The 144179-nt window shown below is 37.5% G+C and overlaps 8 protein-coding genes and 1 long non-coding RNA gene across 11 annotated transcripts; 2 read left to right on the top strand and 7 right to left on the bottom strand.

Annotated features, from left to right (window-relative positions):
• Positions 1-27260: 27260 nt before the first annotated feature.
• Positions 27261-29368, bottom strand: LOC143537880 (uncharacterized). 2 transcript variants are annotated; one of them, XR_013136157.1, is made up of 3 exons: positions 29054-29361; positions 28340-28858; positions 27261-27382 (listed from the first exon to the last, which is right to left on the bottom strand). It is a non-coding gene; the product is annotated as an uncharacterized LOC143537880 (long non-coding RNA). The 2 variants fall into 2 exon arrangements; XR_013136156.1 differs by having other exon boundaries at positions 28340-29368.
• Positions 29369-34395: 5027 nt separating this feature from the next.
• On the bottom strand, positions 34396-40658 carry LOC143537914 (phosphatidylinositol 4-phosphate 5-kinase 8-like). Its single transcript, XM_077031578.1, has 9 exons — positions 40255-40658; positions 37374-38447; positions 37123-37290; positions 36810-36975; positions 36595-36705; positions 36325-36512; positions 36081-36232; positions 35846-36011; positions 34396-34946 (listed from the first exon to the last, which is right to left on the bottom strand). Exons 2-9 carry the CDS (start codon positions 38444-38446, stop codon positions 34667-34669), a joined length of 2304 nt encoding a protein of 767 aa, XP_076887693.1. The 5' UTR covers position 38447; positions 40255-40658; the 3' UTR covers positions 34396-34666.
• Positions 40659-48466: 7808 nt separating this feature from the next.
• On the bottom strand, positions 48467-51574 carry LOC143537913 (RNA demethylase ALKBH9B-like). Its single transcript, XM_077031577.1, has 6 exons — positions 51376-51574; positions 50003-50479; positions 49729-49814; positions 49327-49637; positions 49155-49226; positions 48467-49062 (listed from the first exon to the last, which is right to left on the bottom strand). Exons 1-6 carry the CDS (start codon positions 51533-51535, stop codon positions 48777-48779), a joined length of 1392 nt encoding a protein of 463 aa, XP_076887692.1. The 5' UTR covers positions 51536-51574; the 3' UTR covers positions 48467-48776.
• Positions 51575-53789: 2215 nt separating this feature from the next.
• LOC143537912 (pentatricopeptide repeat-containing protein At1g10910, chloroplastic-like) lies at positions 53790-57497 on the top strand. Its single transcript, XM_077031575.1, has 10 exons — positions 53790-54154; positions 54279-54363; positions 54501-54764; positions 55330-55632; positions 55715-55819; positions 55906-56005; positions 56102-56421; positions 56496-56672; positions 56761-56889; positions 56978-57497. The coding sequence occupies exons 1-10, from the start codon at positions 53910-53912 to the stop codon at positions 57206-57208; spliced, it is 1959 nt and encodes a 652-aa protein (XP_076887690.1). The 5' UTR covers positions 53790-53909; the 3' UTR covers positions 57209-57497.
• A 3835-nt stretch (positions 57498-61332) lies between these two features.
• On the top strand, positions 61333-62474 carry LOC143537879 (putative 3-hydroxyisobutyrate dehydrogenase-like 2, mitochondrial). Its single transcript, XM_077031548.1, has one exon. The coding sequence runs from the start codon at positions 61405-61407 to the stop codon at positions 62329-62331; it is 927 nt and encodes a 308-aa protein (XP_076887663.1). The 5' UTR covers positions 61333-61404; the 3' UTR covers positions 62332-62474.
• Positions 62475-63457: 983 nt separating this feature from the next.
• Positions 63458-70303, bottom strand: LOC143537932 (G-type lectin S-receptor-like serine/threonine-protein kinase At4g03230). The gene is made up of 8 exons (XM_077031598.1): positions 70102-70303; positions 65770-66697; positions 65078-65193; positions 64784-64986; positions 64502-64712; positions 64160-64397; positions 63906-64050; positions 63458-63819 (listed from the first exon to the last, which is right to left on the bottom strand). The coding sequence occupies exons 1-8, from the start codon at positions 70301-70303 to the stop codon at positions 63508-63510; spliced, it is 2355 nt and encodes a 784-aa protein (XP_076887713.1). The 3' UTR covers positions 63458-63507.
• Positions 70304-72056: 1753 nt separating this feature from the next.
• On the bottom strand, positions 72057-95266 carry LOC143537931 (G-type lectin S-receptor-like serine/threonine-protein kinase At4g03230). The gene is made up of 12 exons (XM_077031596.1): positions 94681-95266; positions 94378-94550; positions 91976-92213; positions 80045-80129; positions 79797-79965; positions 74003-74938; positions 73560-73718; positions 73258-73460; positions 72968-73178; positions 72660-72897; positions 72415-72562; positions 72057-72335 (listed from the first exon to the last, which is right to left on the bottom strand). Exons 1-12 carry the CDS (start codon positions 94830-94832, stop codon positions 72057-72059), a joined length of 2991 nt encoding a protein of 996 aa, XP_076887711.1. The 5' UTR covers positions 94833-95266.
• Positions 95267-95287: 21 nt separating this feature from the next.
• Positions 95288-129319, bottom strand: LOC143537930 (G-type lectin S-receptor-like serine/threonine-protein kinase At4g03230). Its single transcript, XM_077031595.1, has 3 exons — positions 129118-129319; positions 95743-96197; positions 95288-95473 (listed from the first exon to the last, which is right to left on the bottom strand). Exons 1-3 carry the CDS (start codon positions 129317-129319, stop codon positions 95288-95290), a joined length of 843 nt encoding a protein of 280 aa, XP_076887710.1.
• Positions 129320-130619: 1300 nt separating this feature from the next.
• Positions 130620-135253, bottom strand: LOC143537911 (uncharacterized). Of its 2 annotated transcripts, XM_077031573.1 has the most exons (12): positions 134890-135253; positions 133645-133970; positions 133517-133561; positions 133356-133433; positions 133140-133242; positions 132313-132401; positions 132074-132185; positions 131943-131996; positions 131812-131860; positions 131500-131600; positions 131265-131383; positions 130620-131131 (listed from the first exon to the last, which is right to left on the bottom strand). In XM_077031573.1, exons 1-12 carry the CDS (start codon positions 135226-135228, stop codon positions 130783-130785), a joined length of 1764 nt encoding a protein of 587 aa, XP_076887688.1. In that variant the 5' UTR covers positions 135229-135253; the 3' UTR covers positions 130620-130782. The 2 variants fall into 2 exon arrangements, with proteins under 2 accessions (XP_076887688.1, XP_076887689.1); XM_077031574.1 differs by lacking the exon at positions 133517-133561.
• Between the last annotated feature and the right edge of the window lie 8926 nt (positions 135254-144179).

Below are 144179 nucleotides of genomic sequence, written 5' to 3'. Positions count from 1 at the left end.
TACATTGTATAGGAGCGACCGAGCGGATGTTTAAATAGTATGAAGATAATGGATATATAATAGATAAATATGAAAATGAATCCGGTGTTTGTGTAACTTCAATTAAATAAATAAAATAACATATGATAATAATTAATAATTTATATAAAAATTAAGAAATAAAACCAACTATTTTTGTAAATATTTTTTTTTCAGATTACCTATCTTGATATAATTTTTTTTTCACCAACTCTCTTTTGGAAGAAAAAAGAATGGCATTGTCTCTTAACTTTTATTTAGTTTGTGAATAAGTATGACATATGTCTTTTTAATTATCATGTAGTATGTTAGTACTACATGATAAAAACTCTCTTTTATAGAAGGTTTTTGAGATAAAAACTTTTAAATAAATAATATAAAAAGCGTCTTATAATTTATCTTGTATTAATTTTTAAAGGACATTAAAATAAATAAATAAATAAATAAAAGTAATATTAAAGAATAACAAACCATGCGAAGCATTTACTATTAAAATAAACAGACTTTTATGTTAAAAAGTTGAGTTAAAATACAAGGCAAACAAAAATTTGCTACTTCTGAGATCGTTAACACTCAAACATGTTAATTTTAACAAATAACATAGACTATTCTTGTAATTAACTCTTTCCTTTGCGTTGGTCAGTTAGAATTATAATATGAAATATAAAGAATTAAATGTTGACTTGGTAGTCAAATAAAAGACGTGATGCTTTGACCCTCAAGAAGTTGGCTTAGTGGTAAGAGGTTTGTTATTTCTTAGTGGAGACACATGTTCGATTCTTACTTGAGCTAATTCGAAGAATATCTGGGTGAAGGAACGAATAAAAGCTTTAATCCCGAGTTCGAACCCGACTGGGGGCGAGAATTTACAGATTTCATCCGGTTCCGCGCATCAGGGGGATACGGTCTCACAGGTCGAGGAGTCAATCTTAAACATAGCCTCGAAAGAGTAGATTTACACGTGAGATTCTTTGTCATTCAAAAAAAAATTGAAAGAACCTGATAGAAATTGTTCAAATAAACTAACTTTTTTTTTTCGAGCGACAAATAAACTTACTAACTAAATACGTTGATTATATCAAAAGCACCGCATATTCTAATTCTTGTACAAGGCCATGTTAAGTATTTGATAAGCAAGATTTAGAAATTTCAAGTCCAAACTGTAAAAAAAATTAAGTTTGTGTATAAAAATTGATTAACTTGCCGAATCTTAGGACGGAAATGACATAAATAAGATTATTGTTATGTGAAAAGAAAATATAAAAAAGTGCCCCTAGTTAAGACTTCGATTTAGGACCATAAATAGGTTGTGCCGCTAACAAATAGTGGATTAAAATGTTGATTTAGGACCAGGAAACCATTTTGAGATAACTACTTTTAATTGCATTTTACTTTTAACTCAAAGACAAAAACATTATATACACTGGTGGATGCCGCTCTCGGTCTAATCACCCCATTATGTCTGAAATTTTATTAACACTTTTTATATACATATAATATTTTTAAAAAATGTGTTTTTTAAATATTGAAACTCAATTATCGGTTTGAGTTAAAAGTAACATCGGTTTGAGTTTATGGATTATGATGAGAAGACAGTGAAGGGTGTAGTTTGAACATTCCATAAATAGTTAAGTTACATGTGAAAATTGAAAAACATCATTAACTGAGTTTCTGAAATTACATCTGACCCCCTGAGAATGAAAGGTGAACATACAACAAGCAAAAGAAACTGTAAATCAGAAAATAGAAAAAGATGTTGCTTCAATCACCTCAAATAAAAATAACTGAAAGAGACAATTTAGTTTCCAATAATCCAGATTTTCACCTAATCATTGAAATATATTTGATTATTTAATAATTTATTATTAAAAATAGTTACATAAAATATTTTAATCGTTAATAATTTTTCATATTTGGAATTCATTTTTTATTTTTTTTTGTTAAATATTTATAATACATATATAACTATTTATAGTTTTGCAACTATAGTTTTATATTAGATTTTATTAATCTCACATTTTTAAGGTGGGTTAATAGTAATTCTACCTCAAAAAACGGTTTCATAATATTTGTTTTTATTGAATCATATTAAAAAAAAAAGAAGGATCCTCTTGTTGATTATACTTTATCTGCCTTCATGGCACAAAGGAACATATTGGAGGATCCTCTTCACTATAATTAACCAGAATTATGTGGCTATGCTTCACGAGAACATTCCCTCATGTCGAAGAGTTTGCACTCGGGGGTGCCTTACTCTGGTCTCCAACTCAATCCTAGTAAAAATGAATGTTAGACATTGCGACTCAATTTCCTTTGTTGTTGATGTTGTATTCGTTTGTGAGTGGTCCTCGACTGACTAAAAAAACTTCTCAAGATTTCGCAGCTGCTTCTTTATTGCATCTAGCTTAAAGGTAAACTATTTTAAATTTTGTTTGTTTGGGATTGGTATTGATCGAATCGACTAGTTAAGCCGATTTTACGAAAGCCCTTTGTTGCCAACCCTGAATTCATGTATCTTGAGCCATCCATTGTAGCAATCATGAACGTTTGGTTTGATTTTATTTTTGTGATTTAACTTGTTGGAGCTACTGCTTCTTTTTGTCTATAGCTTCTATACTAGAATTCGATGATTACAAAATCCCGCATGTCGCTATAAAAATTACCTTTACTAAACTATAACTACTTAAAAATGTGTAATAATATAATTAGATTTCAGATTATACTATTTCTGTTATTGAAGAAACACTAAGTGACCCCGGCGGATTATGGATAATCTTAGGGTTAAGTAGATGTTTCTCACGAGGGTTAGGTCCTGCAAAGATGGTTATTCTTCTGATGACCTGCAAAACAGACACCGTGAGCTCGTCACTGAGAAGGGGGGGTTCCTCCTTGTGACCACCCTCCGGCGTGAGAATCAGACTAGATTGCTCTGAATATAAGTGTATATTGAGAGAAATAGCTAGGGAAGATAAGATAATATCAGATGATATCTCCTCCTACCGTTCCAAGGTGTTGGAGTATTTATAGCCGAAGGTAGGTTTCCAAGCAGGTACAGCCAGCTGTATAATATTCCTTTTCCACCAACTGTGGGCTACGTACGTGCCATGCTGGTGGTTGGTGGGTAGGCAGCGGCTGATAGTGACATGGCCGGCTGTGTACTATTCATTTTCCACCAACTACAGGCTATGTACGTGCCACGATGAGGGTTGGTGGGTAGGCAGCGGCTGATAGTGACATTTTGTACTGGAGCATGCTCCTCCTCGTACTTTTGTCGGTGAGCTGTCACCCTGTGATTGGTTCATGGGCTGCTTTGGTCAGATCTTGTCTATTTTGTCCATACCTTGGCAGGTATAGTACAAAAGATCTTCCAGAAGCATACGGACTGGCTCTTTTGGGCGGGAATATTCCCGCCTTGCTCATTCCTTCTTCAGGTGACATTGCTGAAGTATTAAGAGTTAGTGCCTTATGCGTGTAGCTTTACTGTTAGTGCGGGTAGCCTTCCTTCTCAGCTTGTACCCATAGCTGCGGGAACAGGCAGGGTACTGTACCAAGGGAGGCTTTCCTGCGAGAACAGCTGGCTTACTGCGTGTAAGGTCTTCATCTCTCTGAGCATGGTGGGTCTTGCGGAACCAGTTGGTCTTTGCGCAGACGTACCCCATTAAGGTGTGTCTTGCGGGTCCAACTGGGCTTTGTGGGGACCTACCTCTTCAGTTATTATAAAATTATAAGAGAAAACTGAGGTTTCATTCTTATAATTTGATCAAATCTACGGTTTTAGTCCAATAATTTCAAATTTGTGATTTTCGTCCAATAGTTTGGTTTTTACTTGAAATTAAACCTGAACCGACTAACACCATTAACAAGGTTAGTTGAGTCATGTTTAATTCCAAGTGAAAACAACTATTAGACGAAATCACAAATTTGAAATTATTAAACTAATATTTTGCCAAACCACAAGGACGAAAACCATAGTTCTCTTAATTTAAATTCTTAAGAGCATTCTCAGCCCATTCCCTATATTTGTGTGAGAATGTTTTGTAAATTATATGGTATGGTTATGAGTGGTTGTGAGTAGAGGAGAGAGAAAATGTTATATGGGAAAGTTAAATTTGGGGTTTCACTGTTCATACCGTATAAGATTTTAATATTTTTTAAAAGTGGTTGTGAGTGAAAGAGAGAGAAAAGATAATGATAAAGGTATAAAAATTAATATTTAATTAAACAGGAGAGAGAAAATACAGAAATTTTTAGTGTAATATTATGATATATATAGATATATGGTAGGGAATGGGCTGTGAATGCTCTAACAATGAGTATAAACTCACATTAATACGGTACATGTACCTTATCCTCTAAAATAACTTATTTTAAATGGTTGCCTCAGTTAAAATTAATACTCCGTAATAATTAATGTTAAAAATGTAATAAAATAAAATAAAACTTGGTAGTTTTGGACATAGTGATCAGTTATGTTAAACCACCAATTCCGCCTTGAAGTTTCAAACAAGCTAGTTCTCAACGTTCCCGCTATGCGGAGGTGTTATTTCCCTTTTCGCAAGCACGGCCCATAAGATCCTTCTTGGCTTCAATTCCCTGCAAGTGCTAAGTATGTGAAGGGTTTCGCCTTGACACTGTACCCGCACTTGTCTTATGGTTTTTTACTTCCCAATGTAAGGGGGTATATTCCCTCTTATTTTTGAATCTTTTTGAAATTCGAAGAGTTGGTGAAAGGATAAGAACAGTCCAAACTGTTGAAGGGACGTTAGCGTCTTCCGACGGTTTCTTCTGACAGTTTCAGGACATGCAGGAAGTTATGGCGACGTGACATTATATGGTCATTCCAGACGCTTTTTCGGGCGCGTGGGCGTGAATTTTACGGCACGCGTCCTGTCGACAGCTGTTGCCAGCTTGCTTTCCACGTGTCATCTTCTCATTGCTCCTGCGCTTTCCTCTCTCCGCATTAAATTCATCGCATTCATTGCGATGAGTATATAAAGGGAGGAGGGGATGCATCTCAACTCACACTTTCACTTCATTCTTCTTCTAAGCGATTTCCGGCGAATACTCTAACCTTTGTCGAGCATTCTCCTGAAATCGTTTCTTTCCATCCCCAACATGTCTTCCCTTCACGATCCAGAAGTCACCGCCGAAGAGTCCGACGTGTATATCGAGAACCCAAAGTCCACTTCTGACAAGGACGATAAGAGTACTGCTGACGAGTGCCAGTGTGCTCTTTCCGTCGACCTTTATCAGTACATCGTTAAGAAGTTCATGCTCGAGCCTTTCGAGCATGAGTTTCCTGAGCCTCACCAGACGGTGTACGATGCCCCCAAGGCCAAGATAGGGGTGTATGCTGCATTCTTCATCTATGGGAATCTCAGGTTCCCATTGACGAAGTTTGTGTACCGTGTTTTGGAGAAACACGGTGTACACTTGACGGAGGTACACCCAATGGCGATCGCCAAGATCCGCCATTTTGAATGGGTGTGCCTCATTCTGGGTGCGGAGCCCCGCGTCGACCGCCTGATGACCTTCTACTCTTGGAGGTGCATCCAAGGCTGGTACACCTTGGTCACTCGGATCAAGGGTTTGAAGATCTGTGCTACCGAGCGCAGTCTTCGGTCTTGGAAGCGGGAGTTCTTCTATATCGCTGCCCGTGTCGTCCCTATTGCGATGACATTCAAGAACGGGAGAGCACTCCCCAACCTTCACGCCTCCAACTACCAGGAGGCGGAATGGTTTACCAAGATCTCCCGGATCCAGACTCCGGTTTACCGATTTGCGGAGTTTGGGATGGTGATGCTCGGTATGAGCCGGGTGTGGAAAGGTGCTGGGGCAGAGGCGCCACAGATTCCCATCGTCCTCGAATACGGTTTGAACTATATCCCTTACGGTATGCTTCATATTATTTGCTAATTTAGGGTTTTTGTTCTAACAATTTCTTTCTTTTTATTTTCAGAGGGAAACAACTTGCAGTCGCTTCTGCAACCGCGTGAGAGCGGTGGTCCCGCTCGGCTGGGTACTCGTGCTCTTGATGAGAACGAGTTGCCCATCCTGGAGCAAACGGCGGATCGGTTTGTGGAGGTCTACCCGCCGGGCCACGAGATTCTGAGCGCCACGCGGCCAGGTAAGGGATTCTTTAACCCTCGCCCTCTCAATGCTCAAACCTCTGCTGGAATTCCTCTAATTTTGTCATCTTCTGATGAGGAATCCGCAGATGGTCCTTTCTTCGCGAGTAAGAAGAAGGCTGCTGGCGGGAAGGGCAATGCGAAGGTTGCCTCCAATGCCGATCAGGGGAACCGGTCTAACTCGGAGAACGAAAGCGAGGAGGCGGCGAGGAACCCTGGTGATGGTGAGACCACTGTTCCGGAGGTTGAGACAGCTGTCACCTCCAAGCAGCCCAGTACGACGACGGTGACCGGCATGAAGAGGCCGGCTCCATCGGGTTCGTCACCGCCTGTCCGAACCTTCAAGCTCAAGAAAACTCGTAAGTATAAATTTCATTTACTTTACCTGCATATCTTTCCGCCATTATATTTAAATATCTTGTCTTCATGCAGGCGTGGATGCAACTGCATTCCAGAGTGGAGCGGGAAGGAGCAGCTTTGGACCCATGACGATAGGTTTGGTCAACCTACCCGAGGCGATGACCCAAGCGGCTACGCCTGTTTGCAGTATTGGTTCAGTTGCTCATCCCGTTGAGGCAACTGTTCCAACTGTAACATCATCCCCGCCGGCTGTCAGTGCCATCTTCACGGAATCCTTCACTGAGCCGGCGGTGGTTTTTCCTGCGGGTTCTTCCGCAGTGACGGCCACGGTTGTGAGTTCACCTCCAGTGAGTTCACCTCCGTTGGTTTCTACCGCGGCGGCCTCCACCATGCCTCCTCCGGCGCCGGCGACTACGGTCGGTCCTTCAGGTATGTTCAGGGTTGGGGCTTCTAGCCAATCTTTGCCTCCTTCCCGTCTCCTTGACCTTTTGGATGGATATCCCTTAGTTTTCAGGTGATGGGTTTGGTGGCTACCGGCCTGTTGTCGACCCTACAGGTGCGTGGGGTTATCTTGGCCTTATATCCCTTTTATCATTTTTTTAACTGTTTTTTGTTTTATTGCAGTTTGTGATTCCAACGAGATGTACGCTCCTCGGTGGAGTATCCGCCGAGGAACGACCCTCCGGACTGCTGCGAATTGTGTCGAGTGGGCACGCCACGCCGCCCCAAGTGTTGCGCTGGGGGAAGCCATGTCTAGCTACCAGGAGGGTAGGCTGACGAATGAGCTTCGGATTCTCCTTGCCCGGATGCAGCCGCGCGTCGAGTTGCTTTGTCGTGAAAACGACAAGTTAAAGACGGCGCGTAGCCTGGAAGTGGCTCAGGCGCGGGCTATCCGGGAGGAGAATAAGAGGCTTGCCGCCATTGCTGCGGAAAAGGAGAAGGCCTTCAAGGCCCTCGAGGTTGAAGTTCAGGCCCGGCTCGAGGCCCGTTCCAAGGCTACCCAAGCTGTTAACGAACAGCTTCGGTTGGCTAAGGAAACTGCACGGAACGCAACTGAGAGGGCCACCAAGGCTGAAGCTGTTGCTGAGCCTCTACGCACTGAAGTTGAAGAACTTAAAGCCAAATTAGAGAAGCTCCAGCAGGCTCATGATTCCTTGGCCATGGAAGACGCCAAGAAGCTCCAAGAGATCTTGGACCAGAGGGGCATGCTTGACCACACTGAGCGTAAGCTGAAGGGCGTTGAAGAGGCTGCAGCTAAAGATGTGTTGCTTGCCAACCTTACTAAAAACGAAGCCGAACGCGCCCGTGATGAAGCTCAAGCTGCCTCCAGGAGGCTCTGGTCACCAAGGAATGGCTTCTTCGAGAAGCGTTGTCGCAGGTATGCGCAGCTTCATAATTTCTTTACGCTTTTCCTTACACTTAGAAGAGTTTTTGATATATTTCTGTTTTGTAGGTTGTGCATCGGGTTCTCACGAACACATCTTATAACGATGCCATGAGCGCAGCCCTCAATGCTTTTCATGAGGATGGGGAAAAGGCTGACTTCCTGCTTGGTCTAGGGTTTGTTGAGATGGGCATCCCGCCTTCCAACTTCCCTCTATATGACGTGGATACTGAAGCTGCTTATGACCAAGCAGTGAACCAGTATGCTGCATTCCCGCATCCGGTGGTGGAGAAGGTGAACGAGATTGCTGCTGCTGATGATGGGCTAGCTATTCTCAAGGCTTTCCTTGAACCGCCACACTCAACTAATGGTGCGGGTTCAAGTGGGAGTGGTCCTGAAGCTTGATCCTTTAGATCCCTTTCCACCGTTGGAATAGATTTTTATTTTTGTATAGATTTATATTCTTGTATGCGGGTATGTGCCCAGCCATTTTTGTAATACTTGAATTTTTATGAAATATAAATCTTTTGTTAATGCCTTGCCTTGTAAACCTTATATGTTTTGCTCATGCATATTCTAGTTTAACTTAGCAATTTCCTAAGTACTTTGGATGGGTTAACCTTTCAACGTGGTAGATAATTAGTTAAAGTTTTGCTTCCTCTATCATGATTGTGCGGGTAAAACCGTCACTTTCACTTAGGATGGCCAAACTTTACCTATATCTGACCTGCGTGAAGGTTTTTCTCATCTTTTCCTTAGAAATTTTTGCCGTTTTTATGTTTATGCGGGTTTTGCCTCCTTCCACACGCAACGACTTACTTCTTTGCACACTTATTTATGCGGTGAATACCGGCATATCAGTGTGAAAAGTTCATAAGTATAAAGGTAAGGCTATCAACACAATGTGATAAGGGAGAATCATTTCCATTAGAAGTGGCTCTAGGCCTTTTCTTTACAAGTTTGGAATTGATCGACATGTAACATTTGCGTAATTGAGCTCCATTCCATGTTCTTGGGATGGGGGTGCCATCGAGCCTTTCGAGCCGGTATGCGCCCTTTCCCAAAACTTCTTTGATAATGTATGGTCCTTCCCAGACCGGGGCCAGCTTTCCTAGGCGCTCTTGGTGTGAAATCTGCCCAAATCCGACCCGACCCAGGTACCCGTTTTCGGATCCGATTTTAATATTTAAAATTTGATTATAATCTTTATAAATTTATCAAAAATATTTATATATATATTACTAATAATAATAATTCCTTTCCGCCGTCCCGCCCCCTTTTTCTCTCTTGTCGCTGTCCCGCCCCTCTGCTTAACCCTTAAGCCTTGAACCCCTTTTTCTCTTAAACTCTTTGCTTGTCCTTTGGTTCTTCCCGCCTAAGGATGTCTGCGCAGCTCCACACGCCAGACTCCTTACAAGGAAGCCTGCGTGAAGACCAGCTGTTCCTGCGATACGCGAGGCGATCTGTTCCCGCGGCGCGCAAAGGATTGTAGTTCTTCCCGCGGCGCGCTAAGGATTGTAGTTCTTCCCGCGGCGCGCAAAGGATTGTAATTCTTCCCGCGGCGCGCTAAGGATTGTTCTGTCTGCCTTCGCCCTCGTGCACTCAGCCTTCTCGCGCTAGGCACTTAAGTCTTTTCTCCAGTTTATGCCAGCCTGTATGCTTTTGAAATATCTTATCTTCTGTGCTATACCTGCCAAGGTATGGGCACAGTAGGCCAGATCTGACATCTGTCCGAAAAGTCACTTTCGGCGCAGCTTGCTTACCAACCCTCTTGGTTGTTAGAAAAAGTAACTGGCATAATCTTTTAAAATCTTCTTTTCCATGTCTTGAACAGTACTTTGACTGACCCCTCCCATGCTATGAACAGTAACCTGTCAGCCTTCCCCATCCCCTGCAGCTGCCACCATATCTCTTGCTTTTGATATCTTTTGCTTTGATTTGATAAGATCTTTTTCCTCAATTCAAGGGATGTGTTCCCTAGGGTTTTCCTATAAATAAGACAAATTTCTTGAATAATTAAACACTACACTCAACACTTAAACACTCCCCAAAAATCTTTCTCCCTTACTCTCTGCCGAAGATCCTCAGCAACGCCTCCAACTCCCCTCTTTGCAATCCGTCTTCTCTTCTTTTCTGCCCAGAAATCTCGGTAAATAAATAATATATAATTAAGTAATTTGTTTAAGTGACTTACATATATTCAAGACATAAAAACCAATCGTTAAACCAATAACCTCTTATTTATAGGTTAACTTTCGCTTGTTTAAAAGTTGGTTCTTGCATTATCTTTCAACGCACCTTTTACAAGTGAGTAATCTCGTACCTAATCCCCTTTTATTTTTAACGTTTTGGGATGTTCATGTGTTCGTACAACTTGAGTCTTAAACTTGTTTATGAAATTATGTGCGCAAAACCCATGTGTTATGGACGTTTACTAGTGTTGTATATTTGTATGTGTTGATCATTAACCGCTTTGATCGGCCTATTCCGAAGTTTTCATGGATCCATTAGATGAACACGGGAGACCTATTGTTACGATTTTCTTGGTTTGTTTGCACATACACGAATGATTATTTGTTTTTGCTCGATTTGGAGCACGCTATGAACTATGAGCTATGATCTATTTAGGCTTGATCACAATCTGTTTACACACTATGTTCAACACCAGTTATACACATGTTTCGCGCAGTGCTTTGTTATTATCTATTTATATCTATTAAACTTGATTTCTCACCGACACGCAAGTGTTGACGTTTTATTTTAACACATGTTCAGGTTTGCTGTAGCTGCTTTTGGAAACTCGAGGACACGTAGGATGTTTTCTTTTGCTTTGGACCTAGTTTAAAATATAACAAGACAAATTTATGTATTTGAATATTATGAGTTATGATATGTGATTTATGTTACTTTATGGTGTGTTATGCGCATGCGCAATGAAATGTATTTATTAAATATTGACACCCAAATAGTGTCACGAGTAATGAAACAATTCGTAGCGCCCCGATGTATAATCCGCCATCGGTCGGGGTGTTACAGATTGGTATCAGAGCTCCGTGACTTTAGGATTAGGTGGTTAGACGTAACGACCTAGAATACCTAAGAGTCCCTTCTCGCGCATGAGAAAATCTCATGATTGCGCGCTAATTGTTAATTACTCGATATTTATAAATTATGCTTGCGCATACGCAGCACATGATTTCATGTTTTATCCGCGATCTTTCGATTTTTATTGTTAAATTTCAATTCGTTTCTTTACTTACATATTCGTTTGTTGTTGGGACTTAACATTGAAAATCCGAAAAGTCATGGTGATACATGAATAGTTGATTTTCAATCCCCATTAACTTTATGTTCTAAAATTGGAGATTTGAAAAGTCATGGTGATACATGAATTGTCAACCTCCAATATTCATTTACTCGTATATTTTAAATTGAAGATTTGAAAAGTCATGGTGATGCATGAATTGTCGATTTTCAATTCGAATTCATTACCTGTATTAAGTTTGCATTTAAATTCATATTTTACTTCAAAATTTGATAGCATTTAACTCTACGAAACAAGCTCTACAATGATATACTTTGCGCTAAAACGATTTCCCATACCAAGATATTAACAAAAACTAAAACTTTTATAGAATGCCTCCGCTATCAGCCCGCCGTCATCAGAGGAGAGAAGCCTCGCGCAGACGTATGCAGCGTCGTTCCCAGGAAATGGCCGCCGCAATAGCCCAAGCCTTAAATCAAAATAATACCAACCCCTCCGGATACAATATTAAGTCCTTTAATGCGGGTAACCCTCCGAAATTCACAGGGCTCGAAGGAGCCACCGTAATGCTCCAATGGCTCGAGAAAATTAAGAACACCTTCCTCCATACCCATTGCCCTCCAGACCGACGAACCTTATACGCCTCAAGTGTCCTGGAATCAAGGGCGCTTACATGGTGGAACGGAGTAGCTCACGCGCGTGGCGCAGAGGCTGCTTCTAGCATGCTCTGGGAGGAATTCAAGGATCTTTTGACTCGAGAATTCTGCCATCCCAACGAAGTAAAGCGCCTTGAGGAGGAATTTTGGAACTTGAAACAGTACAGTGGCGAAGCGCGCGAGTACGCTACGCGCTTTCACGAACTAAGTTTGCTTGTCCCGCACCTAGTTACCCCTTCCCGCCGCGCCATCGAAAAGTTTCTTGGGGGTCTCCCCATGGAAATTCAAGATTCTGTATGGGCCAGGAACCCAGTAACCCTTTCTGACGCCATCGAGTTGGCCGCTGTGCTCAGCGACAACCATGTCAGGGCAGGAACCCTGTTCCTGCGGGGAGCCGAGAAGACCAAACTCACCAAGACTGTCCCAGAACCAACAGAAACCAAGCCAGAACCCTCAAACCGTAACAACCTCTAACGCAGGCACAAACCCAATCATCAAGCCTACGCGCTTACCAACCCGCTCATTGTCCAGCAACCCGCCTACCAACCTCCAGTACACGCTCCTAACCCACTGTCAACCTACCCAACACCCCCTGTAGTCCATAACTATGCCTTAACCAATTCCGCGCTCCCTGCCCCGTCAACTAAGAAACCTTACACAGGAAACCAACCCTTTTGCCCAACCTGTAAACTTCATCACCCAACTCAAGCCCCGTGTCGACAATGCAACCGATGTGGCCGTATTGGTCACACTGCTGAGTACTGTAGAGTCCTTCCCGCCAACCCAATCGCGCAAACACTACCAACCTACCCGCAAAACCCACAATCAACATACCATAATCCACGACCCAGGTCGTGCTATAACTGCGGTGACCCCAGTCATTTCCGGAACGCGTGCCCGAGACTGCAAGTACAAATTACCCAAGCTAATCCGGTTAACCAAATTTCAAACCAAGTGGCGCGCGGACGAGCTTTTAATATAATCGCGCACCAAGCGCAAGCGAATAATGACGTGGTTAATGGTACATTTTTACTTAACGGGCAATATGCATCTATAATTTTTGATACTGGCGCCGATAGGAGTTTTATTTCTCGCGCATTTGAACAAAAACTTGCGCGACCGCGAATAAACTTAAACGGAAACTTTACAGTTGAAATGGCTAACGGTGAAACAATTATAATAAACTCCGTGATTAAAGATTGCACGCTTAACCTTAATGAACACGATTTTCTAATCGACCTCATTCCCATGCCTCTTGGAAGTTTTGATGTTATTATCGGTATGGACTGGCTCTCGCAAAATCGCGCCGAAGTAATCTGCGCCAAGAAATTGATTCGCATTCCTCGGGAAAATGGTCAAGATCTTCATATCTACGGCGAGAAACCATCTAACGGTCTTAAACTTATGTCATGCACTGAAGCCCGAAGACTTTTACGAAAGAAATGTGTCGCGTTCTTAGCTCATGTGGTCAAACCCAATGAAGGAAAGAAGAAACTTCATGAAATCCCCATCGTACGTGACTTTCCTGAAGTCTTTCCCGAAGATCTTTCTGGTTTACCTCCCGCTCGGGAAGTCGAGTTTCGTGTTGATCTTGTTCCTGGTGCATCCCCCGTAGCCAAATCTCCTTATCGACTTGCACCCGCTGAAATGCAAGAATTAGCAAGTCAACTTCAAGAATTGACCGATAAAGGATTCATTCGCCCTAGCTCTTCGCCGTGGGGTGCTCCGGTTTTGTTCGTTAAAAAGAAAGACGGTTCGTTTCGCATGTGTATCGATTACCGCGAGCTGAACAAGCTCACCATTAAGAACCGGTACCCCTTACCGCGTATTGACGACCTCTTTGACCAACTCCAAGGTGCCTCTTGTTTCTCCAAAATCGATCTCCGTTCTGGCTATCACCAGTTGCGTATCCGCGAAGAAGATATTCCCAAAACTGCCTTTCGAACCCGCTACGGTCATTTTGAATTCTTGGTCATGCTCTTCGGTTTAACCAACGCACCCGCTGTCTTCATGGATCTAATGAACCGGGTATGTAGGCCTTTCTTGGACCAATTCGTGATCGTGTTTATCGATGACGTTCTGGTATATTCCAAAACCAAGGCCGAGCATGAACAACATCTTCTGTTGGTGTTGCAAAAGCTTCGAACCGAACAACTCCATGCCAAACTCTCCAAGTGTGAGTTTTGGTCTGACGAAGTACAGTTTCTTGGTCATGTTGTAAACAAGATGGGTATTCATGTCGACCCATCCAAAATTGAAGCAATCAAGAACTGGATTACACCGACCACTCCTACCGAAATCCGTTCCTTTTTGGGCTTAGCTGGTTACTACCGGCGATTCATTTCGAACTTCTCAAAAATCGCCTTGCCTTTAACAGCATTAACGCACAAAGGCAAACCGTATATTTGGGGCTCGAAGCAAGAAGAAGCCTTTCAAACGCTCAAGCGAAAGTTGTGCGAAGCTCCTGTTCTAACGTTACCAGAGGGTACTGACGACCTTGTCGTTTATTGTGATGCCTCCAACCAAGGTCTCGGTTGTGTACTTATGCAACGAGGCAAGGTTATCTTTTACGCGTCAAGGCAACTCAAAATTCATGAAAAGAATTATACGACTCACGACCTCGAACTTGGTGCAGTTGTATTTGCCTTAAAAATCTGGAGACACTACCTCTATGGTACTAAGTGCATCATTTACACCGACCATAAAAGCCTTCAGCACATTTTTGATCAAAAGGAACTTAACATGAGACAACGCCGATGGAACGAACTCATCAGCGATTACGATTGTGAGATCCGATATCACCCTGGAAAGGCTAATGTGGTAGCCGATGCGCTCAGCCGCAAACCCAGTCAACTCAACTGTATTTTGCCGCGCACGCAGCTTCACTTCGCGCCGATCCAAAGCAATCTTGAATCGCGCATTCGCGACGCGCAGCGCGCATCGATCAACAAAGGCAACCTATGCGCCGAATTAGCGTGTGGTGCAGAAGCGCATCTAGTCCCTAACCTGCATGGAACTCTCTTTTATCTCAATCGCATCTGGATTCCCAATGATGAGATTCTTCGCACTGACATACTGAGTGAAGCGCACAAAACTCGATATTCCATTCATCCTGGCGCTGACAAAATGTACAAAGATTTGCGCCTTACTTATTGGTGGCCCGGTATGAAAAAGGATATTGCTGTGTTCGTAGCTAAATGCCTAACTTGTCCTAAGGTAAAAGCTGAACATCAACGCCCATCTGGTTTGCTCGAACAACCAGAAATTCCTACGTGGAAATGGGAAAGTATAGCAATGGACTTTATCACCAAGTTACCCTCGACCGCAAGCAAACATGATAGCATTTGGGTAATAGTGGATCGATTGACCAAGTCTGCCCACTTTCTGCCCATTCGTGAAACCTACCGTGTTGAACAACTTGCGCATCTATATGTCAAAGAAATTGTCTGCCGTCATGGTACTCCCTTGAGCATCATATCCGATCGCGATGGCCGTTTTATATCTCACTTTTGGAAATCTCTCCAATCTGCGTTAGGAACTCGTTTGGACATGAGTACTGCATATCATCCTCAGACTAACGGACAGTCTGAGCGAACCATCCAAACCCTTGAGGATATGCTTCGATCTTGTGTTCTTGATTTTGGAGGTAATTGGGATTCACACCTACCTCTGATCGAGTTCTCTTATAATAACAGCTATCATTCCAGCATCGGTATGGCCCCATTTGAAGCACTTTACGGTCGAAAGTGCCGCTCACCGATTTGTTGGAACGAAGTGGGTGAAGTTCAAATCACAGGACCCGAACTAGTTCAAGAGACAACCGATAAAATCGCCAAGATCCGTGATCATCTGCTGACTGCCAGAAGCCGACAGAAGAGTTACGCAGATCGCAGGCGGAAGCCTCTCGAATTTCTAGTTGGCGATCTTGTTCTCCTCAAAGTGTCGCCCTGGAAGGGTGTTGTCCGCTTTGGGAAGAAAGGTAAGCTTGCACCTCGTTATGTTGGTCCGTTCAAGATTCTTGCGAGAGTGGGAAAGGTTGCCTACAAACTAGACCTGCCGCCCGCGCTCAGCAATGTGCATCCAACGTTCCATGTATCCAATCTCAAGAAATGTCTTGCTGACGAGAACCTCCACATACCTCTTGATGAAGTTCAAGTTGATGAGTCTATGCATTTCGTTGAGAAGCCTGTTGAGATTATGGATCGCGAGGTAAAGCAAACCAAGCGCAGTCGCATCCCTATTGTCAAGGTTCGCTGGGAGTCCAAGCGCGGAGCCGAGTTCACTTGGGAAAGGGAAGATCAAATGAAGATCAAATACCCGCACCTTTTCTCTGCGCATCCTACTTCGAGATAAATTTCGGGACGAAATTTCTTAAAGTAGGGGAGACTGTGACATCTGCCCAAATCCGACCCGACCCAGGTACCCATTTTCGGATCCGATTTTAAGATTTAAAATTTGATTATAATCTTTATAAATTTATCAAAAATATTTATATATATATTACTAATAATAATAATTCCTTTCCGCCGTCCCGCCCCCTTTTTCTCTCTTGTCGCCGTCCCGCCCCTCTGCTTAACCCTTAAGCCTTGAACCCCTTTTTCTCTTAAACTCTTTGCTTGTCCTTTGGTTCTTCCCGCCTAAGGATGTCTGCGCAGCTCCACGCGCCAGACTCCTTACAAGGAAGCCTGCGTGAAGACAAGCTGTTCCTGCGATACGCGAGGCGATCTGTTCCCGCGGCGCGCAAAGGATTGTAGTTCTTCCCGCGGCGCGCTAAGGATTGTAGTTCTTCCCGCGGCGCGCAAAGGATTGTAATTCTTCCCGCGGCGCGCTAAGGATTGTTCTGTCTGCCTTCGCCCTCGTGCACTCAGCCTTCTCGCGCTAGGCACTTAAGTCTTTTCTCCAGTTTATGCCAGCCTGTATGCTTTTGAAATATCTTATCTTCTGTGCTATACCTGCCAAAGTATGGGCACAGTAGGCCAGATCTGACATCTGTCCGAAAAGTCACTTTCGGCGCAGCTTGCTTACCAACCCTCTTGGTTGTTAGAAAAAGTAACTGGCATAATCTTTTAAAATCTTCTTTTCCATGTCTTGAACAGTACAGTAACCTGTCAGCCTTCCCCATCCCCTGCAGCTGCCACCATATCTCTTGCTTTTGATATCTTTTGCTTTGATTTGATAAGATCTTTTTCCCCAATTCAAGGGATGTGTTCCCTAGGGTTTTCCTATAAATAAGACAAATTTCTTGAATAATTAAACACTACACTCAACACTTAAACACTCCCCAAAAATCTTTCTCCCTTACTCTCTGCCGAAGATCCTCAGCAACGCCTCCAACTCCCCTCTTTGCAATCCGTCTTCTCTTCTTTTCTGCCCAGAAATCTCGGTAAATAAATAATATATAATTAAGTAATTTGTTTAAGTGACTTACATATATTCAAGACATAAAAACCAATCGTTAAACCAATAACCTCTTATTTATAGGTTAACTTTCGCTTGTTTAAAAGTTGGTTCTTGCATTATCTTTCAACGCACCTTTTACAAGTGAGTAATCTCGTACCTAATCCCCTTTTATTTTTAACGTTTTGGGATGTTCATGTGTTCGTACAACTTGAGTCTTAAACTTGTTTATGAAATTATGTGCGCAAAACCCATGTGTTATGGACGTTTACTAGTGTTGTATATTTGTATGTGTTGATCATTAACCGCTTTGATCGGCCTATTCTGAAGTTTTCATGGATCCATTAGATGAACACGGGAGACCTATTGTTACGATTTTCTTGGTTTGTTTGCACATACACGAATGATTATTTGTTTTTGCTCGATTTGGAGCACGCTATGAACTATGAGCTATGATCTATTTAGGCTTGATCACAATCTGTTTACAAACTATGTTGAACACTAGTTATACACATGTTGCGCGCAGTGCTTTGTTATTATCTATTTATATCTATTAAACTTGATTTCTCACCGACACGCAAGTGTTGACGTTTTATTTTAACACATGTTCAGGTTTGCTGTAGCTGCTTTTGGAAACTCGAGGACACGTAGGATGTTTTCTTTTGCTTTGGACCTAGTTTAAAATATAACAAGACAAATTTATGTATTTGAATATTATGAGTTATGATATGTGATTTATGTTACTTTATGGTGTGTTATGCGCATGCGCAATGAAATGTATTTATTAAATATTGACACCCAAATAGTGTCACGAGTAATGAAACAATTCGTAGCGCCCCGATGTATAATCCGCCATCGGTCGGGGTGTTACACTTGGTTCGAAGCCTCGTTGTTACGCAATATGTAGTCTCCTACATTGAAGTTGCAGAGTTTTACCCGCGTGTTGTAGTATTTTTGCATTTGTCGCTTGTAATTCTCTTCACGCGTTGCGGCTAAGTCTCTGCGTTCTTCGGTTAGCATAAGGTCTAACCGTCTTTCTGCATCATTGTCTTCTGGCTGAGTCAAGACCATTGGTGAGGGTAGACCAATTTCGACCGGGACCATGGCTTCAGTGCCATAAGTGAGGCTGAACGGGGTTTCTCCCGTACTTTCAGCCAATTTTGTAGCTTCTTGTCAGCAAAGTTGGTGCCGTTATCGCTCACCAAATTCTGTGGAAGTCCAAAATGACAAATAATAAATTCCCAAATAAATTTTTTGATATGTTTTGCGGTTGTTTGGGCTAAGGGTTTTGCTTCTATCCACTTGGTGAAATAGTCGATGGCTACCACTAGAAACTGAACGTTCCCTGCTGCTGTGGGAAATGGGCCTGTCACATCGATGGCCCACTTCTGAAATGGCCATGAAGAGGTGACTGGAACAAGTTCATTCTTCGGGCGATGCGTGTTGAGTGCGTAGAGTTGGCAAGACCTACACTTTCTGATGTATGCCAGCGCATCCGTATGCATCCCCGGCCAAAAGTATCCCGCGTTGTTTAGCTTAGCTGCAACAGCGCGTGGACCTGCGTGTACTCCACAGATGCCCTCGTGCACTTCCCTTAGGAGGTAGCCAGCATCTTGGTTGTCCACGCATCTTAGGAGTGGGCCAAGAAAATTACGTCTGTAAAGGATGTCATCGATGAGTTGATAGTTCAGTGCTTTATAGCGTATTTTTCTTGCCTGTTTTTTTGACTCTGGTAGTATACCCGCCGCAAGGTAATTTATTATTGGTGTCATCCACATTTCTGTGCCGGTTTGGATGACACCGATTTCCTTGTTCGGGACTGATGGTGCTCCAAGGAGTTCAATGCGGATGTCCTTTCCCAAGTGGGTGAAGGCAAATGATGCAAGCTTGCTTAACGCATCCGCAGATTTGTTTTCGCTACGCTTGACGTGTATGACTTTACAATCGTTAAAATCGCGCATAAGGGTTTTTGCTTGTGCGAGGTACAGGGCCATTGTGTCGTTCACGGCCGTGTACGTCCCGTTTATTTGGTTGGCTACTAACATGGAATCCACGTGGGCTTCCAAGTTTTTCACTCCTATCTTACGCGCAATTCTCAGCCCGGCCAAGAATGCTTCATACTCCGCTTCGTTATTCGTACTTGGAAAATCCAGTCGAATAGCGTAAGTGTATTCTTGGCCTGCTGGGTTGGTTAGTTTCAACCCTGCGCCTGAACCCTCGTTGTTGGCTGCTCCATCAGTGTAGAGTCGCCAGACATCATCGATGTCCTGTGCTGGAGAGGGTTGAGCCTCCTCCTGGCACTCTTTCTCCGCGAAGCGGGGACTTCTGCAATAAAGTCGACCAAGACCTGGCCTTTTATGGCTGGTCTTGGCTTGTACTTTATCGCGTATTCTCCCAATTCTATTGCCCATTTGGCTAGGCGTCCTGACAATTCGGGTTTGCCTAGAACGTTTGCAAGTTTGAAGTTGGTGAGAATGGTGATTGGGTGACCTTGGAAATATCGTCTTAGCCTGCGTGAAGCATGTACAAGTGCTAAGACTAATTTTTCCAGGGTAGAGTACCGGGTTTCTACGTCTGTTAGGACACGGCTAACATAGTAGATTGGCATCTGGATGCCTTTTCGCTCTACTAGCAGGACTGCCCCGGTTGCTCTATCTGTGGCGGAAAGGTATAGGATTAATTCCTCCCCCGCTTCTGGTGCTGTGAGCGTTGGGAGTTCGATCAAGCGTGACCGAATTTCCTGAAAAGCTGCTTCCGCTTCTGGTGTCCAGCGGAAGTGCGTTTTCTTTAAACAGTTTCTCAATGTTGACACGAATGGGAACGACCTATCCGCATGGTTTGCTAAAAAGCGGTTAAGTGCGACTAGTCGTCCATTCAGTGTCTGAGCTTGCTTGATGGTAGTAGGTGATTCCATTTTGATAATGGCTTCGACCTTTTCAGGGTTCGCTCTGAAGCCATCTTTAGTAACAATGACTCCTAAGAACTTCCCTTCTTCCATCCCAAAGGAACACTTGCTCGGATTGAGCTTCATGTTTATCTTTCTGAGCGGGTTGAAAGTTTCTTCGATGTCTTTCAACATCGCTTATGGTTCAGGGCTTTTGATGACCAAGTCATCCATGTAGACTTCCAAGTTCCTCCCAATTTGGGTATGAAACTCTTTGTCCATCAGGCGTTGGTATGTGGACCCGGCATTCATAAGTCCGAATGGCATCATTTGATAACAAAATGTGCCATCGGGCGTCCGAAATGCGGTTTTGTCCTGATCGTCAACGGCCATGTGGATTTGATGGTACCCCATATACGCATCAAAGAAGCATTTAAGGCGAAACGGTGCTAACGAATCTACCTTAAGGTCAATTTCGGGTAACGGGTAACAATCTTTGGGGCATGCTTTGTTTAAGTCTTTGAAATCTATGCACATGCGCCATTGTTTGTTAGATTTTGGTACCATGACGGGATTTACAACCCATGTTTGATATCTGCTAACGCGTACGATGCCCGCGTCAAGGAGTTCCTTAACTTGGGTTCTACACGCGTTAGCTTGTTCCGCCCCCATTACTCTGCGCTTTTGTATAACTGGCGTAAAAGCCGGGTCACACTTGAGCTTATGCTCTGCTTTACTTCGAGGTACACCAGTCATGTCAGCTGGTGTCCACGCGAAGATGTCAGCGTTTCTCTGTAGTAAGCGTTTGAGTAAGGTGCGCGTAGGATCAGTGATTGTTGGGCCGATGGTAACAGCCTGGTCAGGGTATTTGCCATTGAGGGCCCACTTTTCTGGTTCGGTGATGGTTGGTTTAGCCATCTTTGGTTTGGGTTTAGATGAGACAGATGCGATGCATACCTGGGGGATACCGGTGATCATCGCTACACCCTCAGCTGTTGGCCATCCCATCATGCCGTGGACTGAAGATACCACGGCATTGAATCTTGCCATCCCGTCTCTCCCGAAGAGAATGTCGTATGTGTGGTGTGGCTTCCTCATTACGACAAAGTCCACGTCTTCTGTGCGGGAGTGTTTCCCGTCCGTGAGAGTGACGGGGAAAGATAGGATACCCAGGGGGGTGTTTGTGCTGCCATCGAACCCTTCCATCGAGGCGTAGACCGTTTCCAGGCGTTCCTTGTCTTCGTCGTCTAGCTTGTCGAAGAACTGCCTGTACATAACCGTTGACGAGGTGCCGTTGTCAGCAAGAGTGCGGGAAGTGATGTAGTGCCCTAGCTGGCTTTTGATGTCGATAGGGCCTTCTTTGCGGGGTCCTCCTGGCACTTGCGGGAAGCGTACCTCAGCTTCCTTCCACGCGCATGGTTCTGTCGTTCGTCTTTTTCTTCCTCTGACGTTACTATGAACCATGTGGATGCTGATGTCAACGGACTTTCGTCCGTTGCCTTTGTATCGGTTATCATTCCTCCCTCCATTCTTGATTGATGCCACAATGTGTGTAAGTTTTCCATCCTTGACGAATGTTTCAACAATATCCTTCAAGGATGTACACTCCTCAGTGGTGTGACCCTTTGTCCCGTGGAAGTCACAGGATTTGCTCTGATCCGCGTTATGTCGCTGCAGGATCATCGGAGCTTTTGGCCTTGGGAGTTTCTCGGTGGCAAATATCTCCGTGACGCTTTTGGTGAGTGGCGTCCACTGGGGGTTTCGGCTTGATGGGTGCGTGTTTTCCCTTCCGCCTACTAGAGGGCGAGAGCTTGATGAGGTGTCAAAGTTTACCCTTGACTGCCAAATACCTAGCTTCCTCTTTTTGTTTTGCCGGGCGGTCCGGGCGTTGTTTTTTCTAGTCCTCTGCGTGTAGAGGTTTGTACTCTGGGGAAGATTCCTACCCAGTTGCTTCTCCGTTTCGGCAAAGCGCTTGGCCGCCGTCATGATTGCATCCCATGTGGATGGCATGCCGTCTTTACCCGTCAATGTGCGGATAAGCTCTGGGTATTCGGCGCCCTGGATGAAAGCGACGCGAACAAGATCTTCGCTTATGGTGCCCAGACTCAGCTTCTTCGAGTTGAAGCGAGTGATGAAGTCTAGTAAAGATTCATCCTCCTCTCTAATGCAGTTGAGGATCGTCCACTGCTCTTCAGTATATTTCCTCTGTTGACTGAAGTGCTGGCTGAACTTGTGCTGGAAGTCCGCCCAATCATAGATGTGGTGGACCGGTAAACGATCAAACCACGCCCTGGCCGCTCCAACCAGCGTCATCTGGAACATATAACACCACGTGGGTTCCGTCCAGTTGCTGACGGTTGCCCCCGCTATGAATCTGTTCAAGTGATCGTCTGGGTCGGATATACCATCATAAGTGCCGATGTTGGACATCTGTTTGGCACCCTTTGGGGCAATTGCTTCCGCAATGTCCCTTGCAAACTTACGTTCCCGCATTTGCAACTGTTGGTCTAAAGGTTTTGGAGAAGTCACGTGGGTTTCCCCCCGCGTTCCTTGGTTTGAAGGTTTCTCCAAAATTCCTTCTCGGTTGGAAGTCCGTTTCCTTGCGCTTCCCTTTCGCCCTATGACGAGGGTTTGTGTCACTGTCGGACTCCTCCCAATCATCGTCCAAGTACTCGCACTCATTGCTCATGTTGAGCTGTTGTCGAGTGCTTCCGAATTCGTCAGCCTGTTGGAGTGAACGTAAGCGTTCATCCAACTCAGCTTGGAATTCCTTCTGACGTGCTTCCGCCCACGCTTTAACTTGATCAAGTGTTTGGCGGGGGAGCCTCGTCTGTTGTCTCTCCAACTGGGTATCGGTGAACCCAGTGAAGGATTGTTTACTGCACTTGCCCCGGCTTGGGTAACCGGGGTAGTGTTCGTAAAAATTGTGTACTCGCCGGTGTTCCCCCCAGTAGCTGCGGTTGTGGTTACCGGAGTTTCTTGGTCACTCGTTGGCCTTGGCATCGGAGTAACCTTAACCATCTTTCCAGAGATTTTGAAAAAACTGAAAAAGAATTAGTTCTAGCTTTTATGCACGGATGGCGCCAATGAAGAAACACTAAGTGACCCCGGCGGATTATGGATAATCTTAGGGTTAAGTAGATGTTTCCCACGAATGTTAGGTCCTGCAAAGATGGTTATTCTTCTGATGACCTGCAAAACAGACACCGTGAGCTCGTCACTGAGAAGGGGGGTTTCCTCCTTGTGACCACCCTCCGGCGTGAGAATCAGACTAGATTGCTCTGAATATAAGTGTATATTGAGAGAAATAGCTAGGGAAGATAAGATAATATCAGATGATATCTCCTCCTACCGTTCCAAGGTGTTGGAGTATTTATAGCCGAAGGTAGGTTTCCAAGCAGGTACAGCCAGCTGTATAATATTCCTTTTCCACCAACTGTGGGCTACGTACGTGCCATGCTGGTGGTTGGTGGGTAGGCAGCGGCTGATAGTGACATGGCCGGCTGTGTACTATTCCTTTTCCACCAACTACAGGCTATGTACGTGCCACGATGAGGGTTGGTGGGTAGGCAGCGGCTGATAGTGACATTTTGTACTGGAGCATGCTCCTCCTCGTACTTTTTTCGGTGAGCTGTCACCCTGTGATTGGTTCATGGGCTGCTTTGGTCAGATCTTGTCTATTTTGTCCATACCTTGGCAGGTATAGTACAAAAGATCTTCCAGAAGCATACGGACTGGCTCTTTTGGGCGGGAATATTCCCGCCTTGCTCATTCCTTCTTCAGGTGACATTGCTGAAGTATTAAAAGTTAGTGCCTTATGCGTGTAGCTTTACTGTTAGTGCGGGTAGCCTTCCTTCTCAGCTTGTACCCATAGCTGCGGGAACAGGCAGGGTACTGTACCAAGGGAGGCTTTCCTGCGGGAACAGCTGGCTTACTGCGTGTAAGGTCTTCATCTCTCTGAGCATGGTGGGTCTTGCGGAACCAGTTGGTCTTTGCGCAGATGTACCCCATCAAGGTGTGTCTTGCGGGTCCAACTGGGCTTTGCGGGGACCTACCTCTTCAGTTATTATAAAATTATAAGAGAAAACTGAGGTTTTCATTCTTATAATTTGATCAAATCTACGGTTTTAGTCCAATAATTTCAAATTTGTGATTTTCGTCCAATAGTTTGGTTTTTACTTGAAATTAAACCTGAACCGACTAACACCATTAACAAGGTTAGTTGAGTCATGTTTAATTCCAAGTGAAAACCACTATTAGACGAAATCACAAATTTGAAATTATTAAACTAATATTTTGCCAAACCACAAGGACGAAAACCATAGTTCTCTTAATTTAAATTCTTAAGAGCATTCTCAGCCCATTCCCTATATTTGTGTGAGAATGTTTTGTAAATTATATGGTATGGTTATGAGTGGTTGTGAGTAGAGGAGAGAGAAAATGTTATATGGGAAAGTTAAATTTGGGGTTTCACTGTTCATACCGTATAAGATTTTAATATTTTTTAAAAGTGGTTGTGAGTGAAAGAGAGAGAAAAGATAATGATAAAGGTATAAAAATTAATATTTAATTAAACAGGAGAGAGAAAATACAGAAATTTTTAGTGTAATATTATGATATATATAGATATATGGTAGGGAATGGGCTGTGAATGCTCTAACAATGAGTATAAACTCACATTAATACGGTACATGTACCTAAAATAACTTATTTTAAATGGTTGCCTCAGTTAAAATTAATACTCCGTAATAATTAATGTTAAAAATGTAATAAAATAAAATAAAACTTAATCATCATACATAAGTTAGTTATTCTCGTTCATTCACATAATCTTTTACGTATTTCACCAAATATCATTCTTTTATTAGTGAATATACAACAATAACTAAAAAGTCTAAAAGGTTCTTTATGTTGAATAAAGAAGTTCAAAGGAGAGATGGTATTTCGTACGAGCCTTGAGGATGTAGGTTGGAGAAAACTGTCAAAAAATTGATTTACAAGTCAAAGAATCTCCACACCTAATAGCCCCCCCCCCCCCCCCCTACCCCCAATCCACCCCTAACCCAACCCTTCTATATATACTTATGTAAGGCCTTAGGGTTTTCATATACTTTCCTCACTCCTCTCTCTCTCTCTCTATATATATATATACACACACACACACAACATGTTCATGAGAAGAAGATAGGCAGCGGTTTGTGGAGAATGGTGGCTGGCTCGATGTATTCATCTTCTCAAACATGTTCTTGGTGTAAGATGACAACATCGGACCAGGCTTCATTCCTCTCAAACCTCTCCTTTCATATATATGACCTTTAACTTACTTATTTTGTTCTTAATCCATCAATCTTTCATATGATAGCATCAATCTCTGTATGATATGTTTTTTTAGGGTTTTTACAGAAAGAGAGATATATATAGAGAGAGAGGTTGTTTAACAATATTTTTGACTTTTGATGATTAGTTGGGATCCAAGAATCAAGATTACAGATTTCTTGATTTGGACAGGCTTTAGTTCCAAAAATGGTCATTTTCTAATAATCAAATTTAATTCCATTTTAGGGATTTCAAGTTTTGTTTAACATCAAGATGTAAACCTTGAAGATGATATTTGGATAATCTGAACAAGAATGCACACAGCTTTCATAACTGTCACATGGAGACAGAATCACCCTCAGTCAAACCACCTTTTTGGTGTCTTGTCTAAAACTTTGTAAAGATTTTGACTTTGTAAATGCATTAAAGATTTTTATTGACTTTTTCTCTCTTAAAGTGTGAAACTTTTATGAAAAACGGGAGTATATTAAACATATATAATAAATACAGCTTGATCAACAAAAACCAGCACTATAAAAAAATAAACAGGACAAACAAAAAAATCAACACCAAAACAGAAAAAAGTGATCAAAAAACAAAAACAGCCAGCAAACCTAAAAGGTTGTCTTTTATATATATATATACATACTAGTTTTTGGCCCGCGTATCACGCGGGTTACTTTAGACTTTTTTAAATAATAGATTTATATGAATATATAAATTCACTGTTTTCTTCTAAAATTTGAACACACTCAACTTTAGTTTTTCATCTTTTTATCTCCTGTTCATATATTAATCTGCTTAAATCTTGACACCTCTAACAAACAATCATAATCCAGAAATTCATATTCATACAATAAAATATACACTCTATAATAATCATTTTCTTCTTCGTTTGTCAAATGTGACAATCATTATGTATAGTAATTCAACCCAACAAAATCCATTGAATTTCATGTTTGTTGTTTTCATTGTTGTATTTCATTTTCATTTTGTTGAGAATTTTAAATTTTTTTAGTTCTATTAAGTTTAGTGAGTTTTTAATACGTTTGTATGGCCTTGTGGCGTACTTGTTTTCTCCTTAATTTATAGTTGGGTTGAAATCTAAGTATAGTTTTTAGGTTTATTTATATTAATGAGTTATATATTAATCTGCCATGTAATAAATTAATTGACAAAAGATCCATCTCTCTGAATGAATATATCTACTGAATATGCTAAGTCCTCAACTGATCTATAAAAAAACTACACGTCCTAACTTTGTTAACTAAAATCATTCACTTATTTTTACATAAATCGACCAAATAAATATTATCATTATGTCAGCATCACCACAAGTGTCGTAAGTCATTCAGTTGGGTTATCAACTGAAATATGTTATAACCCGTTTCATGAAAACAGGGCCTAACCTATGTGAGACCTGCGGAAATTAATACTTAAACGGGTCAAGAAGCTAAAAATCAACCTGTTCAATTACTCAATATTTCTTGGTAAAGATGTTACCTTTACTTGTAATATATCAACACTTGAGCATGGTCTGTATTCGCTTCTGTATACACATCATCTAAATCAAACAAAAAAAGTCATTTGAAACTCATGAAGCTTTTTAAATATTGGGTTCAAGTCATAAGTCATAAGTTCTTTGTGAATATTATACAAAACCATAAAGGATTAACCAATCAAAGTGGGTTCAAATACAACATTAGTATCAACATACATAAAATTTAGATAATATATCTGAAATATGTGAACCTAATTCAAATGAACATGTTATCCTTGCATGCAAATAATCTTACTCGAAACTCTTCTTCTGGTGCCTAAAATCCAGATCCGACACTGCCTTCTAGTGGTGCGATACATGGTTTAACATATTATAAAAAGTTGTAAGTTTCAAAATTTTGGAGTTTTCTATGTTGCGCTGCGTGCCGCCAAATTAAGTTCCATTGTTTCTATTGTCGTTGTTCCGCCTTCAACCTAATTTGCAACATGAATTAGTGAATTTTCACTTTATACATGCATATGCATTATGTATGTGCATACAAAAGAATAAGAACATCTAAATGAGAAATTACATCTAATATGTATAAACCTTCTATACAAAATATAGTAATATATATAATATTTAGAATTCAAATAAACAAACATAAATGAATATTCATGAAAATAAAAGAACCGAACAAAATATGTGCTCATGTTCGTTCTTTAATTAAATGAACACACATTTTTTGTTCAAGTTCATTAATGAACTTGCCGCCGAACAGCAAACTGTTCACTAAACGTTCGGTTCAATTATATGCCTATAAAACACTAATTTACTAATATGTATAAAATAACAGCATTAATGACTAAATTAATTAACTGCTGTGTATCTTTCATACCTATATTGAATGTAACTTTGGATTATACAAAAAATACCCTTTGAGCCATTACCCGTCCCTACCATTAAGGATATTGTCATTTTACAACTTCTCAACATAAACGAAACCAAAATGATAGTTTGATACATGGGCGGGCTTTAAACTGAAAACTGACATGAAAAACTTATGCAAATATGCTAAAAAGAATAACAGATACACTGTAAAGTTAATTACTTGATTCTCTTCAATTACTTTTCAGTGTTTGGTTACAACGATTAAAACGATGATCACCCCATAATGAATGGTTTCAGTTGAGTTTGCGGGTCAACTGAAGGCCCTAACTTTAAGTGTGTCATTTGAAGTTACATTTGTTATAATAGATTCACTATAAGTAGCTATAAGAAGATAGATAAATAATTAATATTAATATTGACACAACACATATACATAAATAATGTTAATTTCACCCATCAATGTAATTAAGCATTACGGTAGAAATAAGTGATTGTAAACCTGACAATTTTCATAAAGTACTTAATAGTTAATTTTGTAGAATGTCAATAGTAAAGCTTACCATATAATAATATTGAAAGCTTCCTCCCCGTTGATAAAACCGAACAACTGCAAATGCAAGGTCCTTCACGGGCCAATGTGCAAATCTTCCTCCTGAAGTTGTGTACCTTGCAAATAAATGAAAAACATATATAAAAAAATTGTGTCGGTATGTATTGAGCACGTACAAAGATGTATTCAAACGCCTAAAGCTTAAAAAAATAAATGTTCAAATTTTGAGAAAGCATATTTCGTTTTTGTTTATGCACCGGAATCGTATTAATCGCAGGAGGCATGAGAGCGGGTTCTATTTTCCATGGAGACACTCTATCTGGACAAGGATTGGAAGACGTTTAACAACCCCTGACCCGAAACTGTGCACTCTGGACAGCAACATATCGTTAAACCAAAACTAATTAAAATCTTTATTCTTTGTGGCATTTTATCGAACACCTTACGGGCTTAAAACTTATCTGTCAAGATTGTTAAATTACATGTCCAATTGTTTACCAGAACCCTATGTTAACAAATATTGATCCATCTGAGACAAAATAATTTCCAATCAATAAAAATTAATATTGGTTTTCAACTTTATGGAAAATATGATTTATCAAAACTATTGTGATGTTCACAGGTTGTCACAGTTGAGAAGGAGACTCACAACTGATGGTGTTGTAATAGGCCTGATCGTAACAAATACAGATCAAATGATAAAACATAAATGGTATCAATTTACCTGGCGTTGTACACAAGGCCCGTTTAAATCTGGTTGAGCTAAATGAATTGGAGATGGACACAGCACACGTCGTTACAAAAGGAACCCCGTTATTCACATCGAACTCAATCGGAGGTGCTGTACCCAAACCATCGTTCGAATAAACTTCCAAAACTGCCTTCGTCTGAAACCACCGTTCGAATCACGTTCTTGCCATAGAAGAAAGGAATTTATCGGAATTGGTTAAGGAAGTCACCGGAAAAAAAGAGTATAATATCAATGAAGACCAGAATTCCAACGATTACCGCCGGAAAATTAAGCAGGGAAATTCCGATTGCCACCGGAATTCAAGCGATTACCTCCAGAGTTTTGGCCAGAATTGAGATCTAGTGTTTTGTTAATTTGGGGTGATAGGGTGGCTGAGACTAGGGTTCGGTACCAGAGACAACATAGAAAGAAGGCGTTCTGACCCATTTAAGCGTATCTGGGTGGGTTTCGTAAGAATCATGACCCGCGAAATTTAAACCTTAAACGGGTCAAAACCGGGTTAAATCAATTAGAATGCACCATTTTAAAATCAAACAATTCTGGTGGCTCCAATAAAGGGATGAGCGACCACATCGCGACACCTAGGCTTTTTTGGTTTTCGTTTATATATTATATATATATATATATATATATGCATGTAGGGGCGACAATTATTACCATGGCTCAAACCTGACATAAAAAAAATAAAAGTTTATGGTCGACTAACATGACCCGTTTTAAATGGGGTTGGGTTCTGGTTGACCTGCATAAAAACGGATTTACCTATTAACTCATTTATGTATTTTTTTTTTTTGAACGGCCAACTAAGTAACGCCGGGTACCCCGTACGCGGCCCCCATTGGCTAAAGGTAGCCCAAGCCGGCCACTAGTCCGGACGGACGGAGCCCCTAGCGGTCCACCTGTTGAGGGATTCACCGGATAAAACCCGACCCCCACGCCCGCCAAACGGCACGACAGCGAGGAACCGGGTGAGATCATGACTCGAACCCTGGCAAGCTAGGGTCATCCCTCATATCTCCCATATAAGTTGGTTGTAGTGACGTTTAATCCCCTTACCTCTCACTTGTAAAGTGAGTGCTCTATCATTGAGCCACAACCAACTTATTTATGTATTTAAAAGTAGCTTTTATATCTATAATTTTATTTGTGTTTTTTCTGTTTTTCACTTTTCTAAAGTTACGCATATATCTTTCAGTTCATTTTAAAAAAAAATATTCATACTGCTCATTTACTCTACCGACTTTATATTATATCAATTTTTTCAATTTTCTTTTATAAATGGCTTAAGCGGGTCATGTTCAAGTCAACCCAAAATTATGCATGTGCGGATTACGGTTGAAATCTTTGACACGAATAATCATATAGGTCAGGTTCGAAAAGCATATTTCAATACGTCAACCCGACAGGAATAACACGTTATTATGCAATTCTATTTTGCAAGCAAATAAATAACATGTAACTGAGAGTCAATAATTGTTGAATCATTAAATTTAATTTCTTTCTTCATTTTTTTTTTTTTTTTTGTAATCTCAATTCATACAGCCTTTCCTAGATGATTCTTGTTAATTACTTAAGAAACTAAAAGAAACATGTGTAGTGATAGACATATTAAATAAAGTTTTAGTCACATTTTTATAAAATGTGTTTTACATTTTATATTAAGGTGGTTGTTTTGAATAACTGTTAGCTTTAAATTTCAACATTTTTGTTATTAAAATTAAGAAGGGGTCATTTCGAAATGTAGAATAATATTCTTCCTCGGACTCTCTCTATATTAATATTGAATATACCGACCCTATTACTTCACCTTCTTGATCAGTTTGGATGGCTTCAGTATAGGCACTAGCAAAAGTAGGTTTGTTTTCATGGTTTCTTTTTCTTCTAGAAAAGTAAACAACACTTTCGGTTTTTTCAAAGCCACAAAAGATATTATTTTCTAGTTTGAGATGAAAATTAAAAAGATTGAATTTGTGATTTATTTTTTTACTACTGAAAAAAAAAGATGAGAGTTTTTATATGTATATTTTTTATTTTGTATCAGCACGAGAGTTTTGGTCATTTAAATAGAAAATTAACTTAAAAATGAAAAAAATATCATTTCTAATGTGGTGTAGTAGTAGGAATTAATCTTTGGTTTCTCAATGAAGACACAGGTTCAATCAATGGGGGCTCATGTTCAATCTCTACAAGCAACATTTTAGAGAGGGTATGAGTGGCTCAATGAAGGAAGACTGAAATCTTTGTGATCTTCATTTTAATCATGAGGGTGTCCGGGTTTTACCATATGTGGGACTCCGGGCGGGTGTTTTCCCCAGAACTGGAGATAACAGCTTGGAGGCGCTTAAGAGATCCGTACGACTGGGTTGAGCCGGATGACGGTGACCTTTTGCCATTAGATCACCTTGTACGAAGTACTTAGACAGTTCTCTACTTGTTGGTCGTCACGAACATAAAAAAAAGTTAGTGCTTTGGACTGAAGTGGCACCAAATTACAAATCATAGTGTGGAAATGACAAGACTTACCAAACCATATTTTCGCACTTTAAATTCGGTGCTTGAGCCTTTTTTTAAGAAAAAAAACTTAAAAAATTCACATTGGTTTTAACTTGAATAAAAAGTATGGTAATTATAAACTCAGAAAAATTTAGTGGGCGTCAATTTGGATAATAGAATTCGATTTCTTTTTTTTTTAACAAGTCAGCATGAACCAGTGAAACAACATACTTAATATTATTAGAACATACACAACAGGCATCGCCCCAAAGGATGCATGCGGACGAGCAAAGAGGTAGACTCCACCGATGTGGAGCAAAGTCCAGTTGGTTGAGTTTGTGCAGCCGGACAAGCAAGCGGACTTTGAGGTGAGCCCAGTCTTCAATGGTTAGCTCATTATTATAAAACAAAAAATTAATTAAAAAAAAGTGTTCAGCTGCTATAAAATATTTAAATAGACAAAAATTAAATATTAAATTACAAAACAAAACCCCATAAATACACACTCCAAAGTCCAACCTACTACAAACTCATATCCACGATATTTTTCTCTAAAATCACTCCTACGAACTTTAAAAATGAGCTAGTCAAGAAGAAAACCCGCAATCTTGGTCTCTACCTCTTGTTATTCCACCTAATATAACCAATGTCGCCACGGGCCTTTACTGGGAGTTGGTTTCCGGTGACGTCTATTGTTGTGGAAGCAACAACAAAGGTCAAGTTATGCAACATTTTATTTTCTTATTTATGTAACAGTAGTTTAATTTTTTATTAGTTAATGTATGATTAATTTTATGTTTAATGTACTTTTTTCTTTAATTTTAGATATCTATTTATTTTAAATATATACAAAATATAAAATTTATATCGCTATAAAGTTATTTGATTAAATATAAGATTAATTGCATGAGTAGTTGATTATGTAACGATTTGTGAAGGTTTGATAGGGAGAAAAATGAGTTTTAAAAAAAGTTTGAAATAAATTATGAGGCTTTGTGAAGATTGGTGGGTTGTAGGTACTCCTACAAGTATTAGACCATGTGTAGTCGTAAAGCTCCACTACCAGGGGTTATGCGCCACGTGGCGCCCAGTCAGAGTTATGGTTTGTACAAAAACAGGCTGTAGTCATAACTCTCCACTACCAGGGGTTATGCGCCACGTGGCGCCCAGTCATTATCAATTTTAATATAATCCAACGGCTCCAAATGGCCCCAACAGCTATTTTTTTGGATTTGTGTGCCATTTCTTGCGTTTTGTATACAACGCAACCAAAATAACATATCCTATAACGCGGGGGGGGGGGGGGGGGTGTACCCCCTCGTTTTCGGTCAAAACGTTGGTGGCAACGTTGCCACTACACATGGTCTTATAGTTGTGATGTGTACGGATGTTGACTGTAACCCATCTGCATGCTTTTCTATCTTTCTTCTTCATTAATATAAAGCCAAAACCAGTTGTCAAAGATTTCATCTAAAAATTCAATGCTGGAGGAAAACTATGCAAGTTTCAAGTTTTATGGCACTTAATGAGTTAATGTATATTTATGCACATTGATTATTAGCTTACCATTATTAATATTTATTTGATATATCATATTTGAATCATGAAGAAAATAATGATAACTATAAATGCAACCATGGTATATATATCAGTTACAAATGCCTTTAGAAAGTAGGCTGAATTTATATTTTTATTTTCTATGGAAGCATAAAATTAACTAATGCAAACTCTTATGTTTTGTTTTGAATTGTATTGTTCTTTTTTAATATTAACTAAGGGGTAAGCGTATAAAATGGTATTCAACTTACGACCATTTTCATACATTCCTAAAAGACGGATATTAACAAAGTAACATAATGATGGGCATATGTCGGTCGATATTTCCAACTAATCAACGGCGAATGCCAAAGAAAAAGTGTAAAACATAATCATCCTTAAGTAATCGCTTGTTGATTACGGATGGATCACAAGGAATTGCCTAACCCAGAAAAGGCTTTTACCTGGGGATTCCTGGGGTACCAATGACACGTTAGTCCGTTACTAAATGATATTGACTGTTACCCGTTTTGACACTGAGATTGGTTTGTGATATTGTAAATGGTTAATCTTGTTAAATTTGGATTTTTCGGTTTTGACTGGTTCGATTTGGTTTCGATTTGACAAAAAATAAAACCGGAGAACCCGAACGATAAACACCCCTAGATTGAGTGGTATCACACTACCAAAGAATAGTGAGACGGTTGGTGATCATTACCTTGTTGCCGAAAAGTTGTAAATGTGATCTCTTATCTGTTTAGAGAAACTTTCATAGTGAAGAGAAACAATCGGGTTCTAGGCCCAAATCAGTTTGGGTTAGGTCAACAAACTTGAACGGTTTTAGCCAAACCGGGTAAGGTTGGGAACGCATTCTGAGGGAGACAAGATAGGTTCGCAGTTTGAAACTGTGTTTTAACCCGTTTGAGTCGGGTTTGACCGGTTCAAACCAATTTCAATGTACAACCAGATTTCAACCATATGGGTTCGGCCAGTTCCAAACCAGTTTCAAAAATGATACCGGTTTCAGGTTACAAACCGGTTTTGTTACTAACAAGTGTTTTTTACACCACCCGCAACACGACAGCACCATTTTCCACCACCCATTAGAGGTGTACAAACCGGGTTTTTCCTTCGCCTATTCTGGTTTGGGTCAACAAAAGTCAAAACCAGTGTTTGCCTAAACCAGTTCCCGTTCCAAACCGGTTTCCAAGTGAAAATCAATATGCATGGTTCCAAACTAGTTCCGGTTCAGTTACAGCTTAACAGGTTTCAAATATAGAACGTGATGTGCCCTAAACCGAATATATAATCGTGGAACGAGATGCGCTTACACTTTTGATGATAAGAATCAGATGCAGATCAGATATCAAAATGAATGATCCAGTGACCCAACTTAGAATGAAATTGAATAATTAGCTTATTACATAATAAACCCATAAATGCAAATATACCCAAGTATTATAATATGATACAAATACTACAGCTTCAAGCAAAAAGGATTTTATATACCGACTATAATAAAAACAAAGAATCATACTTGCAGCAGGACTCAGGAGTTCAAGGATCAACAGGAAAAACCTTCTCAAGAAAACTGATGAACCGGTTGGAATAGAATTTTGGATCAGCAACGGATATTGACATCGGATCATACCGAACCGATTTACACGCATGCTCTATTTTCTTTCGCATGCTATAGTCTTGTAGTATATCTATTATGCCCAAATATAGAACAACATCGTATACCTCAAAAAGTTCTACTTCTGCTGAATCTGAAACATCCTGTGAAACCTTACGGTTTGCCTGAGCTGGCATATTCACACCTAACTGCACTCGTAATCTGAAAAAATAATAAAAATGAATATCCCAAGAAATTCCTATTTAAATTTAAATTATTAATAATATTTTGTGACCGTGAGATCCCGTTAGAAACAACTTCCCCCCCCCCCAAAAAAAAAATACCATGTTCAGCGAAACCACGCACAGTGCGGTGGCCTTCAAGGGTTAAGGCAGGGAATCGGTGAAGTTGGATTCGAACCTAAATATAAGCTCGTCTAATAAACGAGCCCGAGCTTCACTTATCAAGCACGGGGTAGCTAGCGAGCCTACTATTTATATATATTATTTAATATATTATTTATTATAATATATATTACTAGGGAAAGTTAACGTACAAATGAAATTAACGTGATAATCAAGTAGAGTAATTATGCAATTACATCATAGAGTAATTACGTACAAATGAAATTAACGTGCTAAACGTGAGAATCAAGTAGAGTAATTATACATACAAGTAGAGTAATTATGTAATTACTCTATGATGTAATTGCATAATTACTCTACTTGTATGTATAATTGCTCTACTTGATTCTCACGTTTAGCACGTTAATTTCATTTATATTTGATCCAAACTCATTACTTATATATATAAAAAATTCAAGACCAAGCCGAACTCGAGCTTGAAAACTGCTCACGAGCCAAGCTCAAGCTTTGATAACATAGCTCAAAACAAGCCAAGCTCTAGCTTGAGCTCTCGTGTATAATAAACAAGCCAAGATCAAGCTCGGCTCGTTTACACCCCTATGCTTACCCATGCGCCACACCTTGAAGGTTCAAAATTTCAATTTGATTCCTTAATATATATTTATTAAAACGTTGTAATTATGGTTATATCCATAGATTGGAGTTTGTATCAATAACAATGATGAAAAATAAATTGAGATCAGATATCAAAATTACCTTGCAGTACCCGGTAGAAGGAGATCGACTTCTTTGTCACCTACAGAAAACGCTCTCAAGGTATTTCCTCTTATGTGGGGACCTGGTGCGGTGTTGACTGAACTGGGTTCGTGTGTCACTAGAAGAAGGCCCTTTGGAGGAATTGAGAGGTCCATTGATACTGAATCTACAACATAGTTGTAAACAATCAAATTGAAAATCATATTAAGTAGTTATTATTGTTCATAACATTTACCATCATCAGCAGGTGCACTAGACCGGTGCTTTGCATCTGGTGGTTCCAAGAGAGCCTTCAAATGCTCGGGTGCTCTAAAATGCAACCCGAGAAGAAGGCTATAATCTATGACCTGTTGGGTTTCTAAAAACTTGCAGTCTAGATGGATTTGTCTGCAAAAGATGTTGGAAGAAAGTTATGTGACTAATATAAAATTATAAATGATGGCATGTACATAACTTTGAAATGCCAATGAATAGCTTACTTAAAAAGTGCCTCGCGCAATGACTTGTCCATATGGAATTCATATGCAAGATCAAGGTCTTTTAATGTAGTGCCCTCGTCTATATGATCTTTATTTGTAATTCTTCCTTGACAAGAACCTTTCAAATCATAACGTCGATGTATCCGTAGTTCTGTTTTGAACATATTTCCCATAACTATAAACCGTACCTAGAAGTAACATTATAAAAAAAATCAAAATGTGTAAATAATGTTAAAGAAGACTAGAATGCAAAAATTATGATGAAAATACCTTCTTGCCACCTCTCAGTGCTATCTCATGGAGGCCGAAGAATTTAGTGATCAGTGTGTTGTCATACATTTTTACATGATCATAATAACTTGGAAGCATCTTGAGCAGAACCTACAAAATAGACAAGATCAATACTATTTGTTTTAGATAAAACTAGGGTTCTATTGAGGTTTATATGTTCATATAGATAAAAAATATGCTGCAAAAGGTCAAACCTTTAGTTCGGATCTTCTTAAAGTCTTGATCACAAATCTGTCATCATGAGAAAGATAGAATATGCTGCCACTTTTCCCCGGGGAAGAAAGCTCTCTCAAACCATCATCTCCACATATGGACATCATATACTCTGCAGCATCTAACTTGAACAGCTCCCTCAAGTTTCTGAAAAAATAGTCACCAAATCCACCACAATTACACATAAATCAAATGTTATGATAATTAGGGTCACCATTAATCAAAGATCTGGTTCCTAAAAGAATACAAAGTAAACGACCCTAACATGTATGCTAACAACAGTTAGACGGATACCTGAAGACCATCGGACAGTAGTCTTTCCAATAGAAGTCAACAGAATAATGTGGGGGTGTAAATTGTGACCCTTTTCTAGGAAAATACATTCTTATTCTAGCCCGTTCTCCAAAATCTGAAGATCTCACTTCACGCATTGGAACTGGTGTAATCTTGCCAACTGTGTACCTGTAAACTTCAAATGATACAACACATGAGTTGCAGTGTAAATAAATAAAAAAAAGAATTATATTTAAGTTGAGTTCGTTTACCTGATACCTAGTTGCAGATTTAGCATCAGCCAGTAGCTTTTATGGCCTTCAAATATATCCACACATGATTTAGTCTTCACTTCATTTGCGTGCAATTTGTTCTGTTGCTTGTTTTTAGATGATAATCCTACATTATTCTTAACCCGCTCTTTCATTAAAACACCTTGCATATACTCCCGTTCCCATGCTACAGTACTATCATTATCTAGTTCACTTTCACCTTCATCTGAGATATGAGATAGCATATCTGCATTCTCAGAAGTAGAAAACTCTCTAGAATAATCCCCAAAGCTATAATCTTCATCAACTGGTATTCGCTTGCTTGATATCCGACCAGAGTCTCTAAAGAATCCATTAAACGGAATCTTTTCAGATAAACTGCGACCAACATTGCGTTCAGAATCTTTAAATCTATCAGACCTACCAGTAGAACCATCAGATACAAGTCCTTTCTTTTTGTCAAATCTTCTAAAAGATTTGGACTTACACTTGTTACTTCCTGCTGTATAAAGTGTGCCTTGACCATCTTTGAGTCCTTTAGTCCACGTCCCAAAATAATAACTACCGTCCGCAAACCGGTACACACCAGACCCGTGTCTATGACCGTTTAACCACGAGCCATCAAACAGATCACCATTCAGCCACTTCATCACTCCTCTACCACACATTTTGCCCGCTTTCCAGTTTCCAATATAAATATTGCCATTACTCCAAGCATACTTACCACTGCCTTCATGCACACCGTCTTTCCAACAACCATCATAAACATCAGAATTACTATATTGTTTTCTTCCAAGCCCGTTTTGGATGCTCAATCTCCATGAGCCTTTGTATATAGACCCATCTGATTTTGTTAATGTTCCAAAACCGTGAAGATAACCACCAGAAAAATCACCCTCGTAAGTTGTGCCAGATGGCCAAGAGATGTGTCCTCTTCCAGACATTTTTCCTTCTTCCCAGTTGCCATCATAAACTGTACCATCTGACCATGTGTATTTACCTGTGCCGTGGGGGATTTTACCCTTCACATTACCAAGGTAAGCATCCCCATTTAACTTTATTTCCTCGGTCATCCTGAAACAATGAGGAATGCACGGGAAACATCATCAGATTCTGAAATAGGATTAATGGAAAATCTAAAACAATATTTAAGTGATGGAAATGGAGTTATTATGTAGAAGAGATGCTTAAAGAAAATTGTGTGAAGATCCAGCTATCAGTTAAATTATGATTTGTGACACCTTCAAAGTCACTTTGCATCTACACGTAAGAATACTTGAGTCTTATTAATACATGATGCATGCTGTACCTAACTTTCTTTTTTGAAGAGTATCTTACATTTTACTTTAAAGACTATTTAAAAACTTAAATCATTATATGATTTCTGTCAGGTGGTTAAAACTTATCCAGCTTAAGATCAGTTTATAAGATGGAAAATTCCATACAACGTGTATTCAAGTTTATGGGAAGAACAAGTTGAAATTTAAGTATCTATCGACTAGTTTCTTAAACCTGGTAAATAACTGATGAGGTATCCCACGTAGGCACATATCGGGCTCAATGTCTAAAATTGGGTCTGGATAAGGATTGGCCCATTGGGCCCTGCCCAACCCATGTCCCACTCCTCATATAATGGAGGCTCATCGATTAAAAAAGGGGTTCCTACCCTCTCTACCTTCCCGTTAGATCTCCCTACTATACTCTTTATTTTGTTAAATTGTTATTTACTTTCTGTTATATATATATATATACACACATATGAAAATGACTTGATTGTGGTAGGGTGGTCCCCGGAATACACTGTAAGTCTGTAACAATAGTTTTATATGCATTTCAGAATTTCTTACTGTTGTGGTAGTCTAGTCATAGAATGTATCAGTTCTCTAATAGTACTAATTACATATACAATCAGAATGAGTCGAATATTCATTTTTGGTTTTTGAGCCTATTTTCTATTGTGTGCCTTCGCATTGACCTTCAACATAAGCCTGTCCTCATGCCTTTATCTATCAATCTTCTTAGCATAAATTCGTACACATTTGTCACAGGCAGGCACTACTCACCTAATTTCTGGACTCGCTAATCTACAAGTAGATAGAATCTAATATTTAATTGGTTGATGATAATAGGATTCTCAAACTTTTAACTATCTCATTTAAGATAAGTGAATAACTGTCACCAAAGGAAATATGTGAATGTATATTAATATAGCTATGCACATACATGACATAGATGTTCTAACATAGGTAAACTTGCAACACTTATGTTATGTTCTCTAAAGCTGCTTATCTTTAAAAAAAATCTTGAATTCAGATACAAAAGAACACAACTTTAACATCATAACAATATCCACATAAAACCGAATTTAAATGCTACGAACATTTAAATCATACGACATCCTAAAGTAATCAACTCTTAACTACAAAAAAATATACAATTGGATATATCTACATAGAGAGAGTAATATCTATCCATTCATTAAATTAAAATATTGATCCAGATAACTATTGAAATCAAAGCCAATTTACACTTTGATACATCAATGAATTATTTAATAATTAACTGCAATAACATATTAATATGAAATTGGCATTGACTTAAGCACAGCCTCCCATACCACCTGAACAGGTCAACCAAAGTAGTCCAGTTTACACCAAAATTAAACCTACACTCACCTACATTTTTTCCTCAACTATCTAATCTACATGATCAAATCTCTTCACTAATTCAAAACTAATCCAGATTCAAAAACACATAAAACTAATCAAAGATCTCCACTTAATCTATCTATCTATAACTAGTAAGCATTAAATCAGATCGATATAAACTCAATGCGATTCAAATTCACCATAATCGATAATTAAACACCGAGAAATATCACCTGTAGGATCGAATCAGACCGAATCAAACCGAATTAACTCAAATTCAAGCTAGGTTTTGCATCAACCCTAGGCAAATGGGTCCAATAAGACCGAATCAATCCAAATCCACCGGTGAAGTAACGATAAATCGTCCGATTGAAGCTTCTAATTCGCTAATAATCATAAACACTGTTTATTATTATTATTATTATTATTATTATTATATATTAATGAAGAATATGATGAAACTTGTGGCGTGAGTTGAGTTCAGGTGGTGTATGTATGTAAGGTATGAGAGAAAGGGGGAAAAGAGAATAATAATGACTTTCGGGAGAATAATAATAAAACTAATGAGAGGGGTGATGACGTGGCAAGCATGCAAAATGTGTTGAAAGAATAAGAGCCGTTGGATCTGGTGGAGATGATGTTGTCGTTGATCTGACTGACTGAAGGTTAACTCAAGGCATAAGGTGAGTTGTGAAGATTCATAGATTTAATTTTTATTTAAGGGACAAATCGCATCTTTTTTTTATTTAAAGTTGAATATTATTATATGTTATTTTATTTATATGTATGGTAGATGGGGAAAGGATCGGATTCATCCACGGCTCAATAGTCATTGATACGGTTAAAAAAATACCGGCAATGTTAAAAAATTGGATAATGGGATTTAGAATATGCTTTCTTTTCTTTTTGTTAGTACTTGCTTTTATTCCTTCTTAAAAACGGATCGATTATAGCTTATGACTGATATTCTGGTAGTTTATTGTAGACGTTGTTATAACATAACGGACACGACACGTTAAGATAAGATGACATGCATGTGGTACTAAATAAAAACACGACATAATAACTAATTGTGTAATTTTTTTAAGCAAGAACTTGAACATGTTTAGTAACATGTTAACATGTTAAAAGCTATTAAATGACCTATTTAACGACACAATTAATAATACAGTGTAATGAAACAACACGAACATAAAAGTCTTAGTTAATACATAATTCATAACATATTTGAAAGAAAAAGGCACAAATCCGTAACATAATTGAAAGAAAAACCACAAATCCATAATATACTTGAAACAAAAAACCATATAAGCAAATCATAACATTCATTAAAAATATAATATCAGGTTTCTGACGGGGTGAGTGAAATATCGTATGTAAGTATGACTTGGGTTTAAGAATTTAGAAGTGTATATGTATTTTTTTAAATTAAAAAATCTACACAGGTTACTAACAGGTTAACAGGTCTTTAACCTATTAGGACACGAATTTAAACATGTCTTAAACGGGTTGACCTGCAGTTTAAGACACAGTTGAAGTGTTGAACTCAAACCCAAACATGTTAAAAGTCGTATCGTGTTAACAAGTCCGTGTCATAAATCGACAACCCTAGTTTATCGGTTTGATATGTTGAACCAATCAGTCCAGCCAATATGATGTATGTATGCATAGGAAAAGATTTCAAATACAAATGACTAAACATAGGTTGTGTAACTACTAATATATGCCGTGTAATTATTTTTGTAAGTTGCTTATTTTTTTTTGTTGCGTAATAAGTTGTATATGTTGTATAACCGTTTAACCTTTTTGTAATTACGTATTATTATGCGTAATTATTTTACCTAACGGGTGTTATGACTCGAATGTCCTGTATGCATTTCGCACGTTAACCCCTTTTATACGTTAACATGCCTTTTATATACGTGCGTAACTATATAATTTGAGAAAAACCAACAAAATTTAAACATAATTTATTACCTAAAAAAGAAAGAAGTAAGGTGAGAAATGACACATGGGTCAAAATCACTAGTTAAAAAGGTGGCGTGATGACTAAAAGTTTGTGAAATATAGATGTGTGACAACAAATACTACCCATGCTTGCGTTTGTCCTCTGTACACGTTTAACTTCTTGCTTCCACTGCCACCCCTCTTTCTATATCCTTCTCAATGATGTTGTTGAATGAAACACCACATCAATCTAGGTTTGGCAGGCATCGGTTCCGTTCCTGGACCATTAGGCCATATGTAGTGGGCGAGTAAATGGGGCGATAATGGAGGTTTTGGAGCGAGAACACCCCCCCTCTGGGCTACAAAAGGGTGAAATTTGGACGAAATAGGGAGGGGCGATGTTCTGTTGTCGCTGCTTTCTTGTTTCATTTATTATTATTATATTTTGTATGTGTGTGAGAGATATATGTATATATATATGTATATATTATTATTATATTACTATTGTAGCCCCTACACCATTACACCCTAAAAAAAATTCTCACCCCTTGCTGACTGGGCGTTACGGCACAAAACGCACCAATTTGTAGCCCCTCCACTACGCATAGCCTTATCAAAATCCTACGTACTCTTGTGGTTAGGCTGTAAATAATCAGGTTTTAAATCGGCTAATATAACATACTTGTTAAACAGTTTAAACTTTAAACCAAGCACGACCCGCATTATAAATCAGTTAGCATGAATACCACAATTTTACTAAATAAGTACATGTTAACGAGTTTAAGGGTATGTATTTTTAAGAAGTTTGTATATAAATTTTAAAAAGGGTTATTTTATATGTAAATGTTAAGTTTAAAGTTTAATGCTTCTAACTAACTGTTAAGTTTTAAAGGTCAGATTAATTTTAACCAATCATACATGAATAATTTCCATAATCTCAACTTATATATACAAAATCAAGTTGGTTAGTTGTGAATACGAGAGACAACTAATTTAATAGACACCGATTATAAAAAGATTTGCTAAGCAACTAGTCATTACCTATATGTCTAACATGAGTAGAGTTGACTGCCAACACATACATGACATCACGGCTCTAACATGACAAGACATTGAAAAATATATGGATTGTGTTAACCTATTTAACCCACCAACTTAAAATCCTCCAAGCCAACATATCACATAGTTAGACTTCTCGTAGAAGTAGATGATGAGATAAATTTTCAAATTATGTTATCCTTTTTTTCTTTTAAATTATTGATTATTTATAAATATACAATTTCATCTAAGTTGTTGCTTTGGTAGTTGTATATTGTGCATAACATTTTGTACACATAATTCACTATGTTTTAAATAGTTGGTTTTGATGGATTTGATACTTTAGTGGCTATTTGTATATAGATGCATGGACGTTATTTTTTGACGTCTACAATTTTTTAAAAATTCTACGAACCGATACCTTAACGAATCAAACCTATATTTACCAGGTTCATGTCACATCCCCGCTGCGACGCGAGTTTGACCGATACCGACTCTTCCCGTCGCAACACGTAGGATACCGTAACGAATCGAACCTATATTGACCGGGTTCATGTCACGTCCCCGCCGCAACACAGGTTTGATCGATACCAACTGACTTCCCGTCGCAACGCACGGGTTTCAAGCAACTAGTTTGATATTAAAATCATTTATTTATTATCACCTGATCACCTAGTAAAAAAACAAATTCTTTAATAATAAATATTTTATAAAATAATAATTTCTTCACATGGTTTACAAGACTAGTCATGGTTTTCAACAAATACTTCAATATAGCTATTTTAAACAAAAAGACTCCAAAATGAAGTTACAGTTTTAAAAAAAAATATCCAAAATGGCCATTGAAAAACCACACTACTAGAAAATTGTCCAACTTCCGACATCATTTTCCGTTGGAAATGCGTAGGAAATCATTGTTTCCAACAAAAACAGGTATGTGGGAAAAAACCTTATGGGAAATATTTTCTTATGCATTTCCAACACATTTTCCAACACATTACCTACAAAAATATGTCGTTGGAAGTTTCCAACACATTTCCAACACATATAATTAAAACAATTATTTTCACTTTCTTACACATTTCCTACACATATTAATATATTTTCTTACAAACTTCTTACACAATCAAATTAGTTTTTTTTTATTTTCTTATATTTTCATACGCATTTCCAACACATTTAAATAGTTTTTGTTTTTGATTTTCTACGCAATTCCAACATCATTATTTTAATTTAATTTATTTTCTTTTCTACGCATTTCAACCATTGATCTAATATTAGTTTTAATTGTATTTTTATTTTTTGCTGCACGTTTCAAAACAAAATCTAAAACAAACTATACTAGGATATCTTAAATTATTGCAGAACAACAAAGGTAAATATGAATCAAAAAATGTATTACAAATTAACCATAAATAGAATAACTTGATTAAAAGTTTCACAATATAGCACTAGCTTTAAGAAGCTTTGATTGTAAAAACACAATTACTAACTTGAAGTAAACTCTTCAAATTTTTACATCATTTCTTTATTTTTCATACAATCATTTTCCGTTTGTTTCTTTTGATGTTCCAACTCTTCTCTTGCATTTCATTTCTTTTCCAACTATTCTTTCAATTGGGCTCGAACTACTTGTACCTAAAAATATGTTAAAAAATATACAATAATTAATAAAACGAACAATATATAATTAATAATCATACACAGTGTTTTCAAAAACCGAACAGAACATCAAACAGCTCACTTAATGGTTAACAGATCAACCGGTCGGATCCATTGAACCGGATTTAAAAAGAAACTCACATAATAAATAGTTAACATACCTTGAGCAGAACCGGAAATCAAATAGACACAATCGCCCCCTGCTAGAAACAACAGAACAAAACCAATTAAGCAAGAAATAGTTCGACCAATGTGTATGCTATCGAAATATACCAAATCCAGCATCAAAAGCAACATCAACATGGGACCCGGATTGCAAGTGTTTGCAGACTGATTCCGAATTTAGGTTGCATAAGGTGACGACTTGATAATTGATAGTTTGATGCATATCAATTTGATATTTGAGAGATAAACTGTGGCGATTTGCGATTGGTACTTATGTACTGTGAACACTAATATGGATAACACTTCCAGTGTGTGAATAATGCAATCCCTGTTACAACGCTGGTAAAAGGTACACCAAATTATAACCATTGATACCCATCTCCACTCCACAGGATTGGTGACCCCTATTCAATGATAAATGCAACCAATCATGTATTATCTTCAACATACAGATCCAATTGTTGTATGCTAAACTTTCTAAAAATCTTAAGTACAACATAAGATCAAGAAGATAAACAGAAAGTTGATAGGATCATAGCCATGTAAATTGATGATTCATTATGAAGCTATTATTCAAGGCTTCTCATTGACTCGTCTTTGACGCTCGAACTCCGCCGCCTTTTTTAGCACGATTGTTATCGGTTATTAGTAAGACCATAAAAGATGGTATGCGTGGTGAGAAAATGAAAATTTTTGGAAAATCAAATGTTTTGGAGGGAGGGAGGGAGGGAAGGGAGTCGATGGTGGGAAAATACAAATTTTAGGAGTTATATTATTCTTATTAAAATACGGCTTCTATCATATATGATTAAATATTTAAATTATAGATATTAGGTTATACATAAATAATTTCGAAAAAAAAGCATATGGTAAAAAAAATATAATATATTTTAATTATAAAACAAATAAATAACATAATTAAATTAATATATATATATATATCAATAATTTACTGACATCAATTGGCTTTTTGGTCTAATAGTATGACGGTAATCGTTAAGACTTGAAATCTTATGCTCTCAAGTACAAAACCTGACTTGAGATGATTTAGTTGGTGGCGGCTAGTAAGATGATTTAGTGGTGGTGCTGGTGCAACAGTGTTGGTTTGTAGCGATTTCAATCGCAAACAATTGTAGAGAGAAACAACGGTAAGTTGATGATAGGGCGTGAGTTTCATGACGGTTAACGTGAACAAAATAGGGAGGGAATTATAATTAGGAACAAACTGCTTAAATGAACCTTAAAATTTATAAATAAACAAAAAATGTTTTGAAAAAATAAACTAAATACATTCAAAGACCAGCACGCGTTAAGCTGAGTTCCTCAATTTAAGGGTGCAAACGAGTCGAGCTCGGGATCAGCTCGTTTAACTTACACGAAGCTCGAGCTCGGCTTGTTTCGAGCTCTACTTTCAAAGCACAAACTCGAGCTTGGCTCGTAAGTAAAGTTTCACTCAAGCTCTGCTCGACCTCGTTTTGTTTACTATTTATTAATTACCTTTTTATATATTTGTAATTATTTTATATGTTTTTTTCTATTGTAATTTTATGTATAAAATAATATATATTATTTAGTTATGTTTATTTATTTTTTCATATTAAAACATTATTATTAATTATATTTTAAAAAATATATATATAAATGAGAAGCTCATTAGGCTTGCATGCATATAGTTTCAGCGGCACTAAGTTGATGATGAGAAACTAAGCGAGCATGTGACATTCATTAGTTTGATCTATGAACTAAACATGTTTTATCTCGCCGTACCGCCGCGCCTTCGGACAAGTGTTCACGGGCATTGTCCTTATGTGAGGGTTTTTTTCAGAATCGAAAGGTGAGTCTATCCCGATATGGTGAGTTTAGCCAGTAACTCATTTGGAAGATTATTTGGCCCTTTAAAAAAGACTTGCGAACTGGCTCGATCTCAATAAGTGAAGCTCGGGCTCGGTCCAAACGCTATATGTATATCATGTGTATATTATTAAATATTAATAAATTCATAACATTGTCATCAACAACTTAAAAAGAGACCAAATTAATAATATTAAAAATCAACATAACTAACTACAATAATAATAATAATTTATATATATGACAAAAGTTTGTAATTAACTGTTCCTTAAAATTGCGTTGGATAGTTTCTACACAATTCCAACGAAATCTATTACTTATATTTATTTTGTTTTCTTTGTTACGCATTTCTCACGAAAAGGTTACATAAAAGCGTGCAACTCATTTTTTTGTTGGAAATGTGTTGGAATATTTGCTACGCATTTCCAACACAATTTCTTTTTGTCACTATCTTCCTTTTGCGTAGGAATTTCGTTGGAAAGTGTTGGAAATAGCGTTTGTAAGAATTGCGTTAGAAATTTTTGTGGGAAACATTACTGTTTTCTAGTAGTGCCGTGAGACGCCGTTTTTTCTCTTGCCATACGTCCAAACTTAAAACCAGTAGAAGCTAGCATTTTGTTCATATTTGTGAGAGCCACCGGAATTTGTGAGAACCGACTAAACTATTAGTAAGGATTGACGAAGCTATTTTTTTGGAGCGGAATTTGAACTCTATTTGTATGAAGTGACATAATTCATTAAATATTAGTTAATTTTAAATCTTTCAATATGAAAATAACAATAAAATTTTATATAATAATTTCAATATAAATGTCATGTTACAATCAAATTTATATAATAAAGTAGAGTGTTATAATATAAAAATATAACATAACTTTTTATATAATTTTTATTTAATTTAATAAAATTTATTATATAAAAATCTTAAAATGTTATAGTAATGTTATAATTTAAATTTTAATTAATTATATAACGGTTTAAATAAATTTAAACTTATTATAACAATATTATAACATTTTATAATTTATATAATAAATTTTATAAATTAATTTAAGTAAAATTTATATAAAAAAATTTATGTCTTTCATAACAGTTTTAATTTATATTATAACTTTATAATTTATTATAAATTTTATAATACCATTATAATTTGTTATAGAATTATTATATGAAAGTTTATTTTACTTTTATAACTTGCTATTTTCATATTAAAATGTTTAATATTAGATAATAATAATAATAATAATAATAATAAATACAAATTATGTCGGTTCGTACAAATAACTTGGTCTGTCTTCACAAATTCCGGCGGCTCTCACAAACATGAACAAATGGCTAGATTCTATTGATTTAAGTTTGGGCGGATGGCGGATGAAGGCGGGCCAACGTTCTTAAATCGTCATTTTGGGTATTTTTTGAAACCATGGCTAGTAACAAAATTTACAATACCGCATCCTAGATGTTATTTTATTGATATTGGAAAGCCTTTGATTCTCAGTTGGGCTCTTCGTGACAAGTGGCAACAAGTGAGGATTTATTTGTAAAACTTCAATTTTTTTCCCCTTTTGTTTTTGCTGAATTCTTTGTACTCTCTTTTACAGGTAAAAACTTAAAAGGGAGACCCCAGTTCTGCAGACTCGTTGATGTTCTAATTTGACGGTGATTGTCAAATATGTGTTTATTAATTTTTTCTACAATCCCGCTGTTCCGTTTTTTCGTTTCGTAGTGTAAATTTTAGCAATTTCGTCCAAAAGGTTTTATAAGTATTGAGCCCAGTCACCCCTCAGTGACTTTGGTCAACCCCGTGACCTAGTCCAAGCTTCACCACCACAAGATTACTTGACTACATCTAGGATCTAAGAATGTGTTTTGAATGTGAAGAAAAACTACTCAAGTCATTATAAAAACAATACTTTCCATTATTTAATCATTACAGAATTATTGATTTATTTCACTTCCTACAGCAAAAAATAGAACAAATCAAAACATAGCATAGCGTTAAACGATCAAATCGATACCATACAATTTTCCTAATCACGTCAAAATGAATTAATATCTAATGAGACTTGCCAGCAGCCTACAGAAACAAACTTCAAGCCTTGGAAACATTCTTCTTATAACCCGAATGCCGGCTTCCACTTGCAGATCCTAGTGGTGGGAAATCATCTTCTCCACTAAAGAGAGACGGCCTGCTCTGATTTGAAACAACAAGAACAGGAACAGAAACACGAGATGTTTCATTAGTTTTGATCGGCTTTTGTTGGGGTGGTGACTTATGTGAAGTTACGGTCAAAGGCCGTAGACCTTGCAACTCGGGATCAGGTGAGTAAGTGTAAGGAATCCTGCTCTCGTCCATTTTCCTGAATGTGATAGAAATTCTGCAATAAAAACAGTGAAATCAATATGCATATTTAATGATGAATTGAACACTTATACATATGACAACGTTATTTGAGAATCGAGATCATACCTTTTGGCGGGTACAGCTGGGACACAATGTTTGGCGACATCAGCACCGTTACCCTTCAACACGAGCACCGATCTGCATTATGTAAGTTTGAAAAGTCAACCATCACATTCAGAATTTATTTTATAGAAATATAATCATAAACTAAAAAACTTAAGAAAATATAATTTCATACCCAACAGGTAAAGATATGGAAAACGGGCCTGCGAACTCTCCAGCACCGATAATCTTGAGGTTTGAACCAAACAGTATGTTGCATTGGGTCAAGAACGAAATTGTGCAAAATGGTCTAACAAAGTCATGATGATCAATATGCGGTGGAATGCAATCGCCTTCTTCGTATATATTCACGATGCAGCTGTTAGGAACACACGTTGGAGGTAGAACGTGCCACCTCACCAGTCTTTTGATCATATTTATGAATACTGGAGGTAGAGGATCAACTTCTTCGTCTCTAATTATTCCCGGGGGGTTCCCGTTTCTATCCTGAAAATTTTGATCGACAAAACGTCAATACAAAACCATATAATGTATACACTAAATAGGAATAATAAAGAGTGATGAAATTGATAGATACCACTGCATAATTATAGCAACAGCCAAATTGAATTGTTACGCGCCCTTTGCCTCGCATCCACTTTGCAGGTTCTGTGTATGTCCGCTCTGCAAAATTTCATCATTATCAGTACAAAGAAACGACACAATTTTAGTACTTAAAGCTAGGTGTTAATAATAACGGTTTATGTAAGAAACTTTTAGTTATGAACTAACAAATAAAAGAATAAAATAAATAATTTTATGTTGAACGGGTAATATAAAATAAATGTGCTAACAGAATACAAATAACATACCTCTAAGTCGTCCCTTTTGGCCCAAGCGTTGAAATTCATAGACGGATTCAACAATCTTCTTTTGCTCCTCAGCATTAAAGACTTGAGTGTGCAACTCAAGCCCCTGAACCACATTCACGTTCCTCCCGTTAACTTTCTCAAAATGTGTAAAGTCGGTCTTTCTTCCAACATTCATAAACCTCAACATTTCCTTCTGATCCTCCGACTGCGCTTCATATTCCACTGAAGAATATTCATGTTTTCCATCATCAAACAATGCACCAGATTTTGATAAACCAGATGAGGTTACGCGCTTGTTGTCCACTGACGCTGGGGAGAACTTGTCAACATAGCGTTTCTGACTTCCCGAGTGACTGAACCCCGAAGAATCTTTCTTGTTCAAAGATTCTTCAATACAAGACACTGAACATCTGTCATGAATATCGTCTGATTGAGTAGAGTCGACACTTGAGATTGATGATTTCTTGAGGCGTTTTCCTGCCAGAAAATAAAAAAGAATATGCAATAAGTACATCTACTTTAAACTAGTTTACAAACTAAAGAAAACACAACTTAATTTACAAATAAATGCTGCTAATATTATCTTCATAAATAAAATATATATCTTGTCGGACTTGACGAATAACAATCGCAGTAAAGAATTTCAAGAACACTATAAAGCAACACTTGTTTATTTTTCGGTTTTTGATTCATTCTAAATTATTTTTAATGCATTATGAATCATAAGAGGTGCCGATCTTGACTTCTCAATAATTTATGATACTACCCAACATTATGTATTTTTTTAGGGGTTTTTTATCTTAATAAAAATTTAAAACCCCTCCAAAAAAATTTCAAAAAAATTAACAAAAAAATCATAACTCAAAATATAAATAAAAAACGAAAAATGTGAAAAAACTAAAATGTTTCCTACGTTGTCCTCGTTAAAAAAAAACTGATGCGGAACCCGTTCCGACCTTGACCCATTCCAACCCGGACCCGTTCTGACCCGAACCTGTTGACCCTAACCCGTTCCGACCCGGACCAAAACAACCATTTTTTAATTGACCCATTCCGACCCAGGACCCGTTTCGACCCAACCCAACCCATTTGCCACCCCTACCCAACATCATAAGTTACAAATAAATCAGATAATAGCCACTTTTGTGAACTAAGAATACTTTTGACTTCTAAAAGTCAAAATATATTATAAAATATGCAGACATTACAAACAAAACTTCATATGCAAACACTAAGAAATCAATATCCATTAAACTCAATTTAATCAAAATCATACAAATTATCTAACAACTGTTTCATCACAATTCACAAAAACAAACTTAATTATAATTTTACAAAGCAAAAAATTAAAAAAAAGATAGATCAAGGCTCACTGTTATCGATGGATATGACACGATCATGAAGAAGACTCTCACAGTGACCACAAAACGTTTCAGAAAACAGTTGTTGGATTTCTTCAGGATCAAAACCCTTAAGAATTGACAACCAATCTTTATCTTTTTTCACACCCATGCCGAAACGTATTCCGTTCATCTTTCACAACCCAGAAATTGAAGAAAAAAACAAAAACCCTAAAATTTGAAACTTAAGTCAGAAGTCAGACAGAAGTGTTTAGGAGTTGCACGAGTGAATGTGAATGAACAGAATGTGTCTTTTACTTATATTAACCCTTTTACTTTTACTATGCCCACTTTACCCTTACCTAAAGTATACCAAATCTGGCAAATCAATTTTTTCTATAAATTAAAATTCAGTAACTTTTAAAAAAAAAATTGAACGGTTTTTTAAATTTGAAATATATAAAAAAGATTAAAAATAATAAATGATAACTAAACTAAACAAAATATAAATATGTTGATATTATTATATATATTAAAAAGTTTGTCTTTCTCTGCTCACAAATCTATTATTCTATTTACCATTGCTTAATTTATTGTTTTCTTCAAGTATACGTGTGTTTTATGTTGACCACTCAATTCCACCGTCTTTAGTTCCCAACTTTATTAATTTCTTATTCCTTCATTTTAACTTTTGTTGGAGCACCAGAAGTCATCATCTTCATAGAAGTTGCTCTTTTAATTCTAATTCCACCTTATAAGTGTATATGTAATTTTTATAACTTTTTTAGCCTGAGTTATAATGATTGATTTCAACATTCTATGTCATTTCTTTCAGTTTTTTACTTTTCCCTTGTATAACATAAAAAGAACTAATTAATGAAATTTTGGATCAAAATAATAAAAGAAATTACAAAAACTATATTTTAAACTTTAATTTAACTAACAAAATGTTTTGTTCGCTTTAATCTCCCAAATATTATTATTAATTAATTCCCGTTATCTTCGAAAATCATTCTAAATCTTTTGAGTTATTTTTATTATTTCAATCATAAAATTACGCGTCTTTATATATGTCAAGTTTAATTTGATTTTTGAACTTTTTACTACCAAATTTAAATACAAATAATCATTCTTACTTAGACACCAAGTTTAAAATTATTTAACTTGATTCCATATTACTTGTGATATTATTTATATTTATCTTGGATTTAAAATCTCAATAGAAATAAAGTGGAGACATAGAAGATTAGGGAAAATTAACGTACAAATGAAATTGACGTTCTAAATGTGAAAATAAAGTAGAGTAATTATATATACAAGTAGATGAATTATGTAACATATTTATATATAATTTCACTAGCTTTAAAAACTCGTGTATTACACGGGATAAATTAATGTATAAATTACAATGAAAAATTTATTACAAATAAAAAAAAGATAATTAGGTCTCTTTATATCATGTAAAAAACATATAATACAAATATAGTCATTTTATAACATTAAACATATTTGAATTTTAAATAGAGAATGAGTTGTTCTACCATCTATATACAATAATGAATCAATGCCACTGAAAGCAACATTTAAAACCATTAGACATTTGTGAAATATGTAGCTAAAGACTAAAGTCTTTCACAAAAATGTTATACATTCCATACCCGACCATAGAAAAAAAAACATCAGTTTTTCCTTTTTGAACAACTTTCATGTTGTCCTTATAAACACACAGCTGTTTAACTATCGCAATATTCTTATAATAAATAATGAAAAATTTTTTGATTTTTAAAACTGAATATTAAAAAAAATTTAAAAATATTAAAGTTTTCTTCAATATGAAGATGTCACCAAAAATTAAATAGTAATGTACTCTTTAAACATAAACTCTTTTATATACACATTTCAATTTAAAAGAATATATATTTATGACATGTAATTATTATATTAATATTTTTTTATAACAAAAATCTGATTTTTTTGAACTTCAGGATTCAACCCGGTATAGATGTACTCTTTCACTTGTGGCCTAGTGGTAGGAGGCTTGAATTCTTCAATGAAGACCCGATTTTGAACCCCACTTGTGTCACATTTGGATGGATATTTGGCAATGAAAGATTGAGCTAGGCCTTGTGCAAAGGTTGCCAGTTTGAACTCGGAGCCCACCCGGGTTTTCGTCCCACCGTGTGTTACGCCAGAAAGTTCTGCTCTTGTGGCGGTACAACGACTGTCAAGTGGCAGTCGACGGTATGGTTTCCCGGAGGAACGCTCAAGACAAACTCTGAAGACTAGCGTGTGCCCGATTAAGATAACATAGTCTAACCAGAGTGGGGCATCAGGACTCTCCAATTTCAAAAGGTGCGGCAGCCTAAATAAAAAAAAAATATCGTTCTAAAAATAAAAAAAAAAAGAAAAAAAAAGGTATAGATGCACACTTGAGGGGGGCTATTTCTTCTTCATCTTTTTGGGTTAAACCCATCCAAAATCTTGAACCCATATTCCAGATTTGAGAATTTCAGACACTCGTCTCCTACCTTATTCCTGCAGCTTTCCACCCACAAATCGACCCATTAATGGAGATTTCATCTGTTCTCAGTCACCGGCTTCATTCAATTTCCTTCACAGTATTCTCAACCCGACCCATCACCAATTCTCACTCTCCATCCACAAATTCTACCACCAAATACCCTACAACACTCCGGACTCACTCTCAAGATCGACCAAAGTCCAAACAATACGTCTCAGTTTCCCACCAAGCTAGACAATCAGCCATTCTTGATATTCAACAGTCCAGTGATTTACAATTGGCTCTTTCAAGGTAATATTTTTAATCTTTATATTCAAAATTAACATGGGTTTGGTTGCAAATGTAATACCCATGTTTTAATTGTTGTTAATTTTGATATTTGAATGAAAAAGTTTTAATTTTTATTTGAGTACAGGTCAGGAGATGTGCTGCAAGTGCAGGATTTTAATATCGTTATGCGCCAATTCGGCAAGCAAAATAGATTGAAGGAGCTTTCTCAGGTTGTTTTTCAGTTTGATGCATAACATGTTCATTTCAATTTCAAAGTTAATATAGTTTGTGTTAGGTTTGACAATTTGTAAGTTGACTTCAAAAGTCAAAGGGGGGTTGCTAAAGATTTGTTTTGGAAATATTGCAGGTTTTTGAGTGGATGCAGCAATACGGGAAGCTAAACTTTGCGTCTTATAGTAGTTACATAAAACTCATGGGGAAAAGCCTTAATCATAATAAGGCATTGGAGATATACAATGGCATTGAAGATAGGTTGATAAGGGTTAATCCGTCTGTTTGTAATTCGGTTCTTGGTTGTTTAATCAAGAATGGTAAACTCGAGAAAAGCTTTGAACTTTTTCGTCAGATGAAACACGACGGTTTAGTGCCAGATGTTGTTACTTATAGCACGGTACGCGTATAATGTATAATTCCAAATAGCCCTTAGAAAATCTTGCATAAATTTAGAGGTGGCAAGGTCAACATGCTTATCTATGAATGGGCTTATTTGGGTTGTGTTTGATCTCAAACGGGTTAAGTCATAAAATTTTTAGCTAGAAAGGGAACAAGTCAAATGGAGTAAAGTTGCGCAAAGTGTATTAAGGGGGACATATAAACAAACACTACTGGCGTGTCATGCGGGCTGTATTATGGGGCGTATGAGGGCCAAACCAAACAACCATATGGTGTTTTGACTGACAAATGAAATGACTAATGTGAACAATGACAAATCCATACAGTCCACATGACTCTTTTTTGCTACGACCCATTTGACTCATATGGCCTGGCCCATATGATGTGACAAGTGGGCTGGTGTACACTTTCATGGGTGGTGTATCTTTGACATCACCCTGTTTTTATAATGCGCACAGCCTCTTAAATTGTTTCGTTCAAGATTTAGATTGATATTATAATTATGAGTTTGTTTAGTTTGACTTTTGTTTCAAATAATGGTGCTAAATTGTCTTTTTCTTTAGCTACTTTCGGGTTGTGCAAAACTCCAAGACGGTTACACAAAAGCAACAGAGCTAGTTCAAGAGCTCAAAGACAAGGGGTTACAAATGGATAGTGTTATATACGGGACACTAATATCCGTTTGCGCTTCATGTAACCAATGCAAAGAAGCCAAGAGATATTTTAACCAAATGAAGATTGAAGGCCACACTCCTAATGTCTTTCATTACAGTTCTTTGCTTAATGCATATTCGATGGATGGAAATTATGAGAAAGCCGAGGAGATATTTAGCGAGATGAAATCATCAGGGTTAGTTCCAAACAAGGTACGCTTTTTATGCTTCACACGATATAATTTTCAAACTTTGTTTAGATATTTTCATTTTTTCTCATAAGTTAATGTTGCAGGTTGTTTTGACAACGTTGTTGAAAGTGTATGTCAGAGGAGGCTTGTTTGACAAGGCAAGAGTGTTATTAACTGAACTAGAAGCCCTCGGCTATGCTGAAGAAGAGGTAACACAGAACCCATATACACTCTTTAATTTGTTTCTAATTTTTTTATATAAATAAGTAATTACTAATTGGTTAATTATAAGTAGATGCCATATTGTTTGCTAATGGATGCTCTATCAAAAGCTGGACAAATAGATGAAGCTAAGTTGGTGTTTAATGAAATGAAGAGAAGAAATGTGAAAACAGGTGTGAAAAGTATTTTCTTGAATATGTATTTTGATATTTTACATAATAAATTTTGCAAGTTAAAACTAAACTCTGTTGCTGTGTAATTACATCCAGACGGGTATTCGTACAGCATCATGATTTCAGCCTTGTGTAAACATGGACTCCTTGATGATGCAAAACAATTAGCATCCGAATTCGAAGCAAAATATGAAAAATACGACGTTGTTATATCGAACGTGATGCTGTGTGCGTATTGCAGAACGGGAGAAATGGAGAGTGTAATGAATTTGATGAAGAAAATGGATGAATTAGCAATTAGTCCCGATAGAACTACTTTTTATATTTTGATCAAGTATTTTGTCAAGGAGAAGTTATATATGCTTGCATTTAAAACTCTGCAAGATATGCATAACAGAGGCCAACAACCAGATGAAGTAATTTTGTTTTTCTCTGTATTTATAGCCAACATTGTCTTCTAAGTTAATTTTATTTTATCGTCTTTTTGCAGGAAATTTGTTCTAATTTAATGTTTCATCTTGGGAAAACGGGCGCCCAACAAGAAGCATATATGGTATATAATATGCTGAGATATAGCAAAAAGCCAATGTGCAAGGATCTTCACGAGAAGATTCTTTATATTCTCATAGGTGGTCGTCTCTATAAAGAAGCATATGTTGTGTTTAAGGTAACATTACCGTTTTTTTTTGTAGAAATTATATCATTTGAAGTTCAAAGAGATTTTATTGTGATAGTTTGTATGATATAATGTTTAGGATAATGCAAAGTTGATCTCTCGGCCTGCTATGAAGAGGTTTTCTAGTTCGTTTATGAGATTCGGTAATATTAATTTGATAAATGATGTCATGAAGGCTATACACAACTCGGGGTACAAGATTGGTCAGGTAATTGAATATACGAGTTATTTGTTTGTTATGAGATGAACTTGTGATAAGGTTACGTATTTTCATATTTTTTTTATTTTGATTACAGGGTTTATTTTCCATGGCAATAACGCGATACATAGCTCAACCAGAAAAGAAGGATCTGTTACTTCAGCTGTTAGAATGGATGTCTGGTCAAGGCTATGTTGTTGACCCGTCCACAAGGAATTTGATACTAAAGAACGCAGACATGTTTGGACGGCAACAAACGGCTGAGATTTTGTCTAAACAACACGTGATGTCAAGAACATTGAAAGCGAAAGAGACAAGTAAAAGATGAAGAAACTTGGTAACTCTTTTTCCCATCATTTCCATATTTGGGTCGGAATAATAGGTCAAAATGGGATTTGTCGTCCAAAAGCATGTAAGTGAGCCGAGCCTGACTAAGTTTTAGCTTTGCCCGTTTAACATAACAGAGTTGGGTTAGATTTATTATCGGCTGGATATAGGAAGAAACATATTTGTAACAGAAATATGTAAATTTGTGATGCTTCCTTTGTACAATGTAAAAGTTTTAACCTCTAAGAGATGTTACATGTGTTATTGTATATACAAAAATTCAAAGTGTATGCTAAGCAATTTGTTATTAAAATGTTTCAAGTGATATGCAGTTTTTTAAAGTCAGGTTCTTTTGTTTATAATAAAAAATATGACAAACTTATAAACAGATTAGGTGGCATTTGACCTGCTTTGGTGACATGGTTTTAGAGAGAGTTTAATGGGGAATGAAGCGAGATGAAGGTTGCATTAGAGCGTGTTCATGCCTTATGGCTTTCATGGGTTTTTACTTTTTATAGAGAGGTAGTCATCATAAGATGACCCAGCCCCTGGGTTTACACAGTATAATACAAGCCATGAAAATAATCAATGTTTGCGTTGTTATATACAACCTGTTTAGTAAACGTCTCATGCTTGGGTTAACCTATTTAATTAAATATTTTATATTCATGGCCGTCTTCGAGAATTTAAATGCCTCGATCGAGTCGAAATAGACCCTTACAAGTAACGAAATAAAAGGTATCATAGGCCCAATACCTCAAATGGGTTATGGGTAACAAAAAGATTGGGCCCAATATCTAAGAGGATTAAGATTTGTACAGTTGTACCTATTTTACAAACTTTTTTAAAAGAAGAGAAAACTGTCAAATGAGTCCTTGTGGTCTTTCTACGGAGTCACATTTAGTCCCTGCTAAAAATTATGAACTTCTTACATCCCCATGATTTACAAACTGAACTATATGAGTCCCTCTCTCTAACATCTGTTAAGTTATCCATCCAAATAGTCATGAAATTACTCTTCTACCCTTGATTGATTATAACAAATAAATCACCCCCCTTTCTTGTTCACGATCAATCTGGTTGTCATATGCTCCAGCAGCCATGATCAGAGCATATATGGAACCCTAAGAGCATGTTTGGGATTGAGTTTGAAAAAATGCTTATTGGTGTTTTAAAAAAGCTAATTAATTGATCTTCTTGCCACGATACTCCAGCAGCCACGATCAAGCAGTACCCTAATTCTTCTTCTCTCACCCTCAAACCCTTACAGCCACGATCAGGTCTGTATTGATTTCAGGTAACCCCTCAACTTTTTACATAATCAGTTCATCACTATTTATGTTTATTTCTGGTTCGAGAATTATATCAGTTTTTCTTAAGGAACAGGGGCTGCAAAATCCAGAAGGAACAGGGCTGAAATTGAACGAACGAGACGGATTGAAGGCCAGCGCCGGCGCTGACTGTAATGAACGGGATGGTCGCCGGATTCAATTAGTGGTCACCGGCTTGAGTTAATCGTCGCAGGGATTGAGTTAGTGGTCGCTGGATAATATTGAACGACCATGAAGATGATCAGGGTAAATAGTTTTAGGGCAATATTACATAACTACCCTTATTTTGGATGGATAACTTAACAGATATTAGAGTGTAGTGATGTACATGTACAAACCACTCTGTGCGTTTGCACGTGACATATCCATACCTTCCTTCACTTCATTAATATCCTCACAATATGTGCCTTAACCAATCATTTTCAGGAGAGGAGCCTTTATTTGAAAACTATTTATTTTCTAACATAAATAACAAGTATGAATATATGTTTCTATATCAAATTTTATCATTTTTTAAGGTAAATTTCAAAAAATCACAAGAATGAATGAATATATGTTTCTATTGCGAAAACGTATAAACAGATGTTAGAGAGAGAGACTCATATAGTTCAGTTTGTAAACCATAGGGATATACAGAAGTTTATAATTTTTAACGGGACTAAATGTGACTTCGTAGAAAGACCACAATGACTCATTTGGCAATTTTCTCTTAAAAGAATATATAAAAAATCTATATATAATTTTTTTTTGCCTTCAAGAATTAAGTGCCCCAGCCGGTCATCCGGTTGCCCAACCCACCAGCTGGCCTTGTTCATCTTCAGTTTGACATGTTTAATCCCACTTAATTCTTGAAGTCAATCCGACAACATGCTGAATTAAACAAATCGACCTATTAACCCATTTATTACAATGCATAATGTATAAGTGATTCGCAAATTAAGACGGTCTATTTTAAGAGTTTACAAAATTTCAAGCATATAGTAAAACCTTAAATAAAGGTAAAGTAGTCATTCTAACACTAAATTTCATGTTTCTTTCATATTTCTTTAAGTTATTTACAACCATGCCACCAGGGCCGTCTAGTGGGTAAGCTAAATGAGGCAATGGCTTTAGGTCTCCCAATTTATAGAGCCTCCATCTTAAATAAGAGTTATGTATTATGAGATTTTGAAAGTAGAGTTCTTTTAGAATTAGTAACTCAATGATGAGCCACAAGTTAAGGATGATTGATTCATACCCGTTATCACGACATATCATCCATATTCTATAATTCTTGTATACTCTCTAGCACTATACACATAAAGAAAAAAAATAATAAGGCCTTGACGTTTTAGTTAGCTTTAGACCTCTGAGGACGTTGAGGCGGGCCTGCATGCCACCTCAACTTTAGTAAACTTTTGGAAATTTAAAGAATAGTAACAAGTTTGATTCCCCATCTTTTAACTATCTATTCTTTATAATTTCACTTTTAACTCAAATTCCCCAATGATTTTAAAACGGACACAACTTTTTTATACGTTAATATTTAAAAAAAAAACTGCAGCATAAAAACGAGTATTTAATACACTTTAATTTTTATATAATATTGTCATAGTTTGTTTTTCAGTTAAAAAAAATAACATTTTACGTATAGACATTTGTGGTCCGGTTTTAATAGTTTTAAATTAAGCCATGAGCCAACCCATTTTTTGTCACCGAAAACTGAAACCAGACTGTTGTTAAAACCCAACAGAAACACACCATTAACAATGGTTAGGTTTACGTTTCATTTGTACATCGATACTAAATTGAGTTTAAGATAAGAAATCTTAATTCACGGTTTCAAACGGAACAATGAGACCCCAAAAATCTCTTACGTGATCACCAAGGTCTGTATTTCCCGCTGCATCGCGCCGGCACACGTCTAGTTTATTACAATGCACTACCTGATTAACACATTTAAACTTGATTATTACCTGCAGTCCGTTAACCCATTTAACCCGTTTAGATTAAACTAGACAGATGCCCACGCGATGCAGCGGGAAACACTTACATTTGTAATCATGTAACAAGTTATGGATGTTCGTTGTTCGATTTGAAACCGAAAAACGTTCAAACCGGTCATTGGTTTGATTTCACCATTGATTTTTCATTAACTTTTGGCCGGTCGTTTTCAATTTTCAAAGGTTTGTTTCGGTTTTCGACGACAAAACCGATTACTAATGGTTTGACCCACGGTTAATTTAAAATCCATTAAAACCAGACAGCAAACGCCCCTACGTGAAATGATATTTTTTAAATGAAAAAACTATAACAATATGATACTCAAATTAAAGATAGGAACATGCTCATTTTTATAGTATAATTTCCTTAAAAAGGTATAAGCACATGAAAAAGTTATTAATTTTTAAAAATAATGAGGGAGGTTGAGTTAAAAATGAAAATAAAAATCATATAAGAGTGAAAGATTAAGGATCATAGTTGTAACAATTTTTAAAATTTACAAAAGTTAAGCAAAGTTAAGGGATCAATTATGTAACTATTAAATAATCTCTTTTAGTTGTTGACAAGTTTGTCCTTATTCTAAATGCATTAAAGGTTATACCATATGTTAATTGATTTATGAATCCTTTAAAATAAAGGTGTCTCTTGTTTGATTTTGATGTATTATATATATAGTATAGATATAGATAGATATAGAAGTATAGATAGATAAAAGGGTAAGTTAGTCAGTGTTCGGGTTTTATAAATCATTTTCAGGTTTTAAATATGGAATCAGTTGAATCCAAGGTTGGTACTTGACGATAACAACAATGTCAATAACCAACTGAGCTCAACTCATTGATCCACCAAACCAACCAAATTCTTCTTCATCTTCTTCTCCACCATGAACAACACTCCATACCCAACATCCATAACCCCAACCCAAACCCGAATCGGATGGATCGGCACCGGGGTAATGGGTGCTGCAATGGCTTCCCATCTTCTATCCGCCGGCTACACCGTCACCATCTACGCAAGAAACCCTTCCAAAACCCTCAAACTCCAATCACAAGGCGCCCATCTCGTCAACACCCCAGCAGAAGTCGCCAAAGCAAGCGACATAATATTCACAATGCTGGGACACCCACCAGATGTTCGACAAATTGTCTTAGACAACCCGGACTCAATTTTAGCCTCCGTAAACCCCGGAAGCGTCATAATTGATCACACCAGCAGCCACCCAGAACTCGCCAAACAGATATTCGAAGCCGCCCGTGAGAAGAATTGCTGGTCGGTCGATGCTCCGGTGTCGGGTGGCGATATCGGTGCGAAAGAAGGGCGATTGGCGATACTTGCCGGTGGGGATGAACGGGTGGTTAAGTGGTTAACCCCTTTGTTTGAATTAATGGGGAGACCGAATTATGTAGGCGGTGCCGGGTGTGGGCAAAGTTGTAAGATTGCTAATCAGATCACAGTGGGTGGGAGTTTGTTGGGGTTAAGTGAAGGGTTGGTGTTTGCTGAGGTGGCGGGGTTGGATAAGTTGCGGTGGCTGGAGGCGGTGAGGGGTGGGGCTGCGGGGTCGATGGTGATGGATTTGTTTGGGGAGAGGGTGATAGGGAGGGATTTTAGGCCGGGTGGGTTTGCTGAGTATATGGTGAAGGATTTGGGGATGGGTTTGGATGTTGTCGAGGAGGACGGTGGTGAGGTGGCCGTGTTGCCTGGAGCGGCTCTGTGTAAGCAGCTGTTTTCGGGTATGGTGGCTAACGGTGACGGTAAGCTTGGGGGTCAGGGGCTTATTACTGTTATTGAAAGGATCAATGGCAAAAGATGAAGGTGTATCGAGCCTTTTCCATTGTCACGGTAATGCTTAAGGTTCTTGTGTTTTATGTATGCGTTAGTATTCACATTATCACATATGTGTTGTATGATTTGTGGATGTTTTGCATTATATGCATATTTAGATGTGTTATTATTTAAGGTTTTTGTAAATTTAAAACATACATGATTGACTCGTTATCCGTTGACTATAGGAGACTAGGAGGAATTCCCCAATAAACATACCAATGGGTAGATTGGGGTTATGTTTTATCTTTGGTGGATCAAATGGATGGACTGAAAATGAAAAACATTTATCATTATGAAATTAGAAACAGATTAAAAGATTTTAGAGGTGGTTCCGACCTACCGAATTTAAGATTGAACTAGAAGTTACCCATTTAACCTGTTTCACAACCTGTCTCCTTGTCCTTTGTTTAAAAGGCATGAGGCTCTTAAGGTCCTTGAAGACGAGGTCTGAGGGTCGAAAGGGCTAGTCTCACACACGAAGCGTGCTATTATTCATAAACACTTATAAGTTAGTTATATGTAATATTTGTTTTCCCGTTTTAGTCATGATAAACAGAAAGCAAGAGAACTTTTTCTTGGAATTAAGTTTATTGATAACTGATGCAAAAAGAGGCTTTATAGTGTTAAGTGTTGGTTACTGTTTAGTGTGTAAAACCTCTTTAATTTACCTAGCTTGAGGTGGTCGTCAGTAACATGAAACCTCCAAGTAGGTTTTCTCTAGTTAGTGGTTTAGGTAAGCAACAACCGTCAACCCCATCGTCAAGACATCTTTCTCTGCTTTTTAAGAATACACGTGAGGCTTCTAATTAATAGTTAGCTAGCTGAGTCGAGCCTTTGTTTTAAGAGTACTTGGTGACATGAGAACTTTGAGTTAGCTATCTTTAGAACAGGGTATAGAGCATTCACAATCCGTCCATCAAATTTAGTGAGTGGGGTTTTTATAATATAGGGAGTGGTTTAGAGTGTTGTGAGTGGAGGAGAGAGAATCTTCATGGACCATGGTTAATAAAAAGGAGTTCATAAATATCGCGTATGTATTTGACAAGAAATTACTCAACACAAGGTTATCACAAAAAACCACTATTACAGATCAGAAAAAAAATATTGTGGTCAATAGCAAGAATTATCAGAGAAACCTTGGTTGAAAAGAAAAAATGCCCGATTAACGCCCGACCAACTCAGTGATAGTCAGCATGTTTTTAGTTTGAGAATCCTGTTTAGATGAACTAGAAGAAGATGAACTAACATGGTCCCTTCTTGAAACGAACGCCGGTTCTTTTGGATTTGGGAGTGTGGCCATATCACCTCCAAGCATCATAACCACATTTGTCATGGTTGGACGATCATCAGGGTCTCCTTGCACACACAAGAGTCCGACACTTATACACTTCAATACCTCACTTGAATTGTATGATTTCATCAGTTTTTGGTCCAGTAGATCAAATGGTCTGTCTTCTATCCATAAGCTCCAGGCCTGAGATGTATAATTTTAGACATATAACAAAAAGTAAACAATGTAGTAAGTAGTTACAACAGTAAATTAGGTCACATGTAACTTACATGCCCCAAAAGACTTGTTTGGGATTCATAAAATCCAGTGTTCTTTTTCCCACTTACGATCTCAAGCAATACCACTCCAAAGCTAAAAGCATCAGACTTAATTGAGAACAGACCGCCAAGTGCGTACTCTGGAGACATATAACCACTGAGAAACACACAAAAGGTTTTTAGAGAACACACAACTGTACAGTTATATGAGTCTGTTTCCATAGTCAAGTTTGGCTCTTGTTTGAGAAAAGAGAGTACTAACTTACAAGGTTCCGACAACTCTGCTGGTGATATCTTCGATATCTTTTCCTTCAACTATCTTGGCTAAACCAAAATCCGAAATTTTTGGATTCATGTCCTCGTCTAGCAAAACGTTGCTTGTCTTCAAATCCCTATGAATAATCCTCAACCGAGAATCATGATGAAGATAATTAAGTCCTCTAGCAATTCCCATAATGATATTGAATCTCATTTTCCAGTCCAGTGATGCACAAAGTGTTCGATCTTGTAAAAAATAAGCATATATGAGTTTTGCATAGCACTAACAATTGTCTATATCACTAGTTCACTACAGAGACATGCATTTAAATCCTAGAGATCGTACTAACCAAAAATGAATAGATCTAAGCTTCTATTTGGCATGTACTCATAAAGTAGCATTTTTTCTTCTCCCCTGATGCAATATCCCAGCAGTCTAACAAGATTTCTGTGTTGAAGTCTAGAAATCAGTGAAACCTCATTTTTGAACTCTTGCAAGCCTTGTCCAGAGAGGCTCGACAGTCTTTTCACTGCAATTTCTTGGCCTCCAGTAAGCTTACCCTGATAAAATATTCATACTACTTTAGTTACTACCTCGTGTAGCAAAAGGTGAGTTAAAACTTCATTGTTACCTTGTAGACAGGTCCGAAACCACCCTGTCCAAGCCGATTTTCCTCTGAGAAATCGTTAGTAGCAGCTATTATGCTTTCCAGCTCAAAATATGGCACATCAGGGCCTTCTCTGTCATCTTCTTTAGAATGATCAAGATGAAGTAACTCATGGATATGTGTCCGCGCATTATGAGACTGGAATTCTACGTTATCTTGGTTATTGTCTGTGCGACAAAAGGCAACGGGTAAGATTTGCTTTAACTTAATAGCAAGAACTTTAAATGACAAACACAAATGAATGGAAATGTTTACCACTTCTTCTGTTCACCAATCGTTTATAACATATATAGCTAATGCCGCAAAATAGAGAAAGCACCAAAGCTGAAACTACAACAGAAATCGCAAGGACTTGTTTCGGGGATAATGATATTCTGTCAATCTTGGGGTTCTCTGATGATTTATAGATACAAAATTATGAGGAAAACTGAGTTCCAATAGAAAAGATATGTACAGGAAACATGAAAAAAAAAGTAAAACTACTAATTAAAACCATTTATCAAAGCAAAAGTTTGAGGTGTCTTGCATTTAAGGAGTTGCAGGAGAGTGAGGACGCTTCACGCTAGTGGAAATTTATTCAATTTGGACCGCATCTGGGATTGCATATTAAGCACTTTAGAAGATATTGTGTGTGTGTGTGTGGGGGGGGGGGGGGGGGGGTTGCTTATAAACTGCTTAACGGTATAGGAGTGGTTATCTCCATGAGTTGCTTATTGGGTTTGCATTTATCTCCATGACCAAAGTCAATAACCAAATTTATGTCATTGTTTGTCTTTGTTAACTGAGTGATTAAGGCCCATTTGGTTTGCCTCAATGGCTCTTTTGAATTTTTTTAATGATGTTTATGTTCTCATTTGGCTCAAGTGGACTGTTTTGATTCTAAGACTTCAACATAAAAGGTACATTAAGCATGCACTCGATTAGTGCAACAAGTTGAAGTCCCTGAAAACGTACCTTTTTTAGATTCAGAAACACGGAAGGAAATATTATGCGTACCCTTCCCTTTAAGATTAATTGGTTCCGTGTCCCAGAACCAGCAACCGTGCTTATTCTCTCGACTTGAGTCCCACATCCCTCCCTCTTTTCTAGGACTATAAGAATAAGCTAGGCAATTGCAGTTTCCCAGGCACTCTTTTATGCATTCTGATTCATCATCTGTATTATGGATAGGCACAGTTGTATCATCCATGCTTATCATAGGTCTCTTTATGAATGTGTCTTTAGTACCTTTGTCACAGATTTCAGTTGTTCTCTTGCATCCATGTTTATAATCATCAGGTGAAATAGGTTCAAATCCAGGCAGACATGTACACAACGAGTCATTATTTCCGGTACACATCCCAAATAGCCCACATACCCTATAAAAGCTACAAGCATCTTTTGGTTCCTCCCATTCCAAATCCCATTGGCGGGTTGCTTCAGACCAACATAAGTATTGCAACTTCCCTAAATGATCCATTACCAACCTCGAACTAAGGTCAACAACCGAAATAGCATAGTAAGATAGGTTACCATTCGACATGTTGCCTGTTACTCTTTGTGTGGTGGCGTTTGATAGCAAGTTCATTGCGTTGGAGGACATTTGGTTCTCATCGAAGCTATCTGTAAACTTCCCACTTTTCCAAAGATACGCCATTGACCCATTCATAATAGAATACCGGTGTGTACCTGGTTCTAGCTGAAACTTGAAACTTCCAGACCCTGGGTCATTGATACTTTTCCATGATGTTAACGTCGTGTTTGTGCCCATAATCATCCCAGGAATAAACATGTCAGTTGGAGTTTCAAAGCTTTGCCACAATATTCTTCCTGATGACACATTTATTAATATTGCATTTCCAGTATCCAATAACTTCAGCGCTGTAAGAGGAGCACCAACTGGCAGCACCATAATGTAAAAATCATCAGTTTTTCATCAAAGTGATGGCAAAACCTCACAAACTTTGTATCAGTTTTGCGATATATGGACGCGAAATTATGAACTGTTATTTGCACTTGAGGATTGATGCTAGTTTTACCAGTAAAGTGTTTGTTTATTATAACTTTTATAAATATTTTGATTTGGTATAAAACAACTTGATCATAAAAAATAAATGGAAAATGAGCTTAGGGAGTCGTGTTAGAATAACGTTTATAATCTAGATTTTTATGTACAATGTTATTAATAAAAATTCTACTTAGTATATTAAAACATGTCAGGGCAGTGACAATTAAAACTAGTTAGGTTAGTTAACCATGGAAAAGAACCATCCGAAAATTGAAATTGTTAATAACAAAGTCCACATTGTCAAGTCAACGGTGGTCAACAATAAGTCCAGGGACTGAAGCTGTCATTTACCAAAATTGTTCAAGTGTCACGGATACTCTAGTAAGTATGTGTCAGTTGGCTGTAACCTTAGGGACTTACTGTGTCAAAGTTGAAAGTTAGTTTGTTAGCTCCTGGTTAACAGCTAAATTGGGGATTAGGGCTTATAACTAGGGTTAGATTCCATTATATTCCATTAATTAAGGATCATGCTCATCCAATAATTCGATAATGTATACATTCTATATTTATATTTTGTCTGTTAAGGACTTATCGGTAAAAAAAAATATAAATAATAAATATTCAAATTTTAAAGGTCAAACGATGCATTCATAAATTTGTAAACCAGTTACATAGTTAATTCACAGTTTATGCACAGATATATATCCATTAAATTCATTAAATGTGATCCTTTAATGCAAACATATTCTTTTTTAAACTCATATAAGAAAAACCGGTTTGAAACCGGGTTACGTAAAACCGGTTTGGAACCAAACCTAACTGGTTACACCAGGTTATAGTTTCGAATCCTTCTAACCAGTTCAGGTTCTAACTGATTTAGACAAAAACCCGGTTTGGTTTAACCTGAAACCGGTTTAGGTGAAAAAACTGGTTTGTGCACTTCTAGTTAGAGTTTTGTAGTAGTGAGTTCAATAAGTATTGCAAGTCACATGGGATTGTAAGACTATCCGCTATCATAACCCAACCCAACCCAACCATTTATTAAACAAAACAAATTTTTCTCTCTTCCACCTATACAACTCAAGCAATCCAATATTTATCTCACTATCACAACCCAACATAAGCCAATACTTTATTAAATAACAATGCTTCATTTTTTATGAAACTTATATCAAAATATTTAAAAAAAATATAAATAAAACCGTGTTTTTACATTTTTTTTAAAAAGGTTAAAAGTTGTAATTTTCATGAAAAACCAAGTTATATATAAAAGTTTGGTTGCAAACTTAAGTTGATGGAACAACCTAGGTTGCAACTGGTTTTGAACAAAAAAGAATTTCTAATTTTTTAATTAAAATGTCTTTTTTTTGTCTTTTTGTGTTACCTTACAACCGATTGTGATAAATTATCGTCATAGTGGATAGTCTAAGGGCATTTACCAATGCCTAGTACACCCCACAACAGAATGGGTTGGTTGAGAGGATGGATAAAACAAATGGTGATAGAATGAGGTGTATCTTAGTAAGCTAATGGTTGCCTAAAAGTTTTTGGGTAGAGGCTGTCAAAACTGATGTGTATTCGATCAATTGATCACCTTTAGCAGTTATAGAGATGACGACAACAATGGAGCTAGGCTTGGTCTGGGCATAAGCATGATTATAGTTGTTATGAACTAAAGAACAAGAACACAAAATTGAATGATTACACAAAAGATTATCATTAACGATTGAAAGTGAAAAGTGTTTACGTAAGGAATTGAAATAAAAATCAGTAAATCAATACAATTGGATTCAAGCCCTAATATAGCCCTAATCCCCAATTAAGACACAGACAGACTTGTATCAACCAAACTTTGCAGATGTACACATTTAGTCCCTGGAGTTTCTGAAATTTGACTCTTTCATCTACAACTTTATTATAACTAGAAACTATTTTGAAATATGTCACAAACACCCCTCCAACTTGTGTTGACCAACGTTGACTTAGTGAATTTGACCTAAAATACTAAAAGTAATAAATAAATACTAATGTGATAATATACATTTGGGGGAGTTATTATTACTATCAAGGTGATAAAGACCATAAGTAGAGGACAAAAACGTAAATCGAGAAAGAGAACGTGTTTCGGTGTTTGCATAGGGTAACTACAAAGTCATATCATTTGCTGCATCTTGCTCTATTCAAACCTGATATTGAGGTGGTGGTTTTGAAAATTACTCTTCACTGTTTGGAAAGTTAAGAGCACCTACAACAAGGTGCATTCTTCCGAGGTTTGAATGATGTAGCATGAGGCAAACTAGATGCTTTAGGACTTTACCCATTGTGAAGCAAAGTTTGTGAGTTAAAGTTTGCATAAGCAAACTTAATTCAAACCTCAAGGGTGAGTCCCAAAGTCAATTTCTCTCACATACTCATATACATATTATATATACATATATAATTTTAATAAGTTTTGTGGATGTTTGTTGTTGTGAAAGAAAGTTGAGTTTTTTATGAAAAGTTTGAAATCTGATGTGGAGCTGATGTGACGGCTTGAAAATGTTTGTTGTTGTGAATGCTCTAAGGTACAGAAGTGGGGAGTTGAGATTTGGGGAATATTGATTGGCTGATATTTGTTGAAGACAATGGTGTTGAAGATTGGGATATTTGTGTTTGTTAAGCTGATTCACAAAGACAACAATGTTCTTGTTGTTACCATCCTTAAAAGTTATATATGGTTTTAAGTTGTTTGTTATCTATTAAAAACTAACTTGCTTGATCAAGATCATATCTGTGCAATGTTATCTTATCTTTCTAGTTAATAATAAATAAAAAAACAAAAAAAATGAAAGAATACAATGAATACAGGGCTATATACATCGTATAACTCGATCCCGGGAACATGTGGCGCATGGGTCGTAGACCTATACAACAACCATTCCCGGGATCATACAGACCTCTGCGTGTCATATGATCCCAGAAACGGTTGTCATATAGGTCGGATTAGGGATGGTCGAACTATTTATAAGAAGACAAAACACGAAAAAGTGGATAGTACGTAGCACATGCACTACAATTATTGCGATGATGTTTTTGTTGAACACAAAAAACACATCACATGAGCTCAAATTAACTTGTAAACCCAACAATATATATTAGATTATCCTGATCTTGAAATTAATACCCTATGATTTGATCTAAAAATCTACAATTTTGAGTACAATGGAGTATTAGCATGACCAAAGTACGAGTCATAGATGTGATAATCTATATATATAAAATTTCAGAAGATAATTAATAAGCTGGGCCATCTTACCTGCAGCTGTCGAGAAGTACACAGTTGCATTTTTGTTTAGCACCTTAAAGTTGCCGTCTGCTTCAACAGTCATAACTCCGGTGGAATCCAGCACTGGCTTATCGCGGTTAGCAACCCACACGATGGTATTTGGATCCTTTGTATACCATATCCCCACATATTGTCTTACTTCTGATGTATTCCCACGTGAAAAGAAGCCCATTTGAAACTTCGCCTCCTTGAGCCCCTTCGATTCTAAATAGACGTGACTGTCATTAATCGATTCCCCCCTTGTGATAGTGTCTTTAGCTGAACAAGAGTAGCAATAACAACAAACCATAATGGCACACAAAGTGATGATATGCCTGTTGAGGGTTGATGAAATCATGGTAGTTTACACTATAAGAGCTGTTTGGCAAGAGTTTGGGTTGATGATAAGTGTACATGGAATGATGGAAGTTAGACATATTATTTGTCGTCATAGTTCATGGTTAAGTGGCTGTCTTTTAAGTTGTCTTGTCGAAATTGCTTTTTAATTAACTAAATGTTGGCAAGTCTTAAGTTCAAGTCATATAAATAACAAAAATTCGCTGTACAAAAAGAAAAATTAACTAAAGGCTTGATAACGGGCCAACCAAACACTTTAATTCTTAATATAAAAAAATTATACAAGGCGGACGTAACGAATACTTTAATTCTTATTATAAAAAGCCTTATTGGATTTTAATAATCCTAACTAAATGTTATTAGCTGATACTAATTCCAACTCTAAGTTAGTTATCTCTAGAAACTAATAAAATCAATCCGTTATCTTTACCAACTTAACTGCAATCCTTAAGCAAGGGGAAGTAGTATTATCTTATGGTCTTTCAAAACTCTTTTCCTTTGATTTTTATTGCTTTCATTTCACTTTGTTTAGCTAATGTTTTTCGATCAATTATTTCGTTCAGACTAGATAGTGAAACTGACTAGATAGTGCAACACCACTCACCCGAGCTCCAATGGGGTAAATAGAGTCAAGTTGTTTGCAAAGATAGTGCAATACCATTTTTCGAGATGGTAAATAGAGTCTAGTTGTTTGTAAAGAGAGCGGGTTCTAGTTTGTTATTCAATAACTTTGGCGGACAAATAGAGCGCTTTTATATAGGTAGAATCGGGGTATGTTATTTTGAAGCTCTCCAATATAATATCAGAATCTGTTTTCTTTTGAAACCGGATGTTATATACGGGTATACATATCACATGTTTTTGTAATAGTTAAAAAATTTAAAATACCATATGTTACTTGTGTCTAATCCTCGAGTTCGGCATTGTAAACCAGACTTTGTTGGGAACTTTAATCCTCTTGCTTAATAAACTAATAAAAATGAGTTTAAATATTGAGCTTATATTTTACAACGACAAACTACTCAACAGAAAGCTTATCACCAAAAACCATTATTAACGATCATATTAATGGGTCCATCTATGAGAATCCCTTAAAATTTCAGGCCTCAGGACGAGCATAAAAACGGGTATTTGAAATCATGTTTTTAATTATGTGATAAATAATTTGATAATATTATCAATTGTGTTGCATTTCGAAAGCCCAATACGGACCAAAGCAAAAAAAAAAATAAATAAATAAATAATAACAATAAAAAGTTACTAATTAAAATAGCCTAAATAAAACACAAAGATAAGTTTTTTTCTACAAAAATAAAAACACCACTGGTGAAAATTGAACCTATGACATTTGATTCCAAATAGTATCACTCTTTCCATGCACCAAGGAGTCTCTCTTTATACTTACGTTTTAAAAATTATATATAAAAAATACTTTTTTTTTAATTATGGGCCTGTTAGGACAATGATCATGAGTTCTGTCGCTCTCCTCGACACCCCCCCCCCCATGTGGGCCGGCTCTAGATTACAAAAGAATATTGTTGTCGATAGCAAGAATTGTCAGATAAATCATAGTTGAAATAAATGCAAGGTTAGCACCCAGCTACCTCTGTAATCGTCAACATGTTTATAGAGGATATAGCACGGTCTCTTCTTGGAATGAATGCTGGTTCTTTTGGATTTGGGAGGGTGGCCATGTCACCTCCAAGCATCTTAATCACATTTGTCATGGTGGGACGATCATCAGGGTCTCCTTGTACACACAAAAGTCCGACACTTATACACTTCAATACCTCACTTGAATCACATGATTTCGTTAGTATTTGATCTAGCAATTCAAATGGTCTATCTTCTATCCATAAGCTCCAGGCCTAAGATATGAATTTTTAGACATATAACCAAAAATAAGCGACGTGGTAACACCTATAAAGTAGTTCTTAGATAAATTACATGCCCCAAAAGACTTATATGGTTTTGGAATTGAGCTGCAGCATTCCTATTCCCATTTATGATCTCAAGCAATACCACCCCGAAGCTAAAAACATCAGATTTAATAGAGAACAAACCATCAAGTGCGTCCTCAGGAGACATATAACCACTGAGAAACACAAAGCAAATGTTAAGCAAACTCATGATGATTCTATAGACTGTAGTCAAGTTTGGTTCTTGTTTAAGAACAGGGAGTACTAACGTACAAGGTTCCGAAAATGCTGCGGGTGACATCTTTGATATCTTTTCCTTTAACTATCTTGGCTAAACCAAAATCTGAAATTTTTGGATTCATGTCCTCGTCTAGCAAAATGTTGCTTGCCTTCAAATCCCTGTGGATAATCCTCAATCGAGAATCATGATGAAGATAATTAAGTCCTCTAGCAATTCCCATAATGATATTGAATCTCATCTCCGAGTTCAATGATGCGCTACGTGTTTGATCTTGCAAAATACAATTCGCATTATAAATTTTGCTACAAAAGTTAAGCATATGAATCATAGAGATACTTACCAAAAATGAATTTATCTAAGCTTGTATTGGGCATGTACTCATTAAGTAGCATTTTTTCTTCTCCCTTGATGCAATATCCCAGTAGTCTAACCAGATTTCTATGTTGAAGTTTGGCAATCAGTGTAACCTCATTTTTGAACTGTTGTAAGCCTTGTCCAGAAAGGCTCGACAACCTCTTTACTGCAATTTCTTCGCCTCCGGGAAGCTTACCCTGATTAAAAAATATTTGTTGTATGCTAGTAATTAACACATTTTTAGAAGAAATATAATACCAAATAATTTTTTGTTACCTTGTAGACAGGCCCAAAACCACCTTGTCCAAGCCGATTTTTCTCTGAGAAGTTGTTAGTAGCTTCTATTATGGCTTCCAACTTAAAATATGGCACCTCGAGGCTTTCTCTATCATTTTCTTTAGGGTGATCGAGATTAAGTAACTCATTGATTTGTGTCCGTGTATTACCAGACATGAATTCTTTATTATTTTGGTTATTGTCTGTGCGACGAAAGACATTGTTGTCGAGAGAACTTTAAATGGAAAACTCAAATGAATGAAAATGCTTATTAGTAATTTAGTATTAAAACAAAGACTTACTTGTTCTCTTCTTCAATCGCTGATAAGTAATATAGCCAATGCCGCAAAATAGCGAAAGTACTAAAGCTGACCCAACAAAAGAAATTGCAAGGACTAGATTCTTAGATGATGATTTTCTTTCAGTCTTCGGTTTCTCTGATGGTGTATTGATGTTAGGTTCTGTTGATTTTAGTTCAAAGAAGATGTTAGCCTTGCCACTAGCTGTGCAACTGGTAAATAGCAATGCAAGTCTTACGAGTCAGTTCAAAATAAATTAAATAATACAGGTTGTTAAGATCTTTATGTTGAGAGTTTATTTGTTTAATTAAGTCTTTAGTATCGTTGTCATTTGGTCTGCCTCAATGGGTCTTTTCACCCCTTTGATTTTTCAAAGGACTACTCCTTGCTATTCAACAATTGAAAAGTACATAAAGGATCTGAAGTTGAAATGCCAGAAAATATACCTTTTGAAGATTCTGAAACACGGAAGGAAATATTATGTGTACCGTTTCCTTTAAGATTCTTTGGTTTCGTATCCCAAAACCAGCAACCTTGTGTATTCACACGACTCGAATCCCATATCCCGCTGTCGTTTTGATATGTACTATAAGAATAAGCCAGGCAGTTGCAGTTTTTGAGGCACTCTTTTATGCATTCTGATTCATTAGTTGCTTTAACGAAGGGCAGAGCTGTATCATCCATACTAACCATAGTTATGTTTATGAAGGAGTCTTTAGTACTATTGTCAAAGATTTTAGAAGTTCTCTTGCATCCACAGGCTGGATTATCAGGTGAAATTGGTTCAAATCCAGGCAGACAACTACACTGCAACGAGTTATTATTTCCGCTACACATCCCAAATGGCCCACACACCTTATAAACACTACAAGCATCTTTTGGTTCCTCCCATTCCAAAACCCATTGGCTTTCTATTTCTGACCATTTAAAATATTGTAACTTCCCTAAATGACCCATTACTAACCTTGAATTAGGTTCAACCAGTGAAATAGTGTTGTAAGATACTGTTGTACCATTCCGTCGAATGTTGTTTACTTTTTGTGTGGTGGCGTTTGACAACAAGTTGAATGCGCTAGAGGAAATTTGGTTGTCATCAAAGCTATATGTTGACATCTTCCCACTTTTCCAATGATACGTTGTTGGACCCTCCATAATAAAATACCTTGTTGAACTTGGATTAGGATGAAACTCGAAGCTTCCAGATCCTGGGTCGGTTGCACTTTTCCATGATGTCAACTTCATGTTTGCGTTCATTTTCATCCCAGGTAGAAACGTATCAGTTGGATTGTCAAAGCTTTGCCACAATTTCCTTCCTGATGTAACGTTTATTAATACAGCATTTCCAGTATCCATTAACTTCAGCGCTGTTAGAGGAGCTCCTTCTGCCAGAACCAAAAATTCATCAGTTTTCCATTAACTTCAACGCTGTTAGAGGAGCTCCTCACCCCCACCAAAAAAACAAAAACAAAAACAACCCCCCCCCCCCCCCCCCCCTAAAAAAACCTAAACCCCCCTAAAGCCTAAACCTAAAAGATAAACTAAATTCGAAGGTTAAACCGAGATTATTTTTGAACGAAATATGGTAGATAAACATTTTTTTTTACTTTTTTTTTTGGTGTTTTATTTTTTATGGATATATTTTTTTGCTTTACAAAAATGATATGATGTAGGCGATCGAGAGTGTACCATAAGATGGGGGGGAATGATCGAGCATTTAGGCTTCATCAGTTTTTCTCCTCAATCCACCCTTCTATGACCATAACCCTTTTCTTAAGTTAACATCTTAAAATGATCATTTTAAGGCTTGTTACTAGATTTAATTATTCATGTGATAAGATTAAAACTTTGTCGTCATCGCAACATCGTTCGGGTTTACTAATAACACACACACACACACACACACACACGATGAGTATCATTACAGAACTGTTAAATTATTTAAGAACTTGAAGAAACTTTTAAAAACTAATTTTTTTTTTATAAAAAAAATTGTATGTTAATGTTATTTGAGTTTAATTTTATCATTTTTAAATCTATATTTACGATACAGTTTTGAAAATTAGTTTTAATACATATCTGTGTTTTGTTTTAAACCTATGTAAATTTGGTAGTACATAAATTTTACACATATGCACATTTGTGATTAATATATGTAATAATTTTTTTATATAAAATATGATAAAACTACTCTTAAATAATGTTAATATATAAAAAAAATTAAAAAATTATTTGGTTGTTTAGAGTTCCTAGAAGATCTAACTTTTTAAGTTCTTAAATTATATCAAATATATATATATATATATATATATATATGGTTGGATTAAATACAAATGAAATTAACGTGCTAAACGTGAGAATCAAGTAGAGTAATTATCATAATTATGATAATTACTCTATGATGTAATTAAATAATTACACTACTACAAAAAGGAGCAAAAGCGACCAAAATTTGCGACCAACCAAAGTGGTCGCAAAATTAGCGACCGTATTAGCGACCAAATCAACAGCGGTTGGTAATTTACAGACCAAAACAAAATCGGTCGCAAAATCAGCGACCAAAACAAAATCGGTCGCAAAATTAACAACCGAACATTTTCGGTCGTTAATCGGTCGCAGTTGTAGCGACCGAAGTTGTTTCGTTCGCAAATATGGTTACTATTTTTTTTTTTAAAAAAAATTATAAAATATAAATATGTTCGGTCGCAAAAATGGTTGCAAAGTTTTTCGACCAAAATGTTTCGGTCGCAAAATCAGTTATCTGATCAAGATTGGCCGCAAAATTAGCGACCGAACATTTTCGGTCATTAAACGGTCACAAATGTTGCGACCGAAATGTTTCAGTTGTAAATATGGTCGCGGTTTTAAAGAATAACATAATCGAAGTTTATTTGGTCGAAAATGGTAAATAGAGTCTAGTTGTTTGTAAAGAGAGCGGGTTCTAGTTTGTTATTCAATAACTTTGGCGGACAAATAGAGCGCTTTTATATAGGTAGAATCGGGGTATGTTATTTTGAAGCTCTCCAATATAATATCAGTGTAACATCCTACTTTCAGTTATATTAATAAAATAAAGTTCGTTTATTTTATAGCGGGTCGTTATCGGTTTAGTTGAATAGAATACGAGATGGACTTGTGTTGGGTAAATGGATATGGGTTATGGACTTGGGTTATGGAGGAATGAAGGAAAGACCATGGGCCATGATCAAAAAATATATATACCCTTAATCCTCCATTTAATTCATTTACACATATCCCTTACACCTCTCAAACACACACACTTAAGCTCTCTCTCTCTCTCTCTAGCCTCTCTAGCCGAAATATAGAAGAAGAATCGGATCCCGACCCAAGGTATGATAGTATTTTGTTGTATGAGCTTAAATCTGTTAGTTATGGTCACTAAACGACGAGCCGACACCGTTAAACCGTTTAAGTCACGAGATCCGGGTGGATTCGGGTATAAACCGAACCTATGATGAGCTTAGGAGTCACCCTAGCTCAGATCTGGATTGAACGGGACGAAAAACGAGCTAAAACCCGTTTTTTCCGGCGAAATCGCGTTTTTTCCGGCGGCTTTCCGGCAAAGGCGGCGCCGGAATAGTGGTACGAGGATAAGGAATGTCAGGGAATGTTCTGACATCCCCTGACCTAACCCTAGTTCGCTAGGGAGTAATTGACGAATTAGAAGCGATTCGCTAGCTGATTCGTCTAAGGGAATATAACGAACTAGCTTTGATTCGTGTACTAATTCGTTAAGGAAAAATTAGCGAACTAGCATGTCATTCGTTATGGAAATAAGGGCGAACTAGGCCATTCGCTAAGGCCATTCGCTAAGAGAGGGACGAATGAACCCCCTTCATTATAGGGTTTATTCGTTGACCAGATCAGTTCGTTAAGGTCCAATTCGCTATAAGGACCAGTTCGTTAAGATGCCTGATTCGTTACAAAGGCAGATTCGCTATAATGGCTAATTCGTTATGAATTCCCATTCGTTAAGAACTGAGTGACGAATTAGAACTTTGAAAGAATGACAGAACAGTCCCTGGACTTAGAAAAGAATGATTTAATTACAAATAAACCCTTGAACTTTTAAGTAGCATATTATTCAATGATTCAAAATGCTAATGGAAAATGTGATAAGACAGTTAATGAAAATAAAATTTTTCCAAGCTGACCTGGCAGCTTAACCCCAGCCAGGGGCTGCCGCCCCTAGAACCCCGTTCGTTGAGGGTAATGATTAAACTAGAAAGGCGATATGTGTAGTGATAGTTTACTGAAACGTATAATTATTATACAGTTAGTCGTGCACAGCTCAAGAAGGGAATAACCGTAAACGGTGAACGCAACCGCATTGAGGTGAGTTTCTAGCCCCACTTCCTTGTTATGTTTTCGGGGCTGTGTGCATACTCGATGTGATAGTTAATACACTTATCTTAAGTGGTAAGTGTATGCATTGTATGATTTATGTATGATGATTGTTTGACGGTGCGTGAACGATCTTCGGATATTGCATGTACCGTCAGGTGGTAGTTAAGATATGATTGATAAGTATGATGAAAGATAGGATGTATGTATGAATATATGATGTATGCATAATGTATGTATGTTATGATGATGGTACGTGAACGCTCTTCGGAGATTGCACGTATTGTCAAGGAAAGTATGTATGAACAGGTACGGTACAGTTACACGAAACAAAGGGACCAGACCCTAATAATATCTGTGATGTTAGGGACCAGACCCTAATAATATCTGTGATGTTAGGGATCGGACCCTAATAATATCTGTGATGTTAGGGACCAGACCCTTATAATATCTGTGATGTTAGGGACCAGACCCTTATAATATCTGTGATGTTAGGGACCAGACCCTTATAATATCTGTGAGGTTATAGGGCGAAAGGCTCTTTAAAACGTATGATTATGTATGTAAAGGAAGTATGAAGGTAAGAATGAAAGTATATGCACTTACGTGTGTATGTAAGAAAGTTAAGAGGTTAAGTATGAAATGTAAGAAGGTATTGTATGATTATGTGATTAACTAGAACTCACTCAGCGTATCTGATTTTTAGTATGCACGCATGTGAGTAGGATGAGGCAGCTCGCTTGAGGATACACGTGGCACTGAATAAGGGGCTGGCATCGGAAGACTCAAGACGTTTAAGTTTAATGTTTTGTTTATTTGAAAGGCAAGATGTTGTTTTAAGACAAGAGGTGTTTTGTTATGAAATGTTTTATGAAAGCTTTTATATTCCGCGAATGTTCTAATTAACTCTGATATTTAGAACTGCGTTTATGAGTAAATCCAACACGAAAGTAGGGCTACCGGTAACGGGGCCTTACAATCAGAATCTGTTTTCTTTTGAAACCGAATGTTATATACGGGCATACATATCACATGTTTTTGTAGTAGTTAAAATTTTAAACTACCATATGTTACTTGTGTCTAATCCTCGAGTTCGGCATTGTAAACCAGACTTTGATGGGAACTTTAATCCTCTTGCTTAATAAACTAATAAAAATGAGTTTAAATATTGAGCTTATATTTTACAACGACAAACTACTCAACAGAAAGCTTATCACCAAAAACCATTATTAACGATCATATTAATGGGTCCATCTATGAGAATCCCTTAAAATTTCAGGCCTCAGGACGAGCATAAAAACGGGTCTTTGAAATCATGTTTTTAATTATGTGATAAATAATTTGATAATATTATCAATTGTGTTGCATTTCGAAAGCCCAATACGGACCAAAGCAAAAATAACAAAAATAAAAATAAATAATAACAATAAAAAGTTACTAATTAAAATAGCCTAAATAAAACACAAAGATAAGTTTTTTTCTACAAAAATAAAAACACCACTGATGAAAATTGAACCTATGACATTTGATTCCAAATAGTATCACTCTTTCCATGCACCAAGGAGTCTCTCTTTATACTTACGTTTTAAAACAAAATTATATATAAAAAATATATTTTTTTTAATTATGGGCCTGTTAGGACAATGATCATGAGTTCTGTTGCTCTCCTCGACCCCCCCCCCCATGTGGGCCGGCTCTAGATTACAAAAGAATATTGTTGTCGATAGCAAGAATTGTCAGATAAATCATAGTTGAAATAAATGCAAGGTTAGCGCCCAGCTACCTCTGTAATCGTCAACATGTTTATAGAGGATATAGCACGGTCTCTTCTTGGAATGAATGCTGGTTCTTTTGGATTTGGGAGGGTGGCCATGTCACCTCCAAGCATCTTAATCACATTTGTCATGGTGGGACGATCATCAGGGTCTCCTTGTACACACAAAAGTCCGACACTTATACACTTCAATACCTCACTTGAATCACATGATTTCGTTAGTATTTGATCTAGCAATTCAAATGTTCTATCTTCTATCCATAAGCTCCAGGCCTAAGATATGAATTTTTAGATATATAGCCAAAAATAAACGACGTGGTAACACCTATAAAGTAGTTCTTAGATAACTTACATGCCCCAAAAGACTTATATGGTTTTGGAATTGAGCTGCAACATTCCTATTCCCATTTATGATCTCAAGCAATACCACCCCGAAGCTAAAAACATCAGATTTAATAGAGAACAAACCATCAAGTGCATACTCAGGAGACATATAACCACCGAGAAACACAGAGCAAATGTTAAGCAAACTCATGATGATTCTATAGACTGTAGTCAATTTTGGTTCTTGTTTAAGAACAGGGAGTACTAACGTACAAGGTTTGTAAAAGTTTGTTTCTAATGTTGTATTTTAATTATAGGTACAACGTTTGAATGAGGAAATAGTGCAACTACGACAAGAGAAAGAAACGGAAACACTAGAGAAGGAAAAAGAAAGAGCGGAGAAACTTTCAATGATGGAGCAAATAAAGGAAAATAGGGTTGCGAATGCCAAAATGCAAGAGAAAAACGATGAAATGCAAGAGCAAATTCAATTTCTTTTGAAGAGCATAACAAAAAGTATCTCTAATTAGTTAAATTTGTTTTTTTATTAGCGCAACTATGTTTGACATTTCTCATTGTACCTCAATACTTTTGTCGTGTTTGTTTTAATGTTTAGTTTGTTTTATGAATCGGTTCAATCTTGTTAACTTTGCAACTATTTGATTATGGTATTCAAATTTATATTTAGTGCAAATATGAATTCTATGTATTAATTTTTGACCGAAACTATAGCCAAAAGGCCGGTCGCAAATTTATACCAAAGCTCGGTTGCGAAATCAGTCGCAAAATCATGTGTAAATAGTTTGTCGCAATCTCGGTCGCTAAACGTATCAATCGCAAAATGGTTCAATTGCGGTCGTTAACAGTTTGGTCGTAAAATCGGTCGTTAAAGTTTCCGGTTGCAAAATTAGTCACAAAATTTCGGTCACAAAATCGGTCGTAAATAAGTTTGGTCGCAAGGCCGCTCGTAAAATTTTCGGTCACAAAAACGGTCGAAAATAGGTTCGGTTGCAAAGCCGGTCGTAAAATTTTCGATCGCAAAACCGGTTGGGAAAAATTGCGGTCGCAATCTCGGTCGTTAAACATTCGGTCACAAAATCGGTCACAAAACCGACTCGGTTGCAGATTCGGTCGCTAAATTTGCAACTACAAATTTGGTCGCAAAATCGGTCGCAACAATATTTTCGGTCGCAGAATATGGTCGCAAAATAATTCCCGAACAGGATAACCGACCGTTGGAACCGGTCGCAATTCGGTCGCAAAAGGGCATTTCCAACCGATTTGCGACCGAAATGACGGTTGCAATTGCCCAGTTTTCTAGTAGTGTTACTCTACTTGTATATATAATTACTCTATTTGATTCTCACGTTTAGCACGTTAATTTCATTTGTACGTTAACCTTCCCCTATATATATATATATATATATATATATATATATATATATATATATATATATATATATATATAGGGCGGGGTTAAAATAAGAAGTGGAGTGTGTCTAAAAAGTGTAAGAAGTAATCCGGTGCGTTAGATTTGTTGATCTGATAGTGGATATGAAAAGTGTGTTTATTGTGCGACGTGTTTTATTTTAGTTGCGGTGTGTTTATTGTGCGTTGTGTTTTATTAAATCTAATGGTGAAAACACATTTTCTACACTTCTTACTTCTATTATAAAGGGTTATAATAGAAGTATATTTTTCCTAAGAATTGTAGAAAGTGTGTTTTCAACATTAAATCTAACAAAACACACCGCACAATAAACACACTTTCCGTATCCATTATCAGATCAACATATCTAACGCACTAGATTATTTCTTACACTTTTTAGACACACTCCACTTCATATTTTAACCCCACCCTATATATATAGGATGAGGATCATGAGAGAACTTTTTTGAAATTGAGAACTATGATAACCATTTTGGACCACAAAAAACTCAAAAATAAAAAATAAAAAATCAAAAAAGTAAAAAAACCAAAATTCTTATTTTATCATCCGGTTTCATAAAAAAACTCGGTTTAGCTAAATTATATACACATATGTATAATATATACATATATGTACATTTACATGTTTTTTTGGTACACATGTGTATAATTTAATATAAATGGTACTGTACATATGTGTATATTACGTAACTAAAGATTATATAAAATTATACATATGTGTATAATACGATGTTTTTTTTATTTATTTTTAATTTTTTAATGAAACCGGAATGAAATATAAGAATTTTGGTTTTTTTTACTTTTTTAAAATTTTTATTATTTTTTGTTTTATTATTTTTTTTAATATTTTTTTTAAATGTGTTTTTAGTAGTCCAAAATGGTTCTCAAAGTTCTCAATTTGCAAAGGGTTCTCTTAGGATCCTTACCCTATATATATATATATATATATATATATATATATATATATATATAGTGGATGGTTCATGTGAGAAATGAATATGAGCAAATAATTTTATTTTAGATTTTAAATTCTTAAAGATAAATTAAGAAAGTATAAATGTATTCTTTCTCTTCAATTAATATAACTAATCAATTATTATATTTGGAAAATATTGAGAATTCATTTATTTTATAACTTATTTTTTGTTTTTTGAGTTTTTATCCTACAGAAGTACAATTTATTCATACATTAAAATTTCTTTCTATACAAAACCAATTTCTTCCAACTCAATATATTAATATCCATCAATACGTAGTTATATTGTGATGAATAATACAAAAAACTATTTTACACGTTTTTGCATTAAATATCAACAAAAAAATATACAACTTACACAAAACCATATACCTAGACTTGTTCTAAGAATAAGAAAACATATAGCCTACACGCAAAAAACATATAACTTACACAAAAAATTCATTATCAATAAAATAAACACGCACACGAAAACATATAACCTACACACGAAATTTTATCTTACAAAAATACAATTTATACATATATTAATTTTTTTATTCAAAAACAATTTCTTCTAACTCAACATATCAATATCCATCAACACGTAGTTATATTGTGATGAATAATACAAAAAAATAGTTTACACATGTTTGCATTAAAAGTCAATAAAAAATATTCAACCTACACACAAATATAAAACCTACACTTGTTCTAAGAATAAGAAAACATATAACTTACACACGAAAAACATATAACGCCTACACACGTGTAGGATATGTGTATCTTTGTGTATTTTATATAATTGTTGATGTCGAATTACATATGTAAGTTGTATATTTTTTTATATGTTGTACGTTTTTATTATAAAAAATAAGTGTTGGTTGTAGGATATGTGTATCTTTGTGTATTTTATATAATTGTTGATGTCGAATTACATATGTAAGTTGTATGTTTTTTTATATGTTGTACGTTTTTATTATAAAAAATAAGTGTTGGTTATATAATTTTGTGTAGGTTTTATATTTATTGTTTATATTTAATGGACACATTTCATTGATATTTTTTTATTATTATTATTTATGACAATAAGTTTTCTAGGACTGAAAAAAATATATTATGTTTAAATATTTATTGTTAAAAATTACGCGTTAATATATGCTAATAAATTGAGTGGAAATAAACTGTTTTTTTAATATACAGAAATAGTATTATATGAATAAATTTTATTTTTGTTGGATAAAATGAAGAGAGTGCAAATAAATTATAAAACTAAACTATTGTTTTTATCTTTTTAATTATTATAGTTAAATTAGTTATATTGATTGAAGAGAAAGAGAGAGAATGCATTTATTGTTGCATTTACATCTTTTTCATTTATTTTTAATCATTTAAAACCTAAAATAAAACTAGTGGTTCATTTCTCGCACTAATATCATTTCTCGCATGAACTGAAGCCTATATATATGGCCAAGTTCGAAATGGAACTAAAAAGAAGTGGGGAATTGAGCAAATCTTCATTTTACATGTAAAAAAAAATAATATAAAGCTTGATTTCACATGTAAAAAAATAGTTTTTACATAAATTTTTTAGACTTTTTGCTTATAAATATGTAGAAGACATTCCAATAAAAAATTAAATTTCATAAATTTTTTTTTTACGTTTTTTAACTGAAAATTAATTATTTTTTAAAACGGTTTCTACATGTTTTCATATGTAAAAAGTTCTAAAACGATTATGTAAAAATGTGTTTTTACATGAAAAATAATTTTTTTATTGTTTTTTTACATTTAAAATGAAGAGTTTCATAGTTTCCACGTTTTTTGAGTTTCCTCTTGAACTTGTCCATATATATATATATATATATGGTAGGGTTTATGTAAAAAACAATAATTTTGTGAGAAGCATAAGAAGAGATCTAGACCCTTGGATCTAGGATCTGACGGTTGAGATTAGTAGTTTCTAAAAACCGTATAGTTTCCTATTTATATGGTATTGTTTCTTATTTAGGTGGTTTGCTTTATTTTAAAGCACTCTCACACTTCTCACAAAACAATTATTTTTTATTTGAACCCTCTTCTATATATATATATATGTATATATAGAGAGAGAGAGAGGAGGGTTATACTAAAAATAAATAGTTTTCTGGAAAGACTAAGAATAAATCATAGCAATTGAATCATGTTAATCAATGGTTGAGATTTAAAATTACCAATAACCGACATAGTTTCTTACAACTACTCTTTCATCATTATAACCGACATAGTTTCTTACAATTGTTCTTTCACCGTCATTTGTATTGCCAAATGTTAAAGATTTGTTGGTTCTTACCATTCCTAAGAAACTCCTTATTCTTATTTCAACCCTTATATATATATATATATATATATGGTAAGGATCCTAAGAGAACCCTTTGCAAATTGAGAACTTTGAGAACCATTTTGGACCATTAAAAACAACTTTAAAAAATATTTAAAAAAATCATAAAACAAAAAATAATAAAAATTTTAAAAAAGTAAAAAAAACCAAAATTCTTATATTTCATTCCGGTTTCATTAAAAAAATAATAAAAAAAAAACGTCGTATTATACACATATGTATAACTTTATTTAATCTTTAGTTACGTGATATACACATATGTACAATATCATTTATCATAAATTATACATATGTGTATAAAAAAAACATGTAAATGTACATATATGTATATATTATACATATGTGTATATAATTTAGCTAAACCGAGGTTTTTTTTATGAAACCGGGATGATAAAATAATAATTTTGGTTTTTTTACATTTTTGATTTTTTGTTTTCTTTATTTTATGATTTTTTTATTTTTGGGTTTTTTGTGATCCAAAATGGTTCTCATAGTTCTCAATTTTAAAAAAGTTCTCTCATGATCTTGATATATATAAATATATATATATATATATATATATATATATATATATATAAGTGGGTTCAAATAAAAAATAATTGTTTTGTGAGAAGTGTGAGAAACCTTTAAAATAAACCACACCACATAAATAGGACACTATACCATGTAAATAGGAAATTATATGGTTTTAGAAAATACTAATATCAACCATTAGATCCTAGATCTAAGAGCATAGATCTATTCTTATACTTCTCACAAAACTATTGTTTTTTACATTAAACTTACCATTTTATATATATATGATTAGGATCATGAGAGAAATTTTTTAAAATTGAGAACTATGAGAACCATTTTGGACCACAAAAAATTCAAAAATAAAAAAAAATCATAAAATAAAAAAAAACACACAAATCAAAAAAGTAAAAAAACTAAAATTCTTATTTTATCAACTCAGTTTCATAAAAAAAACTCGGTTTAGCTAAATTATATACACATGTGTATAATATATGTACATTTACATGTTTTTGTTGTACACATGTGTATAATTTAAGATAAATGATACTGTACATATGTGCATATTACGTAACTTAAGATTATATAAAATTATACATATGTGTATAATACGACGTTTTTTATTTATTTTTTAATGAAACCGGAATGAAATATAAGAACTTTGTTTTTTTTACCTTTCTAAAATTTTTATTATTTTTTGTTTTATGATTTTTTTAAATATTTTTTAAAGGTGTTTGTAGTGGTCCAAAATGGTTATCAAAGTTCTCAATTTGCAAAGGGTTCTTTTAGGATCCTTATCCTATATATATGTATATGGACAAGTTCAAGAAGGAACTTAAAAAAAGTGAGGAACTATCCATTTTACATGTAAAAAAATACTAAAAAAAATTCATTTTTCATGGAAAAAACACATTTTTACATAATCGGTTTTGAGCTTTTTACATATAACCACATGTAGAAGCCTTTTTTAAAAAAATAATAATAATAATTAATTTTCAGTTTAAAAAACGTAATTTTTTTTACAAAATTCGTTTTTGTATTAGAATGTCTTCTACATGTATTTATAAGCAAAAAGTCATAAAAAGTTTATGCTAAAACTAATTTTTTTACATGTGAAATCGAGCTTTATATTATATTTTTTAAATGTAAAATGAAGAGTTTCACAGTTCCCCACTTTTTTGAGTTCGCTCTTCAGCCTACCTCTCTCTCTCTATATATATATATATATATATATATATAGGTGAGTTATAATAAAAAGAAATAGTTTTCTAGGAAGAGTAAGAATCAATCTAGACCACTGGATTTATGATCTAATGGTTGAGATTGGTAGTTTTTAAACTACCAAATAGTTTCCTAGGATTATGGATTTATGCTACATAGTTTCTTAACTCTAAATTTTGTGTTATTCCTACTCTTCCTACACAACTATGTATTTTTATTTTAACCCTTATATATATATATATATATATATATATATATATATATATATATATATATCGGAGCTTCCATGTCTCTTTCCAAGAAGGTGCTTATATATATATATATGTAGGGGATTGTTATCATAAAAATAAGTAGTTTCCTAGAAAGACTATTCTAGATTAGCTAAACCGAGAAATTTTATTTTTATTTTTGTAAGGAAACTCCTTATTCTTATTTGAACCCTTATTCTTATTTGAACCATTTTATATATGTGTATATATATGTATGTATAAAGAAGAACATGTATCTACGTATATGTACATACGTGTATAAAATTGAAAAATAAGTATTATATATATGTGTAGATTAGCTAAACCGAGAAATTTTATTTTTATTTTTGTTTTATTTATTTTTTACGAAACCACGATGATAGATAAACTTTTTTATTTTTTTACTTTTTTTTTATTTTTACATTTTTTTTGTTTTTTATTTTTATTTTCATTTGTATTCTATTTTTTTGGAGGGGTTTTTAATGGTCCAAAATGGTTCTTAAAGTTCTTAACTTTTAAATGGTTCTCACATGATTTCAACCTTATACACACACACACACACATATATATATATATAGGGTTCGGTTAAAGTAAAAATACATAGTTTTCTAGGAAGATTAAGAATAGATCTAGACCCTTAGGCCATCTTCAATGGTGTCATTAAAACATGTGTAGTCCAAAACAACTCACCCTTAGGCATTTTGTTCCATGTGGCATCCCCGTCAGCAATGAAGAGTTTTGCAAAAGGTGGTGTAGTGAGAAAACGTCACAACTCTCCTACAATAATTACATATATTCCTCTCTCTCTCTCTCTCCCCTTCCTACGCACAATTTTATTAACACTCACGCCGAACTAGCGTTTTGTACGAAACACTCATTTGAAAACGCCGAAGGAAAAGGCCGGGGTGTACCCTCGACATTTCGGAGCCAAAATGCCATAACGGAGGGGCACTACGAATGGTCTTACAAGGGGTTTGAAATCTATTTGGAGGAGAGTGAGTGTCATGTGGGGGAGAGAGAGAGAGAAGAGAATATTTTGTATTTTGAAAGTGAGCGTTTGTGAGATAAAAGTAAGAGAGGGGAGAGAGAAATGGAAAAAAAATGAAAAGATGGTAAATAATATATTATCTCTTATGATGGACAAGTTTACTTAAGATGGTAAATAAAATAATATTAATAGGGGGAAAGATAAGTAGGCTAGATTAAATGGAATTAATCATGGATTAAAAAAGGAAAGATGGGCCTTAGGTCCATGGGCTTAAGAGAGTATAAATACCCCTTAAACCCTAATCCTTTCCATTTCCATCCATATTTTCCATCTTATTCTCCCTACACCTCCATAACACACACAAACCCTTTCCTTTTCGGCCGCAAGAGAGAAGTGTGATCCAAGAATCAAACGAGCCAAGATCTTCGATCCATCCTCTGTATTCAAGCAAGCTACAAGATCCATGCTTGTAACCAAACTAGCCGTAGCCTAGCAATCGACATAAGGTATGTTCTTGAGTTTAAAGGTTACGTTTTTATGAACGGTTAGCCATGAAAATCGAACATAGACTAGATTTGGTCTAGATACGTCATAAAAATGCAAACTTGATGATTAAAACGGACTTAATAGACATATGGTTATATACGGTTCATAAAGGAACCCTATATCTAGCCTAAAACGTTTTAAATGTATAAAGGTCCAAGATTTATGCCTAAAACGGGTTAGATCTAGATGATAGTATAGTGACGGGGGTGCAATGATTATGAATGATGATGATAGGAGGTTAAAAGTTCATGATTTGAACCTTAGATCAATAACTGAGCAAAGTAAAATTCATAAAAGTGGAATGAGGAGCTGGGCTGATGGTTTTCGGCCAACATGTGGTTTTCGGCCATGGTGTTCTCGGTCTATGTGGTTTTCGGCCATGTGGTTTTCGGCCATGGCATTCTCGACCGAAAACATGGGTTTTCGGTCAAACCAAGGTTCTCGGTCAACCCATCGTTCTCGGCCAAGAGTTCTCTGCCAAAGAGTTCTCGGCCAGATCTCTGTTTGGTTTGGGCCTAGACCTAGTTGGACCCAGATGAACAGTTGGACTGACTTAATTAAGCCCATAAAATGCTAGCCCAATTTAGAAAATAAATTAAAATCTTAATGAAAAATGTGTTAAGACGGTTAATGAAAATAAAATTTTTCCAAGCTGACCTAGCAGCTCGACCCCAGCCAGGGGCTTTGCCCCATGGACCCCGCTAGGGGCTGCCGCCCTAGAACCACGCTGCCAGGGGCGTTGCCCCCGAACCCTCGTTCGTTGTGGGTTATATAAAGATAGAAAATACGATATGAGTAGTAATAATTAATTGATGCGTGTAAATATTATACAGTTAGCCATGCACAGCTCAAGAAGGGAATAACTATTAACAGTGAACGTAACTGCATTCAGGTGAGTTTCTAGCCCCTTTCCTTGTTATGTTTTCGGGGCTGTGTGCATACTCGATGTGATTTTTAATACATTTATCCTAAGTGATAAGTGTATGCCTTATGTGATTATATGAAAGGTAAGAATGATGGCTTGTCGGTACGTGAACGATCTTCGGATATTGCACGTGCTGTCAAGATATAATGTTATGTATAAGCTATGAATGATATGTATATATGTTATGAATGAATGTAAGAGATAGAAAGGTAGAAAAGGGACTGGACCCTAATAATATCCAAGGCAGAAAAGGGACCGAGCCCTTTAATAATCTCGAGGCAGAAAAAGGGACCGGACCCTGATAACTTCTGAGGCAGAAAAAGGGACCGGACCCTAATAATATCCAAGGCAGAAAACGGGACCGGACCCTAATAATATCCGAGGCAGAATAGAATAGAATAAAGTAGAATTTGATTTATGAGAGTATGAACGGAAGTATGTATGTATGTATGTATGTATGTAAAGTATGTTATGTTATTAACTAGAACTCACTCATCGTAGCTGACTTTTAGTATGCACGTAGGTGAGTAGAATGAAACAGCTCGCTTGAGGGGAGCACGTGGCATTGAATAAGAAGCTGGCATCGGAAGACGTTTATGTTTAATATTATGTTATTTTGAAAGACAATGTGTTTATTCTAAGACAAGTTATGGATTAATGTAATGCTTATGAAAGTTTTTATATTCCGCGTATGTTTTTATTAACTCGGATGATTAGAACTATGTTGATGAGTAAATCCAACGTCCAAACGTGAGGCACCGGTAACGGGGCCTAACATGGTGATGATGTGGAGGTGTTTGGAAAATAAAAACACCTACAACATTGGATATACTATTAGTTTTAGGATTTAGTGGTTAGATGGGTAGTTTTCAAAATACCAAATAGTTTCTTAGGTAACATGTCCATACATAGTTTCAAGCCCACATAGTTTACTAACTTCAAATTTTATGTCAGTCTTACTACTCTAAGGAATAATATGGGTCTTTAGATCAAAGTAGTTGATGGTTTAGATTTTTAGCGTGCTAAAAAGGATATAGTGTCTTATCTAGATGATGCTAGACGGGTGCTCACACGATGCAACGAGTATCTAAACATAGGCACTGGTAATTACATAACAATTATGAGTGTTCATGGTTCAGTTTAAAACATTAAAGCGTATTAAACCAAATCATAACCAGACTGTTAGTAATGGTTCAGTTTCAATTTTTAACCTTTTAGTTTTGGTTTTGATAACAAAATTTGTTACTAACAGTTGGCTCATAGACTTAATATAAAAACCGTCAAAACCGACCGTGAATATGCATACATGACATATCATTTTTTTTAGTTGAAAAATTATATCAATACCATACTCAAATTAAAGAAAATAAAATACTCGTTTTTATGGTGCAATTTTTTTACAAAAATATTAACGTATGAAAATATTATGTATGCGTAAGAATCGTGGGGAAAGTTGGTTTAAAATTGAAATTAAAAATAATATATGGTTAAAGATGAGGGGGTAAACATGTAAATAGTATTTATTTTTAAAAAAAGTTGGCTAAAGTTAAAGATGAGAAATTGTAAATATATTTTGAAGGAGAATTGAAAGTTCTCATGTGAATTGTGTTTAAAAGACAAGTTTACGATATTTTGGAAATCTTAGTATATAATAAAAGAAGATAATTTCTGCGATGTGTCATCTTCATAAGAGCTGTGAACACGTGTCAATATAAGGTTAAGTTTACTGTCGTGTTCATTTTTTAGCCTCTCCACGCCTTTCATTTGCATAACTTTCCATTTACAAAAACTTCATCTTCACATCTCATCAACAAATTCAAAATTTGAAAGCTTCTACCGTTATTTACACACGCCGTTTCTTCTCCATCAACACCCAAGCCGATCTCTCTACCCGTCTCTTTCTTAAAACCTTAAATCTGCAATTGTGAGTAGGTATGTTCGGTCTGAACCTAAATCTTGCAAATTAGCGGTTCACACGTTCGTCCAAAGCTTGATTTGAGTAGGTATATTCATTATTTTCAATAGTGCTTATAAACCCTAAATCTCATACTTTGAACCTTTAATCTGAACTTTCTGATTACTTAAGTTATCAGTCTGCAATTTTATGTACCTTAATTGTCCCATTTGAGAATGAACCTTAATTTTTGGATTTCGATTTAATGTTAGTTATAAATAAGAAATCGTTCCTTTTTTCACATATATATTTAGAACTCTAAATATTAGAACCCCTAAGTTTGATGTTGATACGTGTTTAGTAATATCATTCAAATCGACATATACTAGGGGTTATTTCACCTGCAAATGTTAATTACATATTGACCAAATAAAATAATTTGATTATACTATATCATCACCACTGTTTTTCTTGTGTTTGTTTTTTATATGTCAAGATTAATATTATTTGCAAGTTTTAAATCTGATTAGCTCATTTATCACTTTGAACAACCTTTGTTCCGAACCATGTTTTGTTGTGACATGATATTTATTCTCCTATGTATTTTTGATGTCAAATATGTGTTATAAAGAGACATAAATAGAAGATTTTTTTACAAAGTATTTGTTGGTTCCTTGATTAAGTTAAAAGCCATGTTTTTTTTTTATTTGAAGATAAATGTTCTAACTTGGTAGCTTTAGTAATGTAATCTATAGTAAATGTCTTCATAATCAGTTTCTGTTAATTAATTATAATAATTACAATTTTGCTACTAATGTTAATAGGGAACACTAACGTACAAGGTTCCGACAACTCTGTTCGTGATTGCTTCCATGTCTTTTCCTTTAACTATCTTGGCCAAACCAAAATCTGAAATTTTTGGATTCATGTCCTCGTCTAGCAAAACATTGCTTGTCTTCAAATCCCTATGAATAATCCTCAACCGAGAATCATGATGAAGATAATTAAGTCCTCTAGCAATTCCCATAATGATATTGAATCTCATCGGCCAGTCCAGTGATGTACAAAGTGTCCGGTCTTGCAAAAGATAGGCATATAAATATTAATATGTACAACGTGCACAAGCAGATTGTGACATCTGCCCAAATCCGACCCGACCCAGGTACCCGTTTTCGAATCCGATTCTTTTTATAATTTAAATTTGATTATTAATCTTTGTAAATTTAACATTAAATAAATCATATATATATTTATATATTTTTATATATTACTAATAATAATAATTCCTTTCCGCCGTCCCGCCCCTTTCTCTTTCTTGTCGCCATCTCGCCCTTTCTCTTTCTTGTCGCCATCCCGCCTCTCTTGTCGCCATCTCGCCCTTTTTCTCTCTTGTCGCCGTCCCGCCCCTCTGATTAACCCTTACGCCTTGAACCCCTTTTTCTCTTAACTCTTTGCTTGTCCTTTGGTTCTTCCCGCCTAAGGATGTCTGCGCAGCTCCACGCGCCAGACTCCTTACAAGGAAGCCTGCGCGAATCCTGCGATACGCGAAGCGAACTGTTCCCACAGCGCGCTAAGAATGGTAGTTCTTCCCGCGGCGCGCTAAGGATTATAGTTCTTCCCGTGGCGCGCTAAGAATTGTAGTTCTTCCCGCGACGCGCTAAGGATTGTAGTTCTTCCCGCGACGCGCTAAGGATTGTAGTTCTTCCCGCGGCGCGCAAAGAATTGTTCTTTGTCTGCCTTCGCCCTCGCGCGCGCTTGAGTCTTCTCGCGCTAAGACACTTAAGTCTTTTCTTCAATTTAGGTCAGCCTGTATGCTTTTGAAATATCTTATCTTTTGTATGAGCACTGTAGGTCAGTTCCGACATCTGTCCGAAAAGCCACTTTCGGCGCAGCATGCGCACCAATCCTATTGGTTGACAGAAAAAGTGACTGACATAATCTTTTGAAATCTTCTTTTGCATGTCTTGAACAGTGCTTTATCTGACACCTCCCATGCTTTACCTGTAACCTGTCAGCTTTTCCCCATCCCTGCAGCTGCCGGCATATCTTTTGATATCTTTTGTTTTTGGATTCTTGTGCTTTTTAATATCTTTTGCTTGATTTGATAAGATCTTTTCCCCTTTTTAAGGGATTGTGTTCCCTTGGGTTTTCCTATAAATTAAGCTAATTTCTTGTCTATTAACACTTCACACACTACACTTAATCTCTCTCTCCCTCTGCCGTAATTCCTCAGCAGCGCCTCCAACTCTTCTCCTTGCCTCCGTCTTCTCTTCTGTTCTGCCCAGATCTCGGTAAATAATTAATATATAATTTTTCCTTTTAAATAATTTGTTTAAGTAACTTACATATATTCAAGACATAAAAACCAATCGTTAAACCAATAACCTCTTATTTATAGGTTAACTTGTGCTTGTTTAAAAGTTGGTTCTTGCATTATCTTTCAACACACCTTTTTCAGGTGAGTAATCTCGTACTTAATCCCCTTTTATTCTTAACGTTTTGGGATGTTCATGTGTTCGTACAACTTGAGTCTTAAACTTGTTTATGAAATTTATGTGCGCAAAACCCCATGTGTTATGGACGTTTACTTGGCTGTTTATTTGTATGTGTGAATCATTAACCGCTTTGTTCGGCCTATTCCGAAGTTTTCATGGATCCATTAGATGAACACGGGAGACCTATCGTTTACGGTTTTCTTGTTTGTTTACACATGCACGTATTTATTCGTTTTTGTGCTCGATTGGGAGCACGGATTGAACTATGAGCTATGATCTATTTAGGCTTGATCACAATCTGATTACACCCTATGTTAAACCCCAGTTAAGCACATGTTGCGCGCAGTGTTTGTTATTATCTATTTATATCTATTAAACTTGATTTCTCACCGACACGCAAGTGTTGACGTTTTATTTTAACACATGTTCAGGTTTGCTGTAGCTGCTTTTGGGAATCTCAAGGACACGTAGGATGTTTTCTTTTTCTTTGGACCTAGATTAAAAATGTAACAAGACAAATTATGTTATTTGAATATTTTAAGTTATGATATGATTTATGTTACTTTACGATTTGTGTTCTGCGCAAGCGCAATGAAAATGTATTTATTAAATATTGACACCCAAATAGTGTCACGAGTAATGAAACAATACGTGGCGCCCCGATGTATAATCCGCCATCGGTCGGGGTGTTACACAGATGTCTGTTTTTCTACAAATGTAAGCATATGAATTCCAAAATTACTAACCAAAAACAAAGTGATCTAAACTTCTATTTGGCATGTATTCATAGAGTAGCAGTTTTTCTTCTCCCCTGATGCAATATCCCAGTAGTCTAACAAGATTTATGTGTTGAAGTTTAGCAATTAGTGTGACCTCATTTTTGAACTCTTGTAAGCCTTGTCCGGAGAGGCCGGACAACCTCTTTACTGCAATTTCTTTGCTTCCGGGAAGCTTACCCTGATCAAATATTCATAGTAGTGTACTTACTACTTTTAATAGAAAAAAATTACATATAAAGAACTTCTTTGTTACCTACCTTGTAGACTGGCCCAAAACCACCTTCTCCAAGCCGATTTTCCTCTGAGAAGTTTTTGGTAGCATCTATGATGCTTTCCAGCTCAAAATATGGCACATCTATGCCTTCTCTATCATATTCTTTAGAGTGATCGAGATGAAGTAACTCATTGATATGTGTCCGCATATTACGAGACTCAGATTCTATGTTATTTTGGTTATTGTCTGTGCAACGAAAGGCAATGGGTTAAAATTTGCATGCATTTTGTAGCGAGAACTTTTAATGACAAACTCAAATGAATAATAATTTTTATAGATGCAGTAGTCATAGACTTACTTCTTCTGTTCACCATTTCTTTGTAAATAATATAGCTAATGCCGCAAAATAGTGATAGCGCCAGAGCTGAACCAACCATAGAAATTGCAAGGACTCGTTTCATGGATGACGATTTTGTTTCAGCGTCGGAGTTCCCTGATGTTGTATTGATGCTAGGGTCTAGGTATAAAAACGATGAAAATTGAGTTCTTGTAGAGCATATATGTACAGAAGAACATGAAGTTAGGGAAACACCTAATTAACATCCCAATTAACTAAGCAAAAGTTTGAGAGTATTTTGGCATAAAAGAGTTGTGTTAGAAACGCTATGAAAAGTGCATTGAGCATGCAATCTGTGCAACAATTTGAGTGCCAGAAAACATACCTTCTGAAAAACGGAAGGAAATATTATGTGTACCCTCCCCTCTAAGATTATTTGGTTCTGTTTCCCAAACCAGCAACCTTGTGTACTCACACGACTGGGGTCCCATATCCCTCCCTTGGTTTGAGAACTATAGGAATAAGCCACACACTTGCAGTTTTTAAGGCACTCTACTATGCATTCTGATTCATTATTTGATTTAAAGATGGGTAGAGTTGGATCATCCATACTGATCAGAGTTCTATTTATGAATGTTTCTTTAATCCTTTCATCACAGGTCTTAGAAGTTCTCTTGCATCCATCCGCATGATCATCAGGTGAAATAGGTTCAAATCCAGGCAGACAACTACACTGCAATGAGTTATTATTTACATTACACATCCCAAATGGCCCGCACACCTTATAAATACTACAGTTATCTTTCGGTTCCTCCCATTCCAAATCCCATTGGTTTGTTACTTCAGACCAACTTAAATATTGTAACTTCCCTGAATGACCCATGACCAACCTTGAATTAGGGTCAACCACCGAAACAGTTTCAGAAGATATTGTACCATTGGGTAACCTCCTGTATTGTTTTTGTGTGGTGATGTTTGACAGAAAGCTGAACGCGTTTAAGGACATGTGGTTGTCATCAAAGCTATTCGTTGACGGCTTTGCACTTTTCCAAAGATACGTTGCTGGCCTGTTCAAAATAGAATACCGGGTTGAGTCTTGTTCGGGCTGAAACTGGAAGCTCCCAGGTCCAGGGTCGGTTGCACTTTTCCATGATGTCAACTTCATGTCCGTGCCCATTTTCATTCCAGGAAGAAACGTATCAGTAGGATTGTCAAAGCTTTGCCACAACATGCTTCCTGATGCAACGTTTATTAATACAGCATTTCCGTTATCATATAGCTTCAGTGCTGTTAGAGGCGCTCCTACTGCAGTACCATGATAGAAAACTTCAGTTTTTGCTTTGTTTTGTTTTCAATCAAAAGTGGTTATAGTAACCAAAACGATCAAGTGACGGAAGATAACAAATAAATGTAGCCTAAGGTGACAGATATAAATCGAAGCATGTTCAAGTGATATACCCATAGGTAATAAACTGAGCCCGTACATTATATTAGCTGGGAAAATATAGAAGAAATATCGAAGGTTAATCATTTATAGGGTTCGGATCAAATACAAATTAAATTTGCCTGTTAACTGTGCGAATCAAGCAATCAGGTGGGCAGGGAGGGCAACAACCAAGGCCCAACATCTTTTAGGGCCCATAAATGTTTTTGCACTTTTATAGCCAATATAAGTTTATAAATTGAATTTCGTTCAACTGGTAGGATGTTTTTCTATCACATTGCCTATTCAGGTTCAATACTTGCATTTTTGAATTTTTTTTGTTGGGAAGCACAAGCCTCACTTAAATTTGGGGTCTTAATTATGAAGGCTTGTTGGTTAATTTAATATACCCCGTTTTTATCTGGTCATTGTGTCTTATATTTTGTTAATGTTTTTGTTATCATATTATTTTACTTTGTTGCATTTAAAGACCAAACTGACTTTTCATTTAAAATAAAAAACATTAGAAGAGACTCACGATTGTTTAAGTATACAAGTTATAATTAGATCACTGTTACGATGACTTTATTTTGTTAATTATCATAATAATCATTATAATATTGACCTTTTATATGCAAGTTATTAAATTTTTATTTTCAGACCAAAATGACTTTTCATTTATAATAAATTAAAAACGTTAGAAGAGACTCACGATTTGTTTAAATATACAAGTAATAATTAGATCAATGTTACAATAACTTTATTTTGTTAATTATATCATAATTATCGTTGTAATATTGACCTTTTATATACAAGTTATTAAGTTTTTATTATCAGAGCCCATTTTTCCATTTGTCCGAGCCCTTGAATTGTTAAGGATTCTCAGGGACGGCATTGCAAGTAGTGTAATAATATATATAACATAGTGTAATACTACGATGTAATTACATAATTACACTACTTGTATGCATAATTACACTATTTAATTCGTACAGTTAACACGTTAATTTAATTTGTACGTTAACTTTCTTCATCATTTATATAACCGAGTGATGGTTGTTAACTTGTTATATGTTATCGGCTCATGCTCCAATCATTTACCACCAGTATTGAATGTATCCCGCATTCATTGTTTATGCTATATATGGAGTCTAATAAAATCTTAGCTATAGCCTATAGCTTTAAATTTATGAAGCAACTTATGGTTGTTATTTCATAGCTAGGTTGTACTGCTTGTCACAAAGGCGAGTTATGTATATCCTTAAAGCGGTATGCTACTAATACTAAAAAATAAAATCAAAACGGTATGGTCAAGTTTGGTGCCGCCACTTGGTTAGCGGCACCAAACTTCTCTTTTATATATATATATATATATATAATTAGCATGTCAATTATTATTATTATTAATCAAAGTATTATTTAACCAAAATTATAAACTAATGTTATAAAACTAGATAAAGTTATACTTATATGACGGGCCAAACTTTTAGTTAAACTATTTTTAGAAAGACATGTTCTACATGACAAGAATACCCCTGCAGTCACCAATTTGCCATTGCGACAATTGTTATATCTGATGAATAATTGTGACCTTACCAAATTGATAATGAGAATAATTTGAAAGAAGGAAGTGATGCGAATTATATAAAGTGTTGTGATTATCTTAATTCAAAGGGGTCGAAAAGAGTAGCTATCAGAGATAGAGGCGGGCAAAAAAACCCGATTCCGGACCCGGCCCTCGGGTACAAACCCGGTTTCGGTTCCTCAAAAAAGTCGTACCCACACATGTAGCCGCTGGAACCGGTTCCGCCTCAACCCGGTCTTGACCTGGCCAAAACCAAATAAAAACCTGGCAAACCCGGTCAAATACCCGACCACCCGGGAACCGGTTCCTACCCAACCTGGTTCTTGACTTTGACTTTTGTTGACCATACCCAAAACACCTTTAATCAGAGATATGGATGCAGGCATGGTGGGCCGAGAAGGTAGAATATGAAGGTGTAATATGGGCTAGATGGTGTTGTTAACTTGGATTAGGCAATGCAAATTCACAAGCTCAAGCTTGTATGGTACATGAATGGGCTGCTGGGTCGATAAATGTGAAGAAAATGTAGGCTATTTGCAAAACACAACTCAAGCTTGTGTGGTACATGAATGGCCTTATGTTAGTTGTGGGCATTAGTATACAGTGGTTATTTTTCCATTTGAAATTTATCAGACGTTTTTTTTTAAATGTATAGGTGATGGGCCCAACTTTTGATTTATTAATGACCAAGGTAATTACGAAATATAGCAATTTGGTGACAAATAGAGAAAATTAAGCAATTTGATGTGGTTTCAGCAATTAATCGTTGGCCAAAGAAAATAGACGGAAATCCAGATTAGAAAATAGAGAGAACATAGACTAATTCATTATCATTTCATTCATAATCCATGTTACCGTACAAACTAGGCATTATATAGAGCTTTCAAGAAAATAACTAAACGTGTAAATAAATTACCCACTACTTAAAAGAAAACTACCCACTAATATTATTAAACAAAAGTAAATGAAACAAATTAGATTGTGGCACACAACAATCCATCCCCCTTGAAAGAACCTTGTCCACAAGGTTGAGAATCCGGAGCGGAGCACGACATGGACGAATTCCCACGGGGGCGCCATTCGGTTCTCATAGTAACATACGGGCGATTCGGAGTGGAACGCCAAGGTGGACGCCAATCATTTTGTCTTACTCCCACTTCAGTTATCACTTCTTCCATGTTCATCAGGAACCTTCGGTTATTATGCAACATGGGTAAAGGGTCTCTTACACCCGTCTTAAGGGCTGGCGGTTTGACAAGCAGGTTCAAGCTAGGGTGTTGGAATAATTTGGAAGGTTTGGTTTCTGGTGTGATCTTTGGGTTTGGTGTAGGTGCACATTTTAGCGCCAACGGGTCAGTTGGAGGTGCTTGTTTTGGTGGTGTTATGGTAACAAAAATGGGTGGTGATGGGGTCGGTGTTGGCGTTGTGTGTAAGGCCCCGTTACCGGTAACCCTACTTTCGTGTTGGATTTACTCATAAACACAGTTCTAAATATCAGAGTTAATTAAAAACTTTACGCGGAATATAAAACTTTCATAAAACATTACATATCGATTCATAATCATGTCTTAAAACATTCCTCTTGTCTTTCAAAATCAAAACATAACTTATAAAACATATCAGATCTTCAGATGCCAGGCTTTAGTCTTCTGCCATGTGTCCTCCACTCAAGCCAGCTGTCTCAACCTACTCACCTGCGTGCATACTAAAAGTCAGCTACGCTGAGTGAGTTCTAGTTAATCATACAATACCATACAATACCTTATTACATACATACGTACTTAACCTCATAACTTTCTTTCATACACACATAAGTACTCATGCCTTCATTCTTACTTACATACTTTCTTTCTTACTTACATACTTTCTTTACATTCATAATCATACGTTTTAAAGAGCCTTTCGCCCTATAACCTCACAGATATTATAAGGGTCTGGTCCCTAACATCACAGATATTATAAGGGTCTGGTCCATAACATCACAGATATTATAAGGGTCTGGTCCCTAACATCACAGATATTATAAGGGTCTGGTCCCTGTAACACCCCGACCAAAGGCGGATTATACATCGGGGCGCCACATATTGTTTCATTACTCGTGACACTATTGGTGTCAATATTTATTAATACACATTTTATCGCGCACGCGCAGCGAGGAAAATAAAGAACATAAATCAAACATAAATCAATATATTATAAATTATAACATTCAAACATCATTAACTTGTCCTGATACATTTTAATTCTAGGTCCAAAAGTAAAAACGTCCTACGTGTCCACAAGCTCCAAAACAGCTACTGCAAACCTGAACATGTGTTAAAATAAACGTCAAACACTTGCGTGTTGGTGAGAAATCAAGTTTAATACAATACATAGATAACAATAAATCTGCGCGCAACATGTGTATGTCTGGTTTTCAACAAGGGTGTAATCTGATCGGGACCAACTCTAAGAGACAAGACTGCCAGTGCTCACAATTGAGCTCACAAACAAGACTAACTGTGCATGTGTAAACAAAAGAGAAAATCATAAACGAATGTTCTCCCGTGTTCATCTAATGGTACCATGAAAACTGCGGAATAGACCGTCCATACGGTTAATGATCCACACATACAAATAAACAGCCAAGTCTACGTCCTCAACACATGGGATACTGCGCGACTAAAGTTCATAAACAGTTTAAGACTCAAGTTTTGTATGAACACATGAACATCCCAAAGCATTTAAAATAAAAAGGGATTAGATACGAGATAACTCACTTGATAAACGATGCGGTGAAAGATATGCAAGAATCAACTCTTAAACAAGCAAAGTTAACCTATAATTAAGATTATTGTTTTAACGATCTGTTTTAAGTCTTGATAATAAGTTAGCATAATTAATAAGTAAATTATTATATAATATATATATATTACCGGAAAAGCAGGGCAGGACAGGGAGGAAGACGGAGGCAGAGAGGAAGACGGCAGAGAGAGCAAGGAGCAAGAGAACAGGAGAGATTAAGTGTTTGTGTGTGATGTGTTATGAAAATATTATTATTATATATAGGAAAACCCTAGGAGACACAAACCCTAGAAAAAGGGGAAAAGATCTCAAAAAGTAAAAGAAAAGATATCAACGGTAAAAAGTTCTGAAAAGTAAAGATATCAAAAGATATGGCAGCTGCAGGGGGCAAGATAAAGCTGACAGGGAACAGTAAAAAGCATGGGCGGATCAGATAAAGGTACTGGTCAAGCATGGCAAAAGCAGATCTCAAAAGATTATGTCAGTCACTTTATCTGTCAACCAATGGGGTTGGTGCGCATGCTGCGCCGAAAGTAACTATTCAGACATTAGATGGGTTAGGTCAACGGCTCAAAAGATAAGACAACACAAAAGCAAACGGCTAGATTTAAACAGAAGATACAAGGGTTAAGCGCGGGAAGGCTGAGTGCGCGAGCGCGAAGGCTGGCACAACAACCCTTAGCGCACTGCGGGAAGAATCGCATCCTTAGCGTGCTGCGTGAACTAGAATTCTAAGCGCATCGCGGGAAGAACATACATTCTTAGCGCATTGCGGGAAGAACATGCATTCTTAGCGCGCTGCGAGAAGAGTTCTCTTCACGCATCGCAGGAACAAGATGTCTTCACGCAGGCTTCCATGTAAGGAGTCTGGCGCGTGGAGCTGCAGACATCCTTAGGCGGGAAGAACCAAAGGACAAGCAAAGAGTTGAGGGAAACAAGGCTTAAGGGCGGGACGGCGACAAGAGGGAAAATAAGGCGGAATGAGAGAAGGAAGAGGGAGGGGACGGCGGAAAGAAAGAGAGAGAAAAAGGCGGGAAGGAAATATATATTTTTATTATTAAAAGTAAAATATAAGTATAAATAAATATTAAATCATAAAAGAAAGAGATCGGGTCAGAGAAACGGGTACCTGGGTCGGGTCGGATCAGGGCAGATGTCACAGTCTCCCCTACTTTAAGAAATTTCGTCCCGAAATTTATCTCGAAGTAGGTTGCGCAGAGAACAGGTGCGGGTACTTGATCTTCATTTGATCTTCCCTTTCCCATGTAAACTCGGCTCCGCGCTTGGACTCCCAACGAACTTTCACGATAGGGATACGACTGCGCTTGGTTTGCTTAACCTCGCGATCCATAATCTCAACAGGCTTCTCAACGAAATGCATAGATTCATCAACTTGAACTTCATCGAGTGAAATGTGAAGGTTCTCGTCAGCTAAACACTTCTTGAGATTGGATACATGGAACGTTGGATGCACATTACTGAGCGCGGGCGGCAGGTCAAGTCTGTAGGCAACTTTTCCCACACGCGCGAGAATCTTGAATGGACCAACATAACGAGGAGCAAGCTTACCCTTCTTCCCAAAGCGGACAACACCTTTCCAGGGCGACACTTTGAGGAGAACAAGATCACCAACTTGAAATTCGAGAGGCTTTCGCCTACGATCTGCGTAACTCTTCTGTCGGCTTCTGGCAGTCAGCAGATGATCACGGATCTTGGCGATTTTATCGGTTGTCTCTTGAACAAGTTCGGGTCCTGTGATTTGAGCTTCACCCACTTCGCTCCAACAAATCGGGGAGCGGCACTTACGACCGTAAAGTGCTTCAAATGGGGCCATACCGATACTGGAATGATAGCTGTTATTATAAGAGAACTCAATCAAAGGCAGGTGCGAATCCCAATTACCTCCAAAATCAAGAACACAAGATCGGAGCATGTCCTCAAGAGTTTGAATAGTTCGCTCAGACTGACCGTCAGTCTGAGGATGATATGCCGTACTCATGTCCAAGCGAGTTCCTAGCGCAGATTGGAGAGATTTCCAAAAGCGAGATATAAAACGGCCATCGCGATCGGATATGATGCTCAAAGGAGTACCATGGCGGCAGACAATTTCCTTGACATAAAGCTGCGCGAGTTGCTCAACACGGTAGTTTTCACGAATGGGCAGGAAGTGAGCAGACTTAGTCAATCGATCCACTATTACCCAAATGCTATCATGCTTGCTTGCTGTCAAAGGTAACTTGGTAATAAAGTCCATTGCTACACATTCCCATTTCCACGTAGGAATTTCTGGTTGTTCGAGCAAACCAGATGGGCGTTGGTGTTCAGCTTTCACTTTAGAACAAGTCAGGCATTTAGCTACGAACACAGCAATATCCTTTTTCATACCGGGCCACCAATAAGTTATGCGCAAATCCTTGTACATCTTATCAGCGCCAGGATGAATAGAATACCGAGATTTGTGCGCTTCACTCAGGATATCAGCGCGAAGATTCTCATCAAAGGGGATCCAGATGCGATTAAGATAGCAGAGAATTCCACTCAGATTAGGGACAAAGTGCGCTTCCGCGCCACACGCTAACTCGGCGCGAAGGTTACCGTTACTGATGGATGCGCGCTGCGCGTCACGAATACGCGATTCAAGGTTGCTTTGAATCGGCGCAAAGTGAAGATGCGTGCGCGGCAAGATACAGTTAAGTTGGCAGGGTTTTCGGCTGAGCGCATCGGCTACCACATTAGCCTTACCAGGATGATACCGGATCTCACAATCGTAATCGCTGATGAGTTCGTTCCATCGGCGTTGCCTCATGTTAAGTTCCTTCTGATCAAAGATGTGCTGAAGGCTTTTATGGTCAGTGTAGAGGATACACTTAGTACCATAAAGGTAGTGTCTCCAGATCTTCAAGGCAAAAACAACTGCACCAAGTTCGAGGTCGTGAGTTGTATAATTCTTTTCATGAACCTTAAGTTGCCTCGATGCGTAAGCGATAACCTTGCCTCGTTGCATAAGAACACAACCAAGACCTTGGTTGGATGCATCGCAATACACGACAAAATCATCATTACCCTCAGGTAGCGCAAGAACAGGAGCTTTACACAACAAACGCTTGAGCGTCAGAAAGGCTTCTTCTTGCTTCGAGCCCCAAATATACGGTTTACCTTTGTGCGTCAGAGCTGTTAAAGGCAAAGCGATCTTCGAGAAGTTCGAAATAAAGCGCCGGTAATAACCAGCTAAGCCTAGAAAGGAACGGATCTCAGAAGGAGAGGATGGCGTAATCCAGTTCTTGATTGCTTCAATCTTGGATGGGTCGACATGAATACCCATCTTGTTTACAACATGACCAAGAAACTGTACTTCATCAGACCAGAATTCACACTTGGAAAGCTTAGCATAGAGCTGCTTGGTTCGAAGCTTCTGCAACACCAACCGAAGATGTTGCTCATGCTCGGCCTTGGTCTTAGAATACACCAGAACATCATCGATAAACACGATCACGAATTTATCCAAGAAAGGCCTACACACCCGATTCATTAGATCCATGAAAACGGCGGGTGCGTTGGTTAGACCGAAGGACATGACCAAGAATTCAAAATGGCCATAACGAGTTCGAAAAGCAGTCTTCGGAACATCTTCATCGCGGATGCGCAACTGGTGATAGCCAGAGCGGAGATCAATCTTCGAGAAACAAGAGGCACCTTGGAGTTGATCAAAGAGGTCGTCAATACGCGGTAAGGGATACCGGTTTTTAATGGTGAGTTTGTTCAACTCGCGGTAATCAATACACATGCGAAACGATCCATCTTTCTTTTTAACGAACAACACCGGAGCACCCCAGGGCGAAGAGCTAGGGCGAATGAATCCTTTAGCAGTCAACTCTTGAAGTTGGCTGGCCAATTCTTGCATCTCAGCGGGTGCAAGACGATAAGGAGATTTAGCTACGGGGGAAGCACCAGGGACAAGATCAATACGGAACTCGACTTCACGAGCGGGAGGGATACCAGGAAGATCATCAGGAAAAACTTCAGGGAAATCACGCACAACAGGGATATCGCGAAGCTTCTTCTCTTCAGCAGGCTTAACCACATGGGCTAGGAATGCAATATACTTCTTCCGCATGAGCCTTTGGGCTTCGGCGCAAGACATAAGTTTAAGACCACTGGAGGGTTTTTCGCCGTAAATGTAAAGATCACCATTTTCTCGAGGTAGGCGAATCAATTTCTTGGCGCAAATAACTTCGGCGTGATTATGCGAGAGCCAGTCCATACCAATAATAACATCAAAGCTTCCAAGAGGCATAGGGATGAGGTCGATCAGAAAATCGTTTTCGTTAAGATTAAGCGTACAATCTTTAATCACTGAGTTAATTAAAAAAATTTCACCATTAGCCAATTCAACTGAAAAATCTTCTTTTAAATCGTTGCGCGGTCGCGCAAGCTTCTGCTCGAAGGCGCGAGAGATAAAGCTTCGATCGGCGCCAGTATCAAAAAGTACAGAAGCATAAAATCCGTTAAGTAAAAATGTACCATTAACTACGTCATTATTCGCTTGCGCTTGGTGCGCGGTTATGTTAAAAGCTCGTCCACGCGTCACTTGGTTCGAAATCTGGTTCACCGGATTCGCTTGTGTGATTTGCACTTGCAGTCTCGGGCACGCGTTCCGGAAATGACTGGGATCACCGCAGTTAAAGCACGATCTGGGTCGTGGGTTTTGGTAGGTTGGTTGTGGATTCTGCGGGTAGACTGGTGGTGTTGGCGCAATTGGATTGGCGAGAAGGACTCTACAGTTCTCAGCAGTGTGACCAGTACGGCCACATCGGTTACAAAGTCGACACGGGGTTTGGGTTGGGTGGTGAAATCTACAGGTTGGGCAAAAGGGATGGTTTCCTGTGTAAGGTTTCTTAGTTGGCGGGGCAGGGAGTGCTGGATTGGTTAAGGCATAGTTATGGACTACAGGAGGTGCTGGGTAGGTTGACAGTGGGTTAGGCGCGTAAACTGGGGGTTGGTAAACGGGTTGCTGGACAATGGGCGGGTTGGTAAGCGCATAGGCCTTGCGCCTGCGCTTGAGGTTGTTACGGTTTGAGGGTTCTGGTTTGGTTTCTGCGGGTTCAGGGACAGTTTTGGTGGTTTTGGTCTTCTCAGTTCCCCGCAGGAACAGAGTTCCTGCTCTGACATGGTTGTCGCTGAGCACAGCGGCCAACTCAATAGCGTCAGGGAGGGTTACTGGGTTTCTGGCCCATACAGAATCTTGAATTTCCATGGGGAGACCCCCAAGGAATTTCTCTATGGCTCGGCGGGAAGGGGTAACAAGGTGAGGGACAAGCAGGCTTAGTTCATGGAAGCGCGTCGCGTACTCGCGCGCTTCTCCACTGTATTGCTTCAGGTTCCAAAATTCTTCCTCCAGGCGCTTTACTTCGTTGGGAGGGCAGAATTCTCGCGTAAGAATTTCCTTGAATTCCTCCCATGTCATGCTAGAAGCAGCCTCTGCGCCACGCGCATGGGCTACTCCATTCCACCATGTAAGCGCTCTGGATTCCAGGACACTGGAAGCATATAGGGTTCGTCTGTCTGAGGGGCATTGGGTGTGAAGGAAAGTGTTTTCTATCTTCTCGAGCCACTGGAGCATCACGGTGGCTCCTTCGAGACCTGTGAACTTTGGAGGGTTACCCGCATTAAATGTCTTAATGTTATAACTCGAGGTGTTGGTATTGTTTTGGCTCAAAGCTTGGGCTATTGCGGCGGCCATTTCCTGGGAACGTTGCTGTCTACGCATGCGCGAGGCTTCTCTTCTCTGAAATCGGCGAGATAGCGGAGGCATTCTATAAAAGTTTTAATTTTAGTTAATATCTTGGTTTTATCGCAAAGTATAACTTTATAAAGCTTGGTTTCACGGAGTTAGATGCTATCAAAAGTTAAAGTAAAATAAATGACCCAAAATGCAGACTTAATAAAGGTAACAAATTCGAATCAGAAATCGACAATTCATGCATCACCATGACTTTCCGAATTCCCAATTTAAAATATACGAGTAAACGAGTATTGGAGATTGACGATTCATGTATCACCATGACTTTCCAATCTTCAATATAAAATATACAAGAAAATGAGTATTGGAGGTTGACAATTCATGTATCACCATGACTTTTCAAGTCTCCAACCTCAGAACATAATCGTAAATGGAAATTGAAAATCAACTATTCATGTATCACCATGACTTTTCGGATTTTCAAATCCCACAAACGAATATGTAAGTAAAATCAATAAAAATCGAAATTCAACCAAAATCGAAATATCGCGAAATAGAACATAAAATCATATACTGCGCAAGTGCGAGCATATTCATAAATAACGAGTAATTAACAATAAGCGCGCAAACATGAGATTTCTCTCATGCGCGAGAAGGGACTCTTAGGTATTCTAGGCCGTTACGTCTAACCACCTATCCTAAAGTCAACCTGGCTCTGATACCAATCTGTAACACCCCGACCAAAGGCGGATTATACATCGGGGCGCCACATATTGTTTCATTACTCGTGACACTATTGGTGTCAATATTTATTAATACACATTTTATCGCGCACGCGCAGCGGGGAAAATAAAGAACATAAATCAAACATAAATCAATATATTATAAATTATAACATTCAAACATCATTAACTTGTCCTGATACATTTTAATTCTAGGTCCAAAAGTAAAAACGTCCTACGTGTCCACAAGCTCCAAAACAGCTACTGCAAACCTGAACATGTGTTAAAATAAACGTCAAACACTTGCGTGTTGGTGAGAAATCAAGTTTAATACAATACATAGATAACAATAAATCTGCGCGCAACATGTGTATGTCTGGTTTTCAACAAGGGTGTAATCTGATCGGGACCAACTCTAAGAGACAAGACTGCCAGTGCTCACAATTGAGCTCACAAACAAGACTAACTGTGCATGTGTAAACAAAAGAGAAAATCATAAACGAATGTTCTCCCGTGTTCATCTAATGGTACCATGAAAACTGCGGAATAGACCGTCCATACGGTTAATGATCCACACATACAAATAAACAGCCATGTCTACGTCCTCAACACATGGGATACTGCGCGACTAAAGTTCATAAACAGTTTAAGACTCAAGTTTTGTATGAACACATGAACATCCCAAAGCATTTAAAATAAAAAGGGATTAGATACGAGATAACTCACTTGATAAACGATGCGGTGAAAGATATGCAAGAATCAACTCTTAAACAAGCAAAGTTAACCTATAATTAAGATTATTGTTTTAACGATCTGTTTTAAGTCTTGATAATAAGTTAGCATAATTAATAAGTAAATTATTATATAATATATATATATTACCGGAAAAGCAGGGCAGGACAGGGAGGAAGACGGAGGCAGAGAGGAAGACGGCAGAGAGAGCAAGGAGCAAGAGAACAGGAGAGATTAAGTGTTTGTGTGTGATGTGTTATGAAAATATTATTATTATATATAGGAAAACCCTAGGAGACACAAACCCTAGAAAAAGGGGAAAAGATCTCAAAAAGTAAAAGAAAAGATATCAACGGTAAAAAGTTCTGAAAAGTAAAGATATCAAAAGATATGGCAGCTGCAGGGGGCAAGATAAAGCTGACAGGGAACAGTAAAAAGCATGGGCGGATCAGATAAAGGTACTGGTCAAGCATGGCAAAAGCAGATCTCAAAAGATTATGTCAGTCACTTTATCTGTCAACCAATGGGGTTGGTGCGCATGCTGCGCCGAAAGTAACTATTCAGACATTAGATGGGTTAGGTCAACGGCTCAAAAGATAAGACAACACAAAAGCAAACGGCTAGATTTAAACAGAAGATACAAGGGTTAAGCGCGGGAAGGCTGAGTGCGCGAGCGCGAAGGCTGGCACAACAACCCTTAGCGCACTGCGGGAAGAATCGCATCCTTAGCGTGCTGCGTGAACTAGAATTCTAAGCGCATCGCGGGAAGAACATACATTCTTAGCGCATTGCGGGAAGAACATGCATTCTTAGCGCGCTGCGAGAAGAGTTCTCTTCACGCATCGCAGGAACAAGATGTCTTCACGCAGGCTTCCATGTAAGGAGTCTGGCGCGTGGAGCTGCAGACATCCTTAGGCGGGAAGAACCAAAGGACAAGCAAAGAGTTGAGGGAAACAAGGCTTAAGGGCGGGACGGCGACAAGAGGGAAAAGAAGGCGGAATGAGAGAAGGAAGAGGGAGGGGACGGCGGAAAGAAAGAGAGAGAAAAAGGCGGGAAGGAAATATATATTTTTATTATTAAAAGTAAAATATAAGTATAAATAAATATTAAATCATAAAAGAAAGAGATCGGGTCAGAGAAACGGGTACCTGGGTCGGGTCGGATCAGGGCAGATGTCACAGTCCCTAACATCACAGATATTATTAGGGTCTGGTCCCTAACATCACAGATATTATAAGGGTCTGGTCCTTAACATCACAGATATTATAAGGGTCTGGTCCCTAACATCACAGATATTATTAGGGTCTGGTCCCTAACATCACAGATATTATAAGGGTCTGGTCCCTAACATCACAGATATTATTAGGGTCTGGTCCCTAACATCACAGATATTATTAGGGTCTGGTCCCTTGTTTTCGAATATTAGTAGGGTTCGATTCCCTCTTCGTTACCATACAACCATACATCATACCTCGAGTATTATTAGGGCTCGGTACCCTTTTTCGTAACCATACAACCATACAACTGTCATTTCCTTCCTTTATTAACTTTATTACGTTCATACACATAAACATACATATCATACTTGCCATATTTATAACGTTACAACCTGACAGTACGTGCAATATCCGAAGATCGTTCACGTACCATCAAGCAATCGTTCATACATATCACATATATCACATATGGCATACACTTATCACTTAGGATAAATGTATTAACAACACATCAAGTATGCACACAGCCCCGAAAACATAACAAGGAATGGGGCTAGAAACTCACCTGGATCCTGTTACGCTCGCCGTTGATCGTAATTCCTTTCTTTAACTGGGCTCGGCTAACTGTATAATATTTACACATATCAAATAACTACTACTACTCGCTTTGTATTTCTATCTATAAATGACCCACAACGAACGGGGGTCCGGGGGCAGCACCCCTGGCAGCGGGGTTCTAGGGGCGGCAGCCCCTAGCGGGGTCCAAGGGGCAGAGCCCCTGGCTGGGGTTAAGCTGCCAGGTCAGCTTGGAAAAATTTTATTTTCGATAACTGCCTTAACACATTTTCCATTAGGTTTTTACTTTATTTTATAAACGGACTTCACTTCAGGCGAAGTTAAACCTTAGGCGAACTTGGCTTCAGGCGAAGTTATACCTTAGGCGAACTTGGCTTCAGGCGAAGTTAAACCTTAGGCGAACTTGGCTTCAGGCGAAGTTAAACCTTAGGCGAACTTGGCTTCAGGCGAAGTTATCCTTAGGCGAACTTGGCTTCAGGCGAAGTTAAACCTTAGGCGAACTTGGCTTCAGGCGAAGTTAAACCTTAGGCGAACTTGGCCGTAGGCGAAGTTATCCTTAGGCGAAGTTACACTTGAAGGCGAAGTTACGCTTGAAGGCGAAGTTCATCAGGCGAACTTATTCTTGCAGGCGAAGTTATCGCGCTGCAGATCTGTTTTGCCCATAAATCCTTCGTTTCTTAGCCAAATAACTCGATTTTGGTACCCACGGAATCGTATGATCGGCGCCTACAAATCCCAACCATCAAATCGGCCTAAAATCGACGTTTTAGGGTCGGCAGTTTGGGTTTCGGGTCCGGTTAACCCATCAAATCCTAACCATTTTCAGTACTATAAGCTTTGGTGGATTTGTTCTTACCTTACCAACTCAGATCTATCAACAAAATCTCGGGTCTCGGCTTCGAATCTTGATCGGTTAGAATGCGGTGTTTTGAGGAGTGTGTGGAGTGTGTGTGGAGTTTGGTGAGAAATGAGATATTTTGGGATTTTGGGGGTATTTATATCCCTGAAATCCCATTCTCATTTATCCTATCTCAATTAATCCAAGTCCATGACCCGCTCCTACCCGATATTAATAATTAAAAACGCGAAATCACTAACATAACTTTCTTTATTCAACATTATAAATTTTAGGATGTTACAAGTCTTCCCCCCTTAAGGAGGTTTCGTCCCCGAAACCTAACTATTACATAAACAAACTAGGGTAAAACTTGCGCATCTCATCCTCGGCTTCCCAAGTAGCATCTGATCCCTTGCGGTGTTTCCATATTACTTTTACCAAAGGTATAGTTTTGTGACGAAGCTGCTTCTCCTTGCGATCAACGATCTTTATCGGTTGCTCGATGTAGTTCAATTGTTCATCAACCTCAATGTCCGTTAATGGCACGTGAGACGTGTCATCAGCTAGACACTTCCTCAGATGAGAAACATGGAAGGTTGAATGAATTCCTTCTAACTCATCGGGTAAATCCAGCTTATAAGCTACTTCCCCCACACGATACAAAATTTTAAATGGTCCAATGTACCTCGGACTTAGCTTCCCTCTCTTTCTAAAACGGATAATTCCTTTCCAAGGCGAGACCTTAAGCATCACATAGTCGCCAACGTTAAACTCAATTGGTCGTCGCCGCTTATCTGCATAAGACTTTTGTCTGTCTTGAGCGGCTTTCATTCTTGCTTTGATCTGATCGAACTTTGAAGACGTTTCTTGAACCACTTCTAGGCTTCCCATTTCCTTCTGACCAATCTCACCCCAACACACCGGGGTTCTACATCGTCGACCGTAAAGCATCTCAAACGGTGGCATACCAATGCTCGAATGGTAACTGTTGTTATAGGAGAACTCTGCCAGATGCAGATGATCATCCCAACTTCCACCAAAATCTAAAACACAAGCACGTAGCATATCCTCAAGGGTTTGGATCGTCCTTTCGGACTGTCCATCGGTTTGAGGATGGTACGCCGTACTGATGTTCAACCTCGTCCCCATAGCTTCATGGAATTTCTTCCAGAATCTTGAAGTAAACCGTGTATCTCTATCAGACACGATCGATAACGGTACTCCATGCTTGGTTACAATTTCTTTAATGAACAAGCTTGCTAACGTTTCTGACGAGATGGCCTCTCGTATGGGTAGAAAGTGAGCACTCTTGGTCAAACGGTCCACAATCACCCAGATGGTATCATGTTGTTTGGCTGTACGAGGTAGCTTAGTTATGAAATCCATGGTGATGTGTTCCCATTTCCACTCAGGTATCTCTAGCGGTTGCATCATCCCATAAGGCTTCTGATGTTCGGCTTTGACTTGTAAGCAAGTTAAGCACTTACCGACATAATCTACTACATCATTCTTCATTCCAGGCCACCAGTAATCCCTTTTCAAGTCTTGGTACATCTTTGTAGCTCCAGGATGGATTGAGTACCTTGACTTATGAGCTTCATCTAAGATTCGACTTCTAAGATCACCATGGCGTGGAATCCACATACGGTCAAATCTAGTTTTAACTCCATGAGTGTTTTCCATCAACTCATCTTGCTGGCCATAAATCCTTTCTTTCTTTACTAACCCTTCGTCTACTAACACTTCTGACTGCACTTTGATGATTTCTTCAAAAAGACTTGAGTTCATGATCAACTTGTATGACTTCACGGTTGCAAGGACTTCCTCATTCTTACGACTTAGCGCATCAGCGACCACGTTAGCTTTACCGGGGTAATACTTAATCTCACAGTCGTAATCCTTTATCAATTCTAACCATCTTCTCTGCCTCATGTTCAATTCTTTCTGCTCGAAGAAGTACTTTAAACTCTTATGATCTGTATAGATAGTACACTTAGTACCGTACAGATAATGCCTCCATATCTTAAGAGCATGCACTACGGCTGCTAACTCCAAATCATGCGTCGGATAAGTACTCTCATGGACTTTCAACTGTCTAGACGCGTAAGCTATCACCTTCCCTCGTTGCATCAACACGCAACCTAACCCTTGATGCGAGGCATCAGCACAAACAACGAAATCCTCATCACCATCGGGTAAAGAAAGGATTGGAGCTTGCGTGAGTCTCTTCTTCAATTCTTCAAAGGCTTCCTCCTGAAACTTTCCCCAATTGAATACTATCGTCTTTCGGGTCATACCGGTCAGCGGTGCGGCTATCTTGGAGAAACCTTCGATGAATCTCCTGTAGTAGCCAGCTAACCCTAGGAAACTTCGTATATCAGTCGGATTCTGCGGAGTCTTCCAATTCGTTATCGCCTCAATCTTAGCTGGGTCCACGGTAATCCCTTCCGAATTAATCACGTGACCTAAAAATTGCACCTCTCTTAACCAGAACGCGCATTTCGAAAACTTGGCATACAACTTCTCTTTCTTCAGAACTTCCAATACTTCTCTCAAATGCTCCGCATGGTCAGACTCGCTCCTTGAATATATTAATATGTCATCAATGAAAACGATAACTGACTTATCCAACATTGGTCGACACACCCTGTTCATCATGTCCATAAATGCTGCAGGAGCATTTGTTAGACCGAATGACATTACGAGGAACTCGTAGTGTCCATATCGCGTTCGAAACGCCGTCTTAGGGACGTCTGCCTCCTTTACCTTCAGTTGATGGTAGCCTGATCTAAGATCTATTCGTGAGAACCAACTCGAACCTTGCAGTTGGTCAAACAGATCGTCAATCCTAGGCAAGGGGTATCTATTCTTTACCGTAAGCTTATTCAACTCACGATAGTCTATGCACATTCTCATACTTCCATCCTTTTTCTTCACAAACAAAACCGGTGCGCCCCAAGGAGAAACACTCGGTCTGATAAAACCCTTGTCGAGGAGTTCTTGCAGTTGGGACATCAATTCCTTCATCTCGGACGGTGCTAGACGGTAAGGCGCTTTCGCGACGGGCTGGGCTCCTGGTACTAGATCTATCTGAAATTCTATCTCTCGCTCAGGTGGCAACCCCGGAAGATCCTCAGGGAATACTTCTGGGTAGTCGCGCACAATAGGAACATTCTTCATTTCTTTCGTCTCGGCCGTAGCGTTGACAACATACGCCAGGTAGGCACCGCACCCTCGCCTTAACAAACCCTCGGCTTTTATCATCGAAATGACATTAAGCCCATAACTCTCCTTATCACCATAAACCGTCACCGCACTACCATCCAATGACTTCAACCTTATCATCTTACTTTTACATACTATCTGAGCCTCAAACTCCGACAACCAATCCATACCCAAGACTACATCGAACCCTCCTAAGGCCATAACATACAAAGTAACAGGGAACTCATGTCCCTCTAACTCTATCTTACAATTCTTAACCATTTTTGTTATTTTCACCGAAGTGTCACTTGCGGTTTCTACTACAAAAGTTTCAGACACTCGGCAGCCTTTCATTTTAGCTAGTTTACTAAACGTCGTAGCTACAAAACTTCTATTCGCACCAGAATCAAATAATACAGAAGCGGAAACATCGTTCACTAGAAACGTACCTGTGACGACATCCGGAATCTGCCTGGCTTGTTCCTGGGTCAGCATGTAGGCTCTAGTTCTGGGCCTAGCTTGATCGGCATCCTTCTTTCCACTACCTCCAGCTACACCTTCAGTGCACTCCCTTGACATATGGCCTGTCTTGCCACATTTGTAACATGCTGGCTTCACACTGCACTCATTGGCATAATGCCCTACCTTCCCGCACTTATAACAGGCATTCGACCCCATTCTGCATTCTCCACCATGAGCCTTTCCACATTTGAGACAAACATTAGAACTTTTACCCCACTTGCACTCACCACCATGCCTCTTCCCGCAGGTCTTACACGATCTCTTCTCCCACACTTTCTGTTTCTTATCCTTGGAGTTCCATAACTGAGTACCGGGTCGTTTAGCAGGAGTGACCCCTTTCTTCTCTTTCTCTTCGTCCCTTTCCACCCTATCACCCGCGGCCACGTCAGCATAGACCATTTCCGCGAGTCCAACAGCTGAATCAAAAGTAGCAGGTTGAATCGCCCTGACTAACATGCGGACCTTTTGTGGCAACCCCCTCACATAACATTTGATTCTCTTGACCTCGGTGTCAACCATGTCAGGCACCAACCTAGATAGTCGGTTGAACTCCGTGGTATACTCACGATGCGTCATCATACCGGCTTTTAAATTCTGGAACTTCATCTCCGTTCTTTCAACCTCGGCATCTGCACAGAACTTCTTCATTACCAACTCTTTCAAATCTTCCCACCTCATCTCTTTGATCTATTCACGGGTCTTCCTCTGCTCCACACTCTCCCACCAATACATAGCCTCATCTACGAATGACTGAGTAGCATAACCCACAGCTTGGTCGGGACGGCATTCGCTAATGCGGATAACCTTGTCCATAGCGGTTATCCACTGGAGAGTAGCGATTGCGTCTCCTAAACCAGTCAGCTTAGGCGGGTCACAACCTTTGAAGGACTTATAGCTGCACCCACTTTGTCCTCCTCTCCTATCATCGACTTTCACACACTTATCCCCACTCGAGGCCCCTCTTTCACCTTCCCCATCCTTTCTACCATCACCACCCGCCCCTTCAGCAGTTCGCTCACGGCTTCCAGCAGATCCTTCGGGATTCAGGTTCTTCACAGCAGCAACTACAGCCTGAACGATGGCTGCTTGAACTGCGGGGCTAAGTTGAACTTCTTCGTTGTTCTGGTCTCCTCCAGCTGCGCTTCCTTCATCTTCGGTGTGGGAAGCTTCTTCTACCGAAGGTTGCCGGACAAGACGAGGCCTGCCACGACGTCCAGTGCGACCCCCAGTTTCAACAAATTCTCCAGCTCCAGCCATTAGTATTCTAAAGGGGAAAACACAAACATCGTCACTCAAGGAACTATTTAGTACAAGGATAGCAAGGCTAACAGGTAATAACAGTGGCCAGCTGTGACTAGCTGATCACGTTGCTTTCCGTGTCCTATACACTTCCCCTTTATGAGTCTATTTGTGCTGGTTCTACTTAAGCAGTTAGTCAATTCAAACAATCAATTATTCCTATCCGTACCATTCTCATATCTTTTCTTTCTCATTAACATATATCATTTAATCATACCTTTCACCTTTACTGATCTTGCTTGAGCGACACATGGCATTCTTGAACTGGCATCTTCTTTCTTTTCTTACTTAAATCCCATTCTCTGTTCAAGTCTAAGCATGTAGGATGCTTAAATCTCTTGAACTTTGCTCTGATACCAACTTGTAAGGCCCCGTTACCGGTAACCCTACTTTCGTGTTGGATTTACTCATAAACACAGTTCTAAATATCAGAGTTAATTAAAAACTTTACGCGGAATATAAAACTTTCATAAAACATTACATATCGATTCATAATCATGTCTTAAAACATTCCTCTTGTCTTTCAAAATCAAAACATAACTTATAAAACATATCAGATCTTCAGATGCCAGGCTTTAGTCTTCTGCCATGTGTCCTCCACTCAAGCCAGCTGTCTCAACCTACTCACCTGCGTGCATACTAAAAGTCAGCTACGCTGAGTGAGTTCTAGTTAATCATACAATACCATACAATACCTTATTACATACATACGTACTTAACCTCATAACTTTCTTTCATACACACATAAGTACTCATGCCTTCATTCTTACTTACATACTTTCTTTCTTACTTACATACTTTCTTTACATTCATAATCATACGTTTTAAAGAGCCTTTCGCCCTATAACCTCACAGATATTATAAGGGTCTGGTCCCTAACATCACAGATATTATAAGGGTCTGGTCCATAACATCACAGATATTATAAGGGTCTGGTCCCTAACATCACAGATATTATAAGGGTCTGGTCCCTGTAACACCCCGACCAAAGGCGGATTATACATCGGGGCGCCACATATTGTTTCATTACTCGTGACACTATTGGTGTCAATATTTATTAATACACATTTTATCGCGCACGCGCAGCGGGGAAAATAAAGAACATAAATCAAACATAAATCAATATATTATAAATTATAACATTCAAACATCATTAACTTGTCCTGATACATTTTAATTCTAGGTCCAAAAGTAAAAACGTCCTACGTGTCCACAAGCTCCAAAACAGCTACTGCAAACCTGAACATGTGTTAAAATAAACGTCAAACACTTGCGTGTTGGTGAGAAATCAAGTTTAATACAATACATAGATAACAATAAATCTGCGCGCAACATGTGTATGTCTGGTTTTCAACAAGGGTGTAATCTGATCGGGACCAACTCTAAGAGACAAGACTGCCAGTGCTCACAATTGAGCTCACAAACAAGACTAACTGTGCATGTGTAAACAAAAGAGAAAATCATAAACGAATGTTCTCCCGTGTTCATCTAATGGTACCATGAAAACTGCGGAATAGACCGTCCATACGGTTAATGATCCACACATACAAATAAACAGCCAAGTCTACGTCCTCAACACATGGGATACTGCGCGACTAAAGTTCATAAACAGTTTAAGACTCAAGTTTTGTATGAACACATGAACATCCCAAAGCATTTAAAATAAAAAGGGATTAGATACGAGATAACTCACTTGATAAACGATGCGGTGAAAGATATGCAAGAATCAACTCTTAAACAAGCAAAGTTAACCTATAATTAAGATTATTGTTTTAACGATCTGTTTTAAGTCTTGATAATAAGTTAGCATAATTAATAAGTAAATTATTATATAATATATATATATTACCGGAAAAGCAGGGCAGGACAGGGAGGAAGACGGAGGCAGAGAGGAAGACGGCAGAGAGAGCAAGGAGCAAGAGAACAGGAGAGATTAAGTGTTTGTGTGTGATGTGTTATGAAAATATTATTATTATATATAGGAAAACCCTAGGAGACACAAACCCTAGAAAAAGGGGAAAAGATCTCAAAAAGTAAAAGAAAAGATATCAACGGTAAAAAGTTCTGAAAAGTAAAGATATCAAAAGATATGGCAGCTGCAGGGGGCAAGATAAAGCTGACAGGGAACAGTAAAAAGCATGGGCGGATCAGATAAAGGTACTGGTCAAGCATGGCAAAAGCAGATCTCAAAAGATTATGTCAGTCACTTTATCTGTCAACCAATGGGGTTGGTGCGCATGCTGCGCCGAAAGTAACTATTCAGACATTAGATGGGTTAGGTCAACGGCTCAAAAGATAAGACAACACAAAAGCAAACGGCTAGATTTAAACAGAAGATACAAGGGTTAAGCGCGGGAAGGCTGAGTGCGCGAGCGCGAAGGCTGGCACAACAACCCTTAGCGCACTGCGGGAAGAATCGCATCCTTAGCGTGCTGCGTGAACTAGAATTCTAAGCGCATCGCGGGAAGAACATACATTCTTAGCGCATTGCGGGAAGAACATGCATTCTTAGCGCGCTGCGAGAAGAGTTCTCTTCACGCATCGCAGGAACAAGATGTCTTCACGCAGGCTTCCATGTAAGGAGTCTGGCGCGTGGAGCTGCAGACATCCTTAGGCGGGAAGAACCAAAGGACAAGCAAAGAGTTGAGGGAAACAAGGCTTAAGGGCGGGACGGCGACAAGAGGGAAAATAAGGCGGAATGAGAGAAGGAAGAGGGAGGGGACGGCGGAAAGAAAGAGAGAGAAAAAGGCGGGAAGGAAATATATATTTTTATTATTAAAAGTAAAATATAAGTATAAATAAATATTAAATCATAAAAGAAAGAGATCGGGTCAGAGAAACGGGTACCTGGGTCGGGTCGGATCAGGGCAGATGTCACAGTCTCCCCTACTTTAAGAAATTTCGTCCCGAAATTTATCTCGAAGTAGGTTGCGCAGAGAACAGGTGCGGGTACTTGATCTTCATTTGATCTTCCCTTTCCCATGTAAACTCGGCTCCGCGCTTGGACTCCCAACGAACTTTCACGATAGGGATACGACTGCGCTTGGTTTGCTTAACCTCGCGATCCATAATCTCAACAGGCTTCTCAACGAAATGCATAGATTCATCAACTTGAACTTCATCGAGTGAAATGTGAAGGTTCTCGTCAGCTAAACACTTCTTGAGATTGGATACATGGAACGTTGGATGCACATTACTGAGCGCGGGCGGCAGGTCAAGTCTGTAGGCAACTTTTCCCACACGCGCGAGAATCTTGAATGGACCAACATAACGAGGAGCAAGCTTACCCTTCTTCCCAAAGCGGACAACACCTTTCCAGGGCGACACTTTGAGGAGAACAAGATCACCAACTTGAAATTCGAGAGGCTTTCGCCTACGATCTGCGTAACTCTTCTGTCGGCTTCTGGCAGTCAGCAGATGATCACGGATCTTGGCGATTTTATCGGTTGTCTCTTGAACAAGTTCGGGTCCTGTGATTTGAGCTTCACCCACTTCGCTCCAACAAATCGGGGAGCGGCACTTACGACCGTAAAGTGCTTCAAATGGGGCCATACCGATACTGGAATGATAGCTGTTATTATAAGAGAACTCAATCAAAGGCAGGTGCGAATCCCAATTACCTCCAAAATCAAGAACACAAGATCGGAGCATGTCCTCAAGAGTTTGAATAGTTCGCTCAGACTGACCGTCAGTCTGAGGATGATATGCCGTACTCATGTCCAAGCGAGTTCCTAGCGCAGATTGGAGAGATTTCCAAAAGCGAGATATAAAACGGCCATCGCGATCGGATATGATGCTCAAAGGAGTACCATGGCGGCAGACAATTTCCTTGACATAAAGCTGCGCGAGTTGCTCAACACGGTAGTTTTCACGAATGGGCAGGAAGTGAGCAGACTTAGTCAATCGATCCACTATTACCCAAATGCTATCATGCTTGCTTGCTGTCAAAGGTAACTTGGTAATAAAGTCCATTGCTACACATTCCCATTTCCACGTAGGAATTTCTGGTTGTTCGAGCAAACCAGATGGGCGTTGGTGTTCAGCTTTCACTTTAGAACAAGTCAGGCATTTAGCTACGAACACAGCAATATCCTTTTTCATACCGGGCCACCAATAAGTTATGCGCAAATCCTTGTACATCTTATCAGCGCCAGGATGAATAGAATACCGAGATTTGTGCGCTTCACTCAGGATATCAGCGCGAAGATTCTCATCAAAGGGGATCCAGATGCGATTAAGATAGCAGAGAATTCCACTCAGATTAGGGACAAAGTGCGCTTCCGCGCCACACGCTAACTCGGCGCGAAGGTTACCGTTACTGATGGATGCGCGCTGCGCGTCACGAATACGCGATTCAAGGTTGCTTTGAATCGGCGCAAAGTGAAGATGCGTGCGCGGCAAGATACAGTTAAGTTGGCAGGGTTTTCGGCTGAGCGCATCGGCTACCACATTAGCCTTACCAGGATGATACCGGATCTCACAATCGTAATCGCTGATGAGTTCGTTCCATCGGCGTTGCCTCATGTTAAGTTCCTTCTGATCAAAGATGTGCTGAAGGCTTTTATGGTCAGTGTAGAGGATACACTTAGTACCATAAAGGTAGTGTCTCCAGATCTTCAAGGCAAAAACAACTGCACCAAGTTCGAGGTCGTGAGTTGTATAATTCTTTTCATGAACCTTAAGTTGCCTCGATGCGTAAGCGATAACCTTGCCTCGTTGCATAAGAACACAACCAAGACCTTGGTTGGATGCATCGCAATACACGACAAAATCATCATTACCCTCAGGTAGCGCAAGAACAGGAGCTTTACACAACAAACGCTTGAGCGTCAGAAAGGCTTCTTCTTGCTTCGAGCCCCAAATATACGGTTTACCTTTGTGCGTCAGAGCTGTTAAAGGCAAAGCGATCTTCGAGAAGTTCGAAATAAAGCGCCGGTAATAACCAGCTAAGCCTAGAAAGGAACGGATCTCAGAAGGAGAGGATGGCGTAATCCAGTTCTTGATTGCTTCAATCTTGGATGGGTCGACATGAATACCCATCTTGTTTACAACATGACCAAGAAACTGTACTTCATCAGACCAGAATTCACACTTGGAAAGCTTAGCATAGAGCTGCTTGGTTCGAAGCTTCTGCAACACCAACCGAAGATGTTGCTCATGCTCGGCCTTGGTCTTAGAATACACCAGAACATCATCGATAAACACGATCACGAATTTATCCAAGAAAGGCCTACACACCCGATTCATTAGATCCATGAAAACGGCGGGTGCGTTGGTTAGACCGAAGGACATGACCAAGAATTCAAAATGGCCATAACGAGTTCGAAAAGCAGTCTTCGGAACATCTTCATCGCGGATGCGCAACTGGTGATAGCCAGAGCGGAGATCAATCTTCGAGAAACAAGAGGCACCTTGGAGTTGATCAAAGAGGTCGTCAATACGCGGTAAGGGATACCGGTTTTTAATGGTGAGTTTGTTCAACTCGCGGTAATCAATACACATGCGAAACGATCCATCTTTCTTTTTAACGAACAACACCGGAGCACCCCAGGGCGAAGAGCTAGGGCGAATGAATCCTTTAGCAGTCAACTCTTGAAGTTGGCTGGCCAATTCTTGCATCTCAGCGGGTGCAAGACGATAAGGAGATTTAGCTACGGGGGAAGCACCAGGGACAAGATCAATACGGAACTCGACTTCACGAGCGGGAGGGATACCAGGAAGATCATCAGGAAAAACTTCAGGGAAATCACGCACAACAGGGATATCGCGAAGCTTCTTCTCTTCAGCAGGCTTAACCACATGGGCTAGGAATGCAATATACTTCTTCCGCATGAGCCTTTGGGCTTCGGCGCAAGACATAAGTTTAAGACCACTGGAGGGTTTTTCGCCGTAAATGTAAAGATCACCATTTTCTCGAGGTAGGCGAATCAATTTCTTGGCGCAAATAACTTCGGCGTGATTATGCGAGAGCCAGTCCATACCAATAATAACATCAAAGCTTCCAAGAGGCATAGGGATGAGGTCGATCAGAAAATCGTTTTCGTTAAGATTAAGCGTACAATCTTTAATCACTGAGTTAATTAAAAAAATTTCACCATTAGCCAATTCAACTGAAAAATCTTCTTTTAAATCGTTGCGCGGTCGCGCAAGCTTCTGCTCGAAGGCGCGAGAGATAAAGCTTCGATCGGCGCCAGTATCAAAAAGTACAGAAGCATAAAATCCGTTAAGTAAAAATGTACCATTAACTACGTCATTATTCGCTTGCGCTTGGTGCGCGGTTATGTTAAAAGCTCGTCCACGCGTCACTTGGTTCGAAATCTGGTTCACCGGATTCGCTTGTGTGATTTGCACTTGCAGTCTCGGGCACGCGTTCCGGAAATGACTGGGATCACCGCAGTTAAAGCACGATCTGGGTCGTGGGTTTTGGTAGGTTGGTTGTGGATTCTGCGGGTAGACTGGTGGTGTTGGCGCAATTGGATTGGCGAGAAGGACTCTACAGTTCTCAGCAGTGTGACCAGTACGGCCACATCGGTTACAAAGTCGACACGGGGTTTGGGTTGGGTGGTGAAATCTACAGGTTGGGCAAAAGGGATGGTTTCCTGTGTAAGGTTTCTTAGTTGGCGGGGCAGGGAGTGCTGGATTGGTTAAGGCATAGTTATGGACTACAGGAGGTGCTGGGTAGGTTGACAGTGGGTTAGGCGCGTAAACTGGGGGTTGGTAAACGGGTTGCTGGACAATGGGCGGGTTGGTAAGCGCATAGGCCTTGCGCCTGCGCTTGAGGTTGTTACGGTTTGAGGGTTCTGGTTTGGTTTCTGCGGGTTCAGGGACAGTTTTGGTGGTTTTGGTCTTCTCAGTTCCCCGCAGGAACAGAGTTCCTGCTCTGACATGGTTGTCGCTGAGCACAGCGGCCAACTCAATAGCGTCAGGGAGGGTTACTGGGTTTCTGGCCCATACAGAATCTTGAATTTCCATGGGGAGACCCCCAAGGAATTTCTCTATGGCTCGGCGGGAAGGGGTAACAAGGTGAGGGACAAGCAGGCTTAGTTCATGGAAGCGCGTCGCGTACTCGCGCGCTTCTCCACTGTATTGCTTCAGGTTCCAAAATTCTTCCTCCAGGCGCTTTACTTCGTTGGGAGGGCAGAATTCTCGCGTAAGAATTTCCTTGAATTCCTCCCATGTCATGCTAGAAGCAGCCTCTGCGCCACGCGCATGGGCTACTCCATTCCACCATGTAAGCGCTCTGGATTCCAGGACACTGGAAGCATATAGGGTTCGTCTGTCTGAGGGGCATTGGGTGTGAAGGAAAGTGTTTTCTATCTTCTCGAGCCACTGGAGCATCACGGTGGCTCCTTCGAGACCTGTGAACTTTGGAGGGTTACCCGCATTAAATGTCTTAATGTTATAACTCGAGGTGTTGGTATTGTTTTGGCTCAAAGCTTGGGCTATTGCGGCGGCCATTTCCTGGGAACGTTGCTGTCTACGCATGCGCGAGGCTTCTCTTCTCTGAAATCGGCGAGATAGCGGAGGCATTCTATAAAAGTTTTAATTTTAGTTAATATCTTGGTTTTATCGCAAAGTATAACTTTATAAAGCTTGGTTTCACGGAGTTAGATGCTATCAAAAGTTAAAGTAAAATAAATGACCCAAAATGCAGACTTAATAAAGGTAACAAATTCGAATCAGAAATCGACAATTCATGCATCACCATGACTTTCCGAATTCCCAATTTAAAATATACGAGTAAACGAGTATTGGAGATTGACGATTCATGTATCACCATGACTTTCCAATCTTCAATATAAAATATACAAGAAAATGAGTATTGGAGGTTGACAATTCATGTATCACCATGACTTTTCAAGTCTCCAACCTCAGAACATAATCGTAAATGGAAATTGAAAATCAACTATTCATGTATCACCATGACTTTTCGGATTTTCAAATCCCACAAACGAATATGTAAGTAAAATCAATAAAAATCGAAATTCAACCAAAATCGAAATATCGCGAAATAGAACATAAAATCATATACTGCGCAAGTGCGAGCATATTCATAAATAACGAGTAATTAACAATAAGCGCGCAAACATGAGATTTCTCTCATGCGCGAGAAGGGACTCTTAGGTATTCTAGGCCGTTACGTCTAACCACCTATCCTAAAGTCAACCTGGCTCTGATACCAATCTGTAACACCCCGACCAAAGGCGGATTATACATCGGGGCGCCACATATTGTTTCATTACTCGTGACACTATTGGTGTCAATATTTATTAATACACATTTTATCGCGCACGCGCAGCGGGGAAAATAAAGAACATAAATCAAACATAAATCAATATATTATAAATTATAACATTCAAACATCATTAACTTGTCCTGATACATTTTAATTCTAGGTCCAAAAGTAAAAACGTCCTACGTGTCCACAAGCTCCAAAACAGCTACTGCAAACCTGAACATGTGTTAAAATAAACGTCAAACACTTGCGTGTTGGTGAGAAATCAAGTTTAATACAATACATAGATAACAATAAATCTGCGCGCAACATGTGTATGTCTGGTTTTCAACAAGGGTGTAATCTGATCGGGACCAACTCTAAGAGACAAGACTGCCAGTGCTCACAATTGAGCTCACAAACAAGACTAACTGTGCATGTGTAAACAAAAGAGAAAATCATAAACGAATGTTCTCCCGTGTTCATCTAATGGTACCATGAAAACTGCGGAATAGACCGTCCATACGGTTAATGATCCACACATACAAATAAACAGCCATGTCTACGTCCTCAACACATGGGATACTGCGCGACTAAAGTTCATAAACAGTTTAAGACTCAAGTTTTGTATGAACACATGAACATCCCAAAGCATTTAAAATAAAAAGGGATTAGATACGAGATAACTCACTTGATAAACGATGCGGTGAAAGATATGCAAGAATCAACTCTTAAACAAGCAAAGTTAACCTATAATTAAGATTATTGTTTTAACGATCTGTTTTAAGTCTTGATAATAAGTTAGCATAATTAATAAGTAAATTATTATATAATATATATATATTACCGGAAAAGCAGGGCAGGACAGGGAGGAAGACGGAGGCAGAGAGGAAGACGGCAGAGAGAGCAAGGAGCAAGAGAACAGGAGAGATTAAGTGTTTGTGTGTGATGTGTTATGAAAATATTATTATTATATATAGGAAAACCCTAGGAGACACAAACCCTAGAAAAAGGGGAAAAGATCTCAAAAAGTAAAAGAAAAGATATCAACGGTAAAAAGTTCTGAAAAGTAAAGATATCAAAAGATATGGCAGCTGCAGGGGGCAAGATAAAGCTGACAGGGAACAGTAAAAAGCATGGGCGGATCAGATAAAGGTACTGGTCAAGCATGGCAAAAGCAGATCTCAAAAGATTATGTCAGTCACTTTATCTGTCAACCAATGGGGTTGGTGCGCATGCTGCGCCGAAAGTAACTATTCAGACATTAGATGGGTTAGGTCAACGGCTCAAAAGATAAGACAACACAAAAGCAAACGGCTAGATTTAAACAGAAGATACAAGGGTTAAGCGCGGGAAGGCTGAGTGCGCGAGCGCGAAGGCTGGCACAACAACCCTTAGCGCACTGCGGGAAGAATCGCATCCTTAGCGTGCTGCGTGAACTAGAATTCTAAGCGCATCGCGGGAAGAACATACATTCTTAGCGCATTGCGGGAAGAACATGCATTCTTAGCGCGCTGCGAGAAGAGTTCTCTTCACGCATCGCAGGAACAAGATGTCTTCACGCAGGCTTCCATGTAAGGAGTCTGGCGCGTGGAGCTGCAGACATCCTTAGGCGGGAAGAACCAAAGGACAAGCAAAGAGTTGAGGGAAACAAGGCTTAAGGGCGGGACGGCGACAAGAGGGAAAAGAAGGCGGAATGAGAGAAGGAAGAGGGAGGGGACGGCGGAAAGAAAGAGAGAGAAAAAGGCGGGAAGGAAATATATATTTTTATTATTAAAAGTAAAATATAAGTATAAATAAATATTAAATCATAAAAGAAAGAGATCGGGTCAGAGAAACGGGTACCTGGGTCGGGTCGGATCAGGGCAGATGTCACAGTCCCTAACATCACAGATATTATTAGGGTCTGGTCCCTAACATCACAGATATTATAAGGGTCTGGTCCTTAACATCACAGATATTATAAGGGTCTGGTCCCTAACATCACAGATATTATTAGGGTCTGGTCCCTAACATCACAGATATTATAAGGGTCTGGTCCCTAACATCACAGATATTATTAGGGTCTGGTCCCTAACATCACAGATATTATTAGGGTCTGGTCCCTTGTTTTCGAATATTAGTAGGGTTCGATTCCCTCTTCGTTACCATACAACCATACATCATACCTCGAGTATTATTAGGGCTCGGTACCCTTTTTCGTAACCATACAACCATACAACTGTCATTTCCTTCCTTTATTAACTTTATTACGTTCATACACATAAACATACATATCATACTTGCCATATTTATAACGTTACAACCTGACAGTACGTGCAATATCCGAAGATCGTTCACGTACCATCAAGCAATCGTTCATACATATCACATATATCACATATGGCATACACTTATCACTTAGGATAAATGTATTAACAACACATCAAGTATGCACACAGCCCCGAAAACATAACAAGGAATGGGGCTAGAAACTCACCTGGATCCTGTTACGCTCGCCGTTGATCGTAATTCCTTTCTTTAACTGGGCTCGGCTAACTGTATAATATTTACACATATCAAATAACTACTACTACTCGCTTTGTATTTCTATCTATAAATGACCCACAACGAACGGGGGTCCGGGGGCAGCACCCCTGGCAGCGGGGTTCTAGGGGCGGCAGCCCCTAGCGGGGTCCAAGGGGCAGAGCCCCTGGCTGGGGTTAAGCTGCCAGGTCAGCTTGGAAAAATTTTATTTTCGATAACTGCCTTAACACATTTTCCATTAGGTTTTTACTTTATTTTATAAACGGACTTCACTTCAGGCGAAGTTAAACCTTAGGCGAACTTGGCTTCAGGCGAAGTTATACCTTAGGCGAACTTGGCTTCAGGCGAAGTTAAACCTTAGGCGAACTTGGCTTCAGGCGAAGTTATACCTTAGGCGAACTTGGCTTCTGGCGAAGTTAAACCTTAGGCGAACTTGGCTTCAGGCGAAGTTATCCTTAGGCGAACTTGGCTTCAGGCGAAGTTAAACCTTAGGCGAACTTGGCTTCAGGCGAAGTTAAACCTTAGGCGAACTTGGCCGTAGGCGAAGTTATCCTTAGGCGAAGTTACACTTGAAGGCGAAGTTACGCTTGAAGGCGAAGTTACGCTTGAAGGCGAAGTTCATCAGGCGAACTTATTCTTGCAGGCGAAGTTATCGCGCTGCAGATCTGTTTTGCCCATAAATCCTTCGTTTCTTAGCCAAATAACTCGATTTTGGTACCCACGGAATCGTATGATCGGCGCCTACAAATCCCAACCATCAAATCGGCCTAAAATCGACGTTTTAGGGTCGGCAGTTTGGGTTTCGGGTCCGGTTAACCCATCAAATCCTAACCATTTTCAGTACTATAAGCTTTGGTGGATTTGTTCTTACCTTACCAACTCAGATCTATCAACAAAATCTCGGGTCTCGGCTTCGAATCTTGATCGGTTAGAATGCGGTGTTTTGAGGAGTGTGTGGAGTGTGTGTGGAGTTTGGTGAGAAATGAGATATTTTGGGATTTTGGGGGTATTTATATCCCTGAAATCCCATTCTCATTTATCCTATCTCAATTAATCCAAGTCCATGACCCGCTCCTACCCGATATTAATAATTAAAAACGCGAAATCACTAACATAACTTTCTTTATTCAACATTATAAATTTTAGGATGTTACAGTTGGCGGAAGCGGTGGCAACGGTTCGCGTTATGGGTGCGGAAGCGACTGGTGTTGGGAACCGAGGTCGGTTTCTGAGAAGATTGATTATCTTTCTTTACATTTTATTTTCTAACTCGTTCCAGGGTTAGAAAATAAAATGTAAAGAAAGATAATTATGGCAGTATTACCTTAAGAAACCCGTCCACTGGACGGGTATAAAACTAGTTAGTCATTAAGTCTATTGTTAAAAAATTGGTTTTACTATTTACTAAACTCAAATAAATTTTAGAGTAAAGTGTCATTTTTGTCCTTGTGGTTTGACAAATAATGCGAATTTAGTTCAAAAAGTTTATTTTTTGCATATGGACCCTCCACGTTTCCCAGTTCTAGCCAATTACATCCAAATCACTAACCTCGTTAAATTTAATCGTTAAGTCAGGGGCAGACATGTCTTTTCACCATTTCTTAATTATAATACTTATTTTAGTGAATTACGGTTTTCGTCCTTGTGGTTTGTTCAAATATGCGGTTTTAGTCCAACAATTTTAAGTTTGCAGTTTTTGTCATTGTAGTTTCATTTCACTTGTAATTAAACCCGAATTTATTAACCTCGTTAAGTCTGGTCGTTAACCCATTTGCGTGCCTCTCACGTGGGACCGGTTTTGTTGTTTTTCTCCCTAAACAAACCTCAGTACTAATTCGCAAGCCCCTTCACGTGATGGGTTGCGATGTATTTGGGGAAAAAGGGAAAAAGAAGGAACAAAAGTGCCCCTCACGTGAAGGCACATTGAGGGGTTTAACACCCAAACTTAACGAGATTAGGGAATTCGGGTTTAACTGCAGTATTTGGGGAAAAGGGGAAAAAGAAGGAACAAAACTGCCCCTCACGTGAAGGCACATTGAGGGGTTTAACACCCAAACTTAACGAGATTAGGGAATTCGGGTTTAACTGCAAGTGAAATGAAACCATAGGGAAGAAAATTGCAAATTTGAAAATTCTTGACTACAATTACAGATTTGGACAAACCAAAAGGACGAAAATCGCAGTTCACTGAAATAAGTATTATAATAAAGAAAGAGTGAAAAGTCATATCTACCCCTGACTTAACGATTAAATTTAACGGGGTTAGCGATTTGGATGTAATTGGCAAGAACTGTGAAACGTGAAGGGTCCACATGCAAAAAATAAACTTTTTGGACTAAATTCGCATTATTTGTCAAACCACAAGGACAAAAATGACACTTTACTCTAAATTTTATATAATTTATTATTAATTTAAAACAATCTACACAACATTAAATCAAGATTTTTACTATCTTAAGTTACATGTATTATGTGTATAGCTATGCATAATTTATACACAACATACGGTGTAATTATTTGCATACTTATTTATATATTCTGTGTAATAATGTGCATAATGATTTATTGATTTATATATTGCATAATTGTGCGTAACGCTGGTGCGGATCTATATCAATGCATATATCTCTCGTCCCAAGACCATGTGTCGCAAGACTGTGTAAGAGATGACACAAGGAGGCACTTGTTAGCATGAACTAAGTACGAGTTATAGATGTAATGATAGGGGTAAATTTTACATCAAATTTCAGCAAATGAAGTCGACCAATGTTACCTGTGGATGTAGTGAAGTACACAGTTCCATCTTTGTTTAGGACCTTAAAGTTACCATCTTCTGCAACAGTAACAACTCCCGTGGAATCCAGCACTGGTTTATCGCGGTTAGCAACCCACACGACAGTCTGTGCATCCTCTTTATACCATATCCCCACATATCGTCTTACGTCCAATGTATTCTCAAGTAAAAAGAAGCCCATTTGAAACTTCGCCCCCTTCGATTCTAAATAGACAGCACCGTCAATGATCGATTCGCCCGTTGTGATGTTGTCTTTAGCTGAACATAAGTAACAACAACAACAAAACACAAAGGTACACAAATAGTTTATATGGCAGTTGGTGGTTAATGAAACCATAGTGGTTTTTAGTACAAGTTCGAACTGTTTGATGAAGATTGGGTGGTGTGATTTTAAATGTACAGGGAGAGCATGAAAGACATTATTAATTTATTATTATTTTAAAGTCCACGGTTTGGTGGCCGTCATTATATTTAATAGTAAGTTTGTTAAGTTTACTTTTTTAGTTAAATAACAAATTGACAGATGAACTGGTCTTGTGAGCCGAATTGATAAATAGCATGACATGGGTCGAACCAATTAAGAGTCAAGGCATAGTGGGCTGCTAAGGATGACTTGGTATGTGTGGTGTTCAGTGTCAAGTTGTCAACAAAAGAGCCAAGACTCAATCTTGGTTTCTAGCTCAATACAATAAATATCAAAGGAATGTGTCAATGTTCAATATAGAACTCGTACAGAAAATTAAGTAGAATTGTTTATTGATATGGAAAACCATATATTGATGCATAATCCTCTTGGGTGCGAGCGGGGCTAAAGAGGTCCCAAACTTACTATGGTTTTCAGTTACTCTCCCGCTAAAGAGGTCCCAAACTTACTATGGTTTTCAGTTACTCTGATTTTCAATTCGTAGACTGCATGCAATGTAACAATTCAACTACTTCGATTTTCAATTAAATAAAGTATTGCAATTACGCTCCAGTTTCAATCAAATCAACAATTGAACGATGATGAAAATAACTGAATAACGCTCAGAAGAAAATTGTTGATATAAACAAATTGTAATTACTCTCAAAACAAAACTAAATGACTGAACACAATTTCTCATGTTTTTGGAAGTTGAGGGGATCCGTTAGGAAACATTAAAAAACCGTCAGAAAAGACTGTTTTTTAGAAGAACTTTTAATGGAAGATATGGACTAGTCCCCCAACATTTTTAAAAAAATCATCAGATTTTGAAAAAGTTTGACACTTGTCAGAATTCTATGTTTAGTCCAAATTTAATGGACTATTTTGAGAATATGTTGGGATTTAGGTCTCTCTCTCACACACACACAAAAAAAAAAGCCATTTTGGGAACTTTCCCTTATATTAATGTACGCCATGTGCAGTTTTTCAAGTATTCAAATGCTATCAAGCACTTACCATCTAAGATAGAGGACGTAGCAAAGAACGGCGCATCAGTATTACCATTTGGTCACTTTTTTATTTAATGATTTTTCATAAAAATGTTAATCTTGTGCCAATCTTAAATGAAAACTTGATGATTGTTAACTTTGGTTTGTCATTTAATGAAAATTGAAAATGCTTGCAAAATTGGTACATGTTTTACTAAAAAACCAATTTGTGTACAAGTACATAATATTATTTTAAAGGAAATTTCTTTGGAATGTTCCAGAAGAAAACCGGGAGGTCAACCCTTGTGCCATATTATCAGCATCTAGTTTGACATTTTGTCGTCCTGCTGTCAAATCTTTTTCGCGGTCCCATGGTTTCCAAGGATGCTGGCCTTCCCATTCTTGTTTCTGTTTTTCTTGGTCCCCCTTTGACTTCTTCTTTGACCGAACCCGAGTTGACTCTTGATGCTTTTCCACCAATGATTTTGACCTTTTAGCTTTATTGTATTGGTCCACCAGTTCTGCATCAGCGTTGCTTGCTTTCTTTTCATGATCATTTGCAGCAGCAAGTGCTGCAGCCTCGTTATATGCCTCCAGATAACTGCCAAGTCACAACATATTAATTTACAGGTCTAATTGTCTAAAGCAACCTTGTAATCTTAACTAAGTTGAAACGTATAGAAGAGGGTACTTTAGACATTATTCAAATAAGGTAGAAGATAGTATTGACATACTTCATTTTAGCTTTCTGGGCTCTGTCCGAAGGCGTATTAGTCCAGGCACTAGTATCACCCCGCCCTTCTCTAGAAGTCCTGCTAAAACTTTTTGTTGATTGTTGTGTTGCTACACCAGGCTAATGACATGAAAGCATCAAATAAATTTCCTTTTGCAAAATAAATAAATTGATCCAAAAATGATAAAAGCAAAAATACAAGAACAAATAGAAAAAGCATTTAAAAGAAGCCTTACTTTCCTTTCAGGAGGAAGTGTTGTCATCCATTCATCTCTTCTTTTTTCTTCTTTCACATCCATATCTGCTAAGAGTGCATCATCACCCTCCATAGATATACCTGAAAACAAGCAACATTGTATCCTAATAGTAAAAACTTTTTATGTGTTATGTATCACAGTTAAACCATCTAGATACCAATCATACGAACTTGAAAAATCCAAACATGTATTTCAGAACGAAATATTAAAAAAATTAATTAAAAAAATCACAAGATAAATATAGGCATCCACCATGCAATATAACACCGAAATACATGTATAAAAGGTCACCTTGCAAACGCCTCCATTGTGCCGCTTCACGCATAGCTTTCAACTCCAACTACAAAAGGAAAACAACATTTAAATTAAAAAGATATTTAAACTACTAAGAATATTTTGCTAAAAGCCAAATAAATGTGTACCTTAAATCTTTCTTTTTCCTCCTTCTCGTCAATCTTGTCATCCATTGCTTTACGCTATAACCAAAGACATGGAAAGTAAACTAATTAAAATCACAAACTCCACAATTGTTCACTAAATATATAATGCCAACCTTCACAGGATCTTGTAAATCCTTAAAAGCTTTATTCAACTTGATAAACGCTTGGTTGGCTTCTGGATGAGGACACTTGTCAGGGTGAACCATGAGAGACAGCTTCCAGTATCTGAAACAATTAAACAATACATTACTCAAACATAATCAAATAATATTTACAAAAAGCCTGCACTATCAATTAACATAATGGAACTAAAGATGATCAAATGATTGCAACAACGTTGAAAAAATCTTACCTTTTCTTAATGCTGTCAGCTGCCATATTCCTGTTGACTCCAACAACATCATAAGGGTTATCGATCTCTGCTCCCATTATTCTTGTGACCTAATAAGATAAAAGTCAAGAAATTTATACGCTACAGTCAACACATTTAACTTATTTTCACCAACTTATAACTTATTAACTTTTTGAAATAGTTTAAAGTTGTGGATTGCTTATGTTGTGAGAGGATAAGTTAATAACTCATATTCTGACTTACTAACTTTTGACAAAAAGTTATAAGGAGGTAAAATAAGGAAAATCCCAAACACCCCCACAATATACATAAAGATAAATTAATCAATACGGTCTGAAACAATGATTGATAAAGATGGCAAATTTAGATAATCCAAATCCATCTATCCCATAATCTTAAGTGCATTAATTTATAACTTATTTTCACCAACTTATAACTTATTAACTTTTTGAAATAGTTTAAAGTTGTGGATTGCTTATGTTGTGAGAGGATAAGTTAATAACTCATATTCTGACTTACTAACTTTTGACAAAAAGTTATAAGGAGGTAAAATAAGGAAATTCCCAAACACCCCCACAATATACATAAAGATAAATTAATCAATACGGTCTGAAACAATGATTGATAAAGATGGCAAATTTAGATAATCCAAATCCATCTATCCCATAATCTTAAGTGCATTAATTCCCTTTTTAGCTAAGTTATTTGACTACTCTAAAGATGAAAAGTAGTTGCACTTATTCCATTTTTAGCTAAGTTATTTGACTACTCTAAAGATGAAAAGTAGATAACAACAAACAGATTTTAAAGCAAAGACAAAATGAGACCTCCTCAAAACGCTCTGCATCATTTGCAGATGCAGCCTCTTTGACTACAGCAGGAGGTGGAGGTCCAATAAATAGTTCATCATCATCACCAACTTCAGCTTCCCTACATTTGAATAAAGCTATGTTAAGCAGACGTTCTTAAATTTCATTTCAAACATGTATCAACAAGAAAACGGGTATACTAAGATATTTTATTATATTAAGATGTTACCATACCTTAATTCAGCCTCTGCTTCGGTTAACTTAGCTGCTGCAGCAAGCAATTCAGCAGATGGCATAGCAGGTCCAATAACCCTGAGAACTCAAAAGCAAGTTTCTTGAGTAAACAAAAAGGAAGAAAGAAACAAATAACTTTAAATCTATAAACCTCTAATTACCTCTTAGGAAGCAAATCAACAGATGGCATAGCAGGTCCAATAACCCTGAAAACTCAAAAGCGAGTTTCTTGAGTAAATAAAAAAGAAAGGAAGAATAATAACTTTAAACCTATAATGTCTCTAATCACCTCTTAGGAGCCCGCACTTCATCTTGTGCACATGTAAGATTAGAGCCACCGTCATCAGGTTTATGTTCCTCATTTGTTTGTTCAGTGTGTACGTTATTATATGGCTCATGATCATCAATGGTACTCGGACCTTGAGATTTTGATTTAGATATAACAGATCCAACTACCTCCAAAGTTGGAGGAACACCAGAAGGTAACAGAAAGACTAATTTACCCTTTTCTTTGAGGCTCAATGACGAGAACAGCTTTTTAAGATGTTTTACTAATGACTTCTCAGATAAACCAGATATATCAACTGCTTGTCCATCATCAATCATGCGCAGTAGCTGAGAAAAAATCAACTGTTCAGTAATTCTGGAAAAACAAATTTTTATACATAGTCAAGATGTGGTACCATAAAAAAAACAAGTAAAAGATTTATTTTCACATGTGGAAACAAATTATGTTGTTTTCAATTATTGTTCTAGATATCTAGTTCAAGATTGATGCTTTTGGAGGTAAGATCAAACAAATCTAGATTCTATAAAGCTTTGTATATCATACCCAAGTGACCAACCTCTTATAATATAAACCCTTTGTCGAATGCTTCAAATCAATTCTAACATTCTAGTTTAACTGATTTTCATCATCACAACACTAAAAAGATCTTAACTTTCATCAGTATTCAAATCCAAATGTTGAGTTGAGTAGCCAAAAAGACATCAGTCCAAATGCGAAACCGTTATCATCATCATCCACCAATACTAATCCGTGATTACCTAACAGTTAAGAGGTGAAAACATGTTTCTCCTAAACGTTTTAAAAATCCTAGTCAAAGAACCAGTTTTCAATCATGTTAGCCAACAATGTTCACAAAAAGGGGATATCTTGTTGTAGCTGTACCAACTATAATTCAACAACCTACCATACTCCCAAATCTCCATTATTAATTAATTCCAAGTCCAAAATAAAACACTTATTATTATAGCCTTAATCCAGAATAGTTGGTGATTTGTGAAGTAAGAACGGACTAGGGTTTTGTTATATAGCAATAAGATTTAAGCTGTAAGACTTTCCATAAAGTTTAATGTTGAATCCAACCTAAGTTTTAGAGGTAGAAAGCAAGTGAATTGAATTGAAATGTATGAAATGGCAACAGTAGAGAAGATGAATCATATGTTTTGTACCAAAAATATAATATAAATGGTATTCTGTCATCCAAAATCAACCTTTAAAATAAGAAAAAGAGAAAGAGTAAAAGAGTACCTGTTGCAAATCATTAGCAACAGCAGGGAAGTCCTTCAATATATACTTCACCACATCTACTGGATCTTCATTCAATTCTGAATCTGAATCTGAATAATCTGAAACCCTAGTTTTTGACTCTCGATTCGATCTGCGGTTACTACTCCCTCGTTTTCGATCCTTATCTCTCTTGTTCTTCTTCTTTCGTTTCTCTCTCCTCTTCTCCTTCTCTCTCCTCCGGCGCCGCTTCGAGGAAGACTCATCGTCGGTTTCGGAAGTATAAGAGGATGATGATGATGATGGCGATGAATCTTCTTCTAAGTACCTCCGCTTCTTCTTCTTCCTGGATGTTTCCCCCATTTGATTATCGTCTGGTAGGTTTTTTCAGGGCAGAGACGACGGCTTACTCACGGACGGAAGAGTTGATTAAAGTTACAGTACTATAACTAAAACAAAAAGGTAAGAAATCAAAGTTGAGGTGTCTCAACAGGGTGACTTCGGACGGTCGACCCCAAACGGCTGAGGTGGTGACTCTACGACACTCATATAATATATTATAATTTTTAAAGCAGTGTTTATTTCGTCAGTAAACTCGCGCATTGGTAAAACTTGATTGTAGCATTGGCGAATCGATTCGTATTCGGGCGCTGGTAAAAAATCCAAGCGTTCCGGTGATGGGTTAATGCGAATTTTGTCGATTTCGTTTATATTTGTTACGGTACCGTAACTAAAATGAAGTACAGTAAAACCCGAGCGCGGGTAAAATCCGAGTGTTGTTGGTACTAGACGTTGCGCGGTGAAATTACACATTTTCCTTTCAACCCTTTTTTTCTTTAATCTTTGGTTTAGAAAGTTAACTGAGTTAGATTTTAACATCAATCTCACGTAAATTACTCGTTTACCCTTGATTTTAACGTCAATCCGTGAAACGAACGCGTCCTAAATGATTCAGATGAAACGGAAGAATTAGAACTTAACTCTTCAAGTTAAGCCATGCAAACAAAAAGATTCATCAAATCATCACTTAAAGTTGTATCCACTTCTTCTAAATCTTCAGTAGAATATTCTTATTCTTAATCTGAATCATCGATCATCACACTCTTATTTCTGTCAACAACCAAACCTTGATTAATCTTTACTATAACAACCATGTTTGCTTGTTGTTCACTAGATGATGATTCACCTAAAAATTTTCTGGGCCAATCAACACCTTCATTAGCTTGAATCACCATTGCAATTGAGTCACTTTTCTTCACATTTTCCAAGGTCTTTAATTTGAGGCGTCTCCCGTGAAAAATAACACCAACCTGTTTAACCCGTTTGATTTGTCTCAATAAACTGACTTTGACCAATTTTGTGAGAAACAATCATCCATATTAATCCAATTTTAAATTGGCATGGAATTTTATATATATATATATATATATATATATACACACACACACTAGTTTGATCCTCTTGTGTTACGAGGGTTTATTTAAGTTTTGTTTTTAATCGATTTGCTATTTTATGATGATTTGTTATATATTTTTATTGTAGTTTTGTGTAATTTAATGCACATATATATTAGCTTGTTATTATATTTTGGGCACACACTTCGAGGCAACGTCGATTTTGGGCACAGTTTACGAGGTATAACATTGGGTCGGTGGCACGCAAAACGAGGTAGAGAGATGATGATTTCTAGTGAGAGAGTGATGTAAACTTGAGAGGTGTGATGAATGAATGGGCTAGTGGCCCTATTTATGGGCTGAGTTCAGGAAAGAATTGCGATACGCGACGGGCCAAAGGAAGGCCATCGTGTATAACGACTAGGCTTGTCGCATCATCAGTAGGCTTGTGTGACACTCCTTAAAACATGTCATTTTCCATACAATGCTTAATATGATTTCTTAACGTTAATCCCCACATAAATAAATTTTGTTAAGTTTAATCATGACGAGTCTAGCATAGGCCGCATATGCATGATACATTGCATACAAGTAATTTATTTTTATTTGTTTAAATTACTCAAAATTTCGGATTTGGTCCGACGAACACGGACGTTGGTGATAATATTAAATGACTCGAACATATATACGAACGAACTAGGAAGTTTAAATTCTACGGGTCATCGAACGTCTAGATTTATTATAAGCTTATATTCGTACTTTTGAGTAAGAACACGGGAGCTCGTTATACTCCACAACTAAACTAAACGTCTCAACATATTAATTAGGTAAACAATTTACTTGTAAAGAAAAACAAAAAAAAATGAAAGAAAACAATAATAATAATAATAATAATAATAATAATAATAATAATAACAATAATAAAAATAAAAAGAAAAAAAAACATTTGAACAATGCTCACTTTTTGGAACTAGTTACATACGAATTATAAACCAACATGGCCAAAATCCAAAACAAAAGAAATATATATATATGCAATACAAAGAGACATGTATACATGGATAATAATATCCCATCTTCAGAATATCTTTTCAAATATCAACTTAAACCCTTTAATATTGTCACACCCCGACCAAAGGCGGCGGAACATGCCGGGGTGCAACGATTGCTCATAAGCGCATGACACTATTTAAAGCGACAACATTTAACAAACTCATTTCATTTCACAACATCGAAAATGTCACATAACCAAATATTCATAACTCAAATACAACAAAATATAGCAAATCAAATATTGTTCATTTTTGCTAATATCCTAACGGTATTTGTGACGTTTTCTTCACCGAACTCCATAATCAACCTAGATGCAAACCTGTAACATTTCATAAAATAAAGTTTATCAACACAAAGGTTGGTGAGCAATTCATAAGTTTGAACAATAGATATATAGTATGAAAAACCATAAAACTAGTATACAAAACCATAAATAATAGCTATAAACTTGGATAAATAGTTATCGCTAACAAGTTAGCGACACCCAACTATAAGGGGTTGCCAAATAGTTTAGGATTTTATAGTTATCGTTAATTGCATTACGTTAACGACACCTTGCCATGAGGGGTTGCCAAATGGTCTAGGATTTATAGTTCCACCATCCAAAAGCGATAAACACATAGTCAAATAAGCATAGAACACCAAATCGAGCAATTATTCAAGTAAGGTATACAACAACGTTTGTGGTTTAAGACCCAAGTATAAAACATTTAGTTTAGATAAGTTGAAATGTCACCCCCAAAATAAAAGATAGAAAACGGGGTATAAAGTTACTCACATTCAAGTAATAAACTTGAAAGATTGATTATTTGGAGATTTGCCGGAACGACGAGTTTAACGTATGAAGCCTAAATAAAAGAAAGTCTTGGATTTAGAAAGGTTGTCTTGAAGATCTTTAAATAAAATAATTGTTGCAAAAACTAATCAATTAAAGTTCAAGGTTTAAAATGTAACTATTTAAGAATTTATAATAATAACCCTTTTAAAAAATGTAAGTTTGCTCAAAACCGGGTTAAAGTATCTAACCTTAATATTTACTTAACCAATGTTAAGTAATAAGGTGGGGAAAATGCTAAAATGCAAGTTCCATTAGGCTAAAGATACTAAAACGGGTTTTTAACGAGTGTTCGGGTTGTCGGTTCGGGTCTTGACAAATGGTCGAACCCAAAGTCAACTTTCCAAAATATTAATTGTTATGAGATAACTCATTAAAACATACTAACACTTAACCAAGTATGTAGATCTATTGTTTAGAACTAACAACGCACGTTAAGAGAGTGTTCGGTTTTGTCGGTCCAAACTATGTTATGAGATCAAGTTGGATCCAACTATTCCAAGTACTTCAGAAAATAATTAAAATCAGTTTGTAAACTATTTTTAGAAATATACAAGTCTTGATAGCTAAAAACACACTTGCGTGTCTTAAGCGAGTAAAAGTCGGTATAGTTCGGTTTGGTTCGGTCTCCATCTCACAAATAGTTCATAGATGGTTTCTACATGCCCAAATATCATAGAACTTGTATATTGGTTTATAAATGAAGAAAACTTAAATTTTACAACAAAAAAAGTTAACTACAAGTCTTTTAAGCAAAAGTTTCGGTTTAGTTCGGTTTCCATCTCCCAACGAGTTCATAGATGGATTACACATGCTTAATATCAAAGAACTTGTAAAAATGATTTTTGAAACTCAAATATAGCAATAAACATGTTTAAACAACTGTTTTAACAAAACTAGTAAACAAAAGTTCGGTTTCCGGTTTGGAGTAGTTTCGGTTAAACCGAGGTTAGTCTTATACAAACCCACACCATGGAACTTGTAAATAAGATGAACAAACTAAAGGGTTAGAAGTTAGTCATAAGTGATATGTATAATAAGTTATGTGTGTGTAAATATATATCAAGAACACGAAGTCCTCCATGAAGCCTTGCCTTATGACGTTCGAAACTTAACCAACCAGAGTCGGTGAAGTAACAAATAAAGGAAACAAGGGGTGTGTATTATATATATGTTGTACCACCATATTCAAGAGTTAGTAATGTTAGATGAACAAGTTAGAATGAAAGACTATAGTTAGTTTGACTTGAGAAGTCAAAACTTCAAGAATACATAAGAAATAACAACCTTGAATCTGTCACACCCTCAAAATCCACTAACTGAGTTTTACCGTCAGAGGGTGTGAACTAACAGGATCAGAATCATTAGTTATAATCAAACCATAAGTAAAGTTTTCAAAACACGAAAACATTTAAGTGTAAATAAGTGCGGAAGCGTAAAACCATAAACCAAGTGTTGCGTCACGCAGGACGACTTAAAACCCAATTAATAACAGTTTAAAAACAAGTTTGCATAAACAATAGCGTTCAAAGTAATGCATGATCCTATACCGCGCGCCCGCCTCGGCTACCTGAGAATAACATACTAAAAGTGTCAACACGGGGTTGGTGAGTTCACAAGTTTATATAAAATAAAGCGTTTGCGTTTTGCGTTTTGCGTTACCAGATAATGTTAAATCAATTATATATCTATAGGTAGCTAGCATATAAAGCAAGTATTACTAAGTGTTCGACACCGAAGCTGACTGTTTATCATTTGCCTTGCCACCAGGTCTATCCCGACCATGGTAATGTGTTAGCCAAGATTACACCCACTCGACCTCCAGTCGAGTTTAGCGTTGGGTGGGGTTTGTCAAACCCAGTAGTACTACTCAACAGTGACTCGCTATTATCCAATACTAAACGGTTCGATGTGTATGAAGGACTTTTGTTGTTTCGTTTGCCACTTAGCCTTTACAAGTGATATATAACTAAATAACAAAATCTAAAAGCGTTTCGGAGTATGTATTCTCCCCCAAGTGAAAAAGCGTTTAAAAGAGTTAAAAGGGGAACGTGAAACTCACTGTTTGCGAAGAATTCAATAAAACAAGTCACCCAAGTGATGCGCGTCACAGAAAATCCTCACTATCATTCTAAAACAACAAATGAGATTTTCTAAGTGTTGGAACTATTATCGAGTCTCTAGACTCGGCACATAACACCTATGCATAAGATACGTTTTGTGTTTCGTTTGTGAATTGTGTGTGTCTCAACAAACACATTGGTGATACGTTACATGTGTGAACAACTACTTACGTGTCAAGTATTAATAGTGTACATTACTAGCAATTATTCCCCACAAGGGCATTTAGTCAAAACATAGCAATTATCTAGCAACAAGCACGTTTCATGTATTTTCATATAATTCAGCAGCTAGTTTCATCAAGACATAATTCCACTTGAAAGATTACTCTATTCAACAGATCATAACATATCAATTAATTCACCAAAAATCGTCACAAAAGCACACATGAGTTAGGTTTTCAGAACTATCTTTATTGTATTTTTATTCCACATAGATTTCTCACAATAATCAAAACATTACAGTAAACTCACAGCAGTCAAAATCATGCGCAACAGAATGATATTTGTTATTCCCGTTAAATGAAAAATCCAATTAATGCAAGACCAATTGGGTTAGGTTCTTAACTCAACATGTTAACTTCCAGAAGTGTAACCAACCCATTTGGTCTTGTGGTTTATGAGATATGATAATTACAAAACAGCCTAACAGCAGGTCTCACAATTCAGATTTGCACTTCAGTTTTGTAAAATAATAAAAGTTAACTTTTACTCGTCCAAAAATTACAAACTTGGACTTTATAGAAACTAGACTCAACATAGTACCCTTTAGTGTTAACAACCTCGACCAATTTCCACATTAACATTTAGTTACAGTTGTCTAAACATAACTTACAATCTGTCCAGTACCAGTTTTGACCTTTAATCACATTTAAATCGTTTGAGTAACCAAAACACCTCCAAATTAGGTGTGGTTAGGTTTTTTGGAAACTAGACTCAGAGCACTACCTTCTAGACTCATAATTAATCCAGTTTGGTTTTATATTTAACAAGTTACATGTCGTTCAAGTTTAACTATGTCTGTTGTCAAAACTCAGCAAGCACACACAATCGTCTAACATGCATTCTAAGCATACGACATATCTCCAACATGCAATAAACATAATTATCCACAAGAATCAGTAGTAAACCCTCTAGGGTTTACAAACAATCAATGATTTAACATTCTTTCACCGTTTAAAATCACATATAATCATCTAAATCAATAACCAAAGCATAATCAATCATCCTCTAATCAAAACCAAGCATATAAACTCTTAATACATGATTTACAAAGTTAGGGTTTCATGTTTATACCTTAAAAACGCAGAAACAACCAAGAGAAAGGTGAGAGATGCTTAGAGACGAGTGCGGGATGCTCCGGTTATGAAGAACCAAGCCAAAACGGGTGTGATATGGTGGTGGTGGAGGCTGCCGTCGCAAAGGATGAGAGGGAGGGGGTGATGGGGGCCGATCGGTTGTGGGGAGGGAGAGAGAGAGTTAGGGTTTTTAATATTATTAATAATAATATGTTACACCAATGCCCCTCAACTTCTAATTGTTACTTTTCTAGCTTAAAGTAACTTGTTTGCATCTTGAGTTAGTGTTCTATATAATATTATCAAATAGCACATAAGCCTAACACATAATTATCAAATAATTATTGTTTGGATGTTTTTCGTTTATTCACCAATGGTTTGCGTCAACTCGTTTGCGTTTCGGTGCAATCCCGAAAGACTACATATGTAGTGATTGTCAAGCGTCATTTAAAACCCTAGTTTAAATGTAATGAGATGTGCGTTATAGATCAAGTGATCTTAAGTTTGAATTGACGGAGTTTGAATTAACGGAGTTAACCTGAAATTGATGAGTGTCACAGAATCTATGGAGTTTTGAGAGAGTTTTTGGAGATGTAGCAAGAGTAAAATGAAGAAGATGGGTGTGTATATATAGGGAAGGAGTGAAGGGTTGGGTATAAAGATTCTTTTATGGTTTGCATAAAAATGGGTATGTTTAAATGGTCAAACAATGCATAATATAAAAAAAACAATATTTTATATATTTTAAATGACAAGATCCAATATTTTATATATTTGAAATGTTCGGGTTACAAACGGGTCGGGTTTACATAACAAAAGTGACCCGAAATTGACGAATGTCACAAGTATACCTTGGCAGACACACTCCAACTCAAGCCATTACTTGTGCAAACCTTTTTCAAACTACACCTTATCCAATATGTCAGGAGCAACAAAAGTCAATACTTACTTTCATTCAAAATCCACGCCAACACCACAATTTCTTCATTCATTCTGTTCATATTTTTGACAACCTTTTCAACACACCATACTCTCTTATCTAATATAAATCAAGATACTTGAGTTTTGGAAAGCATCAATATCATTTCAAAACTTCAAGAAAACACTCAAAAGAAAAAGAAAGAAATCCCTTTTACTCCTTATCTATCTGCATCGGACTACACCATAAACAACCACCATCCTACCATCTCACTTTCACAACATGCAACAGCCACCATAGCACCACCACCTTCACCACACACCCTTTCTGCCGTAACATCACCGCAACGAACCACCGTCAAATCGCCACCGCCATCAATCACCTCCACCCTTAGCGGCCACCGCGAACCACTACCTCGAAAGTCCGGAACCACTATCAACATCCGTCACCTTCTCACTCTCTAAAATATTTCTTAAGGTAATACATGCACACGCATACGGCTCTCTCTCTTTCTCTAAACAACTTACATATTCTACTCGTTCGTTTAAAACATCACCATCCTAACCAAATCTATATTTTCTTGTGTTCCAAGACCAAGATGGTGTAGAAGACCTTTTCCAAGAAGTTAAACGAGCCTTACGCGGAGAAACAAGCTCAAGATCCTTTAATCTCTACCTAAATCTTAATCCTAAATCTAGAACTAAGTGAGCTAAATCTCCTCTAATCCATATTTATATCTTGTTTATGCTAAGTTACTCACCCAAATGATAGCCCACACATTAACATGTAAACAAAGTTTATAATTTTGGTTAGAGAAATTCTCGTGTAAGCATGCAAATGGGTTTAGAAACACTAAATATTAACGTTACAAGAGAGTTATAATAGTTGAAAGATGGATTTTCTAAACATATATGGCTTAAACATAATAGCTACTTTTGACAACACTAAGTAAGTGTACTTGTATATTTGGTTAAAAAAAGAGTTAAAAGTTCATGAACATCAGATAAAAAAAAGGGGATAATTCAAATAAATATTATCAGAAAATATGGATGTAAATATATATTGGTTTATGAGTAATGAACATGCTTATTACGTACGTATAAACAAAAGAATCGTTTACGCAAACACATATTTTGTTAAAGGATAGATTTTGTGTAATTAAAAATGTGTTTTAACAACAGATATTACACTTCGTTATTTATATTAAATATATATAAGTATAGTGTTTTTTTTTTTTTGAAAGAAATGTGAAAATATGAAAGCTGGACAAAAATTTTTATTACTCAAATATAGTTTTAGGAAATTAAAGGGAAAGATGTATTATATATAAAAAAAACTAACATTGTTATCTAACCCTATAAACGTAGTTTGTAATAAATAAGGAAAATGTTTTTTTTTATAATTATTGGCAAACTACATACGTTTTTGTTTAGAACAACAAATAATAAATATTGTTTGTAACGACGGAAACATTTTCAATGGGACGGGAATTAATACAAGTTGAATAGAGAATAACGGCATTTTGTGGCAAAACGATAGTTTTACATATATATAAATTTTAGAGATAAATACATATGCTAGGCGTAAAAGTAATAATTTACGAGGTAAACGAACAAAACTATATATAAAGTCGGTTTTAAAGTTTTGGAACGAAAATATATACCTATTATGATTCACAAAAGTATTTGTCGTAAC

This window comes from Bidens hawaiensis, unplaced genomic scaffold (assembly GCF_021521415.1).
Source record: "Bidens hawaiensis isolate Kalapana, Puna unplaced genomic scaffold, B.hawaiensis_p1.1 tig00011436_1, whole genome shotgun sequence".
Taxonomy (NCBI): domain Eukaryota; kingdom Viridiplantae; phylum Streptophyta; class Magnoliopsida; order Asterales; family Asteraceae; genus Bidens; species Bidens hawaiensis.
Note: the sequence above shows the minus strand (reverse complement) of the source record. Positions and strands in the feature narration are given on the sequence as shown.

Bases quoted from the DNA above. Each gene is read 5' to 3' on its own strand.
- LOC143537914 (XM_077031578.1), bottom strand. From the start codon at position 38,446: ATGACCGAGGAAATAAAGTTAAATGGGGATGCTTACCTTGGTAATGTG. The intron at 36,513-36,594 runs GTATTTTCATCA...TGTTACTTCTAG, and splicing joins CACTGAGAGGTGGCAAGAAG to GTACGGTTTATAGTTATGGG. The intron at 36,012-36,080 runs GTAAATGTTATG...ACTATGTTGTAG, and splicing joins TAGTGCACCTGCTGATGATG to ATTCAGTATCAATGGACCTC.
- LOC143537911 (XM_077031573.1), bottom strand. From the start codon at position 135,228: ATGGGGGAAACATCCAGGAAGAAGAAGAAGCGGAGGTACTTAGAAGAA. The intron at 132,186-132,312 runs GTAAGATTTTTT...TAATTGTTTCAG, and splicing joins GCTGACAGCATTAAGAAAAG to ATACTGGAAGCTGTCTCTCA. The intron at 131,997-132,073 runs GTTGGCATTATA...CTTTGGTTATAG, and splicing joins ATTTACAAGATCCTGTGAAG to CGTAAAGCAATGGATGACAA.
- LOC143537931 (XM_077031596.1), bottom strand. From the start codon at position 94,832: ATGCGGACACATATCAATGAGTTACTTCATCTCGATCACTCTAAAGAA. The intron at 72,563-72,659 runs GTACGTTAGTAC...TGTGTTTCTCAG, and splicing joins CGCAGCATTTTCGGAACCTT to TGGTTATATGTCTCCTGAGG. The intron at 72,336-72,414 runs GTAATTTATCTA...TTCATATCTTAG, and splicing joins ATATAAGTCTTTTGGGGCAT to GCCTGGAGCTTATGGATAGA.
- LOC143537879 (XM_077031548.1), top strand. From the start codon at position 61,405: ATGAACAACACTCCATACCCAACATCCATAACCCCAACCCAAACCCGA.
- LOC143537930 (XM_077031595.1), bottom strand. From the start codon at position 129,319: ATGGGCTTCTTTTTACTTGAGAATACATTGGACGTAAGACGATATGTG. The intron at 96,198-129,117 runs GTAACATTGGTC...ACGTTGCATCAG, and splicing joins GTACTTCACTACATCCACAG to GAAGCATGTTGTGGCAAAGC. The intron at 95,474-95,742 runs GTGTGCGGGCCA...TTATTCCTATAG, and splicing joins ATAACTGTAGTATTTATAAG to TTCTCAAACCAAGGGAGGGA.
- LOC143537913 (XM_077031577.1), bottom strand. From the start codon at position 51,535: ATGAACGGAATACGTTTCGGCATGGGTGTGAAAAAAGATAAAGATTGG. The intron at 50,480-51,375 runs GTGAGCCTTGAT...ATTTTCTGGCAG, and splicing joins TGTCATATCCATCGATAACA to GAAAACGCCTCAAGAAATCA. The intron at 49,638-49,728 runs GTATCTATCAAT...CAAAATTTTCAG, and splicing joins GTTGCTATAATTATGCAGTG to GATAGAAACGGGAACCCCCC.
- LOC143537912 (XM_077031575.1), top strand. From the start codon at position 53,910: ATGGAGATTTCATCTGTTCTCAGTCACCGGCTTCATTCAATTTCCTTC. The intron at 56,673-56,760 runs GTAACATTACCG...TATAATGTTTAG, and splicing joins AAGCATATGTTGTGTTTAAG to GATAATGCAAAGTTGATCTC. The intron at 56,890-56,977 runs GTAATTGAATAT...TTTTGATTACAG, and splicing joins CGGGGTACAAGATTGGTCAG to GGTTTATTTTCCATGGCAAT.
- LOC143537932 (XM_077031598.1), bottom strand. From the start codon at position 70,303: ATGGGCTTCTTTTCACGTGGGAATACATCAGAAGTAAGACAATATGTG. The intron at 64,713-64,783 runs GTAACAATGAAG...ATATTTTATCAG, and splicing joins GTTTCGGACCTGTCTACAAG to GGTAAGCTTACTGGAGGCCA. The intron at 64,398-64,501 runs GTTAGTACGATC...ATTTTTTACAAG, and splicing joins CTTAGATCTATTCATTTTTG to ATCGAACACTTTGTGCATCA.